Source organism: Beta vulgaris, chromosome 5 (assembly GCF_026745355.1).
Source record: "Beta vulgaris subsp. vulgaris cultivar EL10 chromosome 5, EL10.2, whole genome shotgun sequence".
Classification (NCBI taxonomy): domain Eukaryota; kingdom Viridiplantae; phylum Streptophyta; class Magnoliopsida; order Caryophyllales; family Amaranthaceae; genus Beta; species Beta vulgaris.
This window is the reverse complement of record NC_079206.1, coordinates 1,549,395-1,671,290: the sequence shown is the minus strand read 5'-3', so window position 1 is coordinate 1,671,290 and position 121,896 is coordinate 1,549,395. Positions and strand designations below refer to the sequence as shown.

The 121,896-nt window shown below is 35.3% G+C and overlaps 9 protein-coding genes across 16 annotated transcripts; 6 read left to right on the top strand and 3 right to left on the bottom strand.

The window, feature by feature from the left end:
- Window positions 1-1,525: 1,525 nt before the first annotated feature.
- LOC104892105 (hypothetical protein) lies at window positions 1,526-25,229 on the top strand. 4 transcript variants are annotated; one of them, XM_010677937.4, is made up of 20 exons: window positions 1,526-1,731; window positions 1,816-1,888; window positions 2,494-2,616; window positions 2,990-3,159; window positions 4,453-4,602; window positions 5,961-6,104; window positions 8,958-9,018; window positions 11,584-11,906; window positions 14,036-14,173; window positions 14,904-15,017; window positions 16,890-16,976; window positions 17,408-17,530; window positions 17,666-17,786; window positions 18,965-19,090; window positions 19,440-19,574; window positions 21,118-21,260; window positions 21,449-21,589; window positions 22,883-23,203; window positions 23,850-24,011; window positions 24,811-25,229. In XM_010677937.4, exons 1-19 carry the CDS (start codon window positions 1,675-1,677, stop codon window positions 23,952-23,954), a joined length of 2,655 nt encoding a protein of 884 aa, XP_010676239.1. In that variant the 5' UTR covers window positions 1,526-1,674; the 3' UTR covers window positions 23,955-24,011; window positions 24,811-25,229. The 4 variants fall into 4 exon arrangements, with proteins under 4 accessions (XP_010676239.1, XP_048501198.1, XP_010676238.1 ...); XM_010677936.4 differs by having other exon boundaries at window positions 1,527-1,731; window positions 23,850-24,021; XM_048645241.2 differs by lacking the exon at window positions 18,965-19,090 and having other exon boundaries at window positions 23,850-24,021.
- A 1,004-nt stretch (window positions 25,230-26,233) lies between these two features.
- On the bottom strand, window positions 26,234-31,703 carry LOC104892104 (receptor protein kinase TMK1). Its single transcript, XM_010677934.4, has 2 exons — window positions 28,786-31,703; window positions 26,234-27,059 (listed from the first exon to the last, which is right to left on the bottom strand). The coding sequence occupies exons 1-2, from the start codon at window positions 31,178-31,180 to the stop codon at window positions 26,551-26,553; spliced, it is 2,904 nt and encodes a 967-aa protein (XP_010676236.1). The 5' UTR covers window positions 31,181-31,703; the 3' UTR covers window positions 26,234-26,550.
- A 4,368-nt stretch (window positions 31,704-36,071) lies between these two features.
- LOC104892103 (uncharacterized) lies at window positions 36,072-40,114 on the top strand. The gene is made up of 9 exons (XM_010677933.4): window positions 36,072-36,235; window positions 36,382-36,501; window positions 36,601-36,668; window positions 37,567-37,672; window positions 38,751-38,819; window positions 39,088-39,145; window positions 39,461-39,696; window positions 39,799-39,850; window positions 39,936-40,114. Exons 1-9 carry the CDS (start codon window positions 36,233-36,235, stop codon window positions 40,001-40,003), a joined length of 780 nt encoding a protein of 259 aa, XP_010676235.1. The 5' UTR covers window positions 36,072-36,232; the 3' UTR covers window positions 40,004-40,114.
- A 2,616-nt stretch (window positions 40,115-42,730) lies between these two features.
- LOC104892126 (aluminum-activated malate transporter 8) lies at window positions 42,731-54,748 on the top strand. The gene is made up of 7 exons (XM_010677958.3): window positions 42,731-42,829; window positions 50,246-50,537; window positions 50,696-50,836; window positions 51,216-51,488; window positions 52,124-52,251; window positions 52,491-52,634; window positions 54,182-54,748. The coding sequence occupies exons 1-7, from the start codon at window positions 42,731-42,733 to the stop codon at window positions 54,746-54,748; spliced, it is 1,644 nt and encodes a 547-aa protein (XP_010676260.2).
- Window positions 54,749-65,691: 10,943 nt separating this feature from the next.
- Window positions 65,692-70,091, top strand: LOC104892101 (protein NRT1/ PTR FAMILY 8.1). Of its 3 annotated transcripts, none has more exons than XM_010677930.4 (5): window positions 65,692-65,882; window positions 67,205-67,379; window positions 67,464-67,681; window positions 68,317-68,831; window positions 69,025-70,091. In XM_010677930.4, exons 2-5 carry the CDS (start codon window positions 67,268-67,270, stop codon window positions 69,854-69,856), a joined length of 1,677 nt encoding a protein of 558 aa, XP_010676232.2. In that variant the 5' UTR covers window positions 65,692-65,882; window positions 67,205-67,267; the 3' UTR covers window positions 69,857-70,091. The 3 variants fall into 3 exon arrangements, with proteins under 3 accessions (XP_010676232.2, XP_010676233.2, XP_048501200.1); XM_010677931.4 differs by having other exon boundaries at window positions 67,200-67,379; XM_048645243.2 differs by lacking the exon at window positions 65,692-65,882 and having other exon boundaries at window positions 65,948-67,379.
- Window positions 70,092-70,855: 764 nt separating this feature from the next.
- LOC104892100 (digalactosyldiacylglycerol synthase 1, chloroplastic) lies at window positions 70,856-77,084 on the bottom strand. The gene is made up of 7 exons (XM_010677928.3): window positions 76,229-77,084; window positions 74,931-74,963; window positions 74,030-74,117; window positions 72,592-73,076; window positions 72,242-72,508; window positions 71,730-72,079; window positions 70,856-71,638 (listed from the first exon to the last, which is right to left on the bottom strand). Exons 1-7 carry the CDS (start codon window positions 76,907-76,909, stop codon window positions 71,113-71,115), a joined length of 2,430 nt encoding a protein of 809 aa, XP_010676230.2. The 5' UTR covers window positions 76,910-77,084; the 3' UTR covers window positions 70,856-71,112.
- Window positions 77,085-82,797: 5,713 nt separating this feature from the next.
- LOC104892099 (exocyst complex component SEC10b) lies at window positions 82,798-100,702 on the top strand. Of its 2 annotated transcripts, none has more exons than XM_010677927.4 (25): window positions 82,798-82,954; window positions 83,319-83,380; window positions 83,567-83,827; window positions 83,942-84,016; window positions 84,386-84,487; window positions 84,703-84,753; window positions 84,829-84,934; window positions 85,114-85,233; window positions 85,569-85,660; window positions 89,515-89,683; window positions 89,867-89,943; window positions 90,094-90,192; window positions 90,292-90,382; window positions 91,796-91,881; window positions 91,988-92,161; window positions 94,094-94,147; window positions 94,236-94,364; window positions 94,566-94,658; window positions 94,742-94,888; window positions 95,124-95,221; window positions 95,485-95,569; window positions 97,604-97,662; window positions 98,900-98,998; window positions 99,075-99,158; window positions 100,215-100,702. In XM_010677927.4, the coding sequence occupies exons 2-25, from the start codon at window positions 83,327-83,329 to the stop codon at window positions 100,291-100,293; spliced, it is 2,484 nt and encodes an 827-aa protein (XP_010676229.2). In that variant the 5' UTR covers window positions 82,798-82,954; window positions 83,319-83,326; the 3' UTR covers window positions 100,294-100,702. The 2 variants fall into 2 exon arrangements, with proteins under 2 accessions (XP_010676229.2, XP_048501202.1); XM_048645245.2 differs by having other exon boundaries at window positions 82,807-82,954; window positions 83,322-83,380.
- A 603-nt stretch (window positions 100,703-101,305) lies between these two features.
- Window positions 101,306-104,980, bottom strand: LOC104892098 (hypothetical protein). Its single transcript, XM_010677926.4, has 3 exons — window positions 104,802-104,980; window positions 104,589-104,662; window positions 101,306-102,217 (listed from the first exon to the last, which is right to left on the bottom strand). The coding sequence occupies exons 1-3, from the start codon at window positions 104,819-104,821 to the stop codon at window positions 101,544-101,546; spliced, it is 768 nt and encodes a 255-aa protein (XP_010676228.2). The 5' UTR covers window positions 104,822-104,980; the 3' UTR covers window positions 101,306-101,543.
- Window positions 104,981-113,630: 8,650 nt separating this feature from the next.
- On the top strand, window positions 113,631-117,162 carry LOC104892097 (BEL1-like homeodomain protein 1). 2 transcript variants are annotated; one of them, XM_010677925.3, is made up of 5 exons: window positions 113,631-114,808; window positions 115,213-115,604; window positions 115,720-115,780; window positions 116,132-116,282; window positions 116,406-117,162. In XM_010677925.3, the coding sequence occupies exons 1-5, from the start codon at window positions 113,993-113,995 to the stop codon at window positions 116,864-116,866; spliced, it is 1,881 nt and encodes a 626-aa protein (XP_010676227.2). In that variant the 5' UTR covers window positions 113,631-113,992; the 3' UTR covers window positions 116,867-117,162. The 2 variants fall into 2 exon arrangements, with proteins under 2 accessions (XP_010676227.2, XP_010676226.2); XM_010677924.3 differs by having other exon boundaries at window positions 113,633-114,808; window positions 116,132-117,162.
- Window positions 117,163-121,896: the final 4,734 nt, after the last annotated feature.

The following is a 121,896-nucleotide window of genomic DNA, read 5'->3' as shown; positions in this document are numbered from 1 at the left end:
AATAGCTTAGATAGAGAGAAACACGACTAAATGGGGGAAGGGGCATGCTTCCATGTTTGAAAACTTTTTAAAAAATCTTCTTACAAGTTTGCAAAAATTTATAGTCAAGTACTATAACACTCAATTTTGAATTCTAATGCTAAAACTATCAAATAACTTTAAAAAAAAAAATCATATGAGTAACTAGGCTTATCCCGTACGAAGCATAGTTATGTGTTAACATCTTATACAATACAGTTTTATATTTTAAATTTAGTAGAATGACTATATTAGCGTTTACAATATGATAATCACTTCTTATGTTCTTTATTAGTCGACCCACTTTTTTAGGCACACTTGTCGAGACACTAGTTTGAACATCAATATCTATAAATACCAGCAAGAACAAATTACATAAGTTGATATTAATATACATGGAGACCAATCTAACATCTCATATGACTATAATTTTCCTTAAGTATAAATGAGAAGAGATAGTTCAAGTCATATATGCGAATCGTGCCAAGGTCTAAATGAGTCATATAATAACAAACAGAGAAATTATTATACAAGATATGCATGACTTTGTATAGGCTGTTCGGGTTTGCTGAATAAGATGGGCTATCGATTATGCCTCAAAACACTAGATACCGTGACAGGGTCTCCTTCGACGCTATTACAAGAGTAGGATATGTACATAAATTTACATGTGCGTTCTACTCCTCCGACTTCATATTGGACCACCTACTCAACGTCCTCCTCGACCCTTTACTCATTCGACAATTTCATTTACCCCAACACCACCTTCTTTAGCTATATAACCCCCACCACTAGGTCAATAGACGTATCAACGTAGATGGACAATTACTACTTTTAGATGACATTGAAGAGGCTCACAAGTTGTCACCCGTTCCTTATATGTAAAATTCAAGGGAACTAGCTAGGAACACCAATTAGCCTTCAGATTACGAAATCTACTTTTGTAAAATGTCACTAATAAGTATATTTTGTGTTATGTATATATACATGTTGTGTACAATATTTTGTTTGAAATTTACATATTCTTCGTCAATTAAGTGTGGATTGATCATAAGATTGGAAGGATGACTTAATAGTAGCTTGGATGTATGTGATGTTTTTAGATTAATGCAGGTTTTGGAGATTCTAATATCATGGTCAACAATGAATACACAGTTTTGGAAAAAAAATCACAAGAGAAAATTGCTAACTCCAATTAGAGATCTTATTGAAACCCCCGCTAATCGATTTAGCGGTTCCAACAAGATTAAAGTCACAAATTCACTTAACGATTTACTGAAAACAAACCGGTAATCAATAAACGATTTATGTCTGAATTTGAAAAACAACCCAAGCATCTCTATTCTACATAAATAGTATGGAGGAAAATAAATTCGGATATAACACAAAGTAAGAAATATTTTTAGTATTTTAGTATTATTCGAGTATTTTAACAAGTTGAGGAGAATACGCCCTAATAGTAAAACTCGATATCCGCGACCAGTGCTGAGTCGCGGACCCTCGTTAGTCTTTTATCTGCACTCACTCGCACATAACTTCTTTGTCAGCCCTAAAACCCCCCATTAAACCCTCCATAACCAGCAAACATTTCTTCTTTCCCCTTCCCAAATTCTTCCCTTTCTCCATTGTTGTCTGTTCACTCTTACTTTAAGAGAAATGGGTCGTTCCAAAGCACCTTCAAAGAAGCCACAACCTCGTGGTGTGGATTTCAAGGTTGACAATTTTGAGTTGTTCATTATAAAGAAAAGTTGTTCAATTTTATTGGGTTTATGCTTAATTTTGTTTTTTGTTTCCCAGAAATTTAAGAAGAAGTTGGGCAGGAAGCTACCCCCGCCTACTAATACTACCAATACTGAAATTAAAACCAAAGGTAACATATCAAATTACTCTATATTTCGTTTTTGTGATTTTTGTTTACATTCATAAATCATAGCAACCATATGAATTGTCAGTTACCATGTCTATGTTTATATTTTACTTTGATCTTAGAATGAGCAAAATAACAAATAGTTGCATATATTTGAGCTGCTGATGAAGAGATTAAGTATTGAATTTATGTGAGATATATGATTTCAAGCATTATACTGGAATTTGGACATGTTGATTAATGCTGGGAAATTTCCATAAGTATTTGGGGGTATATACATGCAAATATTGAACCTTTTTTATTTTTGTCAAATGTATATTTTTTTTTTTGGAGTGACCAACTAATTGAAAGTAGGTGACTTTCATTCTTTTTTGATGTCATGCTTCTGAATATCTCGCGAAAGTTGAAGTTTTGTTTCTGAAGAAGACACAAATTGCTCGATTATTTAAATTATGCTAAATATTATTGAATACATCAATGTTCTAAATGGGAATATAGAGTTGTTGTACCTTTTTTTCTTCCCCTTATTAGTGCTTGTGTTACTTCCAATGAAACAATGGCTTATTGTTGTTGATGACTGGTTCGTTTGTGATCTGATGTGTGGGCAGCTATAATTCTTCCCCAACAGAGTGTGGCTTTGGATAAGGCGGGGGTACCTGTGAGCAAGAAAGGCCTGACATTGAAGGAGCTGCTCCAGCAAACATCTCATCACAATGTCAAAGTTCGTAGAGGTTTGTGCCTGTTTAATAGCCTTTATTGTAAATAGAGGTCATAAGTACATTGGCGAGCTATAATAAAAGACAATGTCTCATAAATGTTGATTTGATTTTGGCATGGTGGACGAGCAACCGTACGCATAAGTTGAATGAAGATTTATTAGTTCCTTCTGAGTGCATATTATCGATAATTTAAAAAATGCAGTATATACAAATTTATCTAGCTCGGTAACTGCTAAAGTTTAAAGTTTATGCTGATTTAGTCTGGTTTATGCTCTGCCTTTTAGTAGAAATCAGATCACCAGCATTTTTTTTCTTAGTAGTAATTGTTTTCAGTGATTATAGTGCTCTGTGATATGATAATAGCATTTGCTTTTATTTGTTGCAGACGCATTGCTAGGTATTAGGGAGTTATTGCTTAAATTCCCAGCAGAGTTGAAATCCCACAAGAATCCTGTCATTGAGAAATTGCGTGAACGTATTAGTGATGACGATAAAGTAGTTCGTGAAGCACTGTATCAACTATTTAAGTCCATTATCCTTCCAGGATGCAAGGAGGTAACTTTATTTACTTGCTAATGCTATTAGTCTAGCTTGTAGTCCTAGCTGATTAGGTCTTTTAGCAATTAAGCTACTCTTCAGAATGTGATATGACATGATTATATTTTTTCTTATATATTAATCAAAAAAGATGGTCAAACTTTTTATAAGATTGACCACTTGAATAGCATATGAGTAAAACCTAGAAAAACAGAAGTAGTAGATAGTTATATTTCTTAAAGCTAATTGCATCCATATAGTAAAGTTACGTTTAATATTGCATTGATACCATGAAATGATCTACAATCTTAGTTTAATATTAGGAGGTAACTTATTATGTTGCATAAGTATTGTAGAGTAACAAATCTAATACGGAAATTGGATGAGAGGGAGTATATATCATGAGTATACCGAACGTATCCATATTTTGGATGCTTTATCTAGTTTGGCTACTCCCCCCCTTGTGTAAGGTTGGACCTGTGTTTGCTCCAGGGAAGCCCAATAATAGCCCTTCATAATTATGCCTATCCTAGATGAGCATTTGAATCCATGTTGGTGGCGTCATACCACTTGATCTCACCTGCCGGCTGAGTCATGGGAGAATGGAACTTTGAATTTTTTTATATTTGAAAATATGATATCTTTGTGAAATGTATTCTGTCTGTGAAATATGCTTTGAATGAGCTTGATATTTGCATATGCCAATTAGTTTAGGTATTGATGATGGATGTAATGGTGAAAGTCAAGGATCTATTAAGTCTTAACCCTAGTCAAAGTATCTCTTCACGTATGGAGATTATGCATGCTAAATGACTTTGGATTACTGTATCATATTAATAGGACAAAGAGAAAATTATGATAGGGAAAGGTGAGCATCAATAGTTTCTCACCATTGGGCTTGATTAAGTGGTCCTTCTAAGATTTTAAGCCTGGAACCGAACTTCTTACTCCTGGTGTATCTTTACGGTAAAAGGAGACTAATGCTTGTCTTGTGAAGCTTTAGACTTGGCTCAGCATATTGGGGTTAGCAGGAACTAAAAGGACGGCGAACTGACTCCATTCGGCTATCATGTCATACTGTAATCAAATTATTATTACATAATACTAGGTTGGGGGGATGTATTGGAAGTGAAGGGCTAATATTGATACTTTATGTGGGAATTTGGCCCATGGAATCTGCATGAGGTTGTTGAATTTACTTTCATTTTTTTTTTTTCTTATTTCGGCTGGATTATATTTAATTCTTCTGTTTGGCAATTGTATCTGTCTGCTTTTATTCTCATCAGTATGTTGGTTTATATTTCTTTTTAGGACATTCAGGGGGCACCTATATCTCTTATTATGGCCTATATATTTAAGGCAATGACGCATTTAGCAATTGATGTTCGCTTTATGGCCTTCAAATTCTTCGATCTTGTGGTTCAGAATTATCCTCCAGCCTTTTTTACATATGCGGAAAAGGTAGTATCTTATGATTATTTAGTTATTATTTAGTCTGTGGTTTTGCCAATGTCTTGCAAGTTTGTATCCTAACAACTTAAGTCATCGATAATTTTCTTTATCATACTTCATGGGATTATGGGTAGTCTTGTTCTTGTCTGCTATGCGACTTGTCCTATCTTTTCCTTTACGTGGTAATGATGGCGGTGTCGTGTGGGTGGTGGTGGTGTTTGGATGGCTGGATAGTGGAGTTAGTTGTTGTCTTGTTGAGGTTAATGGTTTTAAAATGGGATGCCACCAACCTATAGTCAAGGACTCAAGGACTTTTGGGGTAGTGTTGGAAAATGAGGAACAGGATTATTGGGGTCTAAACAGAGAGCATAAGGCTTTTGGGGTGAATCCATCAATCCATTGATAGGATATAGGTGCTGTAGTCTGGGACTGAGAAAACCCAATATCCTTTATTAGATCTTGTAATCTAACATGCCCTAACTCCTTTGAATTATCAGTAGGCACTTGAGATATGTAGCTAATTGTTCAAGCGCCGCTTGTCGAGATATTGCACTTGGAACAAATAACCCTACAGATTTTTGAGGGTAGAGGTTTTACTTTTGATATTTTGAGACTATTGTTTTAGGCCCTGAGCTACACTGAAGGATTTTTTCGACTTTGTCAATTAACTACTTCATTATAGCGCGAGGACATGAGTTTCGTGTCCTTACTTCTTAGCCTTCCATTTGTATATAGGTGAAACCCTCGTGGAATCTTTCGAATTTATATCATTATTGGTTTTTAAGAAGAAAAAGTCGCTCTTCTTGACTAAAGTGTTGAACAGAAACATAACCAATTAAAACAAGCTCCTAACACATAATCTTCCAGCTTATTTTGTTGGGAGGCTTGGGCTGTGATGGATGTAGTTTGTTTCAAGTGCTCTGTTGGACCCTTGATAGGAATGTTTTCGCACATCATACCTGGTTTGCTGTTAATGACTAGTTTTCATGAACTTTTTATGCTTATTATTATTATTATTGTTATTATTATTATTGTTGTTATTATTATTATTATTATTATTATTATTATTATTATTATTAATAATATTATTATTATTCCTCCGTTCTGAATTATGTGAGAGCTTTTTGAGAAAAGCGTTTCATTTATTTCAGAACGAAGGAAGAATTTTTTTACTTTATCCAGTCCTGTATTTGTGATATTTCATCTGAGTTATAAACAGTACTTATATGAGATAATGCACCTCTGTCTCTCCACCTTCTTCTTCCTTCTCCTCCCCCCCCTTCTGTTTCCTCTTCTCCTATCTTCTCGTCCTGGTTTGATGTTTGATCTTTTTCCTTTCTTTTTTGTGCTCTCCTGATTGACTGCAGGCTTTAGACAATTATACAGATATACTACAGAAGAACCAATTCCATTTGGAGGACAAAAGCAAGCTCAAGTTTGCTCTTTCTTCCCTTGTGCGTTGCTTGTCACTGTTGCCATCACACAAAAGAGAAGTTCTTTCTTCTGCACAGGTTCCATCCTTTTTATATTAATATCTAGCGAATTCCAACTTTGATATATGATTTAGCTTTTTTCTTGCCAAATTCGGTTATCTTTCTTAATTGATCCTGGAATTTACTTTCACATGTTAAACAATGTCCAATTTCTTTGATTTGCAAACTGGGATCAACAACGGACTGATGGCCCTTGATATCATGTTTGTTTATAGTTAGAGAAGCAGATGAAAATCATGATAAAGTAAAAGTCATTCTTATTACCCGGAGTTATTGACTTTGTAAAACAGTTGATCTTATCAAATTGAGAAGAATTTTTTTTGGTGAAATTAGAACTAATGACATTCACGTCGAGCTCTCTATGTAAATTAATCTGCTGATGTTGCTCTTCAGTGGTTTGCAGAAATCATTAAGATCCAGATCTTGTTGTATGTATTGTATCATTGTTTCGCTTTCAGTTCCACTGAGGTCTTAGGAAAGCTTTTGTTTACATAGAGAAGCAAAACGGCTTGCTATTGAATTTTTCTTGGTGCTAACTGTTAAACCATTCACTTTATACCCTTTGGTAATGATGTCTTAAGCACATGTCAAATCCAGGGGGCTTGGTTACCAGTAAGCTGGAGCCCAGAACCAGGAATACAGTACTCATTTTTAATGTGCCAAATGCCAATGTACTTCATCTGTGTTGTTGTGGAATACAAAAGCGCCGAAAAGTAAGGAGGACAGAAGGTAATGAGCCATGAAAAACTTAGCAAGTTGAATGTGTCGTACATCCGGGTTATTTGGAACCCTGACATGGACTTCTAGTACAAGTTTATAAGGAGCTTGTTTTAGACTATTTTGGAACCCTCAAATTAGTGAGAATGACATCCTCGATGGTGGTAGGATAACTTAAGAACTTCAACTTTGTGATGTACACATCACTAGGAAAGAGAGCTCACAAAACCCCATCCTAAAGTATGAAGTGCATGGGGTCCCTGTTCAAGCCAAACGTGCTGTAACATGGAGTAACTTTCTCTCTAGTCTAAGCAAAAAGATGATATAAAGGATAAAATAGCTAAGGATCCTGTTTTTAAAGACAAGCAGAAATGTGCGTAAGATAAGAGTCGTTACTGAAGTTATATCCTCCCATGACATGGTAACATAAGCTCTATTATCAACATTTTTTCTCTAAAATGGAGAGAGGATCGATGTACTTTTTGAATTTCCACCTAAAATAAACCTTAACACTGGAACTGGGGGATGCCATTTCTCAGTGGTGAATCCTTATGTGTCTAATATTTTACAAAAGAGAGTGGTCACTTCTCTCTTCGGTCCTGGATTCGATTTACCTTACAGTGTTTCTACAGCTACCTGCAAATCAATACCAGTGATAGGTTGCAAGTGTCATTTGGAACGCAGTGGCCCTTGAGAGGTAACTTTCTTTGGATAGTTGTCTTGATTAAAATCATTTCCAGCGATAGGTTGCAAACCCTAATGCCAAATAGTCTGAAGGTTGGAAAAGTCACTCCTTTTGTTTTTCCCAGTTGGATCCTTGGCAGTTATGCTGGCTGTTTATGGCGCAAAGACGAAATTGGATTTGCGCAGCCCCCATTTGTCAGTATTTACCTGTAAATTATGTGGCATTGGCTGTTTAAATGTGTAGAGAGTCGTAGAGACCAGCAATGTAGACGCGATTCATCGAAGGTCTTGTATACCACCCCTACAAAACTTTCCAACAAAGCTAGCTCACATCCACATTTAATCATAGTTTTGTGTTTGTAGTATATCTATTTGTTAGCTCATTGACATAAGCCTTCTGTAGGTGAATACCAAGTGCTTCTTTAATATAAAAATATGGGAAGTAGAAGAATGGAGGTATGTTTGGTTGGCAAAAACATAGGCAATTGCACTTCCTATACATCGGAGGAAGTGACTACCGAGGCCTTCCTAGTTCCTAGGTAAGTGAAAATTTCCATGTTCGACGAGACCTACATTTTCACTTCCTAGGAAATGCTACTACATGAGGAAATATATTCATAGGAAATATGACTCCCTATGCTCAACTAAACCACCACAAAGACACAGCTTCATGGCCCTTGTTTTAGGGAGTTGTTTGACTATTATATCACATTATATGTAGTTCATTAGCACTTGAGTTTGCAAGGATTCAATCTTTTGTTCATGATTCAGTGTAATCCACTGTATCATCCCTTTCAATCTTTGCTGTGATGCATTTGAATCTAATTTCTGTCATGAAAATTCCTTGCCTCAGCTCATGTGTGCCCTTGAGGCACCCTTTCAAAGTCACGACCTGTCGACTAATCTGTTCATCACATGGTATGATCTCAAAGAGGCGTTGGCCGTTGATTACTTGCATAGTGCTGCTATTGTGTTCAGATAATTCTATGAGTTTAGGACATGATAGTTCTTGTCCCTAGCGCCAAAGGAGATGCTTCTTGTAGCTAAATCTTTCTTTCTTTCTCACAAGAAAATACATTAGTTGCATGCAATGAAGAATCATATACTTTCTCTGCTTCAGTACGATAGACTTTGCTGATGTTTTACCCATATAAGGAATTCGGAGAGTGGCCTATGGGAGTAGTGCATTAGTGACTTAAGTCCATAGATAGAGAGAGAAAGAATAACTTTGTCAGTCACTTGAAACATTCTGTCAAGGAATATGACAATCGTGCTGCAATGGAGGGAATATGCATTTTGGTTACGTCTCTGGAGCTTATATCCTGTATTTGGGATGAAATACACGTCGTATGTTGCTGTATAATTGCATCTCTTTGATTTTCACTTAGTTTTTTTTTTGAACATGAGATCTAATTTCTCTCCCATATATATGTATAGATGATTAGTTTGCAATTGTCTATTCTGATACAGACTAGCTCTGAGAAAGAAGTACTCCATGCTTTTGAGAGAGATGTGCCTAAAGATTCTACTGGTATGTGACAAATCTCAAACTACACTTTGTATTGTGCTCTTTTATTTTAATGCTATTGAAAATTGAATTTATTATTGCCCTACCATCCAAGATAATTAGATGCATGCTGAATATTACTCACTACAACTGCATGCTGAATTCGAATTAGTGTTGCGCATATGATTTGTTATCTTGGAGACCCAGCAGTGAGCAAGTGCATCCAAATGCTATGTTACTCGGACTCGGGTATTTATGTCAGACTCTGTACTTAAGTGTGTGACTCGGTTATTTCGCGGAAACTTTTTCATGATTTTTGGGCTTTATATGAAGTGTCCAAGTGTCCTTCCTATGTCTAAGAATCTGAAATCGGTGCTTGAGGTGAAATAAGAGACTGAGTAACATACTCCAAATGCAATGAAATAATAGAAATTGAAAGATTTTACATGGTAGCAAGTGAAGCATATGAACGATTATTATCATTTACCTGGTAATAATGTGGATGAGTCCTATAAATTATGCATTCAGAAAGCTTCTCGTACTTTTTGTTGCTAGTATAGACCCCCTCACACACTTATTGTCTAGTGATTTGTCTTCTCCGGTACAAAGGACAGGTGTTTGGATTCAGTGTTTGATGACCATTTATGTGGGCTGAGACGTGAAATTTTTGCCTGGGAGTCTAAGCACCTGTCGTTAAGCATATAAACGGGATTCTTCATGCATCAAAGCTTGTTCTGCGGATGATATGACTCTTGAGATTCCATCCAAAATAATTCTACATCTCTAACATTATACTATGAAGTTCCTAGTGAAGCTTTTAATTTATCTTTTCCCTTTATCTGGGCTTAGATAGCCATATGCAGTTTCAATTGGCATATTCCTACTAGGCATTTAGCTAAGATATCAGTGTAGCTAGTTCTAAAAAGACTCTTTAGCTGGAAGTTCAGTTACAGTTTTCTGGTCAGATGAGGGCTATCTGCTGTTTTAATACAAAAAACTCAATTGAATAATTGCCATTTTTATGGAATCTCTACTGTGTAGTTTCAGGTCATTTTCATCAGCACTCTTACTAGCTTCCACCAAAACGCACATGTTTATCACCTGTATCTTCTGACAGGTGCAGCGTTATAATTGTGGTGTACTTATCCTGTACAAGTTGGCATCACTCTGAGTCTTTGCCATATCTCCTTAAAATGTCCTATTTTATAGTGCCAAATTACCAAATAGGTATTAGAAAAGTAGGAAATCTTGCCACATTAGAATAAAAAACATTCCAGCAACGTTTTAGCATGTTAAAAGAGCAACAACAACAAATACAAATAAATACTGGCTGGAGTCAGTTCTTGTACTTTACTTTCCTCTTACCATGATTTTGAAATACACACTCTTGATTATTGCCAAACAATGTTTTTAACTGCATGAAGTTCATCAAAAATTAGATTTTGTGATTTCAGGAAGTGTATATTATAATACTTTTACAAATTTACAATATCATAAAAGAAATAAAATTGAGAAAGTGCAAAATAGGAATTGCCATACACATTAACTGCAGTCAACATTAAGGTGTATCTGGCATTATCACTCTCTTTGCACTTGAAATTGTTGCGGTAAATTTTCTTACATATGCCGATGTGGTAAGTAACTCCTTTTTTTTTTTTTTTATCAATCTGGTAGTTCCAATTGTGAACTGTGCTGGAATTTTCCTTGGCAAGAATCATTCCTTGCGTAATCACCTCAGAAAATGTTACCCTATTTCTCGTTTCAGTTACCTGCTCATAAGTTGCGACCCAATTGTTGGAGCCTCCTTTGTTCAATATACACTTTAATGTCCTCAGTTCAAGTCTCTTTCCATAATAAGGTTGTCTTGGTGGTAACTGGCTCAAATCTTGAAGACAAATTATCCATAAAATTCTGTATGATATTGCATATGGTGTTGCCCACTTGCCCATATCATTTTTTGCTTTGTGGGTGAATCTTATTTAATAGTTTCTCTTACAAAGGTTTACCATTTTCCCCAATGTTCCATTAGTTTTTCAGCACTTCGTTTTTCTCTAGTAAGATAAAGCATGCTATTTAGATTGCCCTCCTAACTCCAAGTTCCCTGAATAGCGTTTTTAGTATTGATTTAGAATTTAGAGTTTTATTTGTGATTCTCTTTTGTGAAACCCTTATGAAAAACCAATAATCCTTTTTCTGTAAGTTATTTCGTTATTCTTGAATCTCTTCTTCTCCTTTCTTTGCTTCAGCGAGTCGAGTTTTTCAGGTTACCCTTATTTTAGGGTATAAATTATAAGCAGGGAAGTGTGGGTATTCTTCCAGGCTTTTTATGCAATTATGTTACCCTGTGTCCTTACGCCTAAAAGAGGTGGATGTGGCTTGATATCTTACAAAGATTTTTAGTCACAGCTTACTTCCGGCCCATCATTTTATCTACAAGACCAAAAGCATGACTAAATAGAAGTTTAACTGATGAGCATTTGTGTCTCACTGCAATGGAAATATTTTCAAATACCTTGTCAAAATTTATGTGTCTGTAATATAAAATGTGGTTAATAGATATTGTGTTTATCATGTGTGCGCTTCTTTTAGGACATTTTCTGATCGTTGGTAAACTGAAGGACCTTGTGCCAGTTCTGGTCAATTGCTATTATGGCTTAATGTCGGTGGCCCACTCTCAACCACTGCTTGATTCACATTCTTTTGACTGTATGCTATCTATACTTCAGAGCATAGATCTAGTTGTTCAGTACAATGTCTATGGCATCAGCAAATATCAACTGGATCTACATACTTCGATGTCTGCATTTGCAAGCTCAAAGATTGGTGTACAAGATGAGAAGTTCCCTTCTTTGATGTTGGATAGATTGTTTGCTGCTTTCCCCATGCAACCAATACGTTCTCTTCCTGAAGAGGTATTCACTTGTTTCTGAGTAAATTTCACTTTTGTGATTCTGTTATATGAATTTCCTAGAATATTTTCCCTTATGATGTATGCCTGATACCACAAAGTTTTTTTTTTTTCAAATAGGCTGGTCGCGATGTTTGGTTAGTTATAGTATTTCATGATTTAGAATCTCTTTTCTGAAATCAAGGGGAGAAAAGCGAGAAGGAAACTTAGGCTCATGAATTCCTTTCAAGAATGGCTCGCTCTCTGTAGTGTGAAAAACTGGCTGCACTGTTTTGCTAGTTTGTTTTTGGACTAGATTGGTTGAAGTATTGAATACTTTTGCTGTTTTTCTGATTTGTTATTTTCCTAATTCTTATTTTTAGAATTTTTATATGCTACTGCTGCTTTTCTTCAAGCTTCTGTGCTTGGTGAATCAATTTAGCAAGTATCACTTTCTGTGCATTTGAGCTAATTACAAGTTTGGAGCTATGCAATTTGGATCTTCAATCCTGACAGTGAGGCTCTTACCAGTTACCATAGAAAGTCTTGATGCATATGTAGCACTGTTGATAGCGTATATGACCTTAAAAAAGCATCTGAGATCTGACTTTATAATAATAAAAGGTAAAGCTTGTGAAAAAATATTGGTAATGTGTAGACAATTTTATCATTTATACAGGCCCTTGGAGACTTTGATGTGTTAAACTATTGTCACTTGGCGTTGGAAACTTCTGGTTACTGTCCGTAAAGTTCTTCAAGATCTGCGTAGATGCACCAGAAAAGTTTATAGTCATGCAGGCATAGTTCTTCACTAGGCTCTGTTATGTTCAATTTATTTTTACTTGTTCTCTGAAAAGCTTTGGAAAGTTCAGGAGAATTAAGAGAAGTTCAGAAAAATTAGGAAGAAGTTCAGAGTAGTTCAGAAAAATAAAGAACAGTTCAGAAACATATAAGTTGAATAGAGCAAACCCTTAATCTTTTTGCAAACATTTTGGATATATGGATGAATTGGATCAGTTTTTGAAATTGTCTTTCCTTCTTTTCTTTAACAATGACTGAATCCTGTTTACGGCCCTAGCCAATATTTCTATTTTTGGGTAATATAATTAGAATTAGGAAAATCTCTTCGATTAGGCCCAATGCAAAGCATCTTGGAAAACTAAGAAGTGCAGGATAGTTCAGAAAAATAAAGAGAAGTTCAGAAAAATAAGTTGAATAGAGCAAACCCTTAATCCTTTTGCTTAACTTTTGGAAATATGGATGAAGATGGATCAGTTTGAAATCAGCTTTCCTGCTTTTCAACAATTACTGAATCCTATTTAGGGGCCCTAGCCAATATTTCTATTTTGGGTAATATAGTTAGAAATTAGGAAATTATTTTTTATTAGGCCCGATACAAAGCATCATCCTAAAGGGCCTTGAGAAAAAGCTGTTTTTTGAAGGACCGAGGAAAAATAATTAATTCTTTAGTGAGAGCTCTTGATGCTGAAAATTGGATAGCCATAATAGTGGTATATTTGCTGCAATAGTCAGAAATGTGAAACAAAAACCTTTGTAATGCACTGACACGACTATGCCTTTGCTTATGCTTGAGAATGTCCTCTCCAAGTGCTTTTGCTCGTCCACAAATACAAGAATGAAATCTAGCTTCTTTACACTTAAGTGATGAATTTGACCAACCTCATTATTTACGACATAACCTAGTGGAGCTGACGAATGTTAAGAGCGGTGCTTTGTATGTATAATCTTTTTTTGAGCTTTGTTTTTCCTACTTGCATTGCATGATATTGTTGCTTGCATCCCAATTTGTGTTTGTCCCTCACAAATTCTCACATGAAGAATGTTTTCAATGCAATTGGAACTGTATTTCTCTTGTCCTCTCCCCTGACAAGTGTTAAGGAATTAAAAACTATGTCTTATATGTATAACATCTCTAGTGGGTCTGCTTTGCTGCTAGCATTGCATAGTGTTCCTTGCTTTTCCCTTCTCTCTCTCTGCAGACATTCCTGCTTGTGGATTTCCCTGTTAAATTCCTTGAAGTTGGTGTCCCTTGGAATTTGAACTGCTATTGTTGCTAGCTTGATGTTGCTAGCAGTAGGAGTGATACGTAGTATTGGTGTTTGTATGACCGACCTTTTTCTTTTTGGTTGACAGGATGATCACTATGATCGCAGATATTTCGTATTAAATGCTGTGATATCCCGAATATTTTTCACCTTCAACCAGTACATCTGTCCACTTCCTGTTTTGTGTGATAGATTCTTGAGCTTTTTCAAAGATTGGCTCTCCAAGGTTCGTTTCTCTTGGTACATATCCTTTGAACTCAAGATATATATTATATCTGGGAATGGCTAACCTGTTAAATATCTGTTTACATGTCAGCATATCAATTGATTTTTCCTAATGTGGAACTGGACTACTGGAGACTAGCTTTTCATGTTATACTGAGATAGTGTATAAGGCATCAAGATGCTAGTTATATATGCTTCATGTTTTACAGGATTTGATGTTGCTAAGGTTTTGACAATTATTAGAAAGGGAAGAAAAGATTATAAAAAAAGCGTACTAGATTCTAGCTCATCCCAGAATTGGTACTTTGTGGATTTTTCATGCTACAATACTTGCTTCCTCTATCTCTTGCTCCCCCTTTTGTTTTGATTTTCCTAAGACTTTGTCTTTAGTTGTGTACTTGTGTTTGAATAAATTCAGAGACAAAATTTATCAGTAGTGTGTAACAAACAGGAACTCTGTTTGTCTATACTGTATTTTATTAGAAACAGCTAATAGCCCATCTTCTGCACTCAAAAAATCACTGCAGCTGAGTGCCCTAATCAAGAGACCGGCGGTTTTCTGTTGCATTTTTTGGGCATTTACTATCAGTTCATTACCACTGCTGCAAGTTCACTGATGGGCTTGCAGAACTTTTCTTTTTAATATGATGGGCCCTTCATCCTTGAAAAGTTTATGCATTTTATTTGCTCTTTTGTATCTATGATTTACTCCAATAATTATCTATTTGCAGCTATATAGAAGTAATGTCTCTGATAATGCATTCTATGACAAGCATTTTCCTTCACTGGTTCCTTTTATTCCAAATCTGGTATCAACAGTAGATCAAGAGCACCACCTTCTAAAGGTCTGTCCCACTCACACATATTTTCTTTGTTGCTTTTCATTCTGAAAATTGTGGCAATGACGTTGTAGAGCTTGGCAAGATTTTCTTGCTTATGTGGAGCTGATCTGTTGAGTTTAACTTGAATCCATGTATTTTATTACCTTATGCATTATAATACAGGTTGGAATCCTCATTAGAATTGCTGAGAAATGACTCTTATGTCATTTGTACTTCCAGGTTGGAATTCAATCACTTTGATTGATATATAATACAATAAAACCAGCAGAGGGTTATTGGTTCATGGGGAGTGATGTCTGCTCCATGGTGACAAGGGAGAAGGGATATAATTTTAATACTTCACAAAGCCAGTAGAAAACTGTCTATGCTTTAAAATGAAGCAAATTACTTATATGTATGGAGTAAAAGAATCTTGAGGATTCAACAATTCTGAGTCTTGATGTCAATAGATCATCTGTTTTAAACAGTGAATCCTTATTAAGGTGGATCTTTTCCTTTTCTTTTTGGCCCTGATAAGAAATTTTCCACATACGGGAGAGCAGTTGGGTTCTGTAGAAAAAGATGTCATCAGAAGAGAGTGAACAAAAAGTGTATGCTGTATTGCATCTTTGTAAAGGGGGACTCCTCAGCCTATATACATGTGTCCAAGGAGAAGACAAAGTGCCACTTAAGGCTGAACCTGGAAGACTAATAAGAAATAATCGGTGATGAGTAATCTGCTTCCTGTATTTTGGAATACCAATGGACGTGATAAATAGGTGATGGATTAAGGACCTGTTTCCTTGGTATGGGTGGGGGGATAGGAGAGACCAGATATTATCCTGCGCCAAATTTGAAAGAGGTCAACTCTGGTGCAGATTGAGATAGGCTAAGAGTTGTTTGTATTATGAACATATTATTCCTAACAACATTTCCTTGTTGAAGATGATTATTGCACTACTAGTTTTGGTACTTCTTTATGAGACTCGGGATTTTATGAAGACATAGAAAGCCAATTTGATCTGAGGCTTTTGTTAATGACTATGATCTGATATGAGCAAAAAAGCTGATGCATAGTGGCACTGATCATAAGCGGTATGTGGTTGAGCAGAATTGATGCGGAGATGGATGAGTGTTTCAAAAACTCGTGTGTGTCTTATCTTTGCATATTGCCTCGCTCAATTAAGGAGATGTGATTCAATTGGATGTTGTCTGAAGGTTTACTACCCTTTCTGCCTTTCTCTTTAAGGTTTAATATATTTTAAACTAGAGGCATTTTGCTGTTTCACGGCCTCTTCTAGTATTTCTTCGTTCTTTTGATGACAAGCCTTCCGTCATCAAACTAAATGGATCAGTAATATGATTATCTAGAGCTGATCATCACTGGTGAAGTTTCTGGAGTAAGAAGTTGGTAAAGAAATCCGATCTAGAGGGGATTCATGTTCTTTTCCTGCTAGCTTCAAGTTGGATGAATGAGTGCAGGGGGAGCTAAACTTTTGTTGACCGAATTTGAGAGTAACATGTAAAGTAAAAGAGAGCAAGTTCTGCTTCTCATATTAGTTTATTGTTCATGTAATGGCAATGAGAGTCATCTGTCAGCTAATGTTCTGTTTTGTGTCCTTTTGAACTTTGCACTTGGTGAATCGCTTATTCCATTTGATACTTCAAAGTGAACAATTCATGATAGTCTCAGTGTTCTATATTGTTGAACTCTCTGATAAGATGAACTTTGTTTTCATTATTTTCTCCTTGACAGGGTTTTTGTGCAATTGTGGCTTTTAGGAACACCATTGGATATATACTATATTCTAAATGATCTTTGCGTCACATTGAATCTTACCTAAGATTATGATATTCTGGTCACTTATGAATGGACATAATTCACATAAAATGCAGGCTTTCACCACAGCATTTGGAAATTGCAGTCCAGACTCATCAATGAAAATGGCTTGCCTGGAAGCAATTGAAGAAATGCTAGTTCTTGTACGCTCTTAAATTCCTACTAATGGTGTATCCTATTTTCTATTTTTATATAACTTGATTAGAAGGAAAGGTGCAAGAGGGGTTTATCATTCTGGTGCCTTGAAGATAATATAAATTATTTGCCTAACCTCCAGAAACTGGTATATCTGATACAATTCTAACGGTTGGTGAGAGAGAGAGAGAGGGGGGGGGGGGAGGGGGAGAGCGAGGAGGGGAGGGGAGGGGGGAGAGAGAGAGACACATGTTAATGGGTAAATAGGCCATATTGATGGTTCAGTGTGAAAATGGGTGGAAGGGTAGATTCTTTTTCTTTGGTCCTCTATGATTGTATGAGGTAGTATAAGTTGGTAATCCTTATAGTTTTATCAGCTTTGAGGTGTCAGGATGATAATTATTGTTTCTGTTTCTAAGGCCGTCTTCATTATTTGCAGAAACAAGATATCCTATTTTCAAATGCAGGAGACAAAGAAATACTGGACTGTCAGAGGACTTGGATTAATGAGATTGGGTTACTACTGAATTTACTTGGCACTAAACATCCATCAAGCTCCCGTGTACGAACACAACCTTTTTTTAAAATATAAACTGGAGGCTTTTCATAGTTCTTTTCATATGGACATCATTTTCTTGTGTGTTTTTTATCATGTGTTTTTTTATTCTTTTTTGTTGACACTGTATCAATTCAACAGGCAGTGTTGCGTCTTCTGCTCCGCTTAGGACAAATTGGATTATCAAACAGTGATCTTGCTGTGGAATATAACAAACTACAGGATGAGTTGCGAAATTATTTTTGCATTATCACAGAGAATGGTGAACTTATATCTCTTTCTTCTCTTTTTCTATGTCCTTAGTTGTCGCATTTGCACCATTAAGGAGGACCATATGGTCCTTGGAACAAAAAGGAGGATTACTAAGGGAAGATTGTACTTCCTCCATTCCTTAATAAGTACAACGTTAAGTAAATCGACACTATTCATAAACTAACTTTGACTCGATTTTCTTGCTATTATATAAAGAAAACATAGTCAATTGAGATCTTGTTAGATCTGTCTCAAGCTATACTTTCTAACTATCAATTTTTTTATAATTTTTGCTTTTGCGTTTTTAAAAGATATCAATGATCAAAGAAAGGCATTGGGTTACGTGAAATAGTGAATGTAACACTTATTTAGGAATGGAGGAAGTATATTATGGTTCAGCATGTAATTCATAGATTGTATTGAACTTGATTCATTCATTATATGCTTAATTATGCTGCTGTAAACGCTTGCCTTTGCAAACTATTACAACCTAAAAGATTCTTTGAATACCCTAATTAAAACGCTTGTTAATAAAACAACATAACTGGAAGCTAGAGGGTCAATTCTCAAGTTAAATATCCATTTACTAAAACTGCTCACGGCACATGTCATTTCAGTCCCTGCTCATCGAGTCTGACTATTTTGGTAAGGCTAAGGCTATGTTTAGTTCACCTGAAATTTTCTGATTTTTCTGATCTGATCTGAACTGAACTGATCTGATTTGATTACAAAATCTTATCTTTTAGATTTTTCTCAATATATAAGAAAAAATATAGTCATGTGGGGTCTTGTTTGATTTGTCTCAATGAGTACTTTATTAATATTCAATTATTATAATTTTTACTAATATGTAATGAAAGATATTTAATAGTAATAATGATTTTTAAATCTGATCTGATTTGATTAGATCTGAAATAAGCAAAAATAAGGTGAACTGAACATAGCCTAAGTTGCACTGCTGTAGTGACATTTTACCGCCGATAAATGCACTGACGCTGTGGCTTTTGCATTGTTGAGACCCTGTTTTGTTTTGAGTGGTTCTGCTGCAAAGCTGATAACCTGAGTACTTGTTCTTTTGGTATCCGTCTTCTATTTTCTTTTCTCCATGTCTTCTGGATCATTTTGAAATCTCACCTGCCCCCGCCCTGAGAAGAAAAAAAACTTATTATGGTTATTATTGTGTTGCAGGTCATATATGCTATGGCCCTTTTATGGAACTTCCAAAAGATTCTCAAGAGATTTCTATTGGTTGTCTCTACTACTTCTCTTCTCTGAAAGCACACTTACTTACCTCACTGGCCTTATGCTGCTTATGTAAGCAATCCTTGTCTTTTAGGTATGACTATCATTTAAAAAGCAAGATAATTGTTGCCAAATATTAGGACACCTAAAATGATAGACTTGATAATAACCTGTGATGTCTTAACATAGGAGTTATTCATGTCATTTAAATACAGTGGAACATGTCAAAAGAGGCCTTTGGTCCTCTACGCTACAGTTCCAAGAGGAGCAGGATCTAGCTTCATTCATGTTTTTTAGTGTTTGGAACTTTCTTATATCTCAAGTTCTAGAGATGACTTGCCTAAAACGGAAGCAACTTCTTCTTTATTTTAAGCAAGTTGATTGAGCTGAATCTTTGATATTTGTTACTTACTGATGTCAGCTGATTCCTTGGAGTCCTCTGTCTTATTTCGGATCATGGAAGTACTGCATTCCTCTTACAGAGCTGGTCACATCCATGTTGCAGACTATATCAGTTTCTTGGTCACTTTAGTTTCACAATATGGCATTAATCCCGGTAAGTAATACTGTTGCCATTTCCTGGCAGGTCTCTTTTGATCCTTTTCTAAATTCTGAAGCAGTTGCATCCTATGTTACTCAGACACGTATTAAGTGTCTACTCGGATACGGGTGTCCAAGTATCCGACTCGGCTATTTTGTAGAAAAAGTCAAGTTTTTAGTTCAAAATGAAGTATCCAAGTAAAGTGTGCTGAGTTGTATCTCTTGGTTGCATCTCTTGGTTTGTCATTAAGGACACTATGTGCTGAGTTGCATCTCTGGGGAAGTGTAAAATATCATGAGTTTTGGGGACTGTAAAATATCATGAGTTAGTTACATAAAGTCCTCCATGCTGGGAGGGGTCGGAGGTCATCTAATAACCCATTCATTGGGCCTCAGCCATTTATTTGAAGAAATGAACAAAAATGAGAATGGCCAAGGGATTGCTTTGCAGGAGGAGATTAGGTGTTACTTTTGAGCCTGGGATGCAAGGTGCACCTAGTGAAGAGTGCAAGAGTCTCATTTATGAGAGCCATAAGAAAAACTTATGTTTTGGACTCGAAGAAAACTTCTCTGTCCATTTACTACAAGAATTTGTGTAATTTATGGTGTTGGAATGTTGAAATTGGCCAATGCATAGGCAATGCCTCGTTTTCACAGCTTCATGAATGGTTTTACCATGCTTTTGTTTCTCCTACCGTGTGGCCAATATTTTGAAATTTTTTGGTCTTTTAAAAAAATAATCTGTGTAGATGAAATATGAGATCCTTTTCTCATTAGTGACTCATGGGCTATGTAAATCATAGAAAACAAATATTGGGGTTGCGGTCACGGTAATGACGTAAAATAAGTGGGCATCTTGCGGGTTTTACGACGTGCTTCGCTGTGTATTAGTTACAAATTGAAATGTTCCATTTACCATTGTAATTCAAGAGGTCTAAAAAATATTTGGTAGATGATACCTCTCTGCCCCTTAAAAATATTCCATATCTCCATCTTAGTTTGTCCCAATTAGATTTTTCATATCCTTTTTTGGATTGGTACACACTAACTACCCATCACATCTACTTTTTCCCCCCTCTGTAAAATATTTCTAGCTTTCAGTCAACCTATGTTTTCTCTTCTCTCAATATACTATTACCCACTCTATCTCCTATCATATCTAACATCTTTTCTCTTCCCAATATAATTTTACCATGCTAACTATGTTCCAATATATCAAAATAAAAGAAAAACGATGTTTTTATAAGATATGGCTGGGGAGTACCATTTAGAACCTTATCATGTTTGTGCATATAACAAAGGATATAAGAAGGAATATTAAATCTGTGATGTTTGCCTCTTCTACGGTAGGAAAGTTTTGAATAATTGTAAAATTTGAAGTCGTTTTTTAATCATGATGTTGGTGGTCTAGAAAGGGATTTGTTAATATGATTCGATCTATGATCTTCTTGTCGAATTTGAAGGATGTCTTGTCTTTTGCAGTCTTTTGCTTTCTTTCATGATCATCTTTTTCATCTAAAAGTTATAATTATTTGTTCTTTCTTCCCTGTTTATTGCAGAGGGAACATGTAGGACAATGGAGAAAGAGGCTAACCTACTGATTTTTAGATCTGTCACTGGACGTGTCTGCTCTTTCCTATGTCAGATGGGAGATCCTTCTCTACTTTTTCAGATATTTGAGGATCTGATCCTTGATCTTGTAGTGAGTTGGCTGAATTTTCCCACCTCATATATAGCTTTCATTATTGATTTCTTGTTTCCCAGCCTTCTCTTCCGAACCCACCCTTGGGTGGACTATGTTAATACCATCCGTTTCTACTGTTGATTGGTCCACACCACTCGGTTTATCTTGCAGGGGATTTCTGACTACAGTTTATTTTCTTTTTCTAGTCACAAAAATTACCTACATATAATACTTGTGCATTGATGGGAATGCTTATGGTTGTGGATTCCAAACCAACAAGACTTTCAGAGAAAAGCCTTATTAAGCTTGGCGATGTTATTTTGGGCTACATGATTGATGTTACACTTGTAAGTGTTTATTTTGTTTCCCACTTGGTCCTTGTCTAATCTTGACCTCTATCTCAATCAGCATGCATGCATGCACACTTGTTTGCAGGTTTCTTGTTAGTTGTTTGTAGTTCGTCATGGTAATGAGTACTTGTGTTTGTTATTTTTTGCAGATTTGGATATCAAAACTGTATGAAATGCTTTAGTTATCACATTTTTTGAGGCATATTTCCTTTTCTTCAATGACCATGCTTGAAATCTATCGAGTTGAAGCCTTTCTTTTTGGAGGTTCTTGGACTGTTCATTGCATTCTGGAATCTTTAGTTATTTTGCACTTATATATCTTCTATCTAAATATTGAGCTGCCAGCCTCCATCTTTATTTAGGTTTATCTCCATGGTTTTTTTTTCTGAATAGTGATTGGATTTTATTATTGTTTATCATTATCTTGTTTTAAATATAAACAATTTTGCAAGTCTTGAGTGCTATTTGGCCCATGGGTTTAGACTTTTTTTTGTCTTATTTGAAAATAGATCTTCAAGTGTTAGATTATACTTCCTCCTTTTTTTTTTAGTTACTTATCTGCTTTTTGCACACATATTCAGGAGAGGAGAGGGAAATACAAATCAAGTGGGTAAAGTATAGGAAACCAAAGAACCCGCCTCTCAAAACTCAAAAGTGTCATTTTCCCTTCAAAAAGTGGCTAAAAAAGGATATGATCAACTAATAATAAATTTCCCAAAAAGGAAAATGAGTCAACTAAAAAAAACAAAGGTAGTATTGGCTAGCTCTATTACTCGGACTCTTTGTTTTACTTCAAGTACGTGTGTTGGATCCTCACAATACTCCGACTTGGTTATCTTTAATTATTGGGTAACGAGAATGATCCTATCGGACCAGCACATCTCCAAGGCAACTATTCTAGCTTAGTAGGTTAAACCCTGTGGGAGTAGGATGGAACTGATATGGGAATCCCCACTTCACAAAGTTCCTAGTGGCCTAGTGAGGTTTGATCCCAGACCTCAAGGTCATAAGGAACATCAATTACCATTAAGCCAAGTACTACCTGGTAATCCGACATGGTTATAGAGCATGAATACTTTTCATGACATAGGTGAGTCTGATACTTGGATATGTAGATTGTCTTAGACACGTACATGAGTCTGAGTAACATGTGGGAAATTTTGCACTTATCTTTGGTCTGATCATGACTTTTCTTGATTTTGTACTATTGAGATTCTCTGTTTTGTTTGGATGGTTTTTGATAAATGAGCATTATATGAGTGATCACTGGAGTTCATGGTCTTGATGCAGTTGTTTCCAGAACATGAGGAGAGGCAAATGGCATCCAACAGCTTGTACACATGGCGTGATTATCTCCTTCCTTGCTTTTTTCTGTTGGATAGAAGCCCTGTATTTCCTAAACTTCTGCTAGATAAAATGGGGTCTTTGATTGGTGAAGCTTGTGAACTACCTTTCTTGAGAGATACTCAGCTTACACAAGATCATCCAAGGAAAATCAAGTCTATTGTTTCCATCTTTGTAATGATGTCCATGGATACCAAAATGCGAAGAGTTCTTTCTTCCTGCAAAAAGGACATTGACAACATTTTTGGGAGCATACTCTTAGTGCAGGTTTGTACATTGGTTTTAACTGGCATACTTTGAAATCCTTTTACTTTCAGAAAATGGGTTGCTTTGCTCTAAATAAGGTAATGATGAGCCGCATCGAGCTCAAGTTCAAGCCTGCATGACCCGACTTGTGATTGAGCTCAAAATTGAGTTCGACTCCAGCTGAGTTTTGACCAAGTCATTTGTTTGCAACTAAATTACGAATAGAAACTGTTTTTTTTTGGGAAATTTATGAATTAGACTTCATAACGTGTTCAATAACCCTCTTCAATACAGATGATTAATTTTTTTTTACCACTATCCTCATGATGTTAAGTCGAGTTTTTTTAACCATGTGGGGAAGCTCAACTCAACTTCTTAAAGACTCAAAACACATTATCTTGAGTTTGCATTTTTGTTTTATTTTGCTGTGATTGAGACGTAGGAGTTAAATATTCATAGACAATGAAAATCACTCTGGCATAAAAGTTGTTGAAATCATGAACGCAATATCACTTGTGTCTAAATTTGAGGCAACTTTATAACAAACACTAAACAGATAGGCTTAAGCTTTCATTAGAGCTCGTCTAAGGTTTCTATAACCTTGCTAATATCAATTTCTACTCTTCCACCACATGTTGATTGGAATTTTTCTGTTGGTTTAAAACAGTCCTCAGTGATGGGCAGCATGAACATGGAACAGCAGCACAAAGTACAAGGTGCTGTGGAGAGGTTGAAGAATCTGATTAACGAGGTATCCAGCACGACATCCTGAGAAAAGACAATTCGAGTCAAATAATACAACTTCCATATTATTCTATCCTGTTGCGAGGTATCATGCGGTAAAAACTCTCATCTGGGCTTCATTTTTTTCCTCTTTAGACTTGTTGCTATTTTGTTATTCCATGTATTGGTAATATATCAGTGTATCATCTCTCCCCCCCCCCCCAGCTAACCCACACACGCCCATTCATACCGGGTATGTTAAGGCAGACAAATGAGAGAACTTTTGCTGGATACTGGAAATGTTCTTGTACCATCGCGTTCAAGCAAAATTCAGAACTGCCTAGTGACAACAATGATATATTAGTAGCAATTCAGTACTCCCTCCGTCCCATAATATAGTGCTTGTTTCTTTTTTACACGGTCTCCAAGACGTAAATTTGACATTTAATATCTTCAATTCCGTATTAATAAAAAATATAAAAAGTTGATATTATGAAACTAAACATTGAAACGAATCTAACAAGATCCCGCATGAATACGCTTTTAATATATACAAATGAGAATATTCGGTCAAAGATTTTTAAGTTTAACCCACCAAAAATGAAGTAGGCACTATATTATGGGACGGAGGGAGTACTTCATATATTAGAAAGACTGAATTTAGGCGTGTAGGATAAATTTACACTTTATTTTGCTCCTATGGAGAGACATTAGTTTCAGCACTGATCGATTTATGGAGGGTGAAATATATTACTCATCCAACCCCTTTGATAGTTTAGCGCCTAGGGGCTAGGACTCGCTTAAGTTTCATCGCCGATCAATTTAATAAATGCATATAGTTGCAAAGCTGTTTGAGAGTATTGTATTGCTTATTTCTTGTTGTTCTTCCTACTCATGTTTCACAGGGATTCTTTAACCTTGAAAATTACGGCTATATCACGAAAATTACCAGTACTTGGTGGTATATCTCCATAATCTTTACCGGAGCCGTCATGCATATGGTTCAAATAAGATCGTAGTGTTTAAGCTATCGACTATGATCTGTAGCGGAAGCTATACTGGGGCGCTAATATCATTGCCATCGTCGGCTCAATTTTGACACAATTTTGTTAGGTATATGCAAAGCTTGTCTCTATGTTTTACACTTAGGTTTGTGCTCACTGTAAAGTTAAATGTCTTCTTATACGGAATTATTCACTTTTCAGATGTTTAGACATTGCTGATCATATTTACTTGGGTTCCCTTTCTGTAAACTTTACATTATTATGATTGAGCCCTTACAAAATGTCACAGTAAATACAAAGTTGGTTTCTGGCTTTGGTTATTCCTTTAAATGAACATTATAGAGAAATTAGTTACTAACTTTCTGACACCTTGTTTAGTAATTGACTACTAGCTTGCGCAAATTCCTGTGAAATCTGTATTATATTGTATATCCGAGACTATTTTTTTGCTCATTATTGATTTGGAAAGTTTCGAATGAACAATGAGTATTAAAATAACCTTGGATATGCAGTACGTCTGGGTGTACATTGGTGGTTATGAAATTCTTATTACATTTCTATATCCCATTCCCATTTCACGGTTTCTTTTTTTTTGTTGAAAAATGTATATTGCTCCTATTTGTTTCTTATAAACTTCTAATTGTGGCATTCTCACCTTCTCATACACTAGATTATACTCCTTTAATCTCGTAATACTCTCAACACTTTTCTTTCTCATTTGTTCTAAATTGTTTTCAACACTTTCATTATAGGAGTAGTCCTACTTTTATTATATTGTTAGTTTTCTAACACCATTCCCACAAGTAATAAAAGCACATTCTAATTATTATATTATTTTTATATGCATTTAAAGTACTTTTGTCACATCTACATTTTGGTAAAATAATATAGGATTCTCGCACAAGTATTTTTTTTTAAAATAAAGTTTCTCTTGCTTCCAATAGAAAATACCCTATTTACTTTTGTTACATCTATTTTTTGATAAAATAACATTTGATAACGACATAACAACTTATCTCCTTAAAGTATATATTCGACCAAGTATTCAGGTTATTTTGGAATGGACGAAGTGTAATGTACACAGATTATAGGGTAATTCTTTCATTTCTCAATAATGCCATACAAAATACAAATATTTTCCTTACTTAACCAACTAACTACAACATTTGATTACTCAACAATCTCATACTCTCATAAACCCCCTCCTTTTTACACCTTGCCAAAGTTACATGAACATCATCCTAGTCCTTAACTAGCATATATGAGAAACAGATCAAGAATTAACCTTTTCATTTTGGCATTTTCAGCCAAACAAAGCATAATATAGACATTGGGAAAGAAGAGCATCCTTAACAACTTTCATACATGCTGAAATTCATCACAGCTCCATCATATTACAATATACCAAGTGCAAAATTTTTATAAAAAGTAGAAACTCGAACAAGAATGGAAGATCTGTTGTACAATTTGAGGTTACCAACTTCAAACACGGAAAACCAAATACAACAACATTAAACTAGCACCGACGAAAAATACAACATTAGATGATATGAACACAAGTGAGGGAGATGCTAGAAGATCACTAGGGAAGAAAAACAACATATCTACAAAATACAGATACAAAATATCAACGAATGCTCTCTATCGACCATCAATAGAGGTAAAGGAGTCGGCAAAACCATTAGGCCTAGCAGGGATACTACCTTTGCTATCTTCGAGACCCGCATAACTCATATCTTTCCCTTCAGCTTCCTGCCATCCCTTCACCATCTGATTTAGTGGGAGACTATAATCGATTCCAGAATATTCCTCGGTATCATCATCCCATGGCTTCCATATTTCAACAAGTGGAGCTAGTACATTGACAGCATGACCCATATCAGGCCGTTGATTGGACTCTCTGGCTGTGCAGTGGCCTGCTAACTCGGCGACTGCTACAATGCTGTCCACTGTTTCCTCTGTCACATCAACAATAGGATCGATGGCAGCTAATAGCTTCTCTCTGTCTGATTTAATCCGCCAGAACCATGCTGCTAAGTACTGCTGATCCTCAGGCCTGTGCTCATCGAGTGCCATTAATCCTGTCAATAATTCCATTAACACGATACCAAAGCTGAAAACATCGACCTTCGTTGTGACTTTTCCTGTGACTGAGGCAAACAAACGATAAGAGTTAATCGATGCTTGCATTATTGGACTTTAGAGGTAGTAAGACATGCTAATATTGATATCAGGGAATACTGAGTGCATTAGCCAGTAAAATCCAGCTTTTCATGTAATAGCAAACAAACTTTCAGAAAACAATGATAACTAACTTTTCAGAAAGGGAAACCACAATAGAATGACTATGAAAGAAGACAACTGTTATAAACATACTACATGTGTTGCATCTAAAAGCAAGTCAAACATATTATAATTTGTTGTTCTCGTAATCTCGTCTATCTACTTTTAGGAGAAGGAAATGCTATTTGTTGATGACATCAGTAGACCTAACAACAGGTTTTTTGAGTTCATATGCTTCTGAGCTTCAACTATATTCGAGTCGATTGATATCGGATTTGGGTCAAATGATGCTTGTTCAAGACCCAGAGTAATGCCTTTCAGAAAAAAAAAAAAAGACCCGGAGTAACGAGTTCAGGAATCTGAAGACACTATCTGTGTTTCTATTTTTTTTGGCAATTTATGAAACAAATTCTAACCATACAAATGTTATCTAAGTCCAACAAAAATCTCGCTAAAACCAACAATATTAGTACTAGAACATCTTTGGCAAAAAGGTTCTTATCTAATGGTTTTTGGGTTGGTCGAGTTCCAACAAGAATTTCCAGGTTGTTTGAGTTTTGCATCACAATCTATTTAATTCAAAACCCACTTTTTCACGTTGGGTTGATTTTTGATAGGTAAAGAGCTGAGTGATTTATCCATAGTCTAGAGAACCAGATGTTTCCAAGATTCTGTGCCCTTTCCTTTCTCCAAGGGATACACTTTTAAGCTTAACAGATCTATATGTACATCCTCCCTCCTAAATCTTAGACCATCTTGATTCTTGTCTAAGAAATACAAGTATACGCTTAACTAAAAAGGTGTATATCTCTCTCAATATCAAAGATAATAAAAGAAGCTAGTTGATTGGTACATTATGTATATCTATTCAGATCTAAAGTTATAAAGTTTAGTCCCCAGTAAACCCAATTTCAGTTGCACTATCCAAATTGATTGTGATAGATTCCCCAACACCATCCCCACCCCCCAAAAGAAAAAAAGGGTTGAAATTCTCTTATCTAATGGATTTGACATGCGGAAAGAAATTTGAAAAGATTCAATCTAATCTGCAATCAAAATTTTTCTTGAGAACAGTTATACAACTACTCCATTCACTCCATGGGGTTGTCAGAACTCAGAAGTAGTGTTTTGTTTCACAACGGGAAAGAGCAAGAAAACAATCTAATATCATTCCGAGAGGATATTGGTGATAAGGATACAAGGGTATCAAAGCTAAAATCTCTTGATATAAAGCACTGTGCTTGCTACTAACCCCTTTCAACATTTGGTTCATCTGATTTATGGTCGAGATACACAAAACAAGTAGATAAAAAGTCCCTACAAACAAATTCAGAGTTGAGCTGCATTGTTGCAGGTCAGCTTGTTAACTACTATTCCGTCCAAATATTATATATTGTTCGAGGTTATGTTTAAGTTTTAGTATGGGGTTACAATCGCACTGGTATACAAAACTGATACGATATCATACCTTTTGGTATTTCCAAAAAAGATCAAATGATAGTGCATTGATAAATGACAAAATATGCAAGTGAATGAAAGTTAGATAAGTAGTCAACTTAATCCATTTAAAAAAGTAGAACAATGATTGCTTACCAGCATATTCGGGTGCCAAGTATCCAAATGTTCCAGCCAGCCTGGTGACCATAGATTGTTGCCCCTGATCAGGAGCAAGTTTTACCAGCCCAAAATCTGAAACTTTTGCTTTGAAGTCATCATCGAGTAAAATATTGGAAGGTTTGAGGTCTCTATGCACAAAACTCTGGTGCGCCAAGCTATGGAGATATTCCATCCCTCTTGCAACATCCAAAGCAATAGTTAACCTCCTTTTCCATGAAAGAGGCTGCAAATTCAAAGTTTTCCAGTGGAAAAGATGACTGCTAAGAGCCCCTTGAGGCATATACTCATACACCAGAATTCTCTCATTGTCTTCAACTGAATACCCCAAAAGAGATACCAAATGCCGATGACGAACTTTAGACAGTACTGCGATTTCAGATCGAAATTCATCAAACGCTTTGCTGCTAATTACACCTGCTTCCATTCTCTTCACAGCTATTGTAGTTCCATCATCTAATTCCCCCTTGTAAACAACTCCAAAACCACCACGACCTAGCTCATTCTCAGAGGCAAAGTTTTTGGTCACATTTCGGAGAACTTGAACTGATATGACCAAATTTCCAGCTTCAATGACATGGGACTCACCCGTCCCACTGCTATTCCTGCTAGCGGAACCGCTTCCAGCTGAATTACTGCCTGTAGTGTTATTAGCGACAACTATTTTAACGGTATTATCGGTATCTGATGGGTCTCTTGGGTGAATCACGATTGAGTTGGGAGATTGTTGAACATATTTTTTCCGCTTACAGTAATATATAGATAAAGGAATCACCAGTAGAGCAAGAGCAGCAACACTTGCAACAGGAGCTACGAAAGCAACCACTTTAGATCTTTTAGAGCTCCTATTTTCTGATGTTTGAGAAGAGCCAGAGTTAGAGTTAGAGCCAGAGCCAGAACCAGAACCAGAGCCGGAGCTGGAGCTATAGCCAGCACCAGAGCCTTTGGAGGGTGAAGTTTGCCCATGAGGTGACGGATTTTCTGATGGAGGGGACGCAAGTGGAGTATTACCTTCAATAGCAAGTTTGACATTTTTGCTAAATTTCGGCCATGGAGGGGAAAGATTGTTGTTACTCAAATCTATCGTTGTAAGGGACTTCAAGTTGGTCCAGTTTGAGGGAACTTGACCAGCGATATTGTTATCATGAAGTAAAACTTTTTCAAGGGATTCAAGCATCCCAAGTGAGGGACTTAGTGTACCGTTAAGGCCACGATTAGGCAAATTTATGACGCTAACCTGTTTATTGTCATTGCAAATCACTCCCAACCATCCAACACATGGGTTATTAGTTGACCATGAAGCACTAAGGATTGATGGATATTCTAACCCATCCAAGAAACCGAGAAGTGCCGTAACTTCCGGAGCACAAGGAGCTCCTTGAGTTTTTTGACAAAAGAAATTTGAATCATATGAAACATTCTTAGTCTTAAACTCAGGAATTGGACCCATGAAATGATTGTTGCCTAGATCCAAGTTATTCAATTCCATGTCAGCCAAGCTATCCGGAACCAACCCAACAAGTTGATTCGAGTTAAGATTAAGATCCTTCAAACTAGCTAGACTACCAATGTTGGAAGGAATAACCCCACTAAATTGATTCCCATGAAGCCAAGCAGTAGTTAGTGACTCCATTGTCACAATAACATCTAAAGGACCACTCATCCCACCACCACCCTGTCCATTTAACCAAAGTGATTGCAACATAGACCCATTAAAAGTCGACGGAATCCCACCGGAAATTCGATTCAATGCCAACCTTAACTCAGAAAGTGACCCCAAAGTACCCAAAAAATCAGGCAATGGACCCACTACATTGCAAGACACACATGAAAGAGTAGCTAACTGAGCTGAATCTTGCAACCCAATAGGGAAAGACCAGCCAGAACTAGCATTCAAATTTCTATTATAATCCAATGCCATAACTTGTAAACTAACTAATCCATCAAAGAAATCAGCAGGAATTGAAGTGAAATTATTAAAATCCAAATATGCAAACTTCAAATCTTTTAACCCATTAAAAGAAGGTAGCATACCAGTCAAATTATTGTTCTGAAGACCCAAACTGAACAGTTTATCCAGCTTGTTGAAATCATGAGGTAAAGTTCCCTTCAACCCTAAATTCTTAGGTTGAATTTGGGTAACTTTCCCATCTTCACAAGACACAAAAGGCCACTTATTTCCACATGGGTCATCATCTCCATTGATAGGCCACTTCAAAAGCTCAGGATTTTCCAACCCTTTTCTGAATTCTTTCAGAATTGCAAGGTCACCAGGATCTGTAACACTAAAAACCACTGTAATTAGAGAGAAAAACACTGTAAAAACTAAAAATAGCTTCTTTTTTTCCCAGTTAACTTCCATAACTAGCCTCATTTAAGCTTCCAAGAGCCAAAACCCATGTCAAATTTTGCATGAATAAGAGAAATAAAGCTCAAAATAAGTGTCAGAAGATAGAATGTGCAAGAAAAGGTGGATCTAGAGAGAGAAAACTTCAACACCCAGGTGAAAACTTTGAGTGTATGTTTCAGAAAAAATGGAAAAATGTAAACTTTCTTTTTTCTGTTTTCTTGAAATATTGTTTTCTGGGTTGAAAATCTAATGAAATAATGGGAATTCTGTGATTCTCTCTCATCTAGTGTAATGGTCCACTTTCATAGCACTATCTCTGGCACTCAGTACTACAGTTTACAGGAAGTGAGAGAAAGATTGGAGGGTAAAACCGTTATTTTGTGAAGGTGGGGGTAGTTAAAGAATAAGATCTGAAAATTAGTGAGAGGATTAATGGAACAAAAAAGCATTATTTAGTGGGTATAATTATTGCTGTAATGCTGCATATGAAAGTTGATGAATATTGAGCTGGAATGCTGGATGGTTTTTTGTTTCCTTGAGGACTGGAAGGTGCTGTTGTTTGTTGCCACCGAAATGCTTAGCTTTATTTAATTCCGCCACCATGATTAATTATTTTTTTGTTAAACACTAGTCGGGAATTGGACTCAACGCCATAAACTATGGTTCGGGTGCACCTAATACTAGATACTTTGACTATTAGCCAAAGGCACCTGAGTGCAAGCCGAAGGTATCATTTCCCTGTGACTAGTAATCAATCTCAAGCTTTCTCTCTCTAAAAATCTTGTTCTTTACGAAAAAATCTGAAAATTAATCCGGGAAGGTTTAGGGGGTATCGCGAAAAGGTACCTCCGACGTTATTTATGATATGCAACGGATCCAGAGTTCCAGACCAATAGTTTGTAGTGTTTTGGCTACTAGTCAAAGTTTGAGGTGTTGGGTACACTCGAACCTTAAATTTGTGGTGTTTATACCATTTTTGCTTTTATGGAATATTTGACATCAAGTATATACTTAAGTAAACTGATAAGATTCCCCTCAAAAAAAAAAAAAGTAAACTGATAAGATCCTCTTTAAGAAGAATATAAATGATTAACAAATGAATAAAAGTAAAGCAAAGTCTAGCAAAGTCTAGCAAAGAAAAGTACTACTCGATATCCATGGAGTATATGGGTGTCGTATCCATGCCCAATACATAAGTGTCTAACAAGATGAAGTACTTTTGTTTCATAATTTGTAGTCAGGCTTTTTGAAAATAGAATGTGAAAGGATAAGAGAATTTCTAATCCTAAAGAGATTTTCAAGCAATAATGAGGTTTGATCTCATCCTTCAAGATCACAACAGATCTGACTACTAGACTGGGTATTGTACTTAAAGCATTAAACACTGATAGTTATGAATAGTTTATCTAATTGCTTTTAGGAACAAGAACATCAATTGAGTGAATAGTGATATATAACATTTATCTAATAAATCTAAATGTCTAGGAAGATAAGCATGAAAACGAAGATGTTGACATAAGATGTAATTAAAGAGATTAACCAACTACTCTAACTCCAAATCTCCACAAAAAAATTATCTAATCTATAATTAACCTACCAATATTTGATTATGGCATATCAACAAGCTCTATAAACTAAAAGAACAAATCATACTTTTAATTTAGATAGTGTCGGAACCTTTTTTTTTTCTTTTGTCTTGGTGTATGTAAATGTAGGAGAATTATTTAAGGATGAATGGTGCAATAGGACTATAAGAGATATAGAAAATCGTATTTGAATGGTTTCATATGAAAAGTAGTTGTTAGTGGTCCCTATACCCCATGAGAGACTTAAGAGAGGACAAATGTGTTGGATTCTTTCTGCTGCTTCTTCCATTGCTGATGTCCAATGTTTCTATTGCTGATGTAGATTAACTAGAAACCTCATGCAAGTTGTAAGGTTGATTAAGAATTTGGAAGTTTCAAAAGAAAGCAAAAAAATATATATATTGTGAAGTTAAATTCAAAATTCTACATAAAAAAATTAAACAAAATTCAAGTGCTCTTTAGTCAAATAAGAAAAACATAAGATGTGTGCTTTTCCTTTAGAAATATTATCTAACCTTAGCTTCAAGATCATAGTAAAGGTCCAATTACTATTTTTAGATATATATATAAAATAAGGGTGCGTCAACTTTTAAACTATATTTGGTAAGATATAAAACATTTTTAATACAACATGATTTTCTCGTGAAAAATATATTTTTCAAAAAAAATGTTGTCAATTATAATCACATCAGAACAAAAAAAAAAAAATTTGTTCTCAACTGGTCATTGATCTCGCAAGCAATCTATAACATTATTAAAGCCTAGACAATTTCAAAGATTATTTAGGATTAATTTTCTTTAACTTCTAAATATATAAGAGAGGGTTCAACTATTACCCATTTTCGTTTATAAGTCACAACTATGGATTATTCACTGCATGTTCCAAATTTAACATCTTGTGATTTTTATATGGCCCAATAGGTAAGCAATCTGCTATAGCAGGTTGAATTTCACGTGCTCACAGTTTAATGAGAGCACGTGAGTTTTAAAATGTATACCCCTATTTGAATCTCTTGTGAACTTTCCTACCATTTTCTCTCCCTTTTCTCATCTCACTATGGCTGCACAAAAAATTCAGGAAATTCTTCAAATTTAAGAAACCATGGAAGGATGATACATGGTGGTGGTGACGACATTGCAAGTGAAGATGGTGGTGCGAGTGCGTGAATGAGGGGTTGGATACGGTTGTGGAGGTTGAGACGGGGCCAGTGAAAGAGGAGGTGGTGTCGGGGAAGGTCCCGACAGAGGTCGAGGGAGATGGTTCGATGCAGAGTTGACGTTTGCGGTTACGACTGCGACGTTCAACAATGGCTTATTGTGCGAAGGAGAAGGTGAAAGGGTGAGGTTGGAGGAGAGAGAATTAGGGGTGAGCTAGGCTGGAAATTGAGGTGGGTTAGGAGGAGAGAGGGAGATAGAGATGTTGTGTGAGAGAATGAGGGTGAGGCTGGGAAGGCGGTGGCAGGTGTGACTCAGCCCCTATTTCTAGCTAGGTACTGATGCAAAAGAGACTAGCGACAGTTTCTTGTGCAAAGGAGAAGGCGAGAGGGCGAGGGTGGAAGAGATATAATGATGGATGAGGCTGGAAGTTAGGGTGTGCTTGATAGGAGAGATGTTCCATGAGAGAATGAGGGGTCAGGTTGGGAAAGTGGTGGCATGGGTGGCTCTGTCCTTGTTTCCGTCCAACTCATGCAGAGGAGGAGAGGTGAAGGAAGGAGAGGAGGTGGATCCCACATTTTTGTAAATATAAAAACTTGTGAATCGGTTCTTAGTAAATCAGAACCTATATAAATCACAAACTGTTAAACATAGGACATGCAGAAAATAATCTATAATTAAGACCTGTAAGAGAAAATGGGGAATAATTGAGGCCTCTCTTGTGAATTTGTCCTATATACGTTAGCCTTCGAATATTATATTTGACTTTATCTAAAACATAACACTTATTGTTTTCTTCCTAATAATGATTTATGTGGTCTGTGGCTTTGTTAGGTTTAGATTTACAACTACCAAATCAACCATAAATCGTATTTTAACTATCTCACATCAATCCACAATTACAATGATTTGCAATTTAGTGTAATTTAACGACGCTATAGCTTTTTCAAATGTTAACAAGAAGTGTTCTACTAGATTAGAACTACTTGCAGGTCAATCCTGATCAACTTAGTAGGCAAGACCTTTGCAAGTATGGGAAAAGGGTAAAGATCCCTACGTCCAAAGTGCTCCTAGAAGAGAGATTGATCGCACACACCTTATGATCTTGAGATACGATCATTTTTACTTGACAAATCATTACTTGATTTTAATACCCCCCCACATGCATATATATATCACTTTCGTTTCTCAAGAAAGACTACCAATTAAGTCCAGACCATGTTGCACGCGTAATAAAAACCATATACCTAATATTACCAATTAGGGCTAACCACTCTTCAAGCTTTATGATAACATAACCACTTCGATGGACAACAAAATAAAGAGGGAAATTTATCACACTATGCAATCTTATATTTTTTCGTATTCCAAAAAAAATCAGACTATATCCTCCTTTATTGGAGGACATGTGAAAAAGACAGAAGATTAAAAGAAATGAAACAAATCATTGAACTAAAAATTGATTTATTGCATCTCATGCATTATATACTTTATAATTATGTTTCGAGTTTTCAATTGTCAGTTTTCAAACTTCACATTGTTTAACATACATATGCCTAATTTTAAATTTATTATACTTCTTATATCATAAATCCTCCATTTTCTTAGTTGTACCCAAAGTACTTTGCACGTTTTCCAATCCACAATTTAAAACTTTAATATCTCTATTATGCATAAGCAAAAATTATAAAAAACATGATATTTTCAAAACACATATCGAGAAAATCTAACAAAGTCCACATGACTATATTTTTTACATATAAAGAAGATCACCACAAAATCATAAATTTTACTACATCCGTTTCATATTAATAGTTACACTTTCACTTTTGACACTATTCACAAATTTCCCTTTGACTATCATCTGTGAGTTATGGTTAAGAGAAAATATAGTCATGTGGGGTCTTGTTTGATTCTCTTTTTTTTTAGAATATCGACTTTTTATATTTTTTATAAATACAAATTTAGAGATATAAATGCTCAAAGTTGTGCATCAGCATGCGTGAAAAATATAAGTGTAACTATTAATATGAAATAAAGGTAGTATCAAAAATCAATATAGTACAACTAAAAGAAAACGAAGTGAACTTTTAGTTTAAAAACCAAAATACAATCCGACAAGAACCCTCTTGAAAAACAAGAGCCCATATTCATAAACGATAATGGGCTCATAAGTCGGTTTGCAAAAACTACCTCTACCCAAACAGAACAACATCCTCTAAAAAAAACACTAAAACCCCCAACATCTATTTTCTCTCTCCTCGAAATTTTTACAGTACCTAAAACCTTTCCCCAATCCACCGAATTCTAGGGTTTTATCGGCGAAGTAGTCACCATGGTTCGTCCCCTCACTTTCTCTCTCCTCCATCAAATCATCATTCTGCACATTTCCGAAGCTTCAATCATCTCTAATTTAAATGTCGAAACAATTTTTTATGCATTTTTCAAGCTTTTCTGAGAATTTAATCTGATTTTTTTTGACAGCCTCAAGGAGATCACATAGAGCTTCATAGGAAGAGAAATGGATACCGTCTTGATTACTTCGAGCGTAAGCGTAAGAAGGCTGCTCGTGAAGTACATGAACGCTCCAAATATGCTCAAAAGGTAATTTTTGTATTTTATACGTTTTTTTTTGAAATTGATTATTGCAATGTTTTTGATTTTGCTGATTTTGATTGTTTTAATTTTGATGTGGAAAAACAGGCTTTGGGTATCAAGGGTAAGATGTTTGCTAAGAAACGATACGCGGAGAAAGCTCTAATGAAGAAAACGTAAGTTGTCTTGTTGTAATTTTGTATTTTGTGTTAAAGGATGTTAACTTGTGTTGATTTCAATAAGCATGAAAATTCTGGTGAATTAAGAGTATTTAAGGTATAATTATTGAGATTTGAGGTATTATATGATGGAGATTGGAACAAATTAGGATACTATTTGTAGTGGAGAGACCTCATTCATAGCTAATATTGGTGAAGGATTTGGGTTGTTATTTCGGTTGGATGGTTTCATTGGTTATAAACGAAGAATGTAGATTGTAACTTGTGCTTGCGGGTAAGCGGGAGGACGCCGGTAGATGGAAGTTTATGTCATGTGGTAACCTTGAGGCATATTTGAGTTAAATCATACTATTTGTGGTGGGTTTTTTGAAGTGGAGGGTAGACATTGCGTAGTTTCTTTAGCTGACAACAGTATATAACAATGTAGACCTCCTGGATCAAGCATAGGGCCTCCATGTGGTACTTAGAATGTTTCTTAATCCTATGGATTTTCTCGGAGACGTGAAGGCTACATTTTTCTATCTAGAGTGGACAGGTATTTTAAGGTTGTGGTAATGGAAGGCTTTATAAAGTTATAAATAGTGATGTCTTTTTTATTTGATTGGGAGATTAAAACAAATGGGTAATAGGGTCAGTTAATATAGTCCTAGGAGATGATGGAACTATAATTACTATATTAGTTGCGTAGTAATGTGGAAGAATCAGAGATAGGGGAAGGAACTTGAATTGCCTGATGCTTGTAGCCTGTAGGTATAGAGCTTCCAAGAGCTGTTCACTCTAGGGAAGTGGATCTATTGCTCAAAAATTTGAATGCTCCTCTCCTTTATCCAGAATTTTCCTTTTCTCCATGTTGAAGTGTTTTAGCTGTATGTTAACTTGGATGCTACATCAACAGACTTAAGATGCATGACGAAACACCAAGTAGGAGCAAGGTGGATGAAGTTCAAGATGGAGCTGTCCCTGCATATTTGCTTGATCGTGAGCAAACGACAAGGGCTAAGGTTGGTTTAATAAATTTTGTTTTGACACTGTTCCTCTTGGCTCGCCTCTAAATACATCTTCTACAACATATTTTCAATTGATTTATCGATATGGATTGATTATTTTTTCAAATTTTAATACACTTTTGTTGATAGAGGTTAATAATTAAGCAATCATTGGCCATATAGCTATATGCAAATTTGTAAGAACTCTTTATTATTGCTATCTGATCATTTGACAAATTTTACTGGAACTGTAAATTTTCCTTTATGCCGAACTTGTTTTCCGCACAACCTGAGCTAGAAGCCACTTTTGAGACCTCTGCCTTTGTTTTGCTTTGACGAATGTCATGGAGCTGTAGAAATTATAGGAAAGTATGAACTTGTCATCGCATCACCTGGTCTAAAAGCCATCATAGATTGCATTGATTAACTATTGTTAGTGTGTTGTTGTTGTGAGTATCTTCATACCTAGTTGCTTCCGCGAACAGCAAGAGCTGTGAACAGAGTTGATTCTGGATACTGTTCCTTGCATTAAAATGTTCAATAAGAATGTTCGATGATGTGGTGTCCGCTTGGTCAAGACTTTTCAGCTAATATTCATGAACCCTGTGTTGTTATCTTCACTCATTGTTTAACTAATGAGTATGATGTTGCTCTTCTTTTATTAGCCATGCCGGAGTCCTTCCATGGGATCTCTGGAATTCTGTTAGCAAGGCTTTAGCATTGCACTTGAGCTAGGAGCCATAAATTATTCCAACATGAATAGGAGGACACCAAAAGGCTTAGTGTACCTTTTTATGGTCTGTCAATAACATGTCTTCCTGGTTGAGGGTTGCTTATTGACAGTTTGGTGTCTATATAATGTTCCTCCAAGAACAAGGTGCTAATGAATTTTGGTCAGAGAAAGAGGCCTTAGAATGTTTTTTGTTCTTTCATTTAATCTACTGTACTTGCTCTAATATGGCTTTTTTCTGGTTTTCTATCTTACTTTCTGAGGGTAATTTTTAGTCTCTCCTTTATTGATTATAATCAGTTAGGACTTATTTATTTTGTTTTAACTTGTTTCTTTTGCTTGTCACTTGTATCTTTTAAATAGATCCTTAGCAACACAATCAAGCAAAAAAGAAAAGAGAAAGCTGGGAAATGGGAGGTTCCATTACCCAAGGTGAGTCCAACATTGCTTTTGTCAGGTTCTAATTCATATGCTACTTCTGAGCTCCTGTCTGCTTACTAAATCCTGGTTAAAGGCAGATTTCTCATTTCATTTGAAGTTTGGACCTCCACATTTTATTTTGTGTGTTTTGAGTATTGGAATCACCTTCTTGGGGATTTTAAACTTTCTTCTCAAGTTCCTTGAAGAAGGTTGAAAATAGTAGAGTTTGCATTTTGAAAGTGCTCTAGCTTTGATTTTTTTTTTTTTAATTGTTCCTCAGGTTAGACCAGTTGCTGAAGACGAAATGTTCAAAGTTATAAGGTCTGGGAAAAGGAAGAGTAAGTATTTCATGAGGTGCCCTTATCTGTTTATTGTATTTCCTTTGGTAGTTGGTTTCCAACTTAGATGGATTTGGTGGTGTATTGGATTCATTTATGTCGTCTAATTAGGCTGGCTTATCTTTTATGTGGACTCTGTTATCTATTCTTGGAAGCCACAGACCTGTTCTAACTCAAGGAAATTATTACTTTTTATCTTTGTTGCATAACTTTTGATCCTTCCCTTTGTCTTCTATTCCTGGATTCCTGTTATGTTTTACGTTATTACGTTTACAATGCTAGTCAATTGTCTAATAGTTCTCGTATCTCTTGTAGCCAAGCAATGGAAGAGAATGATAACAAAAGCTACATTTGTTGGTCCTGGTTTCACTAGAAAACCTCCAAAGTATGAACGGTTTATCCGCCCATCAGGTTTGCGGTTCACCAAGGCTAATGTCACTCATCCTGAACTGAAATGTTCTTTTAATCTTGAGATAATTGGAGTAAAGAAGAACCCCAATGGTCCTATGTACACTTCCCTTGGTGTTATGACCAAGGGTACTATCGTTGAGGTATGCTCCTCGACTCCTCATTTCATATCTTCTCATTTTAATGCCATAGTACGTCTTAACAGAAAATGTTTTACTAACCTGTATACTTCTTGCTTACTTTAGGTTAACGTGAGTGAGCTAGGTCTGGTCACGCCTGCTGGGAAAGTTGTATGGGGTGAGTGATTATTCTTGGCTTGTCAGTCGTAAATTGTGTTTCCATCTTTTCTTTTTGCCTAATTGGTTTTTTGTGGTTATTTCAGGGAAGTACGCTCAAGTGACAAATGACCCAGAGAATGATGGCTGTATAAACGCTGTTTTGCTTGTTTAATCAGGTTTTGTTAGAAGGGTTAGTAAAATCACCTGTAATTTTGACAATTTATCACTACTAAGTGGGTGATAACTGTTATAAAATGACATATTTGTTCCGTGTTTTTTCTGAGCCCTGTTGGTTTGGTGCTATATGCTCTCTTGCTTGGGACATCTTTGGTGGGAGACTAAAAATGTGCTAGGAACGGTAACAAGAAACTACTGTTATACTAACTTTGGTATTCTCTTTTGCGATATTTCTTATTAGTTTACTCATTTGTTTAGTTTCTAATTTTGAAATGAGATCACTAATTTTCCATTACATATACATTCAACTTCAACATAAAAATAAGTAATAGTTTCTCTTTCCTTCTATGTCTTATAATGTTGTTTCTCCTAAAACGTTGTATAAAAGAAATGGGTAAACTAATAAAGATTGGAGGGAGTATGTTGTTTGGTATCAGGGATAGGGTGATGCTAGTTTTATTAGGTCAATTATTTTCACTGAATTTTTTGTCCTCAACTTTATGTTAACATATCATGTTACATTGAGAAGCCTATTACTTGTGCTTGGAAGCAGGGATTTTCGTATATCTTTTACTCTTAAGCGTTCGTGTAGTTGGGACCTGAGTGAGTTGTTGGTCTAGTAGGGTTTTTTCTTTTCTTTTTTTTTTTTTTTTTTACGGTCAAGTAGCAGATGCACATATGTACAGTTGAGTAAGCCGTCGATCCTGGATCTTTATCTCGATTATCTACAGAAACGTAACTGGCTGTATTTGTATCTTGATTGTCGATATAGGGGATCCATGGGCTTTTCTATCTCTGTTTTTGTGTTTTTTGGATGATAATAGAAAAAATATTATTAATCAGTATTGCATCTAAAAAAAATAGTAATACTCACGTAAAAGATAATTTTAAATATCAATTTGAGATGACTTAACATCTTCCAATCATAAACCAATTTCGATGACTAACATTTTTTATACATGATGTTTTTGTAAATGGAAATATGACTTATTTTAATCTTCGATCAATAAATATGATTTTTCGCATCTTTAAAATTTCAAGCTAAATAAAAAAACCAAGACTTTAGAATTATCATATTGATGGCGAAAACTCTTACAACACGAGGGAGAGATTAAAAATAAACTATAGACTAATTGAACTGACAATAAAATGATGATAATAACAAAATTTAGGACTGTTTACTAGTATAAAGTAATAATTAACCATCAGATATACACTAATGAAGGCTAGGGTTTCAGAGAGAGAAAGGTTTTCTTTTTCCATTTTGTTTCTCTATCTTTATTCTTTGAATCATTTAATCTAGTTGCCTTATTTGTATTTTGATTGTCCATAGAGGCTGTAAAATAATTCATTTTCTCCCCTCAAAAAAAAATAAAATTCATTTCTACCTTAGTGCTGTGTGGAGCTTCTAAAAGAGTATTCATCTATTTGATCAAAATCATACTTTCTTTGTTTCATTTTAGTTGTTATACTTTGAGAATATAAAAAATAAGAGAGAATTATTTATTATTATTTTCCCACAATTTATATTAGTGTTTGTTTGGACCCATGACCGGACCCAATGAATATCATGGGAAGTCCTTTTAAGGGGCCTAAGCCATAGGCTCCCAAAAAGGTCCATCAGCTTTTCAGGTAGAAAACAACTTTCCTTCCTAGCTACAGGGATGCTCCTTAAAAGAGTTTTATGTCTGGAAATCTCCCAACACAATAAATACCAACAGTCTCATCAATGACCAGATATTCAATTCTCACCTAATAAAACCAGAGCATCTCTCTAGACTTACTCACATTCTCTCACTAGCCTGTCACTAACTTAAGTGTTGGAGGCGCTTTCCCGGATCACCCTCGAGCCAGTTTTCCTTACTTTGCAGGACTCAAGTGACAAAACTCGAAATTATATTCCAACTCGGAATTTGACTCTTACCCGTAATACATCACTCTTTTAACTAGTTTTTTAGGCGAAACAGTTTTGACCAACAAGAATTGAGATATTAGCCCATTAAAATGAACACTAAAACTCAAATACACTAGTAGTACATATAAAAAAAACTACCGAAAGCATCAGTTGAGCAGGTCGTCACGTTGTGAGGTATGTATGGAGTGTTGTCTTAGTTTAATACTCCAAATATAGTACTTCTTTCATAACACTTTCTACATTCATCGGACAAAACTGTCTTCAACAGGGTCGAATATAACCGCCACCATTATGTCATATATACTATTATGTATACATTTAAGATACAAGAATTATAAAAAAGCCAATGTAAATTTTAATGTTAGGCAAAAGATGTAGTCAGGATATTCAGAAACGTAAAGCTAACCACTAAAATAAGGATAAAAAGAACCGTTTTTATTGCGATCTAGAATTACCTGCTTCATGCATGATGCATGTGCAATGCAGCTACCAAATATTTGATTAAATGATTAATGGCAGCTTAATTAACTTCATTGGATGCTGCTCTTAAATAATTTCTGATTTATTTTGCACCTCCCTTTTTTTGGGGGGCAATAGTGGTGGTCTTTTAAGTATAATTTTAGTTAGGTTTTTTCCACGACGTTTTATATTATCCACTAGTCATTTTTTTTTTGACATCGAGAAAATGTACATTAATTAAAAAGCGGAATTACATCCTAAGGATAATGCATCCATTTTAAAAAAAAACAAAAACAAAGAAACTAAACCAAACTGAGCGTTACATGCTCTTAAAGGACAAGAACAATAATGGAAATAACTAAAGCTCGGAGAAATCTGCTCGCATCAGAGGTCTTTAAGGTTGGAGAACTGCATGAGTCTGCTGCTGATGGAAAAGGAGCGAAAGAGGCCTGAACAGAGGAGTGGGAAGGGTGGACCTGCTTCACAACTAGGGCGACAAAGAAACAGCAAGTTGAAAAACTCGCAACATGACCAAGTCACAATCCTTTGTGACTTAATATCCTGTGGAATGGGTATTTCTGGCTTCTCCGGAGAGGAGAAGCTCGAATGAGTTGACGTGCTATAAACCCAATTAACAAATTGGGGAGCCGTCTTCAGATATAGATATCAATTTCGGTACTTGGTTCGTGTTAGGTGTACGCTCGTTCAAGTTCGGTTTAGTTAGGATAATTTCGCTCTAGGTCCATTTGTTTGTATATTTTTTTTAATTTAATGTCGGGTTTGATATGGACCATGTTGAATTCAGCCGATTTTGAGTTTAGGTTGACTTAGTCAATCTCGATTAGGATGGTTAATGTCGAGTTATCTTAGGTTTGGATTATGCTCTAATTGGGTCATGATCGTGTTAAAATATGGTCGGATCAAGTCACTCTTATGTTCAAGCTTCCAATAATGGTGTATTGGATTATACTATCCTTATTGGTTTTCTTGAATTAAATGTATCGCTTATAAAAGCTAAATTTTGTTTATAAGCTCTAACTTGTATATGAGGGGGGAAAAAAAAAAGACTATCAAAACTCTGATTTTGAATAATTATTGATATTAAAATCAAACACCCCAATCACCAAAATATATTTTGTGACTGAATGGACCAAACAAAAAGTGAGTATATATTCGAAAAATGTAGGAAATATTTGTAATTTCATAATAACCAAGAGATGGTAGTAGTAGTAGTAAATAGTAATACATATGCAGGCCAAAAACGAGTTATTATATACTACAATTATCACATTTACATGTGTTCATATGGTAATAAATCACACTATTTTGGAACCTAAACGGTATTTTTGAAAGTTTTTCCGTTAATATATTAAATCACACTTATAACATAAATCAATTATTATCTATAAAGAGTATTTGTTGAAGCTATAATGCATAGCTCATTACCCTAAACAACACATGTGAAAGTCACACATTGATCATAAGAAAAGTGATTAGTTTACTTTATAAGGCTAAAGAATAGTCCCCTAATTGCCGTATGATTGTAAGGTGAAGTTTCATTTGACTTGGATATATCTATTTTAAAGTGATAAGAAGACGTTTTTGACTTATAACTTTCCATTGGCTTTTCAACTTTATAAGTGATAAATACAATCAAGCAAGGTCTAATTTCTGTATATGATATGATCTATTACATAGAAAAAGGATATGATTAAAAAGTCAAAAAACAACAATGAACATATATGTAAAACGTACAAATGAAATAAACCTTACTTTTGTTCTTGATTCCCTTTAATGCAAGTGAGTTGAAACTTTAAATGACTAATGAATCTGGTATAAATTGTCTTAAAGTCATCAGAAAAAAGTTGATAAATCATCCCTTCTCATGTTATCCAGCTAGAGCAAGTGGATAATGTCATGAAATAATATGGGGTAGAAGTCCACTATCTTGAGTCCTTGACAAAGATAAGTAGGTAACAATAAAATAAAAAGGGAAATACCAACAATAAAGAAATCTTGGTAAAGAGAGTTTCAAAAGGTAGTAATATAAGGTAGATTTTTTCCAAATCTTGGGTACTAATAACTATAAACTCTTAATAATTAAATAGAGATGATTTCTTAAAAGGAATTTATGTTTAATAATTCTGTATTATAAGTACTTTTTACAAATAACCGTCAAGTATTCAAGTTTGCATCTGTTTGGAAAATAACCCTGATAACTTGTACAATATAATGAATGTTAATGATTTTGAATATTATTACATTATTAAGGTAAAGAGTCTCTCTTTATATATATATATATATATATATATATATATATATATATATATATATATATATAAATTTTCACGTATATGACTATCATCATCAATTCATCAACTTTAATTACATTTTACAAGTTGGATATCTCAATTTGGTGTTTATTTGAAAAAACACTTAAAATATAAGATTATTTTATAGAAAATCCCTGCTCTAAATTAAAAGGCAAAGCAAAATGAAAGCAATTATGAAATTACTTTTTTTTTTTCTTTTTTTCTTTTTTCCTTTGAGGTGAAAGCTTATGTACTTTGTGCAATTGTTTTGTATTAAAGTTTTATTCCAAAAAGGGAATGATTCTTTGATGAGGTGCTTTTAGAGATCATAAGCTTCAATGTAACATATCCCACAAACTTCATAAAGCTACATGATTTCAGTCAGATCTGACTCAGCAACAATTTTTCATGCTTTGTCTTTAACTCTTTTTATTTTATTTTTTTAGTTTCATATGATTGGTTTTTTCAATAAACTTTCTCCCTAAAACTATCATAATATAAACGGTTTTTTCACCAAATACCCCAAATTTTCAGAAAATTCACCAATTATCCTCGTATTTTTCAAAATTCACAAGATACCCCCAAGTTTTATAATAATATATCAAAATTGCAATGACTAACGACGTCAACTGGCGTTAGTCATTAACCCTAACTTTTTTGAACCCTACTTAAACCTAATTTTTTACCTAACCCCACCCCACCCTAATTCCCCAACCAGCCAACCCCAACCACCTCCCCCACCCATCCCTGCAACCCCCATTCCTCCTCGACCCCAGCTCACTCCCACCCAGCCCCGATGAGTATCACACACCAGATCGGAGCACTCTCAGGAATACTAGTGACCATCGAAGCAGCCACAAACACCGGAGAAACATTGACAATAATAAGCGCTTTAGCGATGTGGAAACCTCCCGTCGGCCTATGTCGATCACCGCTCTCTGCGGATCTGACTTCAGTGTGTCAAGGCTTTAAGTACCATGTCATACCGAATTTACCTGCAAAGGAAAAGGAAGCGAAGAATCGATGAGGGTTGCAGAATTTCGTCAAGTGGTGGGTGGGGGGTTGCAAGGATGGGGTGGGGGTAGTGGGTGGGGGATGCATGGATTGGGTGGTGGGAGGTTATGGGGTTAGGTGGTAAAGGTTAGGGTTAGGATTAGTGGCCATGGCTTAAGAGTTAAGGATTAGGATTCAGGTAGGTTAATTATGATTTAATTAGGGTTAATAACTAATCGTCGTTAGTCATAAAGGCATTTTGATGTATTATCATAAAACTCGAGCGTACCTAGTGAATTTTGAAAAGTGCGAGGATAAATGGTGAATTTTCTGAAAATTCGGGGGTACTTGATGAAAAAACCGTACGATAAATTGTCTTGTTAGTTTAGTGCTTTGGAGATATTTGAGGAGTTAGCCCACCGTAATGATTTGATGTTAACCACACATTATTCCACATCAGCAGTTGTATATATATATATATATATATATAATGAATGACGTTAAATATGTTATATTTGTTATTTTTTGTATTTTTTATTTTAGGTAATTTATGTTAAACGAAAAAGTTATGAATAACTTGTAAAATTACATTTATTAATTAAATTGAAATTATTTATTGTATTTGATATTTATGGTTACGAACTTTTATGTGCAATATACGATACCCCTCAAAAAAAGTACAATACACAATATTATTTGGCGAAATTTAATTTCGATTCCTTGGAATACAGTGAAACAAAAATCTCATAACAGGAGAAGATGGGGAAAGAAGAAGAAGAAGGTGGGGGGTTTGCAGGAGGGGGACTGGGCAGCGCGTGGAGAAGGGAGGGGAAAGGGCTGGGACTAGGCAGCGCAACACGAAGGGAGGGGGGAGGAAGCTAAGGAACTAGGCGGGGCAACGCAAAGGGAGGGGAGAGGGGGTATGGCGGCGCGCGCGAATGGAAGGGGGAGGGGGTTGGGTGGGTTAAGAAGGGAAAGGAGAGGGAGGAGGGGAGGAGGGGGGAGCGAGTGAGGGGAGGGGTGGGGGCTGCTGTGGGATTTTAAATTCGAGTCCGACATCTAAATTTGAACATCCGAATCTGACCAGCTTAAAATACGAACATCCGACTCTAAATCCGGTCCGACTCCGAACACCCGACCCAGAATCCGAACATACGACCCGACTTATTTTTCTGCCCATTTTTTTATATAATAGAATAGTGTTCTATAATACAATAATCTAATCATTACAATTTATTTTAAAAATCATATGAAAATCTTATATAGTGCAAATAATTTAAATATTACTATTATTTTTTAACAATCATTTCTTCGTTGGGAAAAATCATATATAATAGAATTGGCTGAAAGTCGAAGTCAGGTTATACATAAATAATACAGTAACATTAATAAGAAAAAAAGATTGATTGACTCAAAGTAAGAGTCGGATTCGAATGTCGGATTATTTATGAGATCCTACTCCGACCCTACTCCGACTCGTAGTCGGACTTTTTAAAAGCAATCGCCTCGAATTACTTTTTTGGTGGAGTCGACTCGGAGCGAACTAGGGCCGGATCGGACTGGTTTGTCAGCCCTCTCGCTAGACTTATTATTTGTTTTAGTTATAAAATCCCTTAAAAGTTTCACTTAAAATAATGAATCAGCAGTACTTTGCATGTAATGTGATTTGTGACTCGTGAGGAAGAAGCTTGATAAGCTATGGACTGTTCTGATTACTGATCACTGATCACCCTTTGCATGTTCTATTGAGTCACCTTATCACTATATTTTCATGTTCCTTTTCAGTCTTTATAGTTATTTCTGTCCTTACTAAAAAAAAAAAACCTCTATGTCCAAATGCTTGCCATACATTCATGTTGTGTGATCAGCTCAGCATAAGTTAGGTATATGCCGTATATCAACATAAATGCACTTGCAAAACAGACCATGGAAAGGAAGTAATATAATTAAACCTGTTACTGATAGATCCGATCCAAAATGACCTTAAATGCAGGGGCGGATTTAGGGGGTGGTCTATCCGGGTCTTGGCCTATCCCATAATCCAAAATAATTATAAGTAACCTATCTAGGATAGTAATGCAAATAGGTATGGTGGAACAGGTGGTTTTTAAAGAAATTAATCAATAAGTTTGACCCATCCTATATAAAAATCCTAAATCCGCCATTTCTTAAATGGTAAGTCGATTTTGAATAAAAGATTGTAACTCGAAGTTTGATTGTATTCAAACAACCTACTAATTCTTGGGTCAAAACTAATGAGCCGATTCATTGTGATTGAACCGACTCATTGTGAATTGTGATTTGTGACTCCACCGATAACTTGAAAATCAATGATACTATGAATTTATGACAAGTCTCTTGCCAAAAATACCTTTAGATACTGTATTAGATGATAGAATTTGTGGAAGAGTGGTGGACTAATTTATGAAATAGTTTCTTTTATTCATTGCTTGAAAATGAGTTACATCACCTCTTGGGTATTTATAGACCCAATATTACATCATCTAGATTTTTCTACTAAGTTCCACTAATTAGATATTTAACTTAGATTTTTTTAGACTTTGATATTTCTAACACACACTAAAATATTCTAAACTTAGATTTTTTTACATAGATAGTTTACAAGATTTTTCTAGACAATTTAAGACATGCATATAAGATTTTTCCTTACATTATATGACCTATCTAGAATTTTCTAAATTAACTTTCATCATTAGAATTGTTAGTCTTAGCATAGTTTTTATTTGTTGGCCATATTAGACAACACTATTATTGTATGATTTGATTTTCTTTTCATTATAATATTTACGTACTTCAAAGTTTATATGTAGTATATATTTCGCGTATTTTGTTCATTATGTGGTTAACGATCGATTACTTCGTATTATTCGGAGAAAAAAAGGTCGCCGATTTTTCATGTGCATAAAAATGGTTTACATGTCCTATAATTTGAAATGAAGGGAGTATATTTTACCTTTTAATTACTTACACCCAAGAATATTGAGAGTCATGTTTTTCCTCAAACACATACATCAATTATTTCTCCATGTAACCTTCAATAATTTAAATACAAAATTCAACCTTCATTTCAACTTGGATAATTTATTTTATACATTATAAGTGGCACATTCAAGTAATCTTATAAACGTAAAAGCAAATTCTGATGCCCAATAAGTTTAGTATTCTTTTTTAAACCTAAAATCACGTTATACTTTATTCTATTATATTTTCATGTAATTTGTTTAATTGTTCATTTCAATTAATATATTGTTTTATTCGCCCCCATTATTATGGACAATAACTTGTTAATTACATTCCAATTAGTTCAATTAAAATTCAAGTGACCACTTTACATAGATCTAAAGATTGTGCTTTTTTCACCCGAACTTATCTAAACTGATCTTACTAAATATGTTGGACTGCTCAACCCTAATTTTACCCTATGTTTACACACGATTAAATTAAACATATGAATTAGTCCTTAAACTTATTATGGGTATGAAAAGTTGTTGAGAATTCTAATAAGGGTATGAAAAGTTGTACAGATCCTTAACCGACCTCGATGGTGATTCTCACACCCTTTATGAGTACCATCTCTCCCACCAAGTACCAACGCCCAACATAAACCTTCATTCTAATTAAATGTGGTAGGGCTCATGATTGACACCTCTGTAACACGGATACTTCTTCTAGGTCACATACTCGTATTGTACCCCGATATGATGTATTTCCTAAATTGATACGTGTACTCATTTCAAAATTAAAATTTTGAAATCTTGCCTTTTAAGTTTCCTTCTTCGAATTTAAACCCGTACCATACCGTCTATGTGCGACTTAGGTTGACACTAGAATTCCATATTATGACATATATTTCATAGGACACTACACTACATAGATTCAGAAAAACTTTTACCCTTACAGTAACCCATAACTACCAACTCAAACAACTGAAGTACCCAAAAGAACACAATTTTTCAGACCCCTTCAATATATTAGTGGAATACAGTGCATATTTTAGACTTTACAGTTCCTTTTAGCTAGTTACCACTACCGACCCACACAAATTTTTAAGACTACAATGACTCTTTTACTGTCATGAAAAAAAAAAACACCAAGAAAGTGAGATCAAAGCAAAAAGAAATTTGCAATTTGCAATGTAAAAACAATATAACTAGTCTGCTTCAAAAGCTGACCTAAGAAGTTAATATTCTCCCTGCTTAAGAATATATGATGTATCTAGTGGTAGTTTCCTGTCTTATACCAAAAAACATGTATCAATTTTAAAATCTTTTGTAAGAGAATTTAAATTTGGATCATAAAAAAATTCTGTCAGCATATATACATGGCAAAACCTTTTGTCATCAGCTACACATTTGGAGCTCACTAAACTTTGTTGTTTTAGGTTAATATTTTGTCCTATTGTTCTAATAAACAACATTAACATATATATGCATCATTAAACTAAGTACATCTCTAACTTTTTACTCTTGTATAAATTTACACCCACTTCAAGAATCTCTTCACATCATTTCTCCATCATTTCATTACTTTTAGCTAGGATTATCTAAGTTTGAAAATGGAAAATGGTGGAAATAATGGGATTTTCATAAGGGCAATGAAGAAACTTGAAAACATATTAGTGAAGTTAAAAGAGAAGTGTTTAGGGATAGTTATAAATATAAAGAAGATAGCAAAAGATGATCCAAGGAGGATGATTCATTCTCTAAAAATGGCATTAGCTCTAACTTTAGTAAGCATGTTTTACTATGTTCGACCTCTATATGATGGCTTTGGTGTTTCAGGGATGTGGGCAGTCTTAACTGTCGTCGTCGTTTTCGAGTTCAGTGTAGGTAAGTTCTCTATGTAATAATGTTAGAGATATGAGATATAATCAGTATCGGAAAATATATGTAATAAGTTAATTCATCACTAAAATTGAACTAAATTTGTGTTAATGTTAGTGTTTTCTTTCTAACATGTATGAATTTTCTCCTTATATAATTAATAGGTGCAACTATAAGCAAAGGTCTGAATAGAGGCTTTGCAACCTTAACAGCTGGTGCACTAGGTGTTGGGGCTCAACACTTAGCTCTTCTCTTTGGGAACAAAGGAGAACCAATTGTCCTTGGCTTGTTGGTGTTCTTATTAGGTAAAGTGCACACTCTTTATGAATCTTGATCACCAACTAGTTTTACAGCGTAATATATACTTCCTCCGTTCCATATATAATAAGTGAAACACTTCTCTAAAAAAACTCTCCTTTACATAAACGAGAGAAGTATTTCACTTATTATGGAACGGAGGAAGTATATATATAGCTAACTCCGTTCAGATTTGATTGTCACGATATAATTTAAAATTACACTATCAATGTGACAACTAAATCTGTACGTGTAACTGGAGTGCTTAATCGTATGTAGCACGAAAAAAAAGTTTTCGTACTTCTTAGCATATATAACACTAGTCACGCACCATTGAAAACTCTTTGCATGGGGCTAAAATGAGTTCATATTTTTGATCATATGCAGCTGCAATGTCGACATTCACACGATTTGTGCCGAGCATCAAGAAAAGATATGATTATGGCGTACTCATTTTCATATTAACGTTCAGTTTAGTAGCTGTCTCAGGATATAGAGTTGAAGTGATCATAGAATTGGCTTATCAAAGATTGTCGACCATTTTAGTTGGAGGTGCAACATGTTTGATAGTATCTATATTTATTTGCCCTGTTTGGGCTGGTGAAGATCTTCACAATCTCATTGCTGGCAACATTGAAAAACTTGCTAAATTCTTGGAAGGTAAAAGGCTACATCGACTACTAATCAATATTTCATCCGTTTCATTTTAATCTACGCACTTTGATATTTTACACTATTCACAAATTTCACACTTTGACCATCATTTATGATTTATACATCCGTTTCATTTTAATCTACACACTTTGATATTTTACACTATTCACAAATTTCACACTTTGACCATCATTTATGATTTATACGCGGATGAAAATATAAGTCATGTGGGATCTTGTTAGATTTATCATAACATTTATTTCATTAATATGTATTTTTTATAATTTTTACAAATACAAAATTAAAGATATATGTCCTCAAAGTTTTGCATTGACATGCATGAAAAGTGTAAGTATGTAAATTAAAATGGAACGTAGGGAGTAATTTTCTTCCATTCGCTAAAATAATTGTTCCACTTTTAGTATGTTCACTGATATTTAATATGTATATCATAACGAATATAACAAAATCCTAATATACATGGTAATATAAAATTTTGTACATGTTGTTAGTAAAAAGAGTTCTGACAAAATTAAAAAACTTTGACCTAAAAAATATTAACAACTATGTACAAAATGATGGAATATACTAGAATGACAATTTTTTCAAGGAAAAATGCTGATTTTTCTACATGCTGACAGGGTTTGAAGAGGATTATTTTACTATTCCTGACAATGACATGATCATCACAAACTCCAAGATAGATGGCAAATCCTACCTCCACAGTCATAAGAGTGTCCTTGCTTCCAAAAATAATGAAGAAAATTTGGTATGTTCTTCTATAAAAACAAGTTTTTACAATTTTCTTTTTACACCATATTTTACTTTTCAGGTTGTTTACATCAATTTATTTCTATTACTGCCATCACTAATTTTTAAAACTGTGTTAATGGTGCCAATGCTACAAAAAAAGAGTTGCATGCCATTATATGCAATATGTGAAACTTTTTTGTCCCTTTTTTCTGTGAAGAATACATGATTGTACTAAGTAGTACATTTTTTTTTCAGGCAAATTTTGCGCGATTGGAGCCATGCCATGGCCAATTTAGGTTGTGCCATCCTTGGAAACAGTACGTCAAAATAGGAGCTCTTACTCGGCAATGTGCTTACCACATAGAAACTCTTTGTGGATTTATCAACAATGAAGTCAAGGTATATCTCGATGTCATAATATTATAGTCTATATATAACTGAAAACTATGTATATTTTCCACACAAATATGAAATGGCTAAAAGTTATAGGCAAAATAAACTTCTATAAGTTGTTACGTATTAGCATGTATATACATCATAAAACCCCCTAATTTTCCGAAATGAAAAATGAAGTTTCTTTTTTTAACAACCATATATCAAAAGTTATAAAGAAAAGTAATTAAAGACAATTTTGAACTTACAGTGCCGATCCTGATAATTTATGGGCCCTAGGCAGACCTAAAAATAAAGGCCCTTATATGAGTCGATCCTAATATTTTATAGGTCATATAATTAAAGCCTTCGTACCTAAAACTATAATCTACATTTTGTTAATGACACCAATAAAAAATAAGCACATAATATTATTAAAAATTGCACAAATATTGCACAAATATTGCACAATTTAATATAAGGTATTTACGCTTTACAAAAATTTGTTTTGATCAAAAGTATCTCTCATAATATGGTAAACAAAAATTATAAAAATTATACTGTTGGATCCGTCTTGAAAAATACTATAATAACATAATTTTTTTAAAATATTTTATCAATATAAATTGAGAGTAATTAGTGGTCAAAATACGACCTTGAACATCGTACGTGCCTTATATTTTGAAACGGAGGGATATTTTTCATATGATATTTAAAATTTGAAATTTAGAAATAGAAAATTTAGAATATTGGTAATCAAAAACTGAATTGGAGAGGTCAAACAGTTTTCATTGAACATCTTTGGAACTTTGGAAGTAGTGAAATTAATGGATGATTTGTGGATTGAAACAGTAATTATTGAGGTAGTTATGAAGTTTGACAATAGGAATATGGAAGAATATGCGCAGCAATAAGGAAACTGATCATAATTAATTTTTTTTGGGCCCCACACGATCGTGGGCCCTGGGCGGTGGCACTCCTCGCCTACCCTCAGAACCGGGCCTGTGAACTTACAGATAGACGACAAGAGACATGTCAACTTATGAGAAGTCTTCTTATTACTTTCTCATTTCTTATTCTAGACACACATATATGTATACAATTTATCACTGAACAAATCAAATATTAGAAATCTAATTCTCATTTTGTTTTTTTTACATTCATAAATCTATCTACCTATATTTTAGGGGAACGTGAAAGAGTATAGGATCAGCTAAGGGCCCGTTCGTTATCGTTTTCAGTTTTCAGTTTTTTTGAAAACTAAAAACCATAATATGAAAACCAGAAACAGTCCAATTTTTAGTTGTCAGTTTTCAAAATTAGCTTGCATGATTATTATCATTATGACCAAGTTTAAGTTTATAATACTAGTTATATCATATGATTCTAACATCATAAAAACCAAAAACTCACAGTAATACCAAACGGGCCCTTAATTAGTAGATTTTTAGTTTTAGGCTTATAGTATTTGTTAAATTTAGATCCTAGAGGCTTAATTAAGATTATTAATTGGAATAGGAAATTAATGTGACTTAATTGATGACCTAATGCAATTTTCAATCACAATAATGCAGGCACCATTGGGATTTCGTAGACAAATTAAAGATTCATGCTCTAAGATGAGCATTGAAACAAGCAAAGCATTAAGGGAAATGGCTTCATCCATTGAAAAAAAGGCTAACCCTAAGCAAGTAGACATTCATGTAGAAAACTCAAAGCAAGCTGCAAAAGAACTTGAAGATATTCTCAAAACTATGTTATATGGACCAGAAAATATCATAGCACTTGTCCCTGATGCTACTGTCGCATCAATACTCGTTAATATTACCAATTGTGTGGAGAAAATAGCAGAAGCTGTCCATGAACTTGCTAAGCTAGCTCATTTCAAGGAAGAAGTGGAGGCTACTGTCTCACCGGAGACCTCGAAACCGACGGCGAAACTTCACCGAGGCATTGTGAATCCAATGTACGATGATGGTGATCGTAATGAGGCCAAATGTGTAGATGTGATCATATGTGATCAGAAGCCTCAAAAGCTTGGGAGTTGTAAAGAAGGAGATATAGGGGTTGCTAACAAGTGCTCAAATGTAAATAATACTGTTAGTGTTAATAGCCCTTCACTTATAATAACATGCACGTGAAGCTCTATTTTTGATTGAGGCATGCATGGTTTAAGCTAACTTTATTTTCTTTGTAGGGTTTATGTCTATGTACTTGAGTAATTGAGTTGAGGAAAAATTTCTAGTTTTCCTCCTGGCCTCATTTGCTTCTTTTTAGGTTATTTATTATTGTGCTTGTTTTTTTTTATATTATTGCATGGTTGAGGACCAATACTTTCTCCTCTCGATCACAATAAAGTGGCCGCAAATTAAATATATTTGTGGAGGTAGCTAACAAATTGTTGTGACAAGTGGGAGTAATATATAGTCCCTAGCCATACAATAGTTTGTTTCATTTGCTTTGCATATGAAGAGTCTCCTTTCCGACTCTTCATAGAAGGTGGGAGAGGGTGGATACTGATGCGCAACTGGTTGCTCCTTTGTTGGTGTTTGTAATCTAGTGGCTATTTAGGATGTAAAACTCTTTTTGGTAAATGAGAAAGTTGTATTCGCCAAGAAACATTTGCTTGACATAAGTATTGAAGGGGTTATATGGTGTTCAAGTGTACACAAGTGAAGGACAATTGCATATTATAATTTATATGTTTATTAAATTTACTTCTATTGATCATCGTCATCTTGGAAGTTAAGACTTGTTGCATTTTTTATGTTATATTTCTTGTGTATTGTTTTGCTTTTGATGCTTACAATATATATTATTAGGGTCAAAGATTCAAAATTTGACCATCACATTATCAAACATATAGATATAGTAATATGGGATGTTGTCACTCATATCCATTTACAAAATATCAAATTTGAATATATTTTTACAAATACATAATGGATTTTGTGTACGAAACTACCTTATAAATGGCCCTTTGTAAAGAACTACCTAATGTATTTTTAAGAAAAAGAAAACTACCTCATAAAAATAAAAAGATTGTGCACGATTTCGTTACTAATTGTCATTAACGAGCTCGATTAAGGTCGAAAATCCCCCCATTAATAATAAACAACTATGCATAGTTGTAGACCATCCAAGACCAATTTGCATCCTCCATTTCCATTTTTAATCATAAAGCCCTTAAAACACTAAATTCTGTTGTGAGACTTAAAATATCCCATTGAAACCCTAATTTACAATCTTCAACCCTAAAACTTTCCATTGCGATATTTTGACACCAATCATCTTTAATGTAGAAAATTATGTGCAAGAAAGAATAATTATTTCGTGTAGTGCTATTCAATCTTTTTTATAGGGTAGTTCTTTATTTTAATTAAAAAAATTATATTACTTATTTACTAATTGAACTATCTCTATTAGGTAATATATTTTGCACAAAAAATCCAACACATAATCAATAATATTAATGATCAAAGTAGTATATCAGACATCCTGTAAAAGTAAATGTAAAGATTTAACACAAAGAAAGTACTTGACATTTGATAGGAGTATTATCATGTTTTAGGAGTAAAGAAAGTTTCATTTTGCCTCCAAAAAAATATTCAATTGTTTTCTTCACAAAATGGGGATGCTCGTGCATACTTAAAAATAAGAGCTTAATTAATTAATGGCTTCACAGAATGAGCTTAATTGATCTGCATCACTCACTTAATTAGCCTTTAGGTACAAATATTCTTAAGATACTCCCCTTTTGTCACACTTTTGGAGCCCCACTATAGAAATCAGCCAAAAGTAGCATACAGTAGAATTCATCTCTTCTTTATTCCATAGAATGTACCAGGAGAAAGATACATTTTACATAGCTAGGGAATCTGTATAGTATATTCTGAGTTCATTTGTGTATATATTAATTTAACCAGTGCCATAAACTAAGAGTAAAAGCTGAAAGTTGGATCCACTAACAATATGTAACTGTTACAACATTAAACAAGTACTTGCGACGTGCGAGATTATCGATCGAGTTGCGTGAGGGACAGTGGCGGATCTAGAATTTTTATATAGGGTAGATCGAACTTATTGATTAATTTCTTTGAAAATCACCTGTTCTACCATACCTATTTACATTACTATTCCTGATAAGTTACTTATAATTAATTTGGATCATGGGGTGAGCCGAGGCCCGAGTAGGCCACCCCCTAAATCCGCCCCTGCTGAGAGACACTATTGTACAGCTCGAAATATCCAATAAAATTAATACACTTTTTGTCTCTTATTGGTTTTCCAATTTTGACTTATAACACTATTCAGCATTGTTACTTTGATCATCATTTGTGTTTTATATGTAAGAAAAAATATAATCACTGAGATATCGTTTAATTCGTCTCGATATACACCTACTTGATTTATTTCAAAAAACATAACTTTACCTTACTTTGATTAGAATTTCATCGTGCAAAAACCTGGTTTAGTTGATCAAACCTCCCAATCGCCCATAGATTGAAGAATCTCCATCAACCAGGTAAATTACAACTTTTTTTTCTCTTAAAGTTTAATTTACAGGAAAACGTGGCTAATTAAACAATAAGCAAGTAATGACTATTAGTGAGGTATAAAATTTGTCCTCTAGTTATGTTTAGTCAGTAATTAGCTATTAAAGAACTAATTAGTGTTTATCCCAATAGTAGAAAGCTGAACATTCTATTCCATGCCTGCATCATGAGCATGATACGCAGAAAAGCAGTACTGAGTCCACCACCGCGATTACAAAAATCATGTACTTTGACAAAAGACTAGGGTTATCTATCATTAACTTATAACTTCGGAATTACATACCTCCTCTGTTCTTTAAAGGATGTAATATATGTATAGTAAAATTATTAAGCACTATTAATTAAGCTATTGACCTTAACCCTTATTCTCTTACCAATTATAAGAAAAAACATAATCAATTGAAATCTTACTTGATTCGTATTAATATACTTTTATAGTATTAATTTTGTATATAATTTGCTTCTGCAAAATTAAAAATATTAAGGATCAAATTAGTGTATTGAATAGTATGTACAATGCAAATATTACATTCTTTAGAGAAAGGAAGGAGTATAATGTATCATATTTAGATACCAAGCTTTTCAAATACTAAATACTATATTAGAATGATTTTTGTTATATACATTGTATAGATGAACAAGTACAAGAGGATCAAGTGAATTGCAAGATTGTTTAGAGTTAGTTTTCATTTCTAAAAGATTGAATTATTATTGCATAAACTACACAAATAAAATAAACTGGCAGAGAGATTTTTGCGTAGAAAATTTCCCAGGCCCGAGACTTCTGGTTAGGATTACATGGTCTTTGAAAAATATATGTTGTTTTGCTGGAATTTGCAGTGACACTATTGCATATATTAACGTATCAGGCTTGACGATTTGTCCGACTTTCCTTAATTTGTAACTTGATTTCTTATGAATTTTAGGATATATATGTATAGCCTATAAGTTACGCTTTTATACATCCCCGGGTCCCATGCACCAAATGCCGTGGGATGCCTCGAGGGGATATGGGATGGTATATTAAGTACTTCCATGATTCTGAGCGGACATAAGAACAACTTTTACGACCGTTTTGTGACCATTCTGTGGTTGCACCACAAAATCATAAATGGGTGGTTGATGGCATTCTGGTGCAATTCAGATGGTGCGGAGCACGCTAGATGCATTAAAAGTCGTGTTGCACCCCATAGGCAGGTCTTCGACGAAAAATATGATTGGGCCCGGAGGAGCCCTAAAACAGTCAAAATTGAAGGTTATAAGTCACGCTTTTAGACGTCCACGGGATCCGTGCACCAAATGTCGTAGGATGCCTCGAGGGGACAAGGGATGGTACATTTAAGACTCCCATGGCTTTGAACGGCCATAAGAACAACTTTTAGGATCGTTTCGGGGTCATTCTGTGGCTGCACGACAAAATAATAAATGGGTCGTTTGGTGGCATTTTGGGGAAAGACAGATGGTGTGAAGCACCCGAGATGCCTTATAAGTCGTACTGCACCACATACAAAGGTTTTGGGTAAAACATATGATCGGGCCTGGAGGAACCCTAAACCGGTCAAAATTGAAGGTTATAAGTCATGCTTTTAGACGTCCCCGGGACCCGTGCACTGAATGCCGAGGGATTCCTCGAGGGGACATCAGATGGTATATTAAGTACTCTCATGGCTTTGAACGGTGCATAAAAACAGCTGTTACGACCGTTTCAGGATCATTCCGTGGGTGCACGACAAAATAATAAATGTGTCGTTTGGTGGCATTCTGGAAAATTCAGATGGTGCGAAACACTCGGGATACATTGTAAGACGTGCCGCACCCCATAAGAAGGTTTTAGGTGAAAATATGATCTAGCCCGGAGGAGTTCAAAAATGGTCAAAATTGAGGCTTATAAGTCACGCTTATAGACGACCAAAATACCCGTGCACCGAATGTCGTGGGATGCCTCGAGAGGACATGGTATTGTATATTAAGGACTCCCACGACTTTGAACGAAAATAAGAACAACTTTTACGACCGTTTTGGGGTCATTCTGTGAATGCACAACAAAATAATAAATGAGTCGTTTGGTGGCATTCTCGGAAAATTCAGATGGTGCGAAGCACTTGCGATGCATTATAAGTCGTGCCACACCCCATAGGAAGGTTTTGGGTGAAAAATATGACAGGGCCGCAGGAGCCCTAAAACGGTAAAAATTGAAGCCTATAAGTCACGCTTTTAGACGTCCACATGACCCGTGCGCCGAATGTCGTGGGATGGCTCGAGGGGACATGGGATGCTATAAAAAGAACTCCCACGGCTTTGAACGGGCATAAGAACAACTTTTACGACCGTTTCGGGGCCTTTCCGTGGCTGCACTACAAAATCATAAATGGGTGGTTTGATGGCATTCTGGACAATTCAGATGGTGTGAAGCACCTGGGATGCATTATAAGTCGTGTCGCACCCCATAGGAAGGTTTTCAGCGAAAAATATGACCTGGGCCGGAGGAGCCCAAAACGGTCAAAATTGAAGGCTATAATTCACGATTTTAGACATCCACGAGACCCGTGCAACGAATGTCGTGGGATGCCTCTAGTGGACACGGGATGGTATATTAAGGTCTCCTACGGATTTGAACGGGCATAAGAACAACTTTGACGATCGTTTGGGGTCATTTTGTGGGTGCACGACAAAACAATAAATGGGTCGTTTGGTGGCATTCTGGGGCAATTCAGATGGTGCGAAGTACCCGAGATGCATTATAAGTCGTGTCGCACCCCATAGGAAGGTTTTCGGCAAAAAATATGATCGGATCCGGAGAAGCCTAAAACGGTCAAAATTGAAGGCTATAAGTCACGTTTATAGACGTCCACGGGACCCATGCATCGAATGTCATGGGATGCCTCAAGGGGACATATGATGGTATATTAAGGACTCCCACGGCTTTGCACGGGTATAAGAATAGATTTTATGACCGTTTCGGGACCATTCCGTGGGTGCACGACAAATGATAAATGGGTTGTTTTGTGGCATTTTGGGGCTATTCAAATGGTGGAAAACACCCGGGATGCATTATAAATTGTGTCACACCCCATAGGAAGGTTTTGGGTGAAAATTTTGACCGGGCCCGGACGAGCCCTAAAACAGTCAAAATTGAAGATATAAGTCACGCTTTTAGATGTCAACGGGACCCGTGAGATGGATCAATCGGACATGTGATGATGTTATATTAAGAACTCCCACGGTTTTGAACAGGCATAAAAACAACTTTTATGATTGTTTGGGTCGGGGGTCATTCCATGGCTGCACCACAAAATCATAAATGGGTGGTTTGATGGCATTATGGGGCATTTCAGATGGTGCGAAGTACCCGGGATAGATTTTAAGTCGTGCCATACCCTATAATAAGTTCTACTAGTAAACACATAATAGTGGTTATGAGTTTTAGTTTTCATTTATCTTTTAGTACTCCATTGCGATCAAATGAAGTAAATCTTTATTATTATAGTCCTATTCTATTCAACTTATTTTCATTTTGAAAAAATAAGTTCGAATAAGTTTAGTCGTTAAGTTAAAAAGAGTTAAGAAAAATTCAAATAAGGTTTAATAAAGATTAACAAGTTCAATTAAGTTTAGTTAGCAAAAATAAGATCTAACACAATCACTAAACAAGGACTATTAAGTTGAGATAAGTTTAGTTTAGCAAAAATAAGATTTGACACACTCACAAAATGAGGTATAATAAGTTTAGATAAGTTCGTATATGTGTTAGATAAGAACTGATAAGGTTTAATAAGTTCGGATAAGTTTAGTTAAGTTCGAATAGGTTGAAATAATAGGGTCATAATGTCTTGACAACTAATATTTCATTTCCTCTCTTTCTTATCTCTAGTTATCACTAGAATTTTTTGCACGCGATGCGTGCTTGAATTTTTTCCGAAACAAAACTCGATTTTCTTCAGTTTAAGAGTCAAATTTTGAACATTAAATATACGAAGTATAATTGTTTTTAGTTGCAAAATTTAATTGGTTTAGTTTCTGTCACTTAAGTCTCTCACCATTCTTTTTGTTTTTACTTTTCAAAGTTAAATTCTATAAACAAAATAGAAATTTTATTGAATTTATTTATGATTTCTAATATTATAATTTTTTAGTTGATTTTTAATTAAGTACAGTAATTCATAAATTGAAAGAAAGTGGACACTTTGATTTCAAGTCAATTTTTTCAAGGTTTAGTTTGTAAGTGAATTTTAAGTTTTTTAAAGTTTCTTCGTTTAGTGATTTGCATAACGTAAATTATGCAATTTTATGTTTTAGTTGACTTGTGAGTGATTGTTATAATTATATTTTTGGTATTTTTGTTTGAAGCCCCTTTGATTTGTAAGTGAATTGTAATTTAGAATGGAAAGGGGGGGTAACATAGTCTTTTCATTCGGGGACACTATAGCTCCCCCTTTTCTTATATAATAGAGATATGTTGTACTTTAATTCTTGAATGATATTTTACATAAACCTTTTTACCTTGATAATTAATCGCTATTATATAATAGAAAAATATAGGTCCAAATATATGTAAAAGTTTCATTATATATAGGAAACACTATAAAAAAAGTAAATATTTTTTTCCTTGTCTAACTTCTAAATTCTGATTTCACTACAATTACACCTCTATTTTTTTTCATGACCCACCATTAATTGGAATGGTTCTTGAGAATAGTGATTTGTAAGTAAATTTTTGTAAATTTTTTGTATGTATTGACGTTCTAGGTTATTAGTTTTAGTTTGTATATTAATTTTAAGTTTTAATAAAGTTTCCTGATTATTGAGTGACTTGCTGATTTTTATAACGTGATTTTGTCAATTGTATAGTGATTTGTAAAGTTTCTTCTTTTAAGTGATTTGTGAGTGAGTGTGAAATTAATTTTCGGTAGTTTTTTTGTGTTGATTTTGATTTTGACATTCCTTTTGTAATTTAGAAAGGGAAGGGGGTAAAAATAGGCATTTCAAAAGAGGACACCATTGCTCCCCCTTCCCTTATATAATAGAGATTATTGTTTCCACTAATCCTATATTCAATTCCATTGCTCTATTGACTATGAGTAACTTATTAGATTTAAAGATGTCCTTAATAGCCCAATATGAGTAGCTTAATTACTAGGATTTGGAAATTTGTGTATGATTACAACGGTTTGATTGATTAATTACTTACTAGTCTTTTTAAATCTCTTATTATTATTGAGTCCACGCTATTTTTGCAAGTTAGGCCAAACTTATCTAGTATTCTTGCAAGTACCGGATTATGCATTGAGAAATAGACTTTCGTATATTGTTGTTCAATAATGATAAGGGAAGAATTAAGCCAGCTGATTATCGAGTGTACATGCATCATGCATGTGGGCTAGATAGTTAGACTTACTATTTACCCTGCAAATCTGAATTTAATACATAGTGAAGAAAGATTTATATGCCTAATATGGAGCAAAGTGCGGGTTTGAGTAGCCTTAAACTATGTTTAAGCCAAAGTCGAGCCCATCCTGAAAAAGGTCTTAGTGTCACATGCAGGTTCTTAACATGGTGTTCGGTTGAGGATGACGTAGAGGTGATTATTTTGGCCCAGCCCGTTTTTGGCCGGGTTTTGGGTAGATTTTTTTCGGCCCGCGGCCGGACCCGACCCGATTTTTTTTTTGGCTTTGGGCGGGCTTTGGGCAAGTCAAAAACGACTTTTAGTTTATTTTTTGGCCCGCTAATTTAGGCCCGAATTAGCGGACTTTGGGCACAAAAATTCGGCCCGAATTTAGGCAAAAAGTATTTGCCGCGGCCCAGCCCGGCCCATGATCACCTCTAGGATGACGTAGTTATTTTAGTTGATAGACGATAATCTATCATCCTAAAATAACCAACAAAACTCCTAATTATTGTACAATAGATAATTTATATCTCTTAATTCTATCTTATCAACTTTATTCATATCTCCTATTACTATTACTAGACTCATATTATCACAACAATGTCGTTTATGAACTATTGATTCTTTTTCATATTATTACTAGACTCATATTTTCATATATTAGCTATATATTACTAGACTCGTATATTATTCATATATTAGCTTCATCTCATTCATCTTCACCATTTTTCTATTATTGATTTCTACTAGATTTTCCTATCATTTTCAATTATTTAATTTGTTTGTAGAATAATAATGTATATTTTCATCACTAACATGTAATAAAATTCAATTCGAAATATAGTATTTCAATCGTCTATGTATTATGTAAATTCAAATATCGTTGAATAACAAAACAAGTTCAAATGATTGTAAATTTGCAACTTTTTAGTAAAATTATATATTTTAGTAGTAACACATACAAAAGGTATACATTTTAGTAGTAATAAATACATCCAGTGTATGTGTGGCCCACATACACTGAGTGTATGTGTATCATCTCTCACTTTTTGGTGATAAAAAGTAGCTTTAAAAAAATACTACGTCTGTTTTTTTAGTTGACCCGTTTTCCGTGGGTACACATGTCAATGCACTATTTTGAGCCTTTATATATCTGATTATCAATAAGCAAAAATTACAAAAAATTGATATTATGAAAACATACATTGAAACGAATCTAACAAGATCTCACATGACTATATTTTTTTCTTAAGTAAAAATCACACAAGATAGTCAAAGTTACACATGTAAATAGTGTCAAAAGTTAAAACGGGTCATCTAAAAAAACGGAGGAAGCAGAAAGAGAAACACCTAATTATTTCAAATTAATACTAAAGGTTTCTAATGAAATTCTTTTTTTTTTTTTTGAGGGGAAAAGAGAAGTGCATTAATCCATAGACAAATTGTCCATCAGTACATACGGAGCCACAGCTTGGGGAACGTGATTCTCCCAACATTGTTCAACTCCAAAAGGCACAACTCTAGCTAAGTTATGGGCAACAGCATTCCCATCCCTTTTAACATGAACAAAACTAACTGAATTAAAAACATAACTCAAAGCCAACACATCTCCTAAAATAAAATCAAGATCCGAGTAATATAGCACAGCTTTTGTTAATCTTGTGGTGACTACTTGTGAATCCGACTCCACCAGAACATCCCGCAATCCGTGATCCTTTGCCAACCGCACACCTAGATGAATAGCTTTGCATTCTGCAATCTCCGGAGGCCACCAGGCTCGACATCTGCGAACAGCCGAAAAGCATACTCTCCCATCTGAGTCTCGAGCAACCACACCTAACCAATCCAGCCATCATTCCCACACATGCGTCAGTATTAACTTTAATAACTCCTGGAGGTGGAGCTCGCCATTTAGATGAGCTTGCTACTGTAGCTTTTTGCTTCCCACCATAAATGCGTGTAGAGTACAACGCAAATTCGTCACTTTGCCTCCCTGCTCTTTGGGCTATAATAGCGATCGGTTGCGATTTGTTTTCAAAGACCCATCCATTTCTTTCGGCCCACACATTCCAAGCTAGATAGCAACCTTTTTGAACCATCTTTTTCTCAAGCGCCTCCCATCTTACCAAGGTGTCACAGAACTCCTCCTGCTCAATGCCTAACGCCATATCTTTGCATCCATAGTCATCCCATATGCATTTAATCTTTGGGCAGCAAAACAGCACATGCTGCCATGTTTCCTCATCGTTTGCACACCACGGACAAAGAGCCTCATCAATGAGATGGCGAGTTTTAATGAAATTCTAATTGATTAAAATTTCACGAATAAATAAACATGTCAAGCTAACTAACTCATTAATTAATTTTTTATATTGTTCATGTCCACCAACTATTATTAGTGGGTCGGGCTTAGCCTTTACATTTTTCTATCGTTTTCATTATTTATTGTTATCCAAAGTCCAAACCCACTTTTCTCCGGACATGACAACTTAATACTTTCTCTCTTTGAAACTAGTTGCCCCATTTATATAGTGTTTACTATTATCATCTTGCACTTTGATTATCTTTGATGATTTATATTTTAGGAAAAATATAGTCATATGAAATCTTGTTAAATTCATCTCAATGTATTTTATTTTAATAGATCAACTATTCATAATTTTTACTTATTAATAATTAAATATATTAATATTTGAAATAATACATTGACAAACGTAAAAACATGAAACGGTGCAACTATTTCTAAACGGAGAGAGTATTAGCCAATCATCCTATGTGTGAACAACTCTTTAGTCTTTATAACCTTAAACACAAATTTACTCACCAACCAATGATAGCTACATATTCTGTTTCATACTAGTAATTACAACCATATTCTATTTCCTTTTTTAGGATGAAATTACAGCTATATATTAGTAATGCATATTTGTTTCCTTACTTGTAGTTGTGCTGGTGAAATTGTATTTTACCAAGTTTTTCGGACTCATACAAAATATAAATAAGAAACAACATATACATAATCAATAATTTGGTATTTTCTTCCGTTATCTTTTATTGTTCCTATCTTTTATAAAAAGTGTCAATTACTCAACATAACACTTATTTAGAAACGAATTACAAGACCGGCAGAGCGCAAACACTTATTTAGAAACGGAGAAAGATTTTTGGAATCTTGGCCATTAATATCTCCCTGAAAATATTGCGGTAGGTACAGTGACAAGTGACAAAGTTGAAAAACAGATTCACACTTTCTCTCTCCAAATTTCTGTTCCCACTAAAGACTCTACTGCTATTTGAATATTCTCACACAAAGCTGATTCACTTATTATTAAGGTACTCTTATCAATTCCAGCATTCATTCTCCTTTTTTTTTTTTTTGAGGTATTATTATTATGATTTTTGATTTCCTTATATTTGCAATGATTTTTATATGTTGTAGTTATAATTGATAAATACTTCATGGGTTTTTTTGTGACAGATTAAAAAAAACCAACTTTTTTTCTTGGGAAATTTTATAAATAACAGAAAGATGAATAATTTAATTTTAGGTTGTTTTCTTGTTTTTATCAATCATCCCAAATTGTTAATTATGGCTCGTAATAAAATCGATTTCTGGTTTAATTTTCCATGTTTGGATGATTTTTTAGTAGTACCCAAATTTAGGTTCAAAAGTATTAGTACTTATTTAAGTGTAGAAAGTGGTTTTTGTTAATTTTATAATCTTGCTTTAGTGGGTGTGCAATTTCAGTTTCGATTTTTATAACTAGTGTTATATGCACGCTATGCGTGTGAAATCATCATCAAATTTAATACTAATTTTATTTTGAGGTTGAATTTTTTGTCAACTTTGTAATCATAGATGCGTTTAGCTTAGTGGTAACGTAATGATGTGCATTCCAGATCTTTGTTACTTGTTTTCTACGCTTTAATTGAATTGCTGATATCACTTTGTTTGTTGAGGAGAGATTGGACGTACTAAATTATAATTAATCTTTACTTCCTCCATTTTTTTTCAATGGCAAAGTTTTGATTTTTATACTTGTCGTGCATGACTTTGATTATTAATATCTTTATAGTCTTTTTTGACTCACGTGCACACACGCTAAGCTGGTTACTATAGCTTTAGCGTGAGTGCACTATGCTCCCGGGTGTAGGATATAATTTTTCGATTTTCACTAGAAGTTAGGGGGGTTATCAGTTACTCATTGTTATTAAAGTATTAATACATTCCCAGTTGATTAGTTGTTTAATCTTATAATGGGTCATGTGCTACATAAACAATAGTATTTGTGCTTTTATGTCAAGCTTAAGGTGTTTATCTTCTTATTAGTAATCATATAAGTCAAATCTTTGGACCCAAATTGGATTTGAGTGAACTAAATGATATTCCTGGTTGTGACCTGTTCAATTATTGCATCAGTTTTCCACAAATTATGTGTCTGTGGACCTTATATGGCACACAATTCACTATTTTTCTGGTAATATCCTGAGTTCTCATTGTTCCCAAGGCTATATTCATGAAGAATATTAAATATTGGACCAACTATTTGTTACATAGTATTGAAGTATTCTTGATTTGTGGAAACTTCTGAATTGACTAGTTGAAGACTGATTTATGATAAGATAATAAGTCTGCCTACCTTAAATAAGTGAAGGTAGTCATCCAGTAGTAGACACAGGAGATCAGGGAGCTGTTGTATCTGTGATAGGTGGCTAAGATGATTGAGGCAGGAGATGATTCTATAGTGCAGGATGGTACTGTTAACATTCATGGACAACCAGCTGACAAGAAGAAAACTGGGAATTGGAAAGCTTGCTATTTTATCCTTGGTATGGCTTTCATACTTGATCAAAAAATGACTTGTTTTTCTCTATTTTGGAGACATTTATGGAACTGTATTGTGATTTTTTCAGGGAATGAATGTTGTGAGAGGCTGGCTTACTATGGAATGAGTACGAATCTTGTGAATTATTTCATCGAACGTATGCATCAAGGGAATGCTACTGCTGCAAAGAATGTCAATAACTGGTCAGGGACATGCTATATCATGCCTCTTCTTGGAGCTTTTCTAGCTGATGCATACTTGGGTAGATATTGGGTTATTGCTATTTTTTCGATGATTTATGTCATTGTAAGTTTGCTTCACTTTTCCAATCTTTTTTCTAGATATATGTGGATGTGACTGCTATTGAAAACACAATTCATTCCTGATGTTTCATTGAGTAGGTGGTAATGAATTGTGATAATTGTAATGAATTTGAGAAGAAAGTATCATCCTAATGTTAATGTTAATGTTAATGTTAATGTGAATGCTTACCCATTTACAAGCACCTCATTTTGTTCATGAATTACCATTACTACTTTAGATGCAGTATTGATTGGTAATTTATTTTTCTGAAGAAAAAACTAAAAACACATGTTTGGGATGAATTGGCGTGAGATTTTCTATACAAAATTACGTATGAATTTATTAGTTTTAGCTTCATTTACTGCCGACTATCAAACGACCCAGGAATGACATTTTAGCGGAAAGGGTCATGTGTGTAATATCAAACACTTTTGTTTGTGCACAACATTTTTACAAGTTCTCTCAAAGAATCTGTTTAAGTTTCTCTCTTCAAGTTTCTTCTGTTAACTGGAAACTGTAAGTCTGTAACTGAATTCAGTATTGCTTAGCATGCGCATGATGCTAGAACATGGAGCTCTTTTATTATGTTAGGCACCCTTCAACCTGAACCACTCTAAAACATACCTTGTATGATGTAGGGGATGACTCTCTTGACAGTGTCTGCTTCTGTGAACGCACTGAAGAATTCAGTGGCGGTTGCATTTGTGGCTCTATATTTGATAGCCCTTGGAACTGGTGGAATCAAGCCATGTGTCTCATCTTTTGGCGCAGATCAGTTTGATGAAACTGATGAAAAAGAAAGGGAAAAGAAAAGTTCCTTCTTCAACTGGTTCTACTTCTCAATCAACGTGGGTGCTCTTATTGCTTCCTCAGTTTTGGTTTGGATCCAAACTAATGTTGGTTGGGGATGGGGCTTTGGTGTCCCAGCTGTTGCTATGGCCATTGCAGTTGTGTCTTTTTTCTCGGGTTCTGTCCTTTACCGACTTCAGAAGCCTGGAGGAAGTCCTCTTACTAGGATTGCTCAAGTTCTGGTTGCTACCTTCAGAAAAATCAATGTGAAAGTTCCTGCTGATAAAACCATTCTGTACGAGACACCTGATGATGGATCCAATATTGTAGGAAGCCGCAAGCTTGAGCATACAGATAAACTAAGGTATGTTTATCGCCATTTTTCTGTACATCTGATGCTACGATGTTTTGAGTATGGCTAAACTGAAAACTGTTTATTAGCAAACAAGAGAAAGGAAAATATTATCCCAAGCGAGTGGAATTTACTTAAACGCTCTCCCTCCCTCTGGTTCCGTATGTTTTGTACAGCTTCTTATGTGGAAGATTTTCCATTTCAGGTGTTTCGACAAAGCTGCTGTACCGACTGGAAGTGATGATATCAAGGGAACTCCAAACTCATGGAGACTCTGCACTGTTACCCAAGTTGAAGAACTGAAAGCCATCATCAAAATACTTCCAATTTGGGCCACAGGGATTGTTTTCTCTGCAGTATACAGTCAAATGAGCACCATGTTTGTATTACAAGGCAATACCATGGACCAACACATAGGCCCACACTTCAAGATCCCATCAGCTTCTCTCTCGTTATTCGACACCCTGAGTGTCTTATTTTGGGTCCCGATCTATGACAAGCTCATCGTCCCATTTGCTCGAAAGTTCACTGGCAACGAACGTGGTTTCACTCAGCTTCAAAGAATGGGAATTGGCCTAGTGATTTCCGTCTTTTCCATGGTTATTGCTGGAATTTTAGAGGTTGTTAGGCTCAACATGGTGAGGAAACACAATTACTACGATATGGAAACACTCCCTATCTCGATCTTCTGGCAAGTCCCGCAGTATTTCCTTATCGGTTGTGCTGAAGTTTTCACATTTATAGGTCAGATAGAGTTCTTCTATGATCAAGCACCTGATGCAATGAGAAGTTTGTGTTCTGCTCTCTCTCTTACAACCAATGCTTTGGGTAATTACCTGAGTTCTTTGCTCGTTACAATCGTGATGGATATGACAACAAGGCACGGGAAGTTAGGGTGGATCCCGGACAATCTTAACCGAGGTCACCTTGACTATTTCTACTGGGTTTTGGCGATCCTTAGTGTTCTCAACTTCTTTGCTTATCTGTGGATTTCTATGAAGTACACATACAAGAAGGCGACTGGACATGTGAAGTAATCTTTGAACAGATTACTATTCCCTTTGTGACAACAACTTAAGGGCTTTCTAAAATGGTTGTAAATACTTAAAGCATGGTTACATTAGTTGTCACATTTGATTGGCGTGGTTTAGTACTGTATTCTTCGACAAGTTCTATAGTTGCTCATTTTAGTCGAATGAAAACAAATTCTTTAACAGAAATTATGCAGTTACAAGATTAGAAATTTATAGCAATAAGGTTTGTGTAGTCTAATTTCAGCCTCAACTCTCCTTTCTTTCTACTAAAACTATTTGTTTGGGAGAAGAAGATGGACTCATCGACCTCTTGAGAGTTGAGACCGGACACACTTAAAACTTTTTCGCCCAGCTGTTACATTGTGTTTGGGTCATAATCACTTGAAATGTAGTGTCAAGCAATGATAAAATGCTCCCCAGGTTCGGATTATAATCCAATTTATGAGCAATTAGTTGCTATTTTCGATACATGTTGAGGTAGTTTCGGATTTATGTTAAGTCTAGTTGTCAGTCTAAAATGCCTAGAAGGGCATTTAATCCAATTACAAAGTTCGACAACTAGCATGTCTGCTAACTTGGTTGGTAAGGTTGTATAGCTAGGTTGCACATGTACGAATACTGGTACGGGTGCAGATTCAGGTACGCATACCCATTCAGGATACGTATCGGGTATCGGGTACGGGTACGTGACCTAGAAGAAGTACTCATGCTACATAGAGAGGTGGTGTCCGACAGGCGACACCTCCAATCAATCATTCTCCAAAAAAATGTTCAGTTCTATAAGCCGAAAACAGTACAATATATGGGGGAAACAGTGGATAACAAATCAATAGGCGAATACAATGCACAACTTGAAAATTTTGGGTTGCTTAGTGTTTGTCTGATCAATATAATAACTTCAAACCTTTCTTGTATTAGTCTAAACCTCTCTCTATGTTAATCACTACCGCTAGACTGAGATGTACAAGGACTACAACCAAAACAATATAAAAGCAATGTAGGTAAACTAAAGGCTACAAGCTCGGAATTTTGATCATATTTTCACAATCAAAATTCTTACAGCACAGTAAAAAAATAGATCTACAATCAGATTCCTATACTACATAGCATAACTAAAGCAGAAATTTCATGGATGGTTACCCGTAATTAAATATAGCACACCACCCACAAGCCATAGGAAGAGCTCTATGTACTATAATAAAAATAACCTACTATACAAGTATGCACAAGATATTAGTACTGCTTCCTAAAGAAATTCTTCACCAATGATAAATAGGATCCTCTACCTGTGGAGGCAAAAGATTCAGGTCCTTGCTATGCTGTTTATCATAATTCCGAGAGCCTGGTATTGCTCCAGTTGCAAGCCTTAACAGCTCGCTCCCAGTGAAACAGTAGTGAGCCAATGCCAATCCTCCATCAACCATACTAGACAAATTGGGCATTGATACTGATTTTGTCACGGTATTTTTGTTGGATTTAAGATTGTTTTCATCCATTTTCAGGATGTTTTCAAGATCAGAATATTCCATAAACCTCTCAGTTGCTGCTTCCCATGAAAGTTTGTATCTTTGCTCGGGGGTAAGTGGCTCAGGTTCCTTGGCTAAGGCTTCCTTCACCTTGGTAACAAAGTCCTCGGAGGTCTTGTATGTTAAACAATTAGGGAATGACCTGAAGAACTCATTTGATGGATGGTCTGCGCAAACTACAAACTTCCCCATTGCGAGTGCTTCAGCAGTGGCTGTACATAGCACGTCGCTGATACTAGGGTTTATGAAAACTTTGTATCTGCAAGCAACAAAATTCAAGTCATGGTTAAAAAGTCAGGCTTAATCTATACTAGCATTGAAACACACAGAGAGAAACAACAGGTTCATACCCATGGAGAGAATCATCAGCATGGTCTCTTCCCTTTTGGAAATTAAGGTTGAGATTCAATTTTTGGGCTGTACTCTGGACATCATGTGAATCCTCCCCATTACCAAAGACATCCAGTTTAAGGCAGCTGAGCTCACTCTTGTGCTTTGACATCAGATCTATTAGTTCTTGATACCCCTTTGCCCAGACCATCTTGCCCAAGAAATATGCGCCTTTGGAAAAGGCTTCCTGACCTGCAGCCCTTTCAGAGGCCAGCTTATCTCCAATTTCTAGGAATTTTGGATTAACACCATGTACATTACATATAATAGATTTGGGCAGATCCTGAGTGGCAGCTGAAAGCCGAAGAACCTGAGGTACAGTAACCAACATTTATTCTCCCAATGGAACAGAAAAATAATACATTATAGGAATATAACAGCTGATCTAGCATATATACGTCTGATTGGGCACACACAGCTCAAATCGTAGATCAGACCCTTTATAACTTAGTAACAAGAAGCTTAGTCTTACCTTGTGACAATGAGCTCTGGCCACAATATTATTGACATGCTTGACAAAGAAAGCCTGTATAGCCCCATTCTTCTCTCTCTTTATATATTCCAGATAATTAGTATGTACCACACCAACAACATGATTGAATTTATCAGTCCACCGTTTACCATGATGATACCAGTTCAAATGCTCTGGTTCTTCAAGGATAGCAATGTCAGCTTCCTTTGAAGAGATGAATTGAGAAGTATCACCAGTTGGAAGTATGCTTCGCCTCTCCTTTGAGAACTGCAAATATGTACCCGCATGTCAATGCATAGAGTAGAATACTACTGAAGGAATCCACTATTTAGCTTTGCCATAAATCATACCTTTCCAGGGTAAAAAGATATTTTGAAATCAGCCTTGAAACCAATCCTTTCCTCCAGCCAGTTTCGTATATAAACCTCCTGTTCTTCTGGCGAATTGAACGTGAGCTTGTTCGGATAAACTAGTTCTTGGTCACCCTTGCAAAGCCACGGAACCAGAAGAGTTACTGTCTGCTTTGCCGATTTAGCTAAATAGGCTGCACGAAACAATGGATTTACTGCTGTTCCCGTCATCCAAGGAAGGCTAGCAGTAGTGACAATGGCAACATGTCTTTTCCTGTCGGATGGGTTATGCTTCACAAGGTCAGACCAAAAGCCACCATCATAGTGATGTCCAGTACTCTGAAGGACACTGGCTATCCTTAAATCTAGTTCATCATTGATATTGTCACCCTCGATCACAGAAGTTTCCCCACCAGAGACAGAATGCAGGAGAAGTTGGTTCTTACGTTTACTACACAAATTATCAACTATCTTGTCACATAAATCTGCAAGCAAGAATTAAGAGCAAGTATCAACATTTTGATCCAATGTTTCCCAATATGGTAATTATTAATTCTAATACAGCTTGCAACTGGAATGCAAAGAAAGCAACAATATGATGAGGTGGCTTCCATCAACCCCAAATTTCAATGTAACCTTGTATATCCTAATTCCTACATACTCCCTCCATTTCTTTTTATTTGCTATAGTTTTCTTTGGCACAAAGATTTAGAAGAAGAATGTGGGGATCAATGGTGGGGACCATTTTTTAGGTACATGACTGAGAGAAGGTTATAACAGATTAGAATACCACATGTAAATGACAAAAGAGGGTAAATAGGTAGGAATAATATGGTGAACACAAGCTAAAAAAAAAGGAAATATAACATATAAATAGATGTAGCAAATTAAAGGATACGGACAGAGTAACATTTTATAAAAAAAACATCATCCACCAACTCTCTAAGGACCTTATATTTTCAGCACAAACTTTTAACAACTCAAGTCTCATTACTCTTTGTAAACAGTTTTAGCTCCAACTTCTGGCTTAATGCTTGCGACAAATAGCAGGTTTGCAGTTCTGGTGTAGGTTAAACGTGTTTGGTTTGCATTGGTATTTGTGGCGACATTTGTGACGATGTGGCCACTAATATCTTGCACCATACAAGGAATGTGAAGTGCCCTTTCTGACCATGACTATGAATACGACCCATACAACCCCTTGTAAGATATGATCTGAAGCTAAAAGAGACAGATGGAAAACAAGTGTCATTTCCCAAAAACAACACCACACAAATCTTTGTAACACACCAGAAAACATTACCAAGATCAAGTGAGTTAGAAGCAATCTTTTGAATTACTATTCAAAATCTAAAAGATTGCCAAATAGTCAAATTTTTACATATACCTGAGGTCTATACGTTAAGAATTCCTAAGAGCATTAAGAAACAGTATATACCTTTTCTAACACCAAGTTGATCCAAAAAGGGTTCAGATTGCCTCACAAAATATGCCAGGAGTTCAGGTACATCTAATGGTGGTACTTCCTGAAACAAACATGCAACAAATGTGAATCTATGAGTCTAATTGTGAAGAGGCAGACATGGATTTACTTAAGAAAGAGAGAAGAGAAAATTTTCAATTGCCAGCACTAAGTCTTGCATTAATCTGAGCACCAAGTAGCAGATAGTAACAGGTTGATCAATAACCACTTTCACTAGTTAAAAAAAATACAGAGGGTATAATCAAATTGTGACTGTTCCTGCAAACTTCTCCCTTGCTTCCTTGAGCTTATGAAGAAACATATACTACTTGTTAATGCACAAGTCAAATTCGCATTACACATAAACCTGTATAAGTAATTAAGTACTAACACAGCACTCCTGTTAAAATTAGAGTTTCCCGAGATATATTCTACGAGCTTTTACTAGGAGAGGCTTACATTTACAATAATAATACTTAGAATTGGTTGAAAAAATAAGAGACTACAACTGCTTCTTGCAATCATTTATGTTAATCTCTGAAGTATTTATTTCCCAAACAACAAAAAAAGTGAGTTGACTGGCAGATAAATTCAGAAAAAACATCCAAATAAGAATTGATAGTGCTAGAGTTAAAATAAAATCAATAGGGAATCATGAGGATCACATATAGATCCTTTGTCCACTTAACCTTTCCTCTTCCCAGTGAACAAGAAGTAGAAATATATGATTAAAAACTACATGACCTCGATAAATTATTTATATCTAAATATCAAGTTTTTAGACACATATGAATAAATATATTTGATATGAAAGAGGAAGAAAAAAAGGGAGAAGAAAGGGAATAAAAGGGGAAAAAAACAATACATAGATACCAACCTTTGTATCCTGGGACTCCCACCTAAATGCTTTCTGCAAACAAACATTTACATAATCTATCAGACAATAGATGATCATCTATAATGAAAATTCAAGACAAGCTTCTTAATGTCAAAAACTATAAAATATCATGCAAATTGATCTGTCCTTTTGCTTTTCGTAGTTGACACTTTTTTATGATGTGAAGCATCCCCTGTCACAAATACTTCACTAGTAATATTGATTACTCGGTAATGCAGAGTGGGGACATATAGCTATACAAGCAGGCACAGAGAGGTAGAGTGCCCATCAATTCAAAATACTAGGAACTTCAAAATACTAAAAACTTGGTCGACCAACAGGCTGAAAATACCAAGCGTTAAAAATCATAATCCACAAGAATAAAGCCCACTGTCAGGCCTCACTCAGCTAATCCTAATACTTTATGAAGAGAAATGATAAATCTATAACAGGTAGAGGACAACCTCCCCTCTAACCTCTCGCATGAATTATTCGCAGTAGCAATTTTACTTTAATAAGTTGCTACACTGAAAAGCGACTTTACTATTGATGTGAGAGCTTAGAGGCCAAGCTGCCCTAAATCTGTTATAAATTTATCATCCCTCCTCTCTAAAATCCTAAATCCTCAGTCTAATAGGGGTCACACACTCACACTATCTCCATCAGAAAATACGAGTCGAAGTTTCAATTATAATTCTTCCCAAACTAGTGGTACAATTTCTAAATTTACTGTTATAGGCTTATAGCCTTATAATAAATCTAGTAAGGCAGTCTAGTTCTTCCCGGTTCCTTTTTTATACCTGTAAGGCTATAACCCCTGAGCCAAAAGTTGAAATTCATTTTCCCACATGACAAGCACCCAATCAAGCCACCTCTACAACTCCCAAAAGCATGACCTACTTTTCTTCTTGACTTTCATTTGTATGACAATCAATACTTAAGCTGGAAAAGAAAGAACTTTTCGAGCTAAGAAGAAATCATACAGACCCTCTGGGTAGATGAAACAAAAACACAAGGACTGAAACCACCAATTCCTAAAACTCTAGTAGAAGAGTCTCGCCTGAACTAACACTTGCTATATCATATTGCAACCAAAATTATACTTCAATATTCTTTTCAGATAACTCCACAGCATTCACACATACAGCCACAAATCCCAGCCATCCACATTCGACCACGAATTCGACCAAATTAACTGTCTTAAGCAATACATCATTAACATAATACATAATCTAACAATAACAACAAGAAATGCTAAGAAAATTATGGAATACTTAAAAAAGAAAAGATTTAGTTACCAAGCTAGACTTGAGTTTCTCCACAAGCTCACTATTTTTCCACGCGCCAAAAATCTCATCAGGAGATTTCTTCACTTCAAAATCTTTCAATTTAGTCTTTAAAGCCTTAATTGGTTCCCAATCATCACCTTCCCCTTCTTCTGTTTTCCAATCCCACCTAAAATCCCTAAACCTAACATTACTCCTTCCACTACTCCCAACCCTCACTCTTTCCCCTCTCTCAACATCAACCTCATCCACAATCGCATTCCTAATCGCCGATAAATCAATACGAATACTCGGCCTCGTTGGACGACTCCACTTCTCCAGAACCTTCCGACTGAAATCCGGCGACGAATACGCCCTCCGAAACTCCGACAACTTCGGCTGCAACCGCTTAACAAAGTCGATTTCCGCCGGAGAATTCGCCGACGACGATGAATTTCTCGGAGGTACAGAAAACGAAGAAGCTGAATTGATGAAATTCTCCAACTCTCTATCAAATGAAGACGCTAAATTCTTGAATGAATTCGCTCTATCTCTCATCAATCGGAGATCAGCGTCGGCAGAATCTCTCACTTCTCTCCAACCTTTCGATATGAAAGATAAAGCGCTCGCCGGTGATCCTCCGGCGGAAGTTCCCGGCGAAGTTCGCGACGTCGCCGATGATGTAGTTGTCGCTTGAGGGATGAAATTGTTCATGATTTTGCCCTAGAATTGAGAAAATTTCAGTGTTGTTGTTGTGGTGGTTTTTGGTTTTTGGTGAGGTTGGAAAGAAGTGAAGTAGAGGAGAGAGAAAGAGAGAATTTGAGGTGATGATAGACAGGAAATATTAACGGCTTTTTCTTTTTGATGATAACCAGAGAACTCCATAAGTATATTATATGATATATCCAGATTCCAAAGTTTACGGTCACATTTCTTTTGTGACAAAATTGACAATGTCGACTACTCGACTCTAATTAGTGGCACTTATAACCGATTTAACAAGTCCGGATCCTCTAAAGTTTTTTTGGCGAAATAAAGATAATTATATTCTATTTGAATCTAGTATATGGGGTTCGGCGTTATCCCGAGTTGGTATTGTTTTTTGAATTTGATATGTGTTTTTTCTTTATTCCTATTAAAATATATTAAGGAAAACTCAATATTTAAAAGGTACAAATATAATAAGTTGGACACTTAAAACATGATTAAGAGTTGGTTGAGATGGTAATTGTATCTTGTATAATAACAAGAGGTCACGCCGTCACGGGTTCAAAAACAAATGGAACTAAACTTAACTCAAGTAAAACTGTAAGAGGCAAGTAGATGAACTAACTGGACTAAAATGAAATTGTGCCCAAAAGAAGAGGGCCTAGTTGCGTTATTAATTCTCGCATTACTCTTCATAATTCATACCCTCTTTGATCGTTGGGTGGGAGAAAAGGATAACATAATTTAAAAGGATCTAAGACTATTTCGAATTTTTTCCTCTGCCCCAGTCTATGCAAAGTGGGGAAATGGAAGATTTCAACCGGAAGAAATGAGTTCTTCAGCGGAGATAGGATTTGGATCAGAATCTGCATTCAAGGTTCCATTCATCATTTGTTATCTTAGGTGGTAGGAGTAGGGTCTAATGTGTATTTTAAGAATTACAAAGTCAATATCTTAACAATTTCACTAAATTCAGTATATAGTACTTTTTCTTTTAATAGGAAAGACAGTTAAACGGATTAGTTGGAAATAAAATATTACTTTGGAATGCTAAATGATATGATAAATAGCATAATAAGACCTTATTTATTTTACCTACAAAATATGATGTATATGTATAAATAATTTTATATTTATCACTAAAACAAAGATATTCGTTTGGTAGATACACATAACAAAACAAAAAAATACCGTATCTTAGAACTATAATCCAAGCGCATATAAAATTAAGCTATCTACAGATCAAGAGAAATTAGAATGGTGGGTTCATAGTTGAAATAGCCCACACAACGTCTCAAATTCAAGCTCCATAGATTATATCTTAGTTAATTTAATGTTGTGGCAATATTGTTTTCTTAAGATGGAAGTATGCAAACATTTGACCCATCCTTCAAAGTGTGAATATGACCAAAGTCCTCATCTATGAATAATAATGTTTCTAGGAGTTTCATTTGTGGGGCTTCATTATACTTTTTTTTTTTTTTGGCAACACTCTTTCTTCTTTTTGTTTGTTAGGGAAATATCCTTTTCATGTTTTATAACAATAGCAACTTCACAATTTAATGAGATTTGAGGGAATCAATAAGAAAAGTAATTTTTCATATTGTCAACTAGTCTAAAAAAGTTCTTCAAATATTTTAAGAAAGGTTTCTAAAATCAAACCTCCTAACTTAGTTTTTGATCGAAAATTCAAGGTTAAGAATATGATTAATGGACCTCTCGCATGAGAGGGGGCAACAAAATATGTTGGGATCTTTATAACGTGAGTTGTCTCACATATAAAAAGATGGTAAAAATAAATTATATAAAAAAAATAAGCCCTCACTAACTATCTTAATTGCCAATTGATTTGTAAGTCGTCTATACTTTTTTTTAATTAATATCTTAAACATTATTTTTGTAATAGCTATCATTGCCACACACAAACATTTGTAGTGCCACAAAGCTTTTTTAGCTAATGTAGTTACATTGACGATGAAATTAACTTTGTCTTGAAAATTTTGTTCTTTCATCACCACACATATACATGACAAGTCGACCAAAGCCACAAATAAATTATGATAGTGATTCTTCCAAACAAATGCAACAATCTGTTGAAATCAATCACCATCCATGATTCATGCACCAAACATGTACGTGAATTAGAAGAACATTTATATCTCCCCTCAAAAAAAGGAGAACATTTTTCCAAAACTAAAATTAATTTATTAACCCCGTCAAAAAAAAATAATTTATTAACAAAAAGTCATGCAGGATTTTAAAAATCAAAACTAATAAATTTATATATCGTAATTTATCAAATATAATCTCATTTCGGCATAACCACATTCGTTGTAAATCAGATTTGACAATTCTATATATACCTTCTCTTATATCGTTGTGATACAACTTTTATATCTTACTCCTTATATTTCCTAAAGATCTTCCAATTTATTGTCGCAACATACATCAAGGTTGAAAGCATAGAGTGTGAAACAAGACTTTTTTTTGTTTATTAAGTGATAAGTGATTGTGAAGAGAGTGTAAAATTATTGCAATCAAACAAGGGGCTAAGGTAGTATGGAAAGGGAACAAACCCTTACCAAATAAGAGGTAAAGTAAATGTAGGAAGATCTATTAAAAGCGAAATTCAACGAAAAGGAAAACACCGCAAGACCCATTGAAACCCCCAGCAACCACTCGAAAATACCATTAGACCACCCGAAAACATCATTGAACCTCTAGAAACAATACCGACCTGTCGAAATATTAGTGTAACCGCCAAAACAACTACCTTATCTTAACGTCACTACTGACGTTGAGATTCTGCAATCTTTTTTTGTTTACAACTCCATGTTATTAACAAAGTTAACGTTTTCAAAACCCTTAATTTTCGACTCTTCAAATTCTCTTCCCTCCTATGCTTTTCTTCTTCATGTGTCCCCATCGAACGTATAAAAGTCCAAAACCCTCTCACTCCTTTCATTGCAAAACTAGCCTAGCCAAAGATACCCTTCCACCCCTCTCACCGAAAAATGGTGAAATTTCAGGGGAGAAGGGGTAGCGAAAGGCCAAGGGGGCGGTAACAGGGGAATACAGGTGGCGTTGTAGGAGAGGAAGGGCGACGACAGAGGAGAGGTTGGGCGATGGCAGAAGGATGGTGATGGATTTAGGTGAAAAGTTGTGGTGGTGAAAATATTAGGGGATCCCGTTGATAATATTGAAACAAACAACTTGGAAAAACAAAGGGTAAACCTTTCCATTCTCCTTGTAACCATTTCTCAAATCCTTTCCTTTTCCCTCTTAACCAACTAACACCCCCTCAAAAGAGAGAATAAAACACATGCAAGTTGAAGTAAAAAGACGTAAGATTTGGAGGAAAACGGAGGGTTAACACCCAATAATTGATCATCTTGACCAAAAATTCTAGGTTAATTAGATAGTAAAGTTAAGACATTTATCTACTTTAAGATACAATTGACAAAAAAACAACATAGATACTAGCTCACAAAATTAGTATCATGGACGAGTTTTAGGCATAATTTCTGACCCACGATTCCGACTAGGCTCAATATTTGGCCTAAAAAAGTGGCTCGTTTCGAGCCAAAGCATAGTGTCAAATTTTCCGCGGCAAAACCTGTTATTTCAGGCCAAGCTTTTCGAGTCGTTTTCTGACTGAGCGAAAAAATAGCCTATTTTTCCAGATTTAGGTTAGTCGTGACCCGACTTTTTTTTGCCCAAAAAAATTGAGCCTAGTCGGAATCGTGGGTCAAAAATTATGCCTAAAACTCGTCCATTTTCAACCTAGATCGGACCAATATTAATCACCTCTAGCACTAATCCACAACCTTTCTTAAAATACACTAGTTAATTTAGTGACGATATCCATGTTATCTATACAAATATATTAAAAAGTGTTCCCGTCAAATGAACGGTGCCACGTGGCACGTACTCTTCTCAAGCTTCTAGTACACATGTTTATAATATCAATAAAAGAAATATTAATAATGTGTAGTTACTAGGATTCGAACACATGACCTTTAAAATGAAATGTAAGAGTTCAAACACTAATCTATTACAATTTCAATGCTCAATGTTTCAAAGTAAAACATAACAAAGTCTTATAAATTATAATTGTATGTACTTATAAAAACATGTAGATAAGCTATTTGATCTTCAACCCTTTTATTAAGTAATAACATCCTCTTACCCAAACTTCATTAAAATTGTTATTTTTAACCTCAAAACAAGTCATTTCTAATGTTGCAGTAGTCAAAAAATTATGAAAAGCTAATAGAATCAATTATGAACAATAATATATTTGATAATTGTATTGACCCGAGGCGTCGTCCGGGCCAAAATACTAATTTATAGTTGAATAACGTAGTGTACAAACAAAATACTTATTGCTATATTTTTAGATGTGTGAAAATTTTCTAATTTCGCAGTAGATAGGTATGACAATTGGGTGGGGTGGTGCGGAGGATAAAATCCCCATCCCACACCCGCATAAAACCTCCATCCACATCTTCGCCCCACCACCCATTGCGGGGGAAAATTCCAGACTCATCCCTGCCCCAACAGGTACTTATTTAAACCCATCCCCTGCCCACCACCCATATAGATACCCGCACCCGCTTTGTACCCATTTCATACCAGCACTACTATCCGCATGAATTTTCACACCCACTTCTTACACACGTCATACCCACATGCATATTTATATTTTGCAAGATAAAATTATTAATAATATAAGGGGTCGTTTGGTTCAACCTAAAAAATAGAAACGGAATGGAATGGATATTAGGGGTGGAATGGTAATGGAGTATGTTACCTTTATTTGACATTTGTTTGTTTTAACTACGGAATGAAATCATTCTTATAGAAATTCCTTTACTCATTGTTTGGTTCACCTTATGAATGGATTCACATTTTTTATCTTTACTTTTATTATAAAATCAAAAAAAAAATTGAAAAAATTGTAATCTCAAATAATTTCATTTAAAAAAACTCAAACATTATATTAAATTCAGAGAAATTGTAAAAAATTATTTTTTTTTTCTACGAAAATTTTCAGTAAAATTCTTAAAAAGTTGTTTTAAATTCTGAAAAATTGTAAGAAATTCAATCAAGATCAACAAACCAAAAGGTGCTATAAAGTGCAGATTTGAAAAGTTTCGCAACAAATTTGAAGAATTTCGCAACAAATTGAAGAATTTAGGAACAATTTGAAGGATTTCACAGCAAATGAAGAGTTTCGCAGCAAATTAAAAAGCTGCTGGGTCAATCATAGCACAACTTAAATCTTGTTGTATTTGTGTTGAGTTTGCATGAGAATTTCGCAGCAGATTTGGAAAGTTTTGCAATAATTTTGAAGAATTTCAACAGAAACTTTGAAAAATTCATGCAGATTTGAAGAAAATAGAGGAGAAAGAGAGGCAAAGAGAGGAGAGAGGGGGGAGTGAAGGGTTTGAGGAAGGTAACTAATTTGTTTCCTCTAGTGAAAGGAGGGTTTCAAAATAGAGGAATCAGATTTGGGCAAGTAAGGGAGTGCAAAAGATGGACAACCCAACCAAACATATAGAAATGGAATGGGCTTATTCAATCCGTTTCCAAGCCCAAAATAATACCAACCAAACGGGCCCTTAGTATATAAATAGAATTTTAATAATAAATATGCAGGACGAGTGAGGGTGGGACGGGACGGGGATGACGGGTATAGCGTAAAATCCATACCCGCTCCACCACCCATTGCGGGTACGATAATACCTGGGGCAACACCCGAGCCAACACACAAGTTTGATAATTGTAACCGACCCGGAGTATCGCTCGGGCCAAAATACTAGCTGGTTGCTAAATTGAGCAAAAATCCAAGTATACCCTTGAGTTGTTGTAAACTTGTAATATTGAATACTATAGTGAAAGGTCAAAATCGTCAGTCCGTTCACTTCAATTTCATCATCGCTGTTCTCTCTCATCTTCCTCCTGCATTTCCTTCTTTTTCTTCAATCCTCTGTAAAATTTCTTTCGATCTACCAAACCCAATTGTTGTACCAGAATTTTTGTTAACAGGTTTCATCTTTTTTCCCTTTTTCTCTCTCCTCTTATACTTTACTTCTCTTCTGTTTAATGTAATGTAAGTGCAGAATTGTATGTTGCAGTTTTTTTTAGTTAATCTTCTTCATTTTGCTTTCTTCAGCAGCTAATTAAAACTTTAGATGGTTCAATATTATGTGTTTGTTTATTGTTTTTATACAAATTTGGTAGTAACATGAATTGGACAATGATTATTTTTGGTTGAAAATCTAATTTGGTGATATAAGATATGTGAATTGAACGATCTTCTACACATTTAGATATTTCATTTTTGTTGTAATTCTTCTATTTTCATCTGGGTTTTGGGCAAATTTGTTTATGTATTGTGGTTTGTGTGCAGAAGAGGAGATGAAAGAGAGTACTGGTAATGGGCCGTTGATTTTGGACATAGAAGATTTCAAGGTAAAAAAAGCTAATTCAGAAATTTAGAACTTTACTGATCTTTGCCTGTGTGTCGGTTTTAGGGAGTATCAATTTTAACGATTTTAGTCCTTGGTGAATGAGTGGTTGCATTGCCTGCCTTGCACCCTTTTGTATTGATGTTGTTGAAAAAAGCAAGTTGAGAGGTTAATTTTTTCCTTTGTGTAGGGGGATTTTTCGTTTGACGGGTTGTTTGGTAATTTGGTGAATGAGTTGTTACCATCTTATCAAGATGATGACACGGATGCGCATCATGATGGACATGGTAATATTGGTGCCAACGATGTATTGCCAAATGGGACATTGCGGATTTCATCAGAGGCTACCAAGGTAGCACAAGGGCTCTCCATGCCTTTGTTTCCGGAAGTAGATTCTCTATTGACACTCTTCAAGGATTCTTGCAAGGAGTTAATTGATCTCCGTCAGCAGGTATTCTTTAACGTGCTTTGAAGATTAAGGATTGATTGCAATCTAGTGCATAGGTTTTTATATTATGACGCGAGCTTCTCTAGTTTACTTATCGCAATGTGGTGAAATATGAAGGTTGATGGAAGGCTCAGCAGTCTTAGAAAGGAGGTCTCTCAACAGGATGCTAAACATCGAAAAACACTTGCTGAGGTTAGTTTGCTAAATGCATCTATCTTCTTTTTGTTAATTTATCCCTGTTTGATAACATATTGTTAGTTTGCTTAGAATTTTTCTCATTTGAAGTAATAGAATGTATTGTGATTGGCAATACCCGTGTACCTAATGCATAGGTGTTTATCATGTGTCATCAAGAACTACAGGTTAAAGCTATACCTTCACTGCTTGCTCCCCTCCAATCCCACTAACTGTTTTTAAGCTTGAGTTCTATGCTCAAATATTCTTGTGAAATTTGTGGCTTTCGTGATTCTGAAAAAGGTGTTGGACTTCTGCATGTTAAAATGTCAAGAAAATTGATGGGCAGAAATTTATATTCATATCTTCTATATGTATTACTTTCAGCTGGAAAAAGGTGTAGATGGGCTTTTTGATAGCTTTGCAAGGTTAGATTCGCGCATCTCAAGCGTTGGACAGACTGCAGCTAAAATTGGAGATCATCTACAGGTAAATGTCATTTTCTTGAAAGCTATGTTATATGTATCTCCTGGTAATGCAATAAAGCCCATAATACTATTTCTAAGTTTTAGTTTATTATGGATCCCTCATTTTACTCAATGCTAGAGAGTAGAGATGTTTGTGTATTATCTTTATATCATATTTCCTGATTATGCTGGGTTTTTATTGCTGGTGCTAATGAATGTAGTATCTTCTATTGCCAGAGTGCAGATGCTCAGCGAGAAACTGCAAGTCAAACAATTGATTTGATAAAGGTATCAGTGGTTGCTGAAACTTCATCACAGTTTGTGAACTTTGGACTAATTTGTATTTGTTTGTAAACTTTACAGTATCTGATGGAGTTCAACAGCACTCCTGGAGATCTTATGGAACTTTCACCTCTGTTTTCTGATGATAGCCGTGTTGCTGAGGCAGCTTCAATTGCGCAGAAGCTACGTAAGACGCCACATTAACTCACATAAAGTTGTACCTATAATTCTATTGCTTTTGACGATCTTTATATCTCAGATGCATGATTAATAAAACAGAGAAGAGACTGTACCAGTGTGTTTTGATCTCTTTTCACACTTTGAATCTTGTAGCACATTGTTTCACCTCTCATGCTTTCTGAACAGGGCAATTTGCCGAAGAAGATATAGGAAGACAAGGGATAGGAGTGCAATCAACTACAGGTAACGCGACGGCCAGTAGAGGACTGGAAGTCGCTGTTGCTAATCTCCAGGAGTATTGTAATGGTTAGTCTGTTATTCATCAAGGAATTCCGTCTTAGCCATCAATGCAATTCTTGAAAATCTAAAGATATCAACTTGTGATGTTATTGATTAATCATATCAAAAGTCACTTAGTGTTTTCTGAAAACTTGGCACCTTCTTTCTCATGAATCTAGAGGAGGTGTTGAGTAAGGGTTCAAGTGTTGAAATAATTGACTTTGCTCTATAACATTGTGATCTGTTTAGTCTTCTAAAGCAAAGCTGTACTTTTTAACCTGTATGGACTGCCTAGGATTCTCTGGACCTTTATTAGATATTTGATCTCTGCTTATAATCTAACTTGTTTTGTTTCTCGGTAGAATTGGAGAATAGATTATTACAAAGATTTGATACTGCATCTCAGAGAAGGGAGCTATCAACCATGGCTGAATGCGCAAAAATATTGTCCCAGGTACTTACATCTGTACTATTGCGTTTCTAATAAGTGAGATGTACTTCTGTCCCATGGTTCACCTTGTTTACTTCATGTACTCAATACTAGACATATCTTTATATATTAAATGTTGATGAGGTATGATTTGTTTATAAGTTGCTTGATGTATTTGATGTGATGACTTCTTGAGTATTCCTCTTGGTCTTAATCGTAAGCTGATTATTTTCGACCAAAAGTTCCGGTTTCAATCTAGTCCTTTGTTTCTATGACACTAGTGCAGCCATTGCCCCTTTTAAGGACCTTGGAAGGATTTGGTCTTCTCTGCATTATTGCAGTAGCAGCTTTCGCATGGGTATATGGACAATATGAAGAATTCTTATACTTCTTTCTATTATTATGATTCATGAAAGCAAAGTCAATAAGAAAAGTCTTCTTCTTCATTTGTTTTACAGTGTAATTTATTGCCAAAACCCAGTTGGCAATATGCAGGCTGGGAGCCGAGGTCTGGGTTTACCCAGATATAGGGGTGTTTGGCAATTAGAGTTTTGGAGCAAAAAGAGAGTTTTGGACCACTTTTAGAGTTTTGACTAGTCAAAAACTCTAAAAGGGGTGTTTGGTAAAATAGAGTTTTAAAGAGAGTTTTGGAATGAAAACTCTCAAAATGAAAAAGCTTCTAATAGGAGCTTTTCCTTTAGAAGATTAGGTACAAATATGTTCAATGACTTTTTTGCCTTTGATAATACTACTACACATTGTATTAAAATGTCTATAAATGTCATTTTACTCAAACACATGGCAATAAGCTTTTAGCAATCAGTTAATTGTTACCAAACACATTAATAAAAAAAAGTTGCCAAAAGACTGCTGAACAAAAAGTTAAAACTCTAACAGCAAACTCTCCATTCTAACATCTAAACTCTAAACTCTATTTGCCAAACAACCATAATGGTTCTGTTGGTACATCTTCACCTAGCTCTACATGGCCAAATTTTTTCCCTGAACCTTGTAGGAGCTCAGATCACTTCCATAAGAGGGATCTATGTAGCATACATACCTTTCTTGTTCAAATTATAGGCTGCAGCTTATCAGTTATCCCCTACATTTCATGAAAAACAGAGGACAATAAAGTGATAAATGGTCATAATTTCTGATCCAAACCTATCCAAAATATCTTCCTTTTTTTTTTGCCTGGGTTTCCAGCTGGTGCATTGCTTGCACCTCAAGTATCGAATTGTTGATCAATCAGTGCTAAGTCTCTAACTTGTTGGTTCATATCATTTCGCCTTGCAGTATTAAGTCCAGTAGAAGAAAGGGGTTATCTATGTGTAGTGATGGATCTCTTATGTTGTTTTGAAATCCTCAAGTGAGTTATCTCACACCCGCACGAAATGAGTCATATAGCTCTTTTTTGTCACCAACTCTCATGTTTCGTGGTTTTTTCTTTTTTCTCTAGGAATGCTCTGTCAATCCTTGTGCCCCTAGCCAATTATACTTAGATTTCACTCCCAACCATTAGTCTTGTTAAGCTTCCTGATATATTGTCATACACTCATACTAAACCAAATTTTAGAATTTTTTCTGAGATAACATGCTCTTGTCAAGAATTGTTTCCAGCTCTTGCTCTTCCAGACTACTAAAAACTCAGTTTGGGAAGAGCTTCTTAATGTTAAGACAACCCCGCTACAGTGAATCCGATCGTCAGAAAGTAGGTTTTTTTAGATTGAGCTGGCTCACTGGGTTCTTGAGCTGCAAGACACATAAGCATTTGTTTGACCCTGCTAGTGAAGTAAAATCGAAAACGCTTTGAGTTGGGCACATGTCAGAAGCCAGAGGGCGATCACCACTGTGGTGCCTTGAGGCATTTCACAGTTTAAGTTTCCATAGAAACGGGAAAATCATGAATCCAGCGTTCGCTTTTTCTGATGCATTAGTAGGAAACTTTTAGGTTTATAAATTGATATGCAATAAGTGGCCCTGTGAAAATATATATGAAGACATAGTTAATCAAGGAAATGTGTGCCTTAGGTTGCCTCTCGGCTTGTGACTAGGGTCCTAGAACTGCATCGGCTCCATGCACCTAATGCCTTTTGACACACTGGTGCTGGAATCCGCTCTTTCCTCCTCAGCAATCGAGAGGGTTTAGAAGCAGATGCTTCATCCCTCCTTTCGTGTGCAAACATGAGGCCACTTTGGTTTATGGATTATCCTCTATTTGTTCTCGTAAGCATTTGAAGACAGTAAATATTCTTTCAAAGCCTCCTATTATAAATGGTAGGAGCAGTGGCTGGAGAGTTATCCTTCATCGAAATTCAAAAGTCTGCATATCTCACTACCAGAATGAGTATATAAGTTTCCTGTTATTCGACTTTAATTGATTCAGTGAGAATCTGCTGCAGTTTTATGCAAAAGTTCTCTTTGAAATTTGCATTTTCCTGTTCTGTTTGCAGGCAGCATTTTAATTTTAAGATTTGTTTCCCCCTGAGAATTTTGGGCGTGAAGACCATTAGGGGGTTTTCCTGCATCAGTTGATATGTGGGGACACATTAACTACAGCAACCCACTGTGATCCACACTAACTGTTTAAAGGAGGATGGAACCTCAGCAGTCTTGCTGCTGCTAGTTTCTGAAATTCATTGTATATTGACATGGTCTCATATTATTAACTCATTTAGGGTATAGGAGTCATATAGTTTGGATAAAAGATTATTTTCAAGGACTCGTTTTGCATCATTCGGCAGCATCTATGGCCAAATATAATTCTTTATTCAACTCATTCTGTGGTTTTCCCTTTGTTTTACCTTCATACATACTAGTTTTTCTCTGAAGGTCGATCCCCCTTGAATCCTTGAGCAGGGATCATGGAGTTCACTTTTCAATATTCTTTGCTTTCTCAAATCATTTGTCAAGTCTTGTATCTTCTGCATTCTTTAACATATGTCTCTTCGTTAGGGGTATAAACGAGTTAAGTTGACTATTAACCCATCCGAGTTAAGCTGGATAAAGACTTGCTCAAATTCGACTTTGGCACAAGCTCGAGCTTTTAAATTGCTTATTCAAGCTTGGCTTGGTAACACTTTTGGCTATTTGTGTATGGCTCGAGCTTGCGCGTTGGAGCTTGTGCTTGTGCTTGAGCCGAGCTCAAGCGAAGGTCTTATAAGCTTCTTGTATATACTTGCTAATTGTGTCCAGAAAGGAAACATATTCAAGATAACAAAAATAATTTCTTATTTCCCTCTAAAATATAAGAACCAGTTTGTAGAAAATCAACATGGGTATCTATTACATTGAATAAGAATTTTTTCCTCAAATGTTGAGTTTCCCACTGAGCTTGAATAAGTTTCAGAGAAGTTATAAACTTATAATTTATCATGAAACAAGCTATAATCGTCCATGAACAAGCTGTTCGTGAGCTTGAACGAGTCAAAGTCCAAGCTGTTTGGAAGTGAGACTGTTGTTGGGGCAAGCTTCTTTCCTTTATGAACATGTTTTAACGGAGCTTTGGATGAACTTATAGATGAGTTGACTATGAATGTACTACCTCCTTACACCCTTACTCTTGGTCTCTATCTCTGTGTCCCACCATCGCTTTCTCACTCTCTTCTGATGACGTATTTTAGTACAGCACTCTCATAAAAGTAACTTTTATGTCTAAAAATCATTGTTGGCAATCACGTATTCATGTGTACGACAATATCACCACTTAAGAGGTGAGAGATTACATTGATGAAGTAATAATTTATGTTTCAATCATCTGAGAAAAGGTTTGCGATTGTTTTGTTTTTTGTCCATTGTAGCTCATTTAATGCTCATTGTGGTGCGCAATAAGAATCGTGCTGCTGATATCATTGACTTGTTTTACCCTTTCTGAGCAGTTTAACCGGGGAAGCAGTGCCATGCAACATTACGTGGCAACGCGTCCAATGTTTATTGATGTGGAGATCATGAATGCAGACAACAGATTGGTTCTTGGTGAGCAGGGTTCACAAGCCAATCCTAGTAATGTTGCTCGTGGACTTTCCTCATTATACAAGGAGATAGCAGGTTGGTTTTTCACTCTTGATGCTCATATTGCTTATGAAAAAAGAGGCGAAAAAGTATCAACAAAAAGAAAACAAGGACCTTTTTCTTTGCGGTGCAACAAGCAGTGAAGGGTTATTCTATAATCTTGGAAATGTGAGTATATGCTCACTTTCAGATTTTTTTTCCCTTGAATTTTTTTGACAGATACTGTAAGAAAAGAATCTGCTACGATAATGGCTGTATTTCCTTCCCCAAATGAAGTTATGGCAATCCTTGTTCAGGTACTATATAAGAAAATAATATGTTTCTCACTTTCTCGGGTTTCTCCCACTGTCATTTGTGAGGAATGTTGCTTAGAAGTCACAGATGTGTAATATGAACTTTTCTGTTGGCAAACCCCTTTTTTTGAGTGTTCCTGCAACTTCTTGCAGAGAGTTTTGGAACAAAGAGTCACGGCCCTTTTGGACAAGCTGTTGCAAAAGCCATCTCTTCTCCATCCACCTCCATTGGAAGAGGGTGGGCTATTAGTAGTAAGTTCTGATTTTATCTCCTGGGCGGCCTTTCTATGCTCTTATATTTTTCGTGTACATTTGTAGGAATACTTGATCCTATTTCCATGTTTGTTGCAGTACCTCAGAATGTTAGCTGTGGCATATGAGAAAACACAGGAACTTGCAAGGGACCTTCGTGCAGTGGGCTGTGGAGATTTGGATGTTGAAGGTAAGGCTCTTTGTTTTTGTTGCTCATTCTTTCGAAATTTTGTTGCATTGATAATAGGTACCTGAGGATCTTCATAAATAAAGAACAGCCCTTTTGTTTTAAGTTCTTTCAGTATGTTACAAAAATCTTATTCTTCTAGGGATTTGTATGTGGTACTCTTTGAAGTTTGAACGCACAATTTTGAACCCTTTTGGCAATTAAACATGGTATGAGATATTCCCTTCTACCTGAAGAATAGACCATATGTGATTGGGGCTCAATTTTAGGAATTGAGATGAAGTACCAGAATTATCCTTTTCTATGTACGTTTTGCATCTCCAGCATGCCACTGTACTCCCCCCCTCTCATACTTTCAGTATAAAAGGTACCACTAAGGGACATGGTAATATGAGCAAGTTGAAAGTTTAGCTTACTAAATTAAAAAGTTTGCTATTATCTTAGGAAAGTCCAAAGTAGAAATATGGAATATTATTTAGGGACAAATGAAGGGGTGAGGATTAGGCAGTTTTGTCTTACTCTTGTGGTAGGACTTTAAGTGGTCAATACAAAGGGCTAATTCTGATGCTTACACAAAGTAGCAATCAAATGAATTTGGCAATACTCTGATGGCTCGTTTGGTAGTTGGTAACTAATTGTCTTAATGGTTTTCTGAAGAAAGACTTGTGCCAATGTTAATGGTAATTGTACTCTATTGAAACCACCCTTCCCGACCGCAAAGCCTCTCACCTACTCCTACCTTTCACCTTACACCAGAATTGTCCCTCTCCGACCTGTAACAACCATCCAGAAATGGACAGACAGGAAGTAGATCTAAATTTGAATACCGTACCTTGGCCATGGACAACACCATCAATGATCATGAAGGTATTAAAAAGTTACTCTTTGGCGGTTGGACTTGTCCGTTTCAAAAGTGGAACGTCTTGTCAATTCCCAGTTTAGCCCATTTCTCACGCCACTGACAAGAGAACTAAAATAATTGGTTGTGGAGGTGGATAGTGTCAATGATGGTTAGTCTACAATGTGGGTGAGGGTGAGGGTAGGGATGATGATTGTTTTGATGGGAATGACATAGCATGAGGATAATGGTGGGGTTTTTTGGCTCTCTTGAGGAGGATGATGGTGTTTTTCAGCTCCAGTGTTGGGATTTAGGGGCGGGGTGGTATGTTGGAGGGGTGTGTGAGGGGGGGGGGGAGTGGGTTTATAAAGATTTTGTATTTAGTTGGTTAAATTAGGGGAGTATTGGAATTTTACGACACAAAAGTTTCTAAATATGAAATGTTGCAACTATTGTGACATTTCCCAAAATGGAAAGTGTTGCAACTTAAATAACGCGAAGGAAGTATCTTTTAATATCTTCCATAAATGTTGTAACCTTTATGTAAAAGTTGATTGAATTCTGTCTGTATGTGTCAGGTCTAACGGAATCTTTGTTTTCTGCACACAAGGAGGATTACCATGAACATGAACAGGCCTCTCTTAGACAACTATACCAAGCAAAGGTCGGATCCTGTGCTGCCCCTTTTTGCTGTAACTTGAGAAATTTAAGATTCAATTCTGTAGCTATTGTGTAATCTTTGTTTGCTTGACGTATAATCTATTATATAGATGGAAGAATTGCGTGCTGAAAGTCTTGCTGAGTTAGGTGGCAGTGGGAGTATTGGACGATCTAAAGGAGCTTCTATAGCATCTAATCACCAACAAATATCTGTTGCTGTGGTGACAGAATTGGTACGTTGGAATGAGGAAGCGGTGTCCAGGTGCAATATATTTTCTTCACAGGTAATATTTATTTCAAGTTCTGGCCTTTTTCTGCCTTTTGATGGTTGTGCACCACCAAATTTTCAATTCAAAATCCATGAATGTTTTTCCTGCACTCATCCTCAGTCAGTGGTCTGCATATTATGGCTATCTTTTGCTGTGTTCCTTTTCAATGTGGAATAGAGCATGCCGTACTGTAATGTTTACCTGAGGTAATAATGTACCTAGAGCACTGTTCAGGCCCTCTTCTCTTCACCTGATTTTTGCTGAACTGAATTTAATATTACCGAACAGAACTGATTTATACAGTTTATGTATTGAAACTGATGTTTACTGATTAAATTTACCGATTCACTATTGTGTTTGCTCTATGAAATCACTGCTATCTACTGAGTGAAACTGATTTTTGCCAGCTTGAACTTATTTGTACTGATTGAAATTTATTTTTATAAACTGAAGCTTGTCTTTACTAAATAAGATTTTTGAAAGTTTAAGAGAACAAGGCCTTAAATTGGTTATCCTCAAAAAGGCATGTCCTGCATGTCCCATGAATCGCTGTATCTACTTTCCAGATAACTTTGGAACTCAGAAATTCAGTGCCTTTCTGCATGTAATTCAAATTTTTGTGGTACTCGAGACTTAGATAATGTATGCCCTGCTATTGGAATTCTGTTACAATAAGGGATCATCTGGTTTCAACATAGTGAAATGAAAAAGGAATGGAATCATATAAGGAAAGGAGTGCTAATAGGAACCGTTACTTTTATAATGTGTTTGGTTCAACCAAGTAGTGGAATCAATTACCCATGAACTTTCTCTCTTGTTGTTTGGTTCATTAAAGCAGTGGAAGCACAATTGTCCTCAAATAAGAAGTATATCACTGTTATTAAAAGAGAAAGAATTATATCATTTATATAAAACGGTACATCACTTCTGTAGATAACATTTTCTCAATAACTTCGAAGCATAATTATTTACTTTAATAAGGTAAACATAGTTTATAAATTCTATAAAAAGCCACTATGAAAATTACCGAACTTTCTAAAAGTAGATTCCACCGTATTAGCAACTATCCATAATTGGTACGTGGCTATTCGGCAAATTTGCAGTGTGGTTTCCTCCACGGGTGGGAGGAGTGAGATGAATATTTTTCGTTAGAAAATTAATTATTTTTAGAATTGAATTTCCAATCAAAATACAAGATGAAAACGAGGAAGTATGCCAAGGGTGGAGAGATTGAAGCGGAGAGAGAAGTAAGGAGCGGTGGGCAGTGGGCTATGACCCCGAGCATCTGAGCGAGAAAGCAAGCTTGAGGGCAATGAGGCGGGTGACGGGAATTGTTACAGCAGTCCTTGGAGGTGTAACAATTTGGCGGTGGTTTACGTCAAGTAATGGAAAGGGTTTGCCTACTCTTCAAACCAAACAAGTTGTAAGGGAATCCCTTACTAGATTCCGTATCAAGCCCTGAAATTTCCCAACCAAACATGTACTAAGGATCTACTTTCCGTTTGACTTAGTCTGTATCTTCCTCTACCTGTTACTCTCTCAAATGCTAATGTAATTCAGGGACTTTTGATCCTAGCCTGTTGTGTTGGACATATGATTTACTCATCACCCTGCGAAACCATGAAGCAAATTGGGGGAATTGGTATGTATTACATGATAGTCCATACGCTGTAACAGTTGTGAATTAGTTTTAAAACTGGGTATAATTAGTTATTAAGTTTCCATACCCTATCCATACACCAAAATGTCTGAGAATCTAGGTAACAGTGACTAGGAGTGATATAACTATGGCTGGATTTGCTGCTGTCTGCATCTAACTCTATTATAATTTGTCTATTAGTCCAAGGCAGTATAGACTTATAGTCTGTATAATTGCTGTGATCGTCGAATCTTGTGGGGCATTGCTAATGGTTTTTGTTTGATATATCTTTTGCGATTGTTTTTCAGCCATCTGTTCTTGCAGCAAATGTAAGGGCGGTGTTCACATGTGTCTTGGACCAAGTAAGTTGGTGGTCTTCTGCTTCTGCCATTACCTGTGGTTACTAAAGGTATGATAACTTATCTTTCATGATTACTTGTGTATGATCAGGTCAGCCAGTACTTGACTGAAGGCCTTGAAAGGGCTAGGGAAGGCTTGACAGAGGCTGCAGCTCTACGGGAAAGATTTGTTTTGGGAACAAATATCAGCAGAAGAGTGGCCGCTGCTGCTGCTTCCGCTGTAATATTTCACGAATTTCCTGCTGAACAGGCGTTTAAAAATTTCATAGTTCTAATTACAATAGGAAGTACAGTATACTTTTCAATAGTATTTGATAGATCATGATGTTTACACCTGACAAACAATTTTTATTTCCATTTTTTTGTTGGCATTGTGCTTCCATATTACTTGACTCACTAGATGTCAATTGGCTATGTGTAGGCAGAAGCAGCTGCAGCCGCTGGTGAAAGCAGCTTCAGATCTTTCATGGTTGCTGTACAGCGTTGTGCAAGTAGTGTGGCTTTAGTCCAGCAAGTATGTTAGTGGAAGGTTATATTGTTGCCTATATTGATCTGATTGTCTTTAAAAAGCATTACTTAAGACAGTTTTCTCTTCAGTATTTTGCGAATTCTATATCCCGGCTTTTACTGCCTGTTGATGGGGCACATGCTGCGTCATGTGAGGAAATGGCTACAGCGATGTCTAAAGCAGAATCTGCAGCCCATAAAGGACTACAGCAATGCATTGACACTGTGATGGCTGAGGTTTGATACCTATTACCTGAGTGATTTTGTACTTATGAGACTGATGGCTGCGTTTACTTTATGATCTGTTAGGTTTAGTTTAATAATTCAAAATTGGGTGCTTTTTTTCTGCTTTGCCTTTCTTCAACAAGACTTCAGTGTCGCCTTTGCAATTTTCTCTATTTACATGCTGTACTGCCGCCTTCACGTTATATTATCTAGTAGGCTTTAATATGCATTTCTGACTTTTGTATAGGTAGAAAGATTGTTGTCAGCTGAGCAGAAGGCAACTGATTACCGCTCACCAGATGATGGAATTATTCCTGATCATAGGGCTACTAGTGCATGTACTAGGTATCTTTTTTTTTTTTTGCTTTATATTGGTTGCCTGTGTTGCTTTTGGCTGAAGCCGAGATCTGAAGCATATGCAATTCAGAGCTCAAAGTGTATTTCTGCTATTGATTGGTTTGATTCCCTTGAGATTCCAAGGAAGGACCTCACTAATAGTGTTTACAATCAATGACAGTCACTTATCACATAGAGATGTTTAAAATCTATGTTAGAAAATGAAGTTTATGCATCAATGTTGTTCTTATGCGATTGTTTTACACCTGCAGAGTTGTTACATATCTCTCCCGTGTCCTGGAGTCTGCTTTCACTGCTCTAGAGGGTCTTAACAAGCAGGCGTTTCTTACTGAAATGGTATAGAATTCTAATTATTTCCCATCATGTTGATGCAATTTTTACGTATTTAGACTGATATATATATGCATCAACGAGTTTCAGTGTTGTTTGTGGTTTATGATGTGCCTTTTGTGCTCAAATGTACATACTGTATCATTTCCAATAATCTATGCGTTTTGTGTCTTTTATCATGCATTCTAATGAATAGTCTGAGTGTCTCCCTATCTATGAAGATATCAAGTATATCAAGGTTAAACCCAGTCTATGAAATGGTTTGGTGATAGGAATCTCCATCCAAGTTCTGCAATTTGCTTCCTAATTCACTTCCATATCAGTTGAACCTTGTGGGTTATGGTTTTGTTTTACTCAGATCTCATATTTTCTGTGTGAGAGTAACTTATAGAAACTGCTTCATAACACCTGTTACAGTACTTTATACTACTCACTCGGTTCCCTTTTGATGTTCCTAGTTTGACTTTTATTGTGTCTAAAAAGATTTCAACTAAGAACATCGATGAGTAGAGGGAGTATCTTTATGTGTTCACCCATCTTATAACTATGACGTGTTTACCCATTCAGAAGAAATTTAATTTCCACTTTGGTGCCTTGAGATTTGGCATAATTCTGCTTTGGTACCGTGTGTTTTCATTTTGCTTTCCTCTTTGATTATTTTTCCACTTTAGAGGCCTGCAGTTAATACTGTTAAAAGCTCTGCTTAAGTAATCCTTTTTTGTGTTGCTCTTGTTTTGCGTTTGAAGTTCTCTCCAAATCGAAGCAATATTCTAGCTTTTTATTTTTAGTATGGTGCGTTTAGAGATTTAGGACAAAGGCAGAGGGAAAAAAAAGGAAATTATCTATGTGGTCTATATGGTGTTTTTTTGGGGACTCTGGTTAGGCGAGGGTTTCCGATATGCATATCTGTCATCCAATGAACATGCAGGCACATGACTCGTTATCTAAACTAAGCTGTAGGACACTAAGGTGTAGAAGGATATAATTTTTAAGGCACTAAGATCGATTTAGTGAATTGGCAACTAAGTGGAAATAATGAATTATGCCAAATCTCGCGGTACCAAAGTGGAAAATTCCCAAATAACAATGTAAATGATGTGTGCCAGTACTTAGCATCATATCTCATCTTTTTATCTGGAACCACTCCCTCCGCTTCTTTTTAATCTACACACTTTCCTTTTTAGTCCGTTTCTTTTTAATCTACAGTCTACACACTGTTGCTTTTTCTATATTTGGTAACATATCACATCTACTTTCTCCTCTTTTTTCACCCATGTCATTCACTTTTTAATATTTTAACCCACTCTTTTGTTTCTCTCTCTCACTTTCCAATTTTTCTCTCCACCTTTTCAGTTTCTCTTTCATACTTTTGTACTTTCTCCTTGGTTCTCCCCCAAAGTGAAGTGAGTAAATTAATATGAACGGAGGGAGTATTAGAGAAGATAATTGCCTATGGCTTTTGAGATTCACCGACATTTATAACATTTTATGGGTTTATGCGTTCTTGATAGTTGTGGGCCTTGTGGCACAATGGAGTCCTTAAAAATATTATAAATGAATGCATGAGAAATTGGAAATATTTGGATACACATAGTTGTAAATTCAAAAAACATAAAGCCATGAGCTGCGCAGGAAAACGATGGTATGTTGCTGGATGTACAATAGTTATGCACTTAGCTTCCCAGCCAGATCATGATTTCATGGGGGAGTTACCTCCTGAGTTTTGTCATCTTTGTTAGCCAAGTTTCTTTGTTAATGAAAGAAAAGATATTATCTACCATAGTACCATATGAATATTCCGTTACATGCTCAAATATTCAAATCCTGACATCCTTGAACCTAGAGACAGCAAACCTTATATCCTTCAGAATGTTATTTTAATACTGGACAATGGGAAAGAAAGCTGCAAAGCTGGTTAGGGCACTACTAAGAAGCGAAACACATTACTGACAACTATGCTTTTTAATTTCTCTTCCCTTTAAGTTTGTTTGTTAGAATTTATGTGGATGATTTGTCTTTGATAGTTAACTTTTTTTTCAGGGAAACCGCTTGCATAAGTTGCTGCTCAGTCACTGGCAGAAGTTCACTTTCAATCCCAGGTAACATATCTTGTATAGCACCATATGGTCCTTTCTCACCATCTCTCTAGACTGGAAGTACTTTGCCGTGGAGGAAATATTAACAAATCTCTGAGATTGACGATAGTGTAAGTCTCAGCTTCAGAGATATTGAAATTCGTCAATCGTGGAGATATGTTTCATCATCGCTCTTTGCCTTCTGGGTAACCGATTTTCACAGATATATTGTTCATAGTCTTGATCTAGATTACAAGAGTATCATATGATTATTTGTGATGCTACCACATAGAAATGTCAATATTAGGGGGTACCACGTGGAATTCAAACACTTCCAATTGTACCATATGGAAAAGTCAATAGTCCAAGGATATCATATAGAATTTTTCCCTAAATTTTGAAATGGTAGAAAATTAATTCTGGAGCTGAAGAAGTTGCTCGTTTAGGATGGTACACTGTAATGAACTAGATATTTAGACAGTAAAATAAAAAGAAGATGAAGATGATTTTGATTACTTAAAATGGATTTGCAGAAAATAAAGATAGATTATCAAATTTTCGAGTGACTCGACACACTCCTAAAGCTAACCACTATATGAACTCTCAAATATTTTCTCCGTACGTTTTTTTCTCACTAATATCCTATATTTACAGAGCTAACTCACTTGCTTTCTCTCCAAGTTAGACTACTTATTTGAAATTACAATATTACCCCTCCCCAATACTCAATGTATAACATACACTGGGTTGGGGAGGGAGTGGAAGATTCTTGATCTAGTTATGTGATCAGCTGTGTCTTTGGCTGACTGAGAGGACACAGTGCTAAATGCTACTAGAAGGTTGTAAGAAGGGGTACTGCCAATAATGAATGGCATTAATCATGAGGTTGCAGTATTTAAAATGTGTTTGCTTGTATTACTTTTTAAAAAAAAATTAACCTCTGGGGGCGGGGGGTTTAAGTAGCTGGGAGATTAATTTTAGTAAGGAGGTAGTGGTGTTATTGTCGTTCTGTGTCTTGTTGAGTGGTTGCGATTAATGTTATAGATGCAGTATGGTCTTTGTTCGTTTCTTTCTCGTTTTAGTCCGAAAGGTGTGCCTTTTCTTGAAAAATGAAGTGGTTCCTATTAGAGTGATCAGCACAGCAAGTTGTGTTGTGGTCTTTTTCTAGTGCCTTTTGAAAATTTTGTATCTTACTCCTTCAATTCTGGTAATATTCCATTGACATATGGTTTATTACCTGGTTTCTGTTTCTACTTTTCAGTGGGGGGTTACGACTGAAACGTGACATAACAGAATATGGAGAATTTGTGCGCAGCTTCAATGCTCCTTCTATCGACGAGAAATTTGAAGTGTTGGGAATGTAAGATGCTTGAAACTGAAATCACATAGTAGTGTATCTGATAATTGTCACAACTAACACAACTTTTTGCTTCTAGCTTGGCCAATGTCTTCATTGTTGCTCCTGAAAGTCTGTCTACTCTGTTTGAGGGATCACCAAGTATCCGCAAAGACGCCCAAAGGTACTAGCATTGCTAAATGTTTGTCCCATGAATGTGATTGTGGTGGCACTACAATTTCTGAATTTGTCCGCCTCTTTGCTTTATATTTTTTTTAAGTCTTATTTAAGGAGGGTCATTGCCAATTATTACACTTTCTCTTTAATTTTCTCTCTTATTCTGCATACATCTTGCTCAACCTTGGATCCACCTATTGTCTCGTTATATGTTTCTCTTTAGGCTCCGTTTGGTAGGGCGTAAATCATTTTCAGTGTAAAATGATTTTCATGGAAAACAATTTACAATGAAAAACACAATTCCAAATTAGTTTTCCGTTGTTTGGTTCGATGTAAGAAAAATAATGAAATGAAAGGAAAATGAAAGGGAAAGTAAGGAGGTAGTGAGAGGAGTGTACAAGAGAGATAAGGAAAATAGTTTTCCCTTCATTTTGAAAGGAAAATGGTTTTCCATCATTGGGAGAGTAATTTTACCCCAAGGGAAAATGGTTTTACACTCTTTTGCCAACCAAACAATGTAAAACTGAAAATAGAGGAAAACGGAGCCTTAATGAAAGAAACCTACAAATTGTTTTGTCATGTGTTTCTCTTACCTAGCTGTACTTGTCTTAGAATTTCAAGCAGCGCGCTATACTAATTCTCAAATCATACTCTGTCCAAAAATAGATGGTAACCTTGTCCTAACCCCTTATAATTAAGGGATCGATAGTATGACACAATATTACCTCCTCGTCATTTGGTTTCAGTACTGGGCCTGTTGAGTTGGTGGCATATCAAAAACTCTTATAATAAACCATTACTAATACTATTGGGAAACGTGATAACTTTTTCCAAACATCCTAAAATAGTATGTATTCTGAATGGAGGGAGTTCATCTAATATGCTAGAAGATATGAGGTTCAATTTCTAGAATCCTAGAATGCCCCTACTTGAAACCTCAAAAGTAATAAGAGAAGGAGAAGCTCTACGTGAAGCAAATTTTATTTGGTCAATAGTTTTCTTAACTGAATTTATTTATTATATGCTTTCTCCTAAGAAAGTGCACTTTGATTTCCGTTTCCAGATTTATTCAGCTTCGAGATGACTACAAGTCTGCCAAACTTGCGGCAAAACTCAGCTCATTGTGGCCAAGTCTTGGTTGATTTGAGGTTGCTATTTCGAGTGAAAGGTTCAATCTACTTCCCAGTTCGTCTATGGAGAAGCTGTAATTATATTATAGCTTTTGCCAGCATGCTTGAGCTACGTTGCTTTGATCTGGGCATCACGGCCATCTGGTACGAGTAAAACTGTTTCTTCCTGTCGAAGTTTATGGAAGTCTGAAGTTTCAGCTGCATGTTGGAGTTGTATAGAAGTTGACAGTTCTTTTTTCCAGCATGTATTTTAGTTCTTTATTCTTTTGCTGGCTGTTAGATTTGTACATTTAGGTAAATCTGGTTAGATCTCATAATGATTTTTGTTTATGTTCTAGTATTAGACCCTTTTCTTCGGCTTGTGCGACAAACAGAAGATTGGTTTTCCTTCAATTAATTATTTGATTTGTTTTTTATGCTATATGGTGTCTTGTTAGAGAGAAACTTTCTTGTAGATAGTTTTATTGTATGATGTAATATGAATATGTCAATGTTGTAACTAAGCTGCTTGTACCAATCAGCTAGGTAATATTTATTCGATTCAAACTATAAAATTTTGCTATATCCCAACTATGGTGATGCTCTAAAAAGTTTCGACTTTTGATTATTCCATGGTAAGCCTAACTATGAAGTTAGAATCCTTGTGATTGAGGCAAGATAGAGGTTGCAAGATGTTGGGGAGGAGTTTGACGCCCTCGTGTATCGGGTTCTTGTGGTCCTACGATAGATAACTGGTGCACTAAACATATTTGAGAAGCTAACCAACGATGAGTCGATGAATACATTGCCAATTTGTTCGCTCCCTTTTCTTTGTTGACATATATTCCACTCTTCTTTACCCCCATTCCAATATAGTATACACAGACACAGAGTACGTCTACAGTCCAAAAGCCTCCATATGCCAAGTGACGCATTTCTTTACTCGCCGCAAGGACCTACAGAAAATTCTTGCGCAATGTTCTCACACACCTTTCTTTGTGAAAAGAGCAGCAAATTCATATAGACAAATAGACAATCACAGGGATACCAAAAGTGTCTTTCGGATCGGGTACAACATACAATAGTAAAGAGTACCATTAGGTCGTTTCCATTAAACCACAGTCCACAACCTACTTCTCGACGTCCTCACACAACAGTGACAAATAAGTTGTTCACAAGGGAGTAAATTATCAGGGTACCAAATACACATTAAAAACTGAAGATTGTTAGAAGTTAAAACGAAACCCACATTTTCAAACATAACCACCAGATCAAAAAGCACACTAGCTGATAGGGCCTGGAAGCTCTGGGCTGAGCGCCTGAAATGCACCCAGAGTTAGCCGTCTAGTTAAATCTTCAACCTCCAACTTCATAACATCCTTCCTCATGCCAATATCAGCGGCAACTCTGCTTGTACAGTATACACCCACGGCAACTACAGCCATCCCATAGGGGTTGGTCGTTAAAAATCGCAAGGGTGTGGAAAGAACAGCTGCAATCGGACCCCCGATTAATGATACTGCTTGCCCACTTTGACCCATAGTAACTTGGTCAACCACTACGAGCCCTGTTTTGCAGTATATAGTGAAATCCTCACAGTTGTTCTTGAAGACATTGTAGAAGCCAAAGCCATTGTTGAGAAGAAATTTTGCTCGGTGCACCACAGTTTCGGCAGGATCTGATGCTGCAAGAGTGCACGTCCCACCACGCAGTTTTGCTACAAAAAGGGAGGGGTTGACATTGTATTCAAACCTATACAAGATGCCACCCGCAAGAAAGCAATCTAGACATGACGAGACAACCCCATGCCCTTCTTCAGGAGGAATACAAGTAGAGCATGGTACATAAGAGCGAGTAGGTCCTGAGCTTACTAACAGGATATCCAAAACAGTCCCTGTTCCTACTTCTTGTCCACGTCTAGTGAAGTGGATCACTTTATTGTCCCCAACATATATACCTACATTCATTAATAACGAAATGAGTTAAGAGTCTTATGACAAGTCAAGTTTCCTGCAAATGGCAAGTGAAGAAGAAAGATTACAAAGCCATTACAAATGACCTTGATTAGCTTGTAAAGCTGGAAATCCAGTTAGCACCTCACGAGATTAGAGAGCACATATAAAATAATCTATTTCTAACATGAAAAGAAAAGAAATCTCAAGTTCCTATGAAATTGATCATTGTTTTTGGCTATTCATTTTCTTTGTTTTCCTAACTAGTATAAGACGCATATATTCTGTCAATGAGTAAGGCCATGTTCTTTCGAACTGAAATTAACTAAACTGAATCGAATAGAATCAAACTGAAACTGTCAGAGGAAACTAGTTGAACTAAAGTGAACTGAATTTAAGTCCAAAAGAAGAAGGCCTAAATCAACTAATCGGAGTCTCTCATAAATAATCAATTACTTAACTGATATACTTAGCCTCAATTTTTACATATGATTTAGAGTCATAAATTTCTATCTAAAACTTAAAATTCAGGGTGACACTACCGTAATCATATAACTTTTAAATGCTTCACTGGTAAGCCAGGTGCCAAACTACACATAACTGCACAAAAAGACCGGTAATTAAGGATACATTTAACAAGGCCACAGTCACCAGGATCTGCAATTCTACAAGAGTTTTAAGTCTTGAAAAGCCTGGTAAAGTTTTTTGATACCCAGCAATAGCAACAATTTCTAAAAGCTGGATTCAAAAGATTACGTGTCTTATGGACAAATACAACTCATCATAATTCATAAACTTATGACTTGTAGCACAAATATGATTACCGTACCAACATCTAAAATCAGGGTATATTGGAGGGGGTATAACACCGCAAAGGTTGCTAATATAAACATCACATTACTTTCATATATAAATGCAAGTCTTTATTTGTCGTCTATGACTACGCATCCTTACATAATTAGTTTAGTACAGCAGAATGATTTTATGCAGTTGTCTTGTGAGTGGTTCAGTATTTCAGTACTTGTCCAGTACAAGTCTGTAAGTTGTTCAGTCACCCTTGCCTCAAAATACACGGACAACAAGCATATAGATTGCGTGGGGATTTGATGATGATAAGACTTCTGCTAAACCATATACACACCAGTTCAAGCTAATTCATTCATAGCCTACTAACAAGGACAACAATACAAAAGACTTAATCCTAATAGGATGGAGTTGGTTGCATAAGTCACGATTCTACCTCATGTAGTCATCCACATAGATTTTCCGTCTCCATTCTCTTCTACTGAGAGTTAAAAGAGAAAGCAAATAACAACCTTTTGGAGAAGAAAGAAAAAAGGAATATACTTCTAAGAGGATCGTCATGTATGACATACTCAAACATAAGATTCCATCCCAGCATACACTTGACTTTAAGACAGAAGAGATAAATACTATAACAGATAAGAGAAAGTGACAAGCACCCCCAAAAAAGTAAGCCAAATAAGGGACAACAAAATACCACCACTACTCCTCAATCCCAAGTCCCAACTAATGTTAATACAGTCAAATATCCCACCCTAAGATATATTGCATTTGCAACTAGCCTGCACAAGCAATAGCCTTTGCAAGAGGCTAGAAATTTTGAAAAAAAACTGATACGAAATAACGATAGAAGTACATGTCACAATGTCAGTCATCTGCAACCAAGTCATACACTGGAAGTAAGTTTAAAACTAACTAGTAGAAGTAAGTTCAATAGAAGTACTATTTAAAAAGCAATATCAAGTTCCTCAGAAGAAACCCGATTTAAGAGTCCCTATATATATCAAAAGAGCAGATCTGCCTATGAGCCTATGACAATTACAATGAACATGGTTTCTTCAACTGCCTTGATTCTCGACACCAACCTTAGTTAAGTAATCTAAACAAGGAACTAGACCTAAGACTTAGGCCCTGTTCTTTTGGACTTATTTTCAAAATTCAGTTCAGTTCAATTAAGTTTAGTTTCTCTCGATCCAAAAGAACGGGGCTTAACAATTATCCTTCCAATTCCCCGTATATTAATTTGAATTCGACACAACTTTGCTGCATTAATCCCTTTGATCAACTAACCTTAATCCAGTTACAAACTTTCTGCAACTTCAAATAATTAGAAGGAGAGTAAATTCAAAAATAAATCCTCCCCACTCAAAACCCAAAACAAAAAACACAACATCAAATTACATGAAAGCGCTAAGAAAAAAACAATAACAAATGTTCATAAATTTTAAAATTAAACAACCACAATCATCAAATATCAGAAAATAAAACATTAAAAAAAAAAAAAAAACCCAAAAAAATCTCAAAATTGTACTAAAATCATATTAAATCCCAAAACGAGCAAACAAAGAATACCATGATGGGCGTAAACATAAGCAGCCCTCCAAGAGTAGATATGATCCCCAGGTTTAAGGCTGTTCCGATCAATCCTGTTTGAAAATTTAATAATTAGTGCCAAAAAATGCAAACTTTGACAAAATTAGAAATTGGATTGATGCATATGATTGTAAGATGTAACGAAAACAAGCAACAAAATTAAGAAGATCCATGTTTCAAATTTTAGAATACCTGTTAGAAAGCAGACCCATTTTTGATCTGTGAATCTTTTTTGGGTCTGTTGATGTATTCCTTAATGTGTAAGAAAATGGGGTTTCTGGGTTATCAACAAAAATGGCGGTGGCAGTAACCAGTAGAAGTTTTATGCAACAATAAGTAAGCGCGTTTTATGTTTTTCGGGGGAATAGACAAGGATGGTATATTATACCTTCAATTTTTGGTTGTTTTAGGGGAATTTTGGAACTCCACGGGACGATTATATTTTCTTCACCTTTTTTCATGTGCCAAAATGACTCTTAACGTAACCCGAGTCCTTGGTACCATCTGCGTTATTGACGTGAAAAGTTCTAAATTTCCCATTTAATTATTTCTCGTGCAATCCAAAACTTCTCTGAAATGAACGTGAAAACATTCATATATTCGTTTCAAGCCATGAGTGTCATCTCGAATGACCTCCCATGTCACTAGGAGGTACCCCATGGCGTCCAGAGCCCAAGTCATGAGAAAATCAGAAAGCGTGTATTATAATCTTCAATCTTGTGTGTTTTGGGGGCATTTTTGGACTCTTCCGGACCCCGTCATATTTTTCTCCCGAAACTTTTCTAGGGGTGCCAACATGACTTGTAACGTATTACGGGTGCTTGGTACCATTTGCGTTACCTCAAAAAGCCTCTAAGTTCCACATTTATTATTTATTTCTCGTCCTACCCAAAATTTTCCCGAAATGATCGTGAAATCATTCATGTATCTATTCCAAGCCATGTGAGTCCTTTATAATGACCTCCCATGTCCCTAGAAAGCATCCCATGGTGTCCGGAGCCCAATCATCGAGAAAGTCTGAAATCGTTCATTATAACTTTCAATTTTGGCTGTTTTGATGGCATTTTTGGACTCCTTTGGAGCCAGTCATATTTTTCTTTTGAAGTCTTCTTATGGGTGCCGGCATGACTTATAACGTGGCACGGGTGCTTGATACCATTTGCGTTGCCTCAAAAAGTCTCTAAATGCCCTATTTATTTATTTCTCGTGCAACCTAAAATTGTCCTGAAATGACCGTGAAAGCATTCATATATCCGTTCCAAGCCATGTGAGTCTGTTCTAATGACCACCCATGTCCCTAGCAGGCATCCCATGGAGTCCGGTGCCCGGGCATCGGGAAAGTCTGAAAGCGTGTATTATATATCTTAAATTTTGGCTGTTTTAGGGGCATTTTTGGACTCCACGAGGACGATCATATTTTCTCCTGAAATCTTCCTTGACTGCTGATATGACTCTTAACGTATCCCCGCGCTTGGTACCATTTGCATCATTGACGCAAAAAGCTCTAAATACCCCATTGATTCATTTCTCGTGCAACCCAAAACTTTTCCGAAATGAACGTGAAAGCATTCATATATTCGTTTCAAGCCATGAGAGTCACCCCAAATGACCTCCCATGTCATTAGGAGGCAACCCATGGCGTCCGGAGCCCAAGTCATGAGAAAGTCCGAAAGCGTGTATTTATAACCTTCAATTTTGGCTGCTTTGGGGGGCATTTTTGGACTCTTCCGGACCCCGTCATATTTATCTCCGGAAATCTTTCTAGGGGTGCCGACATGACTTGTAACGTATTACGGGTGTTTGGTAGCATTTGAAACATCTAAATTTCCCATTTTTTCATTTCTCGTGCAACCTAAAATTGCTACGAAATAAACGTGAAAGCATGCATATATCCGTTCCAATCCTTGAGAGTCCTTTCTAACGACCTCCCATGTCCCTAAGACGCATCCCTTGACTTCTGGAGTTCAAGCCTCGGAGAAAGTCTGAAAGCGTGTATTATAACATTCAATTTTGGTTGTTTTGAGATAATTTTTGGACTTTTCTGGGCTCGGTCATATTAATCTCCCGAAACATTTCTAGCGATGACGACAATCAGTTATGACGCATAGTTTAAATGATAATTATAGTATGCTTATCAAATGTTATATATTTAAAAAGTAGAATTGATAGGAATTGATAGGGTATTTTTAAATTAGAGGAAAGAGAAAGTTGTATTTTTTTTTTCCTGATAAATACAAAATGTGGACAAAAGGGGTGTAAGAAAACTAAGTACCTTATCCTTTTATAAATACACGCAACATGTTAACTTTTATACATGATAATGCACTACTTCAATAATTTGTATTTTTGATTATCAATAATTATTATACTTCTATATTAGTATAAAAATATGTTCAAATATAAGTTATCTGAATAGTTTGTATAGTTAAAACTGTATCAAATATTAAGAAGGTTGAAATATTTTTATATACTTCCTCCGGTTTTTTTTCGATATTACACTTTTTAAATCACGGACTTCTAGGTAATTTTTGGAAAGGAGAGAGATAGAGAGAATGAAAAACAAAAGGGTCCCATGTGAACATGTGATAGGAGAGAAATAGAGAGAAGTTATTACCCAAAATAAAAGTGTAACATCTAATTTAAAACTTCCTAAAATAGAAAGCGTAACATCTAAAAAAACGGAGGAAGTAAGAAGCTTTTACAAATTTAAGATCTGTGAATAGTTTTTCATAGAAGGAGACGTTTTTCAATTCTCATCTATCAATTGTCTCCATCTACAGCAAATACTTGAGTAAGAAACTTGGTATTCTTCACTTTTTAACAAAAGATAATACAATCATGACATGCATTGTCTCATTCCTTCTATCTTTCTATCTTTCTATCTATCCCCTTCATTACTTCAACATTTCATCAAGTGATATTGAAAGGACAGTCACATCACTGGAAGTCCTATGTCTGAATGTAACCTTGAATTTGTTTTATTTGATTGTAATCTTCATTTTAGCACCACTAGTCACTACTTTTAAGTTCTAACACAAGTTAATATTAATGTATACCGACTTGATTGGAGTCTTCAAAGATTCTAATAAGGACACGCACTGAGGCGATGTTCAGTTCATCTTATATTTGCTTATTTCAGATCTAATCAGATCAGATCAGATCAGAAAAAATAAGTTCAGATCAGATCAGTTCAAATCATGCTTATATTTAAAAATCATCATATCTTTCATTACATATTAGTAAAAATTATAATAATTGAATATTAATAAAGTACTCATTGAGACGAATCAAACAAGACCCCACATGACTATATTTTTTCTTATATATTGAGAAAAATCTAAAAGATAAGATCTTGTAATCAGATCAGTTCAGATCAGATCAGTTCAGATCAGATCAGATCAGATCAGATCAGAAAAAATAAGTTCAGATCAAAAAATTTCAGGTGAACTAAACATAGCCTGAGTAGCTAAGTTAATACGAAAATAAAGTCAAGTTGGTACTGACTAACAAGTTAGAATTTGGTACCAAATTTTTAAGATGTGATACTACGTAAAATTTGGTACTAAAACCAATTTAACTCGATACCAACTTAACTTTGTTTGGTATTAAGTTGGTTGCATTTAATTTAATGACAACTTACTTCTTCATCTTATAAAATTACGAACATGTCTTTATTTGGTGAAGTTTTTAGAGACTCCACCAAGAAATTGTCAATGACGTCAATTTGTGGTCTTGATGAGGAGATCATAAATGAAAAAACAGGATAAGTATATACTTCTCCGGGTTTTTTTAGTACTTGCAACATTTCCTATTCAAAAAAGTTTTCTATTACTTGCAACATTAACATTTTTGGCGTATAACTTCATTATCTTTCTCCCATCCTAGCTTATTCCTTGTGCACATTTCTACGTTGCAAATATTATAAAACGAAGAAAGTATAAGAAAGATTCACTTTCTTTAATGAAAGGGAAGTTAAGGGAGACTAAGTCAAGAGAGGATCAAAAGTGTGGCGAGGTCATGATTTTGTGAAAAGTAGTTAAATATTTGGGAGTTTTAAATAGAAAGATAGACAAAAATAAAAGAGAATATTAATACTTTTTTCTTTTTTGAACAAAGAATGTTGTTACTTTACTTTGGAACATGGTTACCATAAAGGAATATGATAAGTAAAACAAGACATACATCTATTTTTAACTAAAACTAATATGAACCCGGTGCACACTAATTAGTGTGCACCCGATCCATATCACGTGATTTTATGATAGTGTATATTGATATGATATAGTGTATGTTAAAATGATGTAGTGTATGTTAAAATGATATAGTGTATATTAAAATGATATAGTGTATGCTACAGTGATATAGTGTATGTTAAAATGATATAGTGTATGTTAAAGTGATATAGTGTGTGTTAAAGTGATATAGTGTGTGTTAAAATGATACAGTGTGTGTTACAATGATATAATGTATGTTAAAGTGATATAGTGTATGTTAAAGTGATTTAGTGTGTGTTAAAATAATATAGTGTATGTTACAATGATATAGTGTATGTTAAAGTGATATAGGCACACAATGATATAATGTATGTTAAAGTGATATAGTGTATGTTAAAGTGATTTAGTGTGTGTTAAAATAATATAGTGTATGTTACAATGATATAGTGTATGTTAAAGTGATATAGTGTGTGTTAAAGTGATATAGTGTATGTTAAAATAATATAGTGTATGTTAAAGTGATATAGTGTCACGTGCCTGGGCCTGGTCCACACTATTTTTAGTGTGCACCGGGTCCACGCAAGTCGGATTGTTTAAAATGTAGCAAGTAAAGAAAACGGAGGTATAGTAAAGTAAGTTAAACAAAAGATACGAGGATAGTAATTAAACTTCACATAACGTAAAGATATAAAAGTACTTTGACTAGAATCAGGTTACAAATATTAAGCTAACTAAAATTTAGGCCTTGTTTGGCTGTATATGGGAAGTCATACTTCCTAGAAAGTTATTTTTCCCATGTATTAGAAATTCCTAGGAAGTGTAAAATTGTGTTTGGTTGACAATGGGAAGTAGAACTTCCTATGGAAGCTCTACTTACCTAGGGGGACCTAGGTAAGTAACTTCCTCCATTTTGGAGGAAGTAGAACTTCCTAGGAAGTGCAAATTCCCATGGTTTTGTCAACCAAACAACTTCATATACTTCTACTTCCTAGGAATTTGCACTTCCCATGATTTGTTTTGTCAACCAAACAAGACCTTAGCAAAGTAGCCTCACTCATTAGTCATAAATTAGCCTGCATGCCCTCCAAAAACCTTTGCTCCTATTATAGAGGGTTTAACAAACAAATGAAAAAGAAAGTGGGCAGGTGGAGAATAGGGGTGAAAGTTCGGTGAACGATTTGGATTAGGGTCTAATCCAATCCGAACAAAATTTGAATTTCAGTTTTCCAATCTGAATCCAAACTAATTGTTTGAATCTGATCCAATCCAATCCTAATTTTTATATTCAAGATGGGATCCGATCCGAAAATCCGATTTTTTTCATAACTCTAGTTTTTCGATTATAAATTAAGCACAATAACAGCCTAATAGATTTAGGAATGAGAAATTGAGTGTTGTTAGGATTTTAGGGGAACGTTTGAAGTGCTACGCCTATTAGGCTATGTACTAGGCTTTTTTTCAAAAAAAAAACATTTAAGCACTTAAGTCCAATTTAGATACATAATACAATACATTTTACTATTCGGTTATGTTGGATTTTTGGATCCAATTACCCTTAATCCAATTTTTCAAAGAATCTCAATCCAAACCAAATCCGAACACAGTTTCAATCCGATCCATATTGCAAATTCGGATTGGATTGGAATGGATTGGATTTTGAATTTTATCCGAATAACTTTCATCCCTAAATAAGAGTCCAAAATTTGGAGGAAAAGTTAATAAAAGCAAAAATTTGCGAAAAAAAAAACTGAATGGATGGATCAAGTTTGGGTTGAATCAACTATAGAGTATGTCGTTACAGTGACAATTCAAGTTTATTTTGGGTCATTTTGAGTATGGGTTATGTTTGGGTTCATATCAAATCATGTCATATGTCAAACCAAGTACTCCTTCTGTTTTTTTTTTTTATCGTTCCTACTTTTCTGTGCACGTCTTCCAATGCACGTTTTAAAACTTAAATATTTTTCATTATATATTAGTAAAAATTATAACGATTGAATATTAATAAAGTACTAATTGAGACGAATCAAACAAGACCCCACATGACTATGTTTTTTCTTATAAATTGAGAACATTTGAGAAGATTCTCTCTATGCATGAATAGTGTCAAGATTCCAAGTGAGAAAGATAAAAAAAAAAACAGAGGGAGTATGTTGTAGCTGTTCAAAGTTCAAATATTAGTACATATTGGGTCATTCATGCTCTTATCATTTTCCCAGTGGTTTCAATTTTGGGTTTTCTTAGTTTGGGTTTGGTTTAATCTTGTCATCCAAATTCTAAAATAGTGAAATAAATACAGTTATTTCATTAACACGATTATTATAAGATTTAAACTGAAAACTCTTTCGGTTATCTAATTATTAGTAATATTATTGTATTTTATCCCAATGGTTATATGTCGATGAAATTTATACTTTTAGAGTAGAACACTAACAGAATTCTTTTTATGAAATTTTATATTAGAAGAATTCTTTTTATGGAATTTCAAACTTTCGTCAGTTGGTCAAATAAAAATCAATTGATGTTAATAAAGATACAGGTTGTTACCATGTCGGGTCAATAACAAGTCGAATTGAAGATTGAGTTGATTTAATGAAAAATGTAGGTTAAAAATGGGTCAAGTTAGGTGTAATACTCCCCATGATATTTCAAAATGATTTAATGTACGTACTATTCATACGGTCATACCAACAACAAGATGCATCTTTCTTTTAGGGAACTCATTTACAAAGATACTCCACATTGCCGGAAGAACATGTGTTGATCATAAGTAAGACCAATTATTAATCCTTGATGTGCTTCTGGTGCAGATCAACTCGACTCTCATTAAGAGTTGCGGTGTTACATTAGGAACTATTCAGATTGAAAACAGGTAGGGTTGATGTAGCATTGAATCAAGGGAAAAGCTATATGCAATCCATAGGGATGCATATAAGAAGTTAAAAATGAAGAAAAATATACATTAATTGATCGTTTATTATATCAGTTGATGCATAATATGAAGTTCCAAAACAAGTCGATGTTGGGTCACTTGGCCACTTGGGTGTCCAAGAAGGCAAGAACCCTCACTTGAGAGTTTGCAGTTTGTTTGTGTAAACATGTGTTGTTTTAATGTAATTCATGTGGAACAATGGAAGGCAATACACTACCCCTCATATGGTGTATATATCTGTGTATTCATTTTCTTTGTTGGCTTTCACCTATGCATAGAATACTCATTAACCCAAGAACAAGAGGAATACTCCTATGGAAAAGGGTGATTCTTTCTCAAAGGGTAAAGAATACCGCAAGAAGCAATATGGAAAGGAAGATATACTGTTGCCTCTAATTCTTTATTTTATTTTTTATTGCTTTGTAATAAGTCATAAGGCTTGCATGATTATTTACCTGAAATAACTCTGTTTTTTTTGGACTGAATTAGGCTGATCTGAATGAAATTTGTGAGAAGAAACTACTGAATTGAACTGAAATTAATTGAAGTGAAGTGAATTGAACTGAGCTGAACTGAACTGAAAATAAGTCCAAATTAGCAAATATTTTAGTTTTAATTGATTAGACCAAATGAGCTCAAATTTGCAATAAGGAGTAATCCGTGGTTATTATTTAACAAGGTTTTTCAAGCATTTAAAAGTCTATATGGTTTGTTCCCTAATCAAACTTCAACTCCTTTTACCCCACTAGTAAAAAGGCATCCTCATACCTCATAAAATTCACACCAAAATTGAGGAATCCATCTATTTTCTTAAAGTTTAAATTCTGTCTTTGTTTCTATTAGCCTATCCTTTCTCTTTCAGTTTATTATTTGTTTAATTTTGGACAGGTTAGATTTTACATTGTTACTATATGTAGTATCATGTTTTCGAGATGTTTGCGAGTAATTGTGGTACATGTTCTTGTACTAAAGCTGAGTTGTGTGCAGTTTTGAGAGGATTGGCTATTCCGTGCAATGGAGGACATGGGTGCAGTTCACAATGGATTCGGAGGTTGTAGTTTGATGGTTGGCTGAGGATCCTCCTCATCAATCATTTTATATTCATATCATTCAGAAATGCAATTCTCTTATTTGTAAATCGAAACGGAAAGTTACTATTAGTCATTGTTATAGAGAAGCGAATAGGGCGGTAGATTGGTTAGCCAATTTCGACATTTGATGATCCTTGAGGGGATCCCGCATGACCTACAAATCGTTGTATTAGAGGACCTAGGTGGCATGGCCCAGTCTAGATTGGTTTCAGCTAATGTGGTTTAGTTGTTGGGTTGAGTTGTAGCAGTTAGTGTTAATTAATTAGTTTGTCTTTTCGTTTTGTGTTGGATCCTGGTACTGTTTCTTTCATGTGTTGGTTTGGCTCTTTGTTTCTTGTTTAGATGCTCTACACCTCTTATTCACCAAAAAAACAAAAAAAACTATTACTACATCTGTTTCACGATACATGCACCATTTCTATAAATAATAGGACGAAGGAAATACATACTTACATTGATACATATACTCAAAAGGTACATTTTTTTTTTGACAATTATGATACCACTCCCTCTACATTTGTCTCCCCAACTTATTTCCTATTCAATTCAATTCAATTCAATTCAGTTCAATTTCAATTAGTTTAGTTCAATTCAGTGCAGTTGCAATCAGTTTACTTCAGTTCAATTACAATCAGTTCAGTTCAGCTCCAATTATCAAATCCATATATGTTATAATTCAGTTGCAATCAGTTTAGTTCAATTCTATTCAGTTGTTTTATATCGAAAAGAAGAATTTCATGTGCTAAGAAAAAAAAATAGGGTCGGATTAGCGTATTCACGGTTAAAATTCCCCATATCTGCAGCAAGCAGCAGCCACAGCAGATGATTGAGGAACACGTGCACCATCAGATCTTCTTAATCACAGAAAAAAAAGAAGAAAAGTAAAAACAGGAAGAGCTAATATCCAATCATATTCTCTGACACCCCCATCAAAAAAATAATAAAAAAATAATCTGACACCCCCAATCAATATTTCTCACACACATACTTTTTCTCTCTCCTCTCTCCATTTTCTCTCCTTACTTCCTCCTCCATACACCACCAAAATCAACTTCACAACCTCATTTTTCTTTCTTTCTTTATTCAATTGTGCTAAAATTCCCAATTATTTTGAGTTATATTTCCCCAAAAAGTATACCAAAAAAAATGGCAGCATACTATCACAATCATCATCATCATAATCATATTAATAATAACAACAATAATAATCCTGTCACAAATTCAGAAATCCAAGATCATAGTACTAATAATTTTCATACACTAATTCTCATGAACCCAAATTTAGCTGATCCTCAACAACAACAACATCAACAACAACTACAATCACAACAACTAACAACAGCATCATCTCAATCTCACAACATCCTCCTCTTAAACTCTGCTGCTACCGCCGCAGCCGCGGCGGCAGCAGCAGCAACTCTCTCTCCTCCACAACCACTACTTTCCCACCACCACCACTTTGTGCGTTTGCCTACTTCATCACCGCCCGAACCCAATAATATTACTTTGTACGGATACCCATCTCATGAGGCGCGTGACTTGCCACGCGCTAGGCAGGGGCTCTCCTTGAGCCTTTCTTCTCAAAACCACGCGATAGCGGGTGGGTCCCACCAAGGTGGAGATGGTAACATGGGTAGTACTGGTGGGCATAATTCGATATATGGGTCTAAGTACTTGAAAGCAGTTCAAGAGCTACTTGAAGAGGTAGTACATCTAGGTGATCATAATAGTACTAGTGTTATCTACAAGAATAACACTAGTACTACTACTAATACTAATAATGATAATGATAATGATGGTTCAATCAAAAAGTATGGTGGAGAGTCTCCGTCTAATGAAAGAGACGGAGGCCGTGGCGGAGGTGGAGGTGGAGGTGGAGGCGGAGGAGGTGGACAACTTAGCACAGCTGAGAGACAGGAGATTCTGATGAAGAAGACTAAACTTGTTACTATGCTTGATGAGGTATATATTACAGTGAAAATTGTACAAATTTTAATATACTACTTGCTATATTTTGTTTTTGGGATCTTATATTGTTATGGAATTGAGTTAAGGGTCTTTTTCAACTGACTTTGATTCAATCTCCTTTTAACAGCAATTTGTGTTATTTTGTGTCAGAACTTTCTGTTAAGAGTTACTATCAGTCATACTTGTTAATGTTTTTTTTTTTCTTTCCTTAGGTGTCTGTTGTTGTCAAATTTTTTCAAGAACATATCTTTCAAATTAAACCCCTTTTTCCAAAATTTTACAAAGTACATATATTATAGCATCAATTCAATTATTATATCTATAGTTTTTGTTGGGTATGTGTAAAAGTACAATATTTTGTTGTTATTGATGAAATTGTGCGATATTGGTAATTATAGGCAGAGCAAAGATACAGGCAATACAATCACCAAATGCAAATTGTGATAGAATCATTTGAGCAAGGAGCAGTTGGATCAGCAAAGACATATACAGCGTTGGCATTGAAGACGATTTCGAAGCAGTTTAGGTGCTTAAAAGATGCAATTCAAGGGCAAATTCGAGCAGCTAACAAGACATTAGGTGATGATCAAGAAGGTGGTTCAGGATCATTAGCTGGTGGGAAGATTGAAGGGTCTAGATTGAAATACATTGATCATCAGATTAGACAACAACGCGCGCTTCAGCAGCTTGGAATGATCCAAAATCCTAATGCTTGGAGGCCTCAAAGAGGGTTGCCTGAGAGATCAGTTTCTGTTCTTCGCGCTTGGTTGTTTGAGCACTTCTTACACCCGTAAGTATGGATGATTTGCACATTTGCTAATGTGTTACTTTACTAGTTTACTGTATGTAATTCCTTGAAACTAGTACATGTTTTGTTTTGATGATGTTGAACTTGGATTTTGCAGGTATCCAAAGGATTCTGATAAGATCATGCTTGCCAAACAAACAGGACTTACTAGAAGCCAGGTAACTTTTTATTTATGAATGCCACATTTCTCTACTCGTTTCTTACCTTCTTTTGTCTTAATTACATCCCATTTATCCTATTCCTTGCCAAACTTTTCATGCAAAGACCCAAACAACGGAAAACTAATTAATAATTGCATTTTCCATCCAACCAAATAGAGTCTAAACTGATAGAATATAAATCTATTCTTGAGACTCCACCCGTCAGCTTAAATTTTTGGTTGAGTTGGTCATTTGACATGGTATCAGAGCCAACGTGACATAAAAACGATGATAGTTAGTTAGCTACACATTTCGGATAATGAGAATAGCATTGTTCTAATTGATATTATGTTTTATGGTGACATTTAGGTATCAAATTGGTTCATAAATGCTCGTGTACGTTTATGGAAGCCAATGATTGAAGAAATGTACACAGAAGAGCTTAAGGAGCAAGAACGATTATCAGAAGAGAAACTAGGAAACAGTAGCAAGGAAAACAGCAACAATGAGAATGATTCAGGTGCTTTGAATTACTTAAACAACCAAGAGAAAACCAACATTATTGCTGAAAATCATCAAGTTAACAACTGTAAGGAACAAAACAATGCTGCTTCTACTTCCTCATTCATTTCCATTCCATCAGGTAATAATACTACAATGGCTAATCAAAACCAACATGGGTTCACCCTTTCGAGTTCATTAGATATGGAAGATGCTGGGATATCTCCTAGAGGGCCTAAGAGACAGAGAAATGATGATCAAGTTCTTCGCTACGACGAGAGTAATAATGGAGAGATCATGATAAAGTTTGGGAATGAGAAGCAAGGAAGAGAGAATGAAAATGGTTATCCCATTATATCTGGTGGAATGAATTTTATAGGAATGGGAGGAGGGGACTTAGGAACATACCCAATTGGAGAAATAGGTAGGTTTGAAACAGAGGATTTCTCTCCACAACCAAGGTTTCTTCATGGGAATGGGATTTCCCTTTCCCTTGGACTTCCTCCTTGTGAGAATCATCCTCAACAACTCGAAAATCTTTCGGCTACAAACCATACATTTCTGTCACCAAATCACACATTTCTGTCACCTTCTTTTGCATAATTGCATAGAAACTTAGATATATATTGTTCAAATAGTTTAAGATTGGGATAGTATATATAAGGATCTTGGGAATGTATATTAATTTTGTAGCATATTCATGTTATATATCATATATGGATAGTAAATAGATTGGAATGTTGTTAGTAATTAGTATACCTAAGGTTGCAATTATATATGCAGATAGTATTATATGCTACTCCTGCATGACTTTCAGCTTGTTTTGCTAGAATAAGATCTCTTTTTTTCAAGTTGCATAGTATACTAATGATATCAATTTATATGTATCTTTCTGATGAGTTGTTGATTGTTTGTGATGTTTTTGGGAAAATGACTAGGAAGTGCTCATTTGGGTCAGTGTCTTGTTACATGGCCATATTGCTTCATGTATGCTGACACTTTTTTTGTTTTATAACTTTCTCTTACACTATAATAACATCTGTAGGAAAACTTATGTTCCCTGATGAAAGCAACATGACTAGTTTAAGGAAAAAAAGGGTGGGGAATGTTGTATAAAATTGAACAATATTGCTATCAGTGGTTTAGAAAATACAACTGATAGTTTGTAGTTTCATTGTGAATGTTGTGGTTTCATTAGACTACTTAACAAGTAGTACACCTTAATAATTGTCTGCTCGAAATCGCTTTCGTAGTTAGCTCAGCATCCTTCAGTTGTGCATCTCTGTGCTGTTATAAGCCATTCAAGGGAACTTCCTCAATGTGCTCTATTGTTACAGAATAGAGAAGAAGAAAGACATTTTGTAGGTGACTGTTTTCTAGCATTTCTATTTCGAACAAGGGATATGAAGACAATTGTTTTGGCAAAGTTATGATAGTCTATGGTTTAGTGATGCGCATCAACTAAATAATGTTATGGAGTTGTATGGAAAAATTATAGGATCTCATCGCAATTTTTTTTGATCCGAGCCATGAAGGCGGTACAAAGTACAAAGAAGGGGAGGGGGAATTCGAACCTATGACCTATCGTTCACAGCACCTCAATCTTAACCATTAGGCCAAGACATCCTTGATATCTCATCGCAAAATATTAGATGTAATATTAGATGTATGTGGTACGTGTTTTATGTTGCCATAATTGTTCGATAGTCTACTAGTTGTTAGAAAATAGCTATCAAACTAATGGTTTATCATAAGTTTTCGACATACCTAGTTATTACGATGAATAAAATTATAATGTAATAAATTATCAATTCAAATTTTCGTACCTTTTGCAAACGGTAGGTACAATCAATTGCTCGCAGTCCACTACTTTTAATTATCAATCAAAAACAAAAACTAGTATTTAGAATCAATGGTGGTTAGGTTTGACTTTGTCAAAAGCTAAAATTAAAGCAAATGTAAAAGCTAACTTCAAACATGTTGTATACATAAAAGAAGAATTCGGTTTTTATTTTGGTAAATTTATCTTTCCTGCTTTAACTTTTTTTTTAATCTATGTGGCATCATGAATGAAGCAAATCGCAAATAATTACTCCTTCCGTTTTTTTATTTGCTATATTGTTGTTTTGGGAATGAAGCCATTAATTTTGACCGATTATTTTGATTATTTTATAAGTGAAAATATCAAATTATATAGTCATGTGTAGTCTTGTTAGATTCGTCTCGACATGTAAATTCATAATATCAAACTTTTATAATTTCTACTTAAACGAAATAAGAGATATTAAGAATTAAATAATGCCTTAAAAATCGTGCACAACAATGTAGCAAAGAATAAAAAAGCAGAGATAGTATAAATTGTCCAATAATAAATCGGCACAGTCACGAGTAGTCTCTTATAATCGACTTCTAAATAAGATATTTCTTACTATAATAGGATAGATCAAATTTTGTAATTTCTACTTACAAGAGATTAAATAATGCTTTAAAAACCCTACACAACAATGTAACAAATAAAAAAAGAGCAGAAATAGTACTAAATATCCAATAATAAATCGGCACAATCACGATTATTCTTACAATCGACTTTTAAATAAGATATTTCTTACTATAATAGCCACTTCATATAGAACCAAATTCTTCAAAAGTAGGAAATATATAATTCACACCCTTAATTTCATTATTCATGAATAAGATCTTCCAATAATCTCCAATCCTTGTCGGTGTGTGTCTTAGGGGATACAAATCCAGCCGCCTAGCCTTTTAGTCCACGAGACAAGCATAATTCATAATTAAGTTGTAAGGAAGAAGAAGAATACAAATTACTAAAGTATAGGAAAAAGATTCCTTGTTTTATAAACAATGGACAAAATCCATCTCTTTCAAAACTTTGTTGCATGATTACTTTCTAAAGGAAGGTGACCAATTGATGTTATATATGCTACATACGATCCACATCTTATCAGATGATAAATGTGTCAAATTGGTTTTTGTTAAAAATTCACAAGTACTACAAAAATTATTTTAGTAACTCTATTATAAACAATCAAAATATATACTTGACATGGTTCAATTTTTTCTGCATTTTGTTTTGACTATATATTGTGAATTATATGTAAGGGAAAATATAATCATGTGTAATTTTGTTAGACTTGTCTTAATATATGTTTTGAAAATATCTTTTTAAATTTTTTACTTATAGATAATTAATTTTTTTTTGGTTGTCCATCCGGTTCACTGGAGCTTTTGCTCCGAGTACATCCAAGTCTGACCAGGGTTATACACCTGATTTTGGTGGGTGAGTCTCCGAATAAGAGTTTCTACATACGGTGAGGTTCGAACTCGAGATATTTTTTAAGCGACATCAAACTGCTTACTATTTAAATCAACTCTTATTGATATAAATAAAATATACATTAACAAATGTGTCGAGAAGAGTGTGTCAAGTATTTCGACGGATAAGAGGTGTACTAAGAATAATGGACAAAGGGGGACTTTCAATATTTAAAACTTGTTGATATCATTTGCTTACAAGTTACTACAATGGATACCAAGATTAATAAAATACTAGAATTTGCATGATGAGCCAATGAGGTATATGAGGATAAGACAAATGATAATCCAAACGTCAGCAAACCATATAGTTTGAATAATCACAAAAGCATGAAAGTATAAAATATAATTCATATCCAAACCTAAAAGACTGTGCATGTTTGATGATTGATAAAGAGCAAAATGTGAACTTTAAAGATAGGATAGTTGAGCTAAATGGATCACATTTGTCAAAGGATTAGGAACTTTTTTTATATTTTGCATGAGATTGCTTGTCAGAGAAGGATACCTGATTTTTATCCTTTTTTTCACTTCATTTAATATTAATATTAACTAGTGACTTTGTTTGGTGTCTTATGTCTATAGGGATCATATGGAGATACTTATTCCACTTGGCTTCTTTTAAGCCTAGTGTCGGAGTTAAATTAACATAAGAGAATGTAATGTATTATGGTCATTTAGAAAAGATTGTAGGTTGAATTATAATAAACATATTGCGTAGTTGCATAACATATTTAAGAATATGACTCATCAAGATCTCGTACCACCCTTTTATAGTTCTACCTAGGGTATTAACGAGAGCCAAATCAAGATCGAGCCTGGGTTTGTTTGAGTCGACTCGATATAATAATAATAATTTTGCTTGAACTCGAATAGAGTATCGAGCTTAAATTTTGTAGTTTAATTGACCTTAAAATTGAACTTGAGTTAAAATTAGGGGTGTTCATAAAAAATCGAAACCCAAAAACCGCATAGAAAAACCGGTATAAATGGGTAGTAACCGTACCGATAAAAATATATTTTGACGGTACAATTGCAGATGCGATAAAATTAATGGTTAAACGGTACAGTTACAGTTATGATTTTTGAGTGAACGGTTAACCTAAACACCGAAATATTTTTTTTCTATTGTAATTCTTGTGAAACATTTTCCAACCATTACATTAATTCTAATATTTGTTACTAAGTTATAACAATTACAGGGAGTATGTGAATATTTGAAACTTAGTATTAAGATAAACACTATAGTTAGGAAATGGAATGAATTCATATTGTTAGTTATATTTTCCAATAGATTTATTATCCATTTTATAATACATTTTATATTACCATATATATAATATTAAAGTATATGCAAAAAAAATATATATGTATATATTAAGTAAAATATAATAGTATAACTAGAATAACGACTAATGGTTAACCAAAAAAGCGTACCGAAAAAAAGGTTAATCGCTTAGGCGGTAACCAGTCTAAACGGTTACAGTTAAGGTTCGCAATAAGAGTGAATCGAAACTTTCAGTTACCGAACCGACACTTTTGGTTACCGAACCGAAATCTTATTTCGGGACGGTTTGCCACCCATGAACATCCCTAATTTTAGGGCTCCTCTGGCCAGGTCATATTTTCCACCGAAAACCTTTCTATGGTATGCAACACAACTTATAATGCATCCTGGGTGATTCACACCATCTGAATTGCCCTAGAATACCACCAAACGACCCATTTATTATTTTGTCGTGCAGCCACGGAATAATTCCAAAACGGTCGTAAAACTTGTTCTTATGTCCGTTCAAAGCCGTGAGAGTCCTAAACCATCCCATTATTTCTCAAGGCATCCCACAACGACATTCGGTCCACAAGCCCCGTGGACGTCACAAAGCGTGACTTGTAACCTTTAATTTTGACCGTTTTAAGGCTCCTCCAGGCCCGGCATATTTTTGCCGAAAACCATGCTATGGGGTGAGACACGACTTATAATACATCCCGTGTGCTTTGTACCATCTGAGTTACCCCAGATTGCGATCAAACCACCCAGTTATGATGTTGTGGTGCAGACACGACTTATAATACATCCCGTGTGCTTTGTACCATCTGAGTTACCCCAGATTGCGATCAAACCACCCAGTTATGATGTTGTGGTGCAGACACGAAATGGCCCCGAAACGGTCGTAAAAGTTGTTCTTATGCCCTTTCAAAGCCGTGGGAGTTCTTAATATACCATTTCATGTCCCCTCGATCCATCCCAAGACATTCGGTGCATGGGTCCCGTTGACGTCTAAAAGCGTGACTTATAGCCT

What these genes read in the sequence shown, in the direction of transcription:
- LOC104892100 (XM_010677928.3), bottom strand. Translation starts at nt 76,909, where the DNA reads ATGAACAATTTCATCCCTCAAGCGACAACTACATCATCGGCGACGTCG. An exon ending in GGGAGTCCCAGGATACAAAG is followed by an intron (nt 74,118 to 74,930) that starts GTTGGTATCTAT and finishes TGTTTGTTTCAG; the next exon opens with GAAGTACCACCATTAGATGT. An exon ending in GCTGATGATTCTCTCCATGG is followed by an intron (nt 71,639 to 71,729) that starts GTATGAACCTGT and finishes TGTTGCTTGCAG; the next exon opens with ATACAAAGTTTTCATAAACC.
- LOC104892101 (XM_010677930.4), top strand. Translation starts at nt 67,268, where the DNA reads ATGATTGAGGCAGGAGATGATTCTATAGTGCAGGATGGTACTGTTAAC. An exon ending in TTTCGATGATTTATGTCATT is followed by an intron (nt 67,682 to 68,316) that starts GTAAGTTTGCTT and finishes TGTATGATGTAG; the next exon opens with GGGATGACTCTCTTGACAGT. An exon ending in GAGCATACAGATAAACTAAG is followed by an intron (nt 68,832 to 69,024) that starts GTATGTTTATCG and finishes TTTCCATTTCAG; the next exon opens with GTGTTTCGACAAAGCTGCTG.
- LOC104892098 (XM_010677926.4), bottom strand. Translation starts at nt 104,821, where the DNA reads ATGGGTCTGCTTTCTAACAG. An exon ending in ATGGGTCTGCTTTCTAACAG is followed by an intron (nt 104,663 to 104,801) that starts GTATTCTAAAAT and finishes ATTTTCAAACAG; the next exon opens with GATTGATCGGAACAGCCTTA. An exon ending in TTATGTTTACGCCCATCATG is followed by an intron (nt 102,218 to 104,588) that starts GTATTCTTTGTT and finishes TAATGAATGTAG; the next exon opens with GTATATATGTTGGGGACAAT.
- LOC104892097 (XM_010677924.3), top strand. Translation starts at nt 113,993, where the DNA reads ATGGCAGCATACTATCACAATCATCATCATCATAATCATATTAATAAT. An exon ending in TTGTTACTATGCTTGATGAG is followed by an intron (nt 114,809 to 115,212) that starts GTATATATTACA and finishes TGGTAATTATAG; the next exon opens with GCAGAGCAAAGATACAGGCA. An exon ending in TTTGAGCACTTCTTACACCC is followed by an intron (nt 115,605 to 115,719) that starts GTAAGTATGGAT and finishes TGGATTTTGCAG; the next exon opens with GTATCCAAAGGATTCTGATA.
- LOC104892103 (XM_010677933.4), top strand. An exon ending in AAAGCTCTAATGAAGAAAAC is followed by an intron (nt 36,669 to 37,566) that starts GTAAGTTGTCTT and finishes CTACATCAACAG; the next exon opens with ACTTAAGATGCATGACGAAA. An exon ending in CCAAGGGTACTATCGTTGAG is followed by an intron (nt 39,697 to 39,798) that starts GTATGCTCCTCG and finishes TGCTTACTTTAG; the next exon opens with GTTAACGTGAGTGAGCTAGG.
- LOC104892126 (XM_010677958.3), top strand. Translation starts at nt 42,731, where the DNA reads ATGGAAATAACTAAAGCTCGGAGAAATCTGCTCGCATCAGAGGTCTTT. An exon ending in ACTTGCTAAATTCTTGGAAG is followed by an intron (nt 51,489 to 52,123) that starts GTAAAAGGCTAC and finishes ACATGCTGACAG; the next exon opens with GGTTTGAAGAGGATTATTTT. An exon ending in AAAATAATGAAGAAAATTTG is followed by an intron (nt 52,252 to 52,490) that starts GTATGTTCTTCT and finishes TTTTTTTTTCAG; the next exon opens with GCAAATTTTGCGCGATTGGA.
- LOC104892099 (XM_010677927.4), top strand. Translation starts at nt 83,327, where the DNA reads ATGAAAGAGAGTACTGGTAATGGGCCGTTGATTTTGGACATAGAAGAT. An exon ending in ATCGAAAAACACTTGCTGAG is followed by an intron (nt 84,017 to 84,385) that starts GTTAGTTTGCTA and finishes TATTACTTTCAG; the next exon opens with CTGGAAAAAGGTGTAGATGG. An exon ending in AAATTTGAAGTGTTGGGAAT is followed by an intron (nt 98,999 to 99,074) that starts GTAAGATGCTTG and finishes TTTTGCTTCTAG; the next exon opens with CTTGGCCAATGTCTTCATTG.
- LOC104892104 (XM_010677934.4), bottom strand. Translation starts at nt 31,180, where the DNA reads ATGAGGCTAGTTATGGAAGTTAACTGGGAAAAAAAGAAGCTATTTTTA. An exon ending in CTTGGCACCCGAATATGCTG is followed by an intron (nt 27,060 to 28,785) that starts GTAAGCAATCAT and finishes TGTTTGCCTCAG; the next exon opens with TCACAGGAAAAGTCACAACG.
- LOC104892105 (XM_010677937.4), top strand. Translation starts at nt 1,675, where the DNA reads ATGGGTCGTTCCAAAGCACCTTCAAAGAAGCCACAACCTCGTGGTGTG. An exon ending in TCCTTCCAGGATGCAAGGAG is followed by an intron (nt 3,160 to 4,452) that starts GTAACTTTATTT and finishes ATTTCTTTTTAG; the next exon opens with GACATTCAGGGGGCACCTAT. An exon ending in TTGCATTATCACAGAGAATG is followed by an intron (nt 17,787 to 18,964) that starts GTGAACTTATAT and finishes ATTGTGTTGCAG; the next exon opens with GTCATATATGCTATGGCCCT.